The sequence below is a fragment of the Juglans regia genome, chromosome 12, assembly GCF_001411555.2.
Source record: "Juglans regia cultivar Chandler chromosome 12, Walnut 2.0, whole genome shotgun sequence".
Lineage (NCBI taxonomy): Eukaryota > Viridiplantae > Streptophyta > Magnoliopsida > Fagales > Juglandaceae > Juglans > Juglans regia.
This window is the reverse complement of record NC_049912.1, coordinates 27,810,323-27,932,218: the sequence shown is the minus strand read 5'-3', so window position 1 is coordinate 27,932,218 and position 121,896 is coordinate 27,810,323. Positions and strand designations below refer to the sequence as shown.

Below are 121,896 nucleotides of genomic sequence, written 5' to 3'. Positions count from 1 at the left end.
TAATTATTAAGATCATTAGATCAATTATTATTATCTATAATGAACAGATCAACAGTGGTTAATTGCTGTAACAGCAGTAGCTCATTGTATAATTCTATATATTAAGGGGCGCTAATTAAGTACTATAATTATGCCTCTATATTATTATTAATTATTTAGTTATCGTACTGCAAGTGGGTTTTGGATTAATTATGTTAAGGAATTGGTCCTGGATATTCATGCATACTTGCGCATGCAGTAGCTCCTAGCTAGTACGTACGTACGTACTGCGCGCATGGATTTAGACATGCATACTCAAACCGAATGATCAGTTCGTGAAACTGAACTGATCTTAAGGCCGATCCATGCATGCTCGCAGTTTATATAATTAATTAGGTTCTGCAATCTGGTCCGGCCTACAAACACACTAGTAATTAGCTAATACATATCCTGTTTGAAAAACTAAAATACTTTATCATGCATGTGGCCTGCATGTTTGGATCATGAGACGTATTAAAATTACAAATACATCTTATAAAAATAAATTGACAAACTATCGAGTCAAGTGTTAATTATATTTATATTCATTAATTATATGTAACGAGTAATGCTAAACATGATATTGTCTTTGTTAGTTAGGCTGGTACGTATCTAATTGGCTAGATGTCACATTATATTAAAAGAAATTTATAACAAAATGACAATTAAAAACAAAAAAAGTAGGGTGGTTATAAGTTGGCTAATTAATTAGTACGTAGAACAAACAACTCAAAGGTGGATTAATCCATTTGTGTGATGTTTTGTCAACAATCCTCGCGAGATGGCCATCTAATTAATGTGACATCTGTAACCATGGTTAGATTTGCCTTGCGAAAATGAATGTGTGGTGGCCAAATGGCCTATCTCCTATGGCCGGGGTGGTCACAACCACTCCTATAAGCGCGACCATATGCATGCGCGCTGGTGGTCCGCGCGACAACTTAGCTATAATATGTCCCATCAGGGTTGGTTGCGAGCTAGTACTTCTACATGGGTCATGACTCTGTTCATGAGTTATGAGTGTGGTATCATGTGTCCAACAAACTCTAGATCAATTATTCATAAACAGTTTATTGTCTTGTCATGTGATTCGTACCTTCTTGTATTTTAAACTTAAATATATCAATTAAAGTTTCGTTTATTTTTATATCACATATCATATCATCTCATTTTATTTTTTCAAATCATTATAATTTTTTTAAATTTTTAATTTTTTAAAATCTCGAAACAATAATAATATTAAAAAATATATTTTAATTAAATTTTATTAAATTTCTAATTTTTATTTCAACTCATCTTATATAATGTGAAAACAAACAAGACCTAAATCTCTATTGAGAACTAGTGTAGTTAACTTCAAAATCAAATTGACTAAACGTAATTATGTTTATATGTCATACTCAAATGGAACGTGATAGGTGACATACTCAAATGGAACGTGATAGGTCTACACGTTAAAAGTAAGTTTATAATAAATTGATATATTTTAATGCGATGCATCATATCTATTTTATAATATTAATTATAAAAAAATATATATTTTATAACAAAAGTTACATTACAATTTAATACATTCTATTAAATCATATCAGTTTATAATTTTATTTTCGTAAGATTTATATGTAAATTACTAAACATTAATTTCTTGCTCAAATTATAAAATGTCAAAATTTGATAATACGAGAAATAATTTGTACTAATTTCAAATAGATAAGCTGCACGTAAACTTTTATAAAAAAATAGACCCCATATAAAAAAATGTAAAATAAACTATATTTTATGAGTAAAATCTAATTTTTTACAAAAAAAACTTAGACAAAACTTAACAATTTAAAACTTTACCTATTATTCGTACCAAGTCGGACACCACCCGTTCAAACGAATCACATTTTATTAAAACCACGTGACAGTCCAACTGGTCATCTTTGAATGAAAAACTTCCCAATCCCATGAAATAAACTTGACATGTCATCGTTCGACATTTCGCGGAAAGAAATTAGAATGAAAGTAGGAAGGGTTTAGGTCCAAATCAATAAACTCTCGAACCATCTCATCTCATCTTATAATTATAATTTTTTTAAATTATTATATAAAATATAATAAATAATTCAAATTTTTTAAATTTTAAAATAATAATAATATTAAAAAATAATATTATAATAATATTTTATTTAACTCATCTAAAACTATTTCATCTCATTTTATCATCTAAACGAGTTTTATATTTGACATCTTAAATTGGCATGAAAAGTCTGATGGGTTAGCACTCTTTAAACTACCCTTTCTCTTATCAAATTATAGTGAAACTTATCCAAATTTAACAATTAAATTGGCATGAAAGATAATCTTAATGGTTGGATCTTAACTGTGGTCATACTTGCCAACTCATTGTGGTTTGAACATTCAATACCTAAATGTTGATAATTTAGCATGCTATCATCAAAGGAAAAACCTCCCAACCGGTCAGGTGAAAACTCAGTTTTCACACCTATCCAATAAAATTTTGCCACGTATGACATATAACAAATCTTTATCTATACTCACATACATCAGATTCCTTCCTTATTTTTATCTCTTCCCCTCTTCTCTTTCTCTCTCCTAACAAGGCCAAGAAGCCATATTTCCCGAACGCAAGACACGACGTAGAGTAAACCAAGCACCGTGCATGTGCGAGGATGCCTCATCCCTCCCAGCATCATCAGCGTGAAAAACATGGGCATCATCTCCAGTAAGTTCTGATGCCCTTTTTGCATGCACAACACACACGGATCCATTAGTTGAGTGGGTACAAAAGTTACTCCTAAAAAAAATATGGAAGGACCAAAACCTGAACACAGTTGAAAAGCTTTGCATCTTTATTATCATAATCTAGAGCATAAAGGGTAGGATATGGCATGTTGAACCCGTTGACAATCACAACAAAATATAATTTTTTCTCTTCATTTAATAAAGTATGAAGGAACAAAATCGCCATATAGAATAGAGGAAGGGGGGGTTACATTTTTTTAGCCTTGCCAACTTGGCCAGCCATCCAGAAATTGACAAAGCAATAGAGAATGAGAACGATGGCCACATAGCCATACTCCTTAGCTAGGCAGCACCAAGTCCACTTGGCCCATTTTCTCTTTTGATCCAAGGCTATGACAACGATGATGGTATTGCTATTCGGTATTCACTTTCTTTGTGCGAGTATTGATAAGATCAGAATGAGAAGAGCGAGAAGAGTGTATTTTAGAGAGAAATAGAACATATTTTTGAGAGAGAGAGAGAGGGGGAAGTTGTAGCGGGGTGGGGGAGGGAGAAGGAGAGAGGAGGGGAAGAGATGGAAAATAAGGAAGAATCTAGTGCATGTGAATGCAGATGAAAATTTGTAATTATCTTACATGGCGAAATTTTATTGGCCAGTGTGAAAATTAGGTTTTTACCCGACTGACTGTGAGCTTTTCCCATCATCAAAATATCGTTTCATTAATGAAAAGTGCATAAAAGACCAGAGACTAGTATGATTTTTGCCTGTCTCTGTTACTGCAATTAGTACTTACACATGAAATTATGTGAGTTAATAAATTTATTTTTATAATTATTTTTTTATGAGTATAGCAATTCTCTATCCAATTTGTTCTATTCACTTGTAAAGAAACCTTCGGGGTGCTGTTATGTTTATTTAATTATTAAGATTACGTTTAGATATTAAGGTAATTTTAGATGATTCATAAATAATAATAAAATAATAATAAATAACTTGTAAATAATAATAAATTGTAATAATATAGTCTAAGGTGATCTCACCAAACATAGCTTAAAATAAAAATTTTAAAAAATTATATATAATATATTATATAGAGATAATGAGTATCTTTTTTATTTGTGAACATGGTACTAGGTGATACAATTCAAGTGGATGTCTTGACTCTTAACATAGTTACAGCACTTTCCTTGATGATTATCTGAATCTATTCGAATGGAATAGATGTTAATATTTAAAATTAATAACTTTTATTATCAATTGTGGACTCATGAGCAAAATTAAGGAATTCAATTTTTAAGTTTTGAGATTTGATTTACTTTAAAAAAAAAAAAAAAAAGTTTTGAGATTTGATCAAGTCGGAAATGAAATCGTATATGACACGAATCCGAGTTAACGATCGAATTAAGAAATTCAACTGAGATTTTAAGTGTTGTTACAACATATATTATTTTGTTTAATTATTATAATTTTTTTAAATTATTATATAAAATAAATTAAATATTTTAATTTTTTAAAATCTTAAAATAATAATAATATTAAAAAAATATTTTATTTAATTTCTAACTTTTAATTCGACTCATTTTATCATTCCTCTCCCGCTCTCCTGTCTCCACCAATTGAAAACCCTAATCTCTCTCTCTCAAATTTTCAATCTATTTCTTGGTTTAATTTTACAGACAGCTCGGTTACTCTACAAAACCCTAAAACACCATCTCGCCGATAGAGCGAAAAGGTTGGCAAGGACAAACTATCAGGACTTCTTCAAATTTTTAAATTTTTTAACCCTAACTCTATAATAATTCAGTTAGTGTCTTTTCCCTTTTCTTTGTAGTGTAAGATGGGTGAAGTGAAGGACAACGACTACGAGGAAGAGCTCGTCGACTTTGAAGACGATGACCCTAAGGCCCTCGACTCCGCCTCAGCTAGACCCCAAGCTGATTCGGCCAAGAAGTTAGTCTCTCTCTTTCTCTCTTCCTCTTCTTTTTGATATTTGATTTCCGATTTGTGATGTGTTTGACTGCTGAGAAAATCCTCGTATAGAAGAGAAAAAGTGAAATTAAGAGAAAAATAAAATAAAATACGAGGCTCGTGTCCTGATTTGTGTTGTAGTGGTTGTTATTATTATTATTATTATTATAACTGGCTTTATGTGTTTGGTGCTTAGTGCTTGCTTGTTCCCTGCCTGGCTAATGAGAAAACCAAGAAAAGTACGACTGTACCAGTAGGAGACAGTAAAAGCATTGTATCTGTTGTGTTCGGTTTTCAAGTCTTGTAATTAAAAGGTAGGATTTTCAAGATTTGGGCATGTTTGAAATAATTTGGTGAGGTATGTTGACATAATTGGCCTAAAAATGCTTTAAAAAGTTTTAGCTAATGTGGTATTACCTTAATCATTCATTTGGCATCAGTTCGGTGAAGTGTTTAACAAGGTCCGTCTGGCTACAGCAGCATTTTGTCCAGAAATGTTTTTCAGAGGGTTTGCATGTGTGTTTTGTGGTTACATGTTGATTTTGTGATTGTAGGTGCTTGATGGTCCAATTTTGGTGTGAAATCTCCTATTACATTGAGACAGTTTTTTACTTTCCGCATCTCGTCATTTTTTTTAAAAATATATCGAACTAATGTGTCAACTTAGTTTTCTAATCTGCTAAATATATTTTATTTTCTGGTTTAGGGGCTATGTTGGGATTCACAGTTCGGGATTCAGAGACTTCCTGTTGAAACCAGAGCTTCTTCGAGCCATTGTGGATTCGGGATTTGAACATCCATCAGAAGGCAAAGTTCTAATCTATCTTTTCATAATATCTCACCAGGGAACCTTAATATCATGCCAAATTGCTGAAATTTGGGCGAACATCTAATTGCTGTTAATTTATCTTCTTGGGTGCATTTTGCCTGCTTGTTCTTTGGGTGGCTTTTTTTTTTTTCCCAACGATCCTTACTATTGCTCTTAATTTATCTGTGATATATGATGTCTGATGGCATCCAGGCTTATTATTTCATCGATAGTGGTGACTATGTTTGTACTGGTTGTCTGACTGAAGAATTGAGATGTTCTGTTTACTTAACATGCTTGCTGCATCTTGTCCTATCTTGCATATTACGTGTGCTGACATGGTTTTTTTCTATGTACTTGATGTCTTCTTGCAGGTAATTACTACTACCATATTCATGATTTGGGCCAGAAAACTGGTTTGCTAAAGCTTTCCATTAAAAGGACCTGGACGGTCATTAATACTTACTGAGGATTCGTCTGGTGCAATTTTATTTGGTTCTTCAATAGTGCAACATGAGTGCATCCCCCAAGCTATCCTAGGAATGGATGTCATCTGTCAAGCAAAATCTGGGATGGGGAAAACTGCTGTCTTTGTTCTATCCACTCTTCAGCAGATTGAACCTGTTGCTGGTCAAGTTGCGGCTCTTGTTCTTTGCCACACAAGAGAACTAGCTTACCAGGTAGGTCAACGGATTCTTATAGTTGATAAGTGCCCCTTGGTGATGCTATGGAATCCTAAAATGATTTTTGCATGTGCATGTATCTCAATGTTGGAATTTTTAGAGAGATTTTCAGTGATGTAGTTTTACATAGTAATAATATCTTTTCTTTTTCTTATAACTTCTACAGATTTGTCATGAATTTGAGAGGTTCAGTACCTATTTGCCCGACCTCAGGGTTGCTGTCTTCTATGGTGGTGTCAATATTAAGATTCACAAGGATATGTTGAAAAATGAATGCCCTCACGTTGTTGTTGGAACACCTGGAAGAATCTTGGCTCTAGCCAGGGATAAAGATCTTGGGTTAAAGAATGTGAGGCATTTCATTCTTGATGAGTGCGATAAGATGCTAGAATCACTTGGTATGATCATCTTCTTATTCTTCTTCATCTCTTAGCCTCTTGTTTATGTATTCTGAAATCTGAATCTTTTTGCAATTATCTTGTTTCAGTTACTCTATCTATTATTTAGTTAACTGTAAATGGTTTTCCTTTTTTTGTTCTCCACATGCTTGTATCTTTTACAGACATGAGGAGAGATGTGCAGGAAATCTTCAAGATGACTCCTCATGACAAGCAAGTAATGATGTTTTCAGCAACTCTAAGTAAGGAGATTCGTCCTGTGTGCAAAAAATTTATGCAAGAGGTAGTACCATCATCTTTTCTTTGGTGGTAATAAAAATACGAAGTTTTGATATCTTTTCCCTGTAATGTGTTTGCTTTGCTGGTTATGTATCAATCGTACTGTTGTGGCTTGGTTCTTATTTTCCCTTGCCATTGGCAAGGTAATCATGTCCAGAACTTGCAGTACGGGCAATGATTTTGGTACTTCATCTCTCCTTGTTTTCACTTCTTTCTGTGGGTGCAATCCTATCCTTGACACTTTTGGCTATTTAATTTAGCGATAGCATTTGTGGACCTAAGTGAGGATATTGGTTCATTCTAATGTTACAGCCAATGGAGATATATGTTGATGATGAGACCAAGTTGACTCTTCATGGTCTTGTACAGGTATCTTCAACACATTGTTGCAATATTTCTTTCATCAGTTGACTGCGTGTTGCTCATCAACTAATGCCTGTCCTCTCTCTCTCTCTCTCTCTCTCTCTCTGCGCAGCACTACATTTTATTGAAAGAAGCAGAGAAAAACCGCAAATTGAATGATCTTCTTGATGCATTGGACTTCAATCAAGTTGTCATTTTTGTCAAAAGTGTCCACAGAGCAGCTGAGCTGAACAAGTTGCTTGAGGAGTGCAACTTCCCCTCCATCTGCATTCATTCAGGAATGGCTCAGGAGGAAAGGTTTGTAAAACCTTCCTTTGGCCCCACCATATTGAGGGGAAAAGAAAGGGGGTGGGAGGGAGGCGAATGGGCACATTGGATTTTGCCAATGTGATTATTTTATGAAAGCTGGTAGATCACTAGTGCTAACTTGTGAGAAGTAGCTAATCTGGTGGCTGGACAACATGTGGGTTAGGGACTTGTGGGAGGGAGAGAGATGCCTGATCTGTTAGCTGGTTGATGTAACTTATGAGAAGTAGCTAATCTGGTGGACACGTGGGAGAGGTTTCCAAATGGGAGCAGTGAAGAGAGAGGGTGTTTTGGGTTTTGTTTTGGTTCAGGTTAGAATCGGCGCAAGTGTAGGAGTTGAGGAGGGAAAGAAACGGTACTTATTGGGAGGGTGTTGGTCGAAACTGTATTTGGTTGGATTTTTTACACCCACCATTGATCCCCAACCCTATGTTGTCAGTATTCTCGGTCCCATCTAATGTATTCCTCCATAAATGTTATATTTCCTTGTTTATTATACTCCTTTTAGATCATAATTTTATCTAGCATTTTTTAATGATCAGATTGCTAGCATCAAAATTTTAGATAATGAAAGAGACTCTTATCTTTTTACTTGGCAGAGTATTTTTCTTGGTGGTTGATAGAAATGACCGTAAGGGATATTGAAATCTACTTTTATCTTTTTAGCTCGGTGGAGTCAGTGGTTTAGTTGGTGGTTGATTCTGTATTGATTTTCTTCAGGTTGAAACGTTACAAGAATTTCAAGGAGGGGCAATCAAGAATTCTCGTTGCAACAGACTTAGTTGGAAGGGGGATTGATATTGAGCGTGTTAACATTGTTATCAACTATGACATGCCAGATTCTGCTGATACATACCTACACAGGGTACTTTCATACTTCCAATGATCTGTGTTTTTTGGTTGGTATTGTCACTAGTTTGTAACTGAATTTGCTCCCTTCTGTCACCCGGGGTTGCCATAACTTCATCTCCACAGGTGGGAAGGGCTGGTAGGTTTGGTACCAAGGGGCTTGCAATTACATTTGTCTCATCTGCTGGCGACTCAGATGTCCTTAATCAGGCAATTTAGTCATTTCAAATTATTATCTTTTCGTTTTCCTTTCAGTTACACTTTCACGTTGATTTCAGAGTTTACCATTTTGTTTTTCAGGTTCAATCAAGGTTTGAGGTGGACATAAAGGAGCTTCCCGAGCAAATTGATACTTCATCTTATAGTAAGATAATGTTTAGCGCACAACCAAAAATACTGTTAAGATTGGATTTAAAAGAAACATTTATGTGAATAGGCTAGTTAGATTGGATGCATGTCACAAGACCATCTGCAGCTGTTATTTTGATACCTTATGTTTGGTTTCTGAATTTTCAACCTTTCTTTTGTCTGCAGTGCCATCGTGAAGGATTGGTTTTTGGGTCGAGAACAAACCTTTATGCAATAATTTAAGACGATGACCGTGGCGATGGCTTTTAGCGGCCAGTTTTAGTGATTTATAATGTAGACCATTGATATTCAGCGAAGGATTATTCGGATTATAATTTCTCCCCCCTTGATCTGGAACTTGTTTCTATTTTGTGCTCTCAGTACTGATTTATTAGATGTTCAACTTCTTTTTGTTTTTGTTCTTTTATCTTTTATACCTCGTGTTTGAGTAGATACAGTGATTGTATAATTGTAGTCACTTTTTTTGTTGGATGTAACAAAATTGTAATATTGTTCAATAGTATTATTATTTGTGGTGTTATTCTATTTTTATTGTCAGTCAGTCATATATATTTTATACAAGACTATGAAGTATCTCAAAGAATGATGAAGATTATCACTTACTAGTATGTAAACTAATCATGTCAACTCGTATGTACATCATCATTTGATCTTCGTTTCTGTTCCAGATGCATGCTAGTAATTAAACCGTTCTTTCTGTTTATGGTTTTTCCTTTTGAGCTTATTTATTGAAGAGAAGTGACAACTTTATTTTCTAATCGTAGAGTCGTCGAAAATTGTTTCTGGCTTATTTGAGATGATTTGAGTTGAGTTGAGTTGTGGATAATAATATTTTATAGATTTTATTGAAATGGATTTAACTTTTTAGATTGAGATGGGTTTAATTTTTTTGATTAAAATATATAAAATAAATTGAGATGAGTTTAATTTTTTTTAAATAATTGATCTTATTAATAATTAATTTAAAATGAATTGAATTTCATTAACATTTAAACACAACTTAAAAGTTGGCTGAATGAATTGGGAATTTGGGAGCAGGGGTGTGGGTGTGGGGACAGGTTGACTGTTGATGCATGGATTTGGAGTCGTTTTATTTCTTATATTTTATATTGTGTAATGTTTAAATATTATATAATTATTTAATAAAAATATGATATATTATTAAAAAATTAATTTATTTTTCTGTAAATCCGTATTTATTTATTTTTTTTCAAGTGATTGGATGATACTAGTACAGTTACGACTATCATTAAAGAAAAGTATTGTAACAGTCATTTCTCTTTTATATTTTATTATATTTTTATAAATAAATTGGCTGACTCGGCAGCTTCCTGACGTGGCAGCTGCTCATATGTCTGCCGCATCATCGGATTGATAGTGCCAAAATCAGCAATCTTCGAAAATAAAAGAGAACGAAGAAGCCAGAAGTAGCCATTCGAAGAAGCAGCGGTCAAGTAACTCTCCGGGCTAAAGAAAAGAAGAAGAGAAGAGTGAATACGTGAGAGAGTCGTTGTGGTGTAAGTGATCAGAGAGAGAGAGAGAAGGGAAATGGGGTGGATAGGTGAGACGATGGACTCTATCAAATCCCTTCAGATCCACCAGGTCCTTACCCAGGCGATCAGTCTTGGTTCTCTCCCTTCTCTCTTTTTCTCCCCCTCTACACCCATATCTATACGTATTTCTGTAGCTATACGTCCTTCTATACCTTTATTTAAAAAAATATGTGCTTCAAATCGTGTTGCATGAGGAACTTATTTGACTTATTGACTATGCTCTGTTGAGGTGCTAAGAAATGTGGGAATAAATTAAAAATTGAAGCTTTGAATGATGTGTACTGTGTCTATACATTAATTTATTGAGTTTCTTTTCTTTAGCCGTTTGAAGCACGTCTAGGTGTATTACGTCTGATAATTCATACTTGGAAAATAAAGTCACGGGCTTGGTCCGCTTTTTGAATGTTAACTCAAAAAAACGCTAAATAAAATAAGGAAAAGCAGAAGAATAGGAAGAGAGACAGCGTACTGGTTTTATATTTTGCATGATATATGTAGCTTTTAGATTTTTTTTTTTTTATCAGTAATGTTAAGCTTTTATATTACAGAAAATATATATTGCAGTAAGTTAATGGGTGCCGATCGAGTTAGTTTTTGAACTATGTGCAAAGGCAATATAAAATGATTACCTCGTTCAATTTTTGGTAGTTCTAAGCATTTTCCTCATTATTTCATTGCTTTCCCAGAACGAAATACAGCGTCATGGCGTCAATGTTGTTTACTAACCTCTCTGCATAAAATTCCTTGACATAATTGTTATGCTTTTGCACCGGGCATGATGGTTACTTCTGCTCTAATAATTTGGAAGGCATTGATGTGTATTACTGGCAGTGAGTCCCCTGTTGTTGTTGTAATTTCTAAAAGCATGGAACCTGGCTTCAAGAGGGTAAGGCTGTGTTTGGGTGACCAAGTGTCCTCAACACTTTTTAAGTATTCTCGTACTTTTGAAAATACTTCACATACCAAATAACTTAAAATACTCTCAATGGGACCCACAAACTCACTTCAATCTCTACTCATAACTATTCACAAATATTCTATAATACTTATCACTATTATATATAAATAAAAAATAAAATCACTATAATATTTATAACTATTAAATATAAATAAAAAAATCGTTATAATATATAAATAAATAAAATCACTATAATATATAAATAAAAAATAAAATCACTATAATATATAAATAAAAAATAAAATCACTATATATATAAATAAAAAATAATCATATATATATAATAAATAAAATCACTATAATATTTATCACTATTAAATATAAATAAAAAAATAAAATCATTATAATATATAAATAAATAAATAAAATCACTATAATATATAAATAATAAATAAAATCACTATAATATTTATCACTATTAAATATAAAAAAAATCATTATAATATATAAATAAATAAAAATCACTATAATATATAAATAAAAAATATTTATCACTATTATATATAAATAAAAAATAAAATCGCTATAATATATAAATAAAAAATAAAATCACTATAATATATAAATAATAAATAAAATTACTATAATATTTATCACTATTAAATATAAATAAAAATAAAATCATTATAATATATAAATAAAAAATAAAATCACTATAATATATAAATAAAAAATAAAATCACTATTATATATAAATAAAAAATAAACTACTATAATATTTATCACTATTATATATAAATTAAAAATAAAATCACTATAATTTATAAATAAAAAATAACATTACTATAATATTTATAACTATTATATATATATAAATAAAATCATTATAATATTTATCACAATTATATATAAATTAAAAATAAAATCATTATACTATTTATCATTATTATATATAAAAGTAAAATAAAATCACTACAATATTTATTAATATTAAAAAATCACTATAATAAAATCATTATAATATTTATTACTAAAAATAAAATTACTATAATATTTATGGGACCCACACATTTATCAACTACTTACTCAAAAGTCAACAACTCAACATACTTCACACATCCAAACAACTTAAAATACTCTCAATGGGATCCACAAACTCACTCCAATCTCTACTCATAACTATTCACAAACATTCTCAACACTTCTCAACACTTTTCAACACCCAAACGTACCCTAAGTGAATCGAATGTGTGGAGGTTTCAATTATTTTTATCGAAGTATGGTATTTATCGAGTAGTTTTGGTGTGTCTTGGAATCTAGAACTTTACTTTTTTTTTTCGTAAAACTACTTCGGCAAGAATTGCGTAAGACCTTATACTATTATTAAAGAAGGAAGAGAAGAAAAATCTCTTCTATTCTCATTTCTCATTTCTTTTTTCAAAATTTACAAGGGGTAGTGATTGGTTCTTTCTTTAGCAAAGTATATTCTCATAAAATTGTTTTCTATGATGAGAAGGCAATGGGGGAGAAAGCCATTGCATATATGCATGCAATGTACCATATTAAACGTATCTATTAACATGTTCAATCCTGTTCTTGGCTTCTTGTGTTGCTTAACAAACTATAACCTCATGCAGGGAGATATATTGTTCTTACACATGAGCAAAGATCCTATTCGTGCAGGGGAGATTGTTGTTTTCAATGTTGATGTAAGTTTGTTTTAAAATTTTTGCCTTTATTTTGCATACTTTAGTGCATTATGATTTTTGCTTTGTTTGTACAGTGTTGATAGGGTTCTAGTAGTGAGCACACTGGGTTGGAACCGTCTCCATTTTTTTATTAGTAAATAAGGGTTTTATTGATAATAGGCGAAGCCAAGTACATGAGAGTCTGAGACATATACAAGAGCCACACCTAGGCATGACTGTCTAAAAATACAAGAAAATCTTGTATGTTCATGCCATTAAAGCCTATTACAATTGAGCAATGGAATAAAGTGCGTAGAAAAAGAGTTTAAACCTCATCCATTATCCATTCAAGATCCTCAAAGCTCTGACCGCCCCTCTCTATCCATATGCACCACCATGGGCAGGTCGGTATCATCTTCCACATAGTTGCAATTTGAGAATTACCCCGGATCCCTTGCTAATTGGCCAAAATTCAACAACCCTTCTTGGAATTACCCAAATGAGTCCCACTCTCACAAATATATCGTTCCATAAACTCATGGCTACATCGCAATGCAATAATAGATGATCCATAGACTCGCCACTTTTCTTACACATGTAGCACTAACCCAATACAATGAAGCAGCGTTTCCTTAGATTATCTTAGATGAGAATCTTCCCTAATGAAGCTTTTAAGGGGGCTTTAGTTTTCCATATGTTCTTCCATGAGAATGTTCTTGTAGAGTGTGTCATAAAAGACTTATAGTACAACTGTACAGTAAATCTCCCCTTCTTGGAAGGTGACCATATCATCTTATCCGCTCCTCCAGACATTCTACAAGTGTGTAAAAGATTGAAGAAATCTGTAAATATGTTAATTTCCCAATCTTGGGCAACTCTAAGGAAAATGATGTTCCATTGGGGTGAGCCACTAGAGAGATCCATAAGCTCTGCTACTGAGGCTGCCTTTCTTTGTGCAATGCTGTATAGTATTGGGTAGGCTTCTTTGAGGATTCGATCTCCACACCATATGTCATTCCAGAATTTAATTCTAGAACATTCCCAACTACAAAACGTGTTGATCGATGGAGATTGGTCCAGCCTCTTCTTATGTGTTTCTAAAGCCCCACCCCATGTGGTCCATTCACCTCATTCGAGCACCATCCTCCCCACAATCCACCATATTTGAAATTTATGATCACCCTCCATAAAACTCCCATTTCTTTGTGATATCTCCATAACCATTTACCCAATAAACCTTGTTGAAAACCAACAAATTCCGAATTCCCAACCCGCCTTCGTGTATAGGGTTACAAACCATAACCCAATTCAAATTTCACCAAATGAAACTTGAATTCTTCATCTATTCCCCCCATAGGAAATCTCTTTGCAATTTCTCTAACCGGTGAGCCACCTTGCATGGTACTGGAAATAAGGATAAGAAGTAAGTAGGCAGGTTGTAGAGAGTACTTTTGATCAATGTAACTCTACCACCTTTGGACAGATAAAGCCTCTTCCAACTCGCTAGTTTGCGCTCCATTTTTTCCAACATCCAATCCCAAATAGATTGTGACTAAAAGGAGGCGCCCAATTTTAAACCAACACCCCGTCTCCATTTTTAATCCACAGAACATGGAGGACTAGAGCATAATTGCTTCATTTAGGAAGTGAATAGTTACGGTGCTATTGGGTTATCATTTGGTGTCTGCATAGTCATGTTGATCACCGTATAGGCATCCAATACATAAAAGGATCAGATAGAGCAGCTGAAGGGGTATGCCTTTTCTCCAACTGAGAAGAAATCATGTAACTAATGATATTACTATAAAATGAAGCTAACTTTAAAGCATCCCCTGGGCAATTTTTGTAAGATATGGTGTTATATGGTTGGGACTGGGTGCTAGCAGAAGAACTTCTTAAGTTTTGATCAATTTTTACTCGTATTGATTTTTATCAGGCATGTCTTACCTGAGTTATGGGCATCTTTTGAGTATAAATTAAAGAACTGCTTCTTGTTGAGCCATATGCCTGCTCAACGAATAAATTATATATTTTTGCACAGGAGCTGGGAGATTCCCTTTGACGGCGAGTGGCATTTGCTTTTATACTCTTTCTTGGCCAGATAAAGCACTATTTAGTTTTCATGCATTATAGTTGGTTCATTATGTAAGTACCAACTTCGACCTGCAAAATTTCAGGTTTGCAAGCCAATTAAATATTTATTTATATGAAGATAATATTGCTCTCCTATTTTGCAGTGTTTTAGCATGCATGGGTGTCTATGTAACTTTTTTTTTGTTCTTGAGATGTGATGCTTTCTCTCTCCTTCTCTCCCTCTTTCGTCTCTGTGATAATATATAATTTTCCTGTTTCATTTATATAATTTTTCAGGGTCGCGACATTCCAATTGTCCATCGTGTAATTAAGGTAAACACTTTATGCAGACCTTATATGATTGATTTCGATGAAATACTGTGCTTAAATGTTATTATAATGCTCAATGAGATCTCCATCTTAGTGTACTCTTATCGAGTATAAGTAGACTTAAAGTTGGTCTCTACCATGTTCAACTATTGACTTGTAAGTATATTAGATCCTGTGTATTCAAAATTAGCCAACAGAAGTGCGCAATTGGATGCTTTAATTCATCTGTCGACACCTGACCCATATAGATGATGGTGCTTAGCGGCATGTAATGTTCTGCTTAATTTGGTAAAAATATTGGGCTATATCAATGTATGAAAATATGAGATGTTTTGATCTGCATTCTTGGTATAGGGTAACCCATAGAATGTTTGCTGTTGCTCATAGTGTTGACTCTGTAGTTCTTGTTCCCTGTAAAATGTTTTTTGTTACCACCACTAGCCCTCAGTTCAAATGAAGACAACCCCATTTTTTTTTCTCCTATTAATTTTGACTGACTTGGTAACTTATCTCGGTTATTGAAAAACTCTCCTCATCCCAACCCCTTTTTTTCTCCTATTAATTTTGACTGACTTGGTAACTTATCTCGGTTATTGAAAAACTCTCCTCATCCCAACCCCTTTTTTTCTCGTTTAGCAGATGCTCAATTCAACTTAACTAAGCCTTAATTCCAATTTACTTGGGTTGGTATATGGGTTCATTTTTTTTGGTAAGTAACTATATTTTCCTAACTGGACCTAATTTCTTAAATAATTGGGTTTGGGAGATAGTTGGAAGGAAGCCAAATTGACTGGGGTTGGTATGTGGAGTCAGTTTGTGGTAAGTTAACTCTGTCCTTGTATAGCACAGTCACTTAAGTACAGTGCTGTTTGTTCTGAAGACCCAGTCTTCTCTTTATGCAGCTGCATGCCTGTCGTTTGTTACTCCAATATGACTGATACCCATTATCTATAAATGGCTTGAGGATCTCTAGAAATTTATCATCGACAGCATTACAAACATCCAAAGTTTAATTATTGTAACTTTAATGCTCCAAACATACCTATCCAAAAAAAGCCATAATGCACCAAACAAATGATACATAGTCTGTGGCATTATAATTGCTTATGAAAATAGTTTTAAAAAGATTTCTTGCCAGGAGATTTTGGGATTGTGAAACAAGATATGTTGCATGACAGGAGAAAACTGGACTGCAATTAATTTCTAAGATTGCAATTGAGACATTTTTTTTGGCATTCAGGCAGAAAGAACTGGTGGGAGTTAACTGAAAGTGACATTTTGCACATTCCATTGTTACTGAGCTTTTGCCTTTTCTTTAGTGAGATGAATTAGTTATGATCAGTGTTGTTTAGTGAGTCTAAATCGTTGATTGTTCTTACAGGTCCATGAAAGGCAAGATACTGGCGAGGTTGATGTCCTTACAAAAGGTGCCAGATTTTGGAATATTAAACAATTTTGTTTGGAATTTAGTGAGCTGGTCCATATAATCTCCCAGGGTCTTAGAATGGGGGTTACATGTGGAGGTGGTCTTGTGTCATTGTCCATGGGTTTTTCATAGCACATAATTCATACTCTCTCTCTCTCTCTCTGTGTGTGTACTTGAACACGTTAATTATATTATAACATTGCCTGGTGTATTTTTTGTGAATCATCTGCCATAATGCTAATGTTCTTCCATTGTTATAAATTATTGTCCATCTCAGGGGATAATAATGATGATGACGACAGGGTTTTGTATGCTCATCGCCAGCTCTGGCTTCAACAACACCATATAATGGGCAGAGCTGTAGGGTAAAAACTCTGGCAATACTCTTCATCTTTTGAATGTTTTTGGCTTATACTTGCACCATGTTAGCGTGGAGAGCTATGCAGTGTTGCCATGTACACCATGTGATGCATGAAGTCATTGTAATGCACCAGCACGCATATACACACCACCATCCTCCCAAGACGGGGTATATTTCTAGGGCAATTTGGATGTATCATGGTTCTGAAATTATCATTTAGGCCTCGTTTGGGAACCCATCTCAACCTATCTCATCTCATCTCATCTCCTTCCCAAACATCACTCAAACACAAACACGTTTCAATTTCAAATCTTAAACTTTTTCATCTAATCATTACCTAACCATTACAATATTTCCAAACTTCTAAATAAAATACAAAAAGCAATACAACATTTTCAAATCTAAAAATAAAAATAATATTAAAAAATAATATTCTGACAATATTTTAACTTTATAATATCTTTATTCAACTTTTTCTCTCTCATTTTTCAAAACTCAATAAAATATCTTGATAAAATAGCATGCTGAAAGGGTGAATCCAAAAAAACAAAAGAGAGCATGCACCTTTTTTTCCCTCAAATTTGAAAAATAGATCTACATACTACTTAGATTACATTTATGTTGCTGGCAGGTTCCTACCTTATGTTGGCTGGGTGACGATTATCATGACTGAAAAGCCAATTATCAAGGTTTGATTTAAACCCTTTTTGCTTAGTTTTGGTAATTTCCATTTATCTGTAACTGTGGATTTATATATATATATATATATATATATATATATATATATATATATATTAGTTGAAAATAGCATCTGAGCAAATTTGGTTGGCAACTGTTTGTCCTTAGTATCGATAAAATAGTAGAGTTCAACCTTAGAATCCCAAAACTGAGTCCAAAGTTTTGATTTTTATTCTTCGCATGAAGTGTCATAATTGGTTAAATCTTTAGAATCCCAAAACCGTGAAGCTATTGAGTTTTGTATGGGAAGCCATATGTCATTTCTCTCTTGCAGTATATTCTTATTGGTGCATTGGGGTTGCTCATTACAACATCGAAAGATTGAAGAATGAAGCAATTTCAAGTCGTGGTTGATCTCCAATCAAAACTGTTTAGCGGCTGCTATCCTCTTCATGAATGTCCCTTGTATGTTGGATGAGTTTTAATTAATGATTAAGTAAAACCAGAATAGTTGTTAAGAGTGAGTGTTTTGCCCTTTCTCTCAAAACTTTACCCAAAACGTTGCACTTGGGATAATCTGTTTATGGCGGCAGGATAAGGATACAATACCTTTGCTACTTTTGAAGGGATAGGTACTGAAGAAAGCCTTATGGATATGACAATTTAGGAAATTTATTTGTAAATCTCGAACCATAGTACTTTTATTCATTCCATCAAATAGTGTTATGCCATTAAACTTGCGTCTATAAACACTAATTTTTATCGAGACACGACATAATCTGAAATCTCTGGAACTACTTAATTACTCAACAATTTAGGTGGAGAAAGAGCCAAGGAGGAGAATGAAAAATCAAATTGGGTTGAGTCTACGTGAGGAAATGGGGTTGATAGGTGAGAGAAAAGGGGCATCCAGACTTTGTCGCTAGCGGTTCCAACCTCTTTCCATCCCACCAAATGGTAAAGAGACTATTACTAAAGGTCAAGTAAGCTTGGGTGTCTGCGTGAGCATTCTCTCGTCAACAGAACAGCATCGCAGAAACAGCCCCCAACTCTCTCATGTCTAAAACCCTTCTCGCATTAAACCCCTTCACAGACCCCAACCCAAACCCATTTCTTCTTCTTCTTCTTCTTCTTCTCCACTTCCCTTAAGGCCCTACGTCAAACTAGTTCAAGACTCTGTCCAAATCCTCAAAAACCATGAACAATGGGAGAAGTCCCTCGAAATCCATTTCGCCGAATCCCAAGTCCTTGTTTCGGACATTGCCCATCACGTTTTAGACAGAATACACGACGTAGAACTGGGTTTGAAGTTTAGCGAGGTTTAAAGTGTTTTCGGAAATTGAATTAGTGTTGAAGAGTATGAACCTTAATGAACTAAAGCTGACCCCTGAAGCATTAAGTGCTGTAATTCGCGCGTATGCGGATTCTGGATTGGTAGATAAGGCTCTTGAATTTTATTTTATGGCGGGTGAAATGCATGAATGTGTTCCGAGTGTTTACGCATGTAATTCATTGCTTGATGTTCTTGTGAAGCATCAGAGAACTGAAATCGCATGTCGGGTGTATGATGAAATGCTTAAGAACTCTTGTGTGGATAATTATAGCACTTGTATCATGATTAGGTGTTTGTGTGAGGAAGGGAAGACCAATGAAGGTAAGTAGTTGATTGAAAATATTTACCTTCATTGGTCTTCCCTTCCTCACACAAGAAGATTGCAGGATGGAAGATGAAGATTCTCTCTGCTGGTGGTAGAACTATTCTGCTGCGTCATGTTTTATCTAGCATGGCCACCCACCTGTTGGCGGTTTTAGATGTCCCTAAAGTGGTGATACGTAGCCTGAATAAACTCATAAGCTCTTTCTTTTGGGGTGAATCGGGAGGCAAGAGTAGGAGGAAATGGATTTCTTGGAAACACATATGTACGCCTACGGACGAAGGTGGTTTGGGTATTAGGGACTTTGGGGATGTTCAGAGAGCCTTACACATGAAACTTGCCTGGAATCTTATTAAGGGCAACTCTCTTTGGGCGGAATTTTTTAGAGGTAAATATGTTAAAGGAAATCACTTATCCCTCCTTGAGCCTACTAAAGGGACCCGCTTTTGGAAATCTATTGTCCGTAGTATTCCGGAGGTGATGAATAGCTCCAAATGGATTGTGAAGGAAGGTAATATCTCCTTTTGGTATGACAATTGGGACAACGAAGGCCCTCTCTATGCTCAATTTCCTGTGACTGAACAACCTTTGATTAAGATAAATGAGTGCCGTATTGAGAATGGGTGGGATATTTCTCTTCTGAACAGATTAGTGGGCCATCAGAAAGCCAATGATCTGTATGAGTTTTTTGCTAGACAGGAGGGTGAAGATGTGCTTGTTTGGTTGAAGGATAATGAAGGCAATTTTACTACTAAGAGTGCCTGGGACTGTATAAGGGTTCGGGCGCCCCCTTTACCCTGGGCTCAGTGGATATGGCATACTAATCTTCCCAAGAAGATTTCTATCATGATGTGGAAGGCTACTAATAACTGCCTCAGTGTTGACAAGAATATTAGTATGGTGGGTGTTTCAATGGCCTCTAAATGTAATTGCTGTCAAAAGGGTCATACTGAGGACCTGAACCATGTGCTCTGCACGAGAGATTTCGCTAGACACATTTGGCGTCTAGCGGCCACTCATCTAGGGGTTCATATGGCCCCTTTCTACACTTGGAAGGATCAAACTAATTTTTGGTTTCGTCGTGCGGGTAAGTCTTCACAGGTTAGAACCATATTTGGCCTTCTGCCCTCCATTATTTCCTGGAAACTTTGGGAGAGGCGCTGTAAAGCCCGATATGAAGATAAGGCTCACTCAAAAGAGTCGGTTTGGCACGCTATTAAAATTTGGCTCCAGCGCATCATGGACCAGATCATGAAAGTGAGTTCTCTTTCCGCCCAGGACATGAATATTTTGCATAGACTGGAAATTCCAGTCTTGTTCCCTAAGCCCAAGAGGGTCCGGGTGGTAAAATGGCACCGGCCCCCTCGGGGCTGGGTAAAACTCAATACCGATGGAAGTAGTTTCGGGAACCCTGGAACCTCTGGTGCTGGGGGTGTTATTCGGGATGAGGATGGTAGATTACTTCTGGCTTACTCTGTTCCATTGGGTTTAGGTACCAATAATTTTGCAGAACTCAGCAGCTTATTGGAAGGTGTTCGCAGATGTCACGCGCTTGGATTTTATCGTGTTCAAATAGAGACTGACTCCCAACTGGTGGTCAATTGGATTGTTAAGAATAAGTGCCCCATTTGGTATTTAGAAGACTTTTGGGAAGATTTACAAGGACATCTTAATAGCCTGGAGTATACAGTAACACACATTTTTCGTGAAGGCAATGTCGTGGCTGACTTTCTAGCTAAGTGTGGGGCTGAAGGTTTGAACTCTGATTGGTCTGATATTCACATGTTGCCTAGCCTGTTAAGGGGTCTTCTCCGCATGGACAAATTGGGTATGCCCTACCTGAGGATATCATGAGCCTCTTGCCAGGTTTGTTTTGTGTTTTTTGCTTGTCTAATTTTGATATCTTGGTATTTGCGTCTCTTTGTTCTTGTTTTCTTGGTTTTTTGCAGGTTTCCCTCTTTGGCTTTCTCGGAAGTAGGTTATATATATTTCTTTAGGCTTGTACTCTATATAGTTACACTTGTTTTGATGCTTGGGTACTCTTTTTCTAGATTTAGGTTTTTGTACCTCCCAGGTGTCGTGATTGTAACCACGGTTTTCCTCCTCCAAAAGTGAGGGCAATCAATAAAATTGGGGCTCCGTCCTCTTTTTTTTTTTTTTTAAAAAAAAAAAAAAAAAAAAGTAGTTGATTGAAAATATGTTGGGGGAGGATTGTGTCCCGAATGTAGTGTTTTACTATACACTCATCGACGGTTATTGCAAGAGAGGTGATGTTGAGAGTGCTAGCAGGCTTTTCAAGGAGTTGTGAAGGGATTTTTGCCTACATCGGAGACTTATGGGGCTATAATATATGGGTTTTGCAAAGAAGGGAACTTTGTGGTGATTGATTGACTTTTGGCGGAAATGAAAGACGGGTTTAAATGTTAATGTTCAAGTTTATATATAATCGATGCTCAAAATAAGCATCACCATACAGTTGAAGCGGTGATGATGATGGGGAGAATGATTGAGAGTGGTTGTGAGCTGGATATTATAACCTACAATACGTTGATAAATGGTTCATGTAGGGAGGGGAAGGTTAAGGAAGCTGAAAAACTTCTGGAGCAGGCATTGCAAAGGGGATCAAAGCCGAACAAGTTTACTTATACTCCTCTTATAAATGGCTATTGCAGACAAGGGGAATACTTAAGGGCCACAGATTTTCTTATTAAGATGATGGAAGAAGGGACAAACCCAATTTGGTGTCTTATAGAGCTCTCATGCATGGACTTGTTGTAACAGGGCAAGTTGATGCTGCATTGACAATGCGAGACAATCTGATGGAAAGGGGAGTATTGCCTGATGCTGGTATTTACAATGTTTTGATGAGTGGACTCTGCAGGAAAGGGAGGCTTCCTGCTGCAAAGCGGCTACTTGCTGAGATGCTTGACCAAAACATACAACTTGATGAATTCGTTTATACCACTTTGGTGGATGGATTAATCCGAAATGGTGACATTGAGGAAGCAAAGCAACTATTTGAGCTCGCCATTGAAAAAGGAATAGACCTTGGTGTTGTGGGGGTACAATGCCATGATAAAAGGCTTCTGCAAATTTGGAATGATAAAGGATGCATTCTCATGCATCAGTAGAATGAGGAAAGGGCATCACGCTCCAGATGTCTTTACTTATACCACACTTATTGACAGATACATAAAGCAGAATGACTTGGATGGTGCACTGAGCATGATTGGGGTGATGCTGAAACAGAGATGGAAGACAAATGTGGTCACATACACCTCCCTCATTAAGGGGTTTTGCAGTACCGGAGATTCCAATGGAGCTGAAAAAACTTTTAGAGAGATGCAATCTTGTGGTTTGGAACCTAAAGTTGTCACATACATCATACTTATTGGGAGGTTTTACAAGAAGTGTAAACTTGCAAGAGCAGCCTCCTTTTTTGAACTGATGCTGATGAACAAGTGCGTTTCCAATGACGTTACGTTTCATTATCTTGTAAACGGGTTTGCAAATACTCCACCCAGTTTAATTTCCAAGGAAAGCAATGAGCTTCAGGAGAGTAGTTAGTCTCTGTTTCTAGACTTTTTTGGAATGATGATGTCTGATGGATGGATGCAAATGACTGCGGCATATAATTCTATTATTGCTTGCCTTTGCCAACATGGAATGGTTAAAACTGCTTTATAGTTGCGAGATAAGATGATCAGTAAGGGCTTCCTTGTAGATTCTGTTTCTTTTACTGCCCTGCTGCATGGTATTTGCTTGGAAGGAAGATCAGAGGAATGGAAGGAGATTATTGCCTGCAATTTGAACGAAAAGGAGCTCCAAACCGCTGCCAAATACTCACTTAAATTAAACCAATACGCAAGTCAAGGAAGGACGTCTGAGGCTCCACTTATTGTACAGACATTGATTGAAGACAAGAAGTCTAATGATCCACGAGTGGAAGATCCAAAGCCTCAGTGCGGAGGTAAAAACCGAAAGACCTCATCTTGGTCTGTCAAAATCTGGGGATCTTGCCTCACAATTGTCTGGAACTACATTTAGATATTAATGAGCCACTTATATGATAGTCGCGAAATCTTTACTCTCTCCTTCATCAGTGTGAGTTTCAAACACATCTGCTGTAATGTGATAAATAAACATGTAGTATGAAGAGACTCTTGGGGTTCCACGACTACATGGTAAAATCTTGGTAGGCAATTTCTTATTGGACCGTTGCATTTATATGTTGATTAGTTTATTTAGAAGTTTAGATATAGCTTCTTTTGATATTGAATTAATCTCAGTTTATGGTTCTTGTGCAGGCAGTTTGCTGCCATTCAAGGAGAAGTGAAATCAAATAGCTGCTCAACTCCATTTCCGTTCTGTTTTACTGTACGTTAACTGTCTTGTTATACAAAGGCAACTTCACGATATCGGAGCAAATCTTTATATTAACATGATAGTGAAGCAGACTCCGACTTTCAAATTTTGAGGTATGCACCTCTTTCTTTCTTTTTTTCTTTTTAAATTCATCTCGCTTGTATGCCAAATAAATTGAATGTCTAGAAATTCAAGGAATAGGATTATTGAATAGATTAATTGATTTCATGTACTCGATTATTAAATCATAATTATGTGACATACAATGCAGATTGACAAAGAGAAAGTTCTTTAATGCCCGTCAGTATGTTTATATCTTCTTCAAAATGTTTCTTTTTTGAGATGAAATAAAAGAGAAGCAGTTGATGCTTTTGAAAAAAAAAATGCATTTAAATAGATGGTGTTCTTGATTTTTTTTTTTTATTTTTTTTTTTATAAGTAGATAGTGTTCTTGAAAATGACATCACTTGATACTTTAAAACGTGACGTTGTTGGAAACGTCAATGTACTCAGATGTCGTTCTTCATCTATGGACGACATTTTCATTTGGTTTCAACTTTCCCTCATAAGTTATCCACAAGACCGAAATTATAAAGAAAATCTTGCAAAGAGTTGTTTTTGAGCAATATTTCATAAAGAGCTGAAAAAACATTAAAAAGATGGAAAGAAAGATCTGACATGTAAAAATCACAAGGTAAATTCACAAAAACAGTCGGGCAAAGCAGAACCTCTTCCCAAGACATAATCATCTCTGTGAGCCTTCCATAGGGCTTGCATCAAATCTTTCCCTCTAAAACCCTGTGAAGTGAACTCTGCAAAAGCTCGTCTGCTTAAAAAAAGAGTTTTGTACAACCCCTTCAAAGCTCTCATTGCCGCAACCATCTTATCCATATTTCCAAAATATGTTGCCACATAAGAATCACTGTTAATAGACACGTGATAATCCAATGCGGCTTTTGTGTTCCCATGCATACTCGTGAAATCCTCTCCAGTAAGGAGGCTAGACTTGGTAACTACATTGGTGTAAACAGATGTTAAACCTTCAAGTTCCATCAGCCCATCCCCAGCTGCCAGATATATATTTGTGTTTGTGGGAATGGAAAGTGCTTGAAGTATGAGTGCCGTTTCATTAGGGGTAAGAGGACACCTCCCTCGTTTTCTCCAAATGCGAGCCAACTCTCCAGTCCATGGTTTTCTATCTCCTCGAGCAGCCTCAATGGCATTGATGGAGGCAGAAGAAAGGGCTGAGTATTCGCATCGGCTGTATGCTACCATGTCAGGTTCGAAACGAAGATGAAGTGAGAGAAAGGGTTTAGGTATGGCTTCTAGAAGCTCAGAGGCTTTCTTCTTCAAGGATCTTGTGAGGCGCAATGCACTGTAACAAGCTTGACAAAGGGCAGCTTTAGCATATAGAGGATACCTACAAGATGTAAAAAGTAGAGTTTTAGGAATAAAAGTGAATGTATTTCTCATTCATGGCAGTAGGCTTCTAACGGCATCACTTTGAAAAAAAATACAGCACCATAAGGAAATACCTGTCTCTTCTTTGGCTCATTGCCGGTGTAATTGAAATATAATTATGTTCCAACAATGATGGAAGAACACTTTCAATGTAATCAAATTGGCCTCGGCGTTTGCTACAGTCTACTCGAAAAGGCTCTTTTGATGCAATCTCTGATGGCAACTCTTTCACAACCTTAACAAAGCCATTCATCTGGCGAATAAAGTATTCGACATCAAATACATCTGCAAAGCCGCTGAGATCAAGATAATTGGTTATACGAGGATAGTGCCTAAAAAACACCCAAAAAAAAAACATAAAATGCTCTGGAATTCTTTTCACCTCTGCCAGATGGGGATCATACAAAAACCACACAGATTACGAATGTGACACAAAGAGGGTATTCTCATTATTAATTAATGAACAAATTATAAATTAATTAAACCTCTCGGGGTTGACTCAAGTGGTAAAAGCCTTGATTTTGGTGGTATACTCCCTCCCTTTAGGTCTAAAGTTCAAATCCTCTTGAGTGCAAAAAATTTATAGGGACCTTCAGATTAGGGGAATTTCCCCTTGAATTACTCTAAGTGTACTTGCAGGAAATTCCTTGCCAAGGTGCCGAGGGCCTGTGCACTCCTGGAATTATTCGGGATTTTGTTTTCGGACACCCGGTATCAAAAAATAAAACATAAATAACTATACAAGATCTGCACGAATGTAAAACCAAAGGAAAACTACGAATAACCTCCATTCATTACTTCACCATTGTCTAAGATGGGACACAACACTCATATACCGCTAGTCGGTTCTAAACTGCAAACAAATTCTTGCAAGCATAACAACACAATCTTATAGAGCTCACAGCCCAGAACAAACCCAATGTCAAAGATAAAGGCGTATTACTATTACCTTGATTCATTCCAATATGCGGCCACTTCAAACTTTGGCAAAACCAGGGTTGCATTTAACAGACGTGCAATACCAACACCATCACACAACTGCACTCAACATTAAGTATCATTCCATTGTTACAAAGCAGCAAGTAAAAGTAACATTTTTCCTCAGATATGAAAGTTGTAATTACAAAGCTCATTTGAGCACTCACATCTCTTCGCATCTGATTGAGGCCACCATAGCAATCCACTCGGATATATCCATTAGTCTCTACTGGCAGAGCTGCAGCATTTCAACAAAAAACCAATGCAATAATCTGCAATGAACGCCAATTAACATTTCCTCAGAATTATTGAAAAAATGAAAACCCTACCCCAATCAAATTTCTAGCTCCAACCCAAATATAGTACAGTTTTAGAACTCTTGAAAATTCTACAAAATTTTCAGAAATCAAATATGTATAATCATTGCTCGGTAATTCTCAAAACTTAAACAGAACAATTATAGACTATCAAAGCGCCCTCATTAAATTCTTTATGTAAGTTCTTTGATTCCTCTTGGATCTTAACAAATAATGCTCCATACTTAGCAAAAGAATCTAATATTCCACAAAATCTATTTGCAGGCTACCTCACAAATCCAATATAGGTGACAAAGATCCAGGATACATTGTAACAATAAATAAAAGTGAAGTTAAAGCTCCACTTACCAGTTAGATCTCCTTGTAGCCACCACTTGCAAGGTCTCCATTCAACGATTCTCCGGACAGTCCATATATCTGATTTTCTGCATGAAAAAAAAAAAAAGCTCATATATCAGAAACAAGACCCACAGAAACCAAATTTCAACCTCCAACAATAATAATAATAATAAGAGAACGGAAATTTTGACTCTAATGCCCTACCCTAGTTTAGTTTTCTATCCATTGACAACCAACCTCAACTAACAGGGAATAACTTACTGCTCCAATCTCTTCTATTTTCTTCTCTCAAACTTTCTTAAAAACAAACACAAAATTCCAAGTAAAGAAAAAGCTATCAATATTTAGTCTCTGAGAAGCAATAGAAAAATACATCCAATTAATTGAGTTGGGTACAAAAATGTCTGGGAATTATAGTCACTTCTATCAAAATTTAAATCTACCCTGAAAAACCAAAAACAGCAGGAACTAGAATACAATACAAAAAAGGAAAATAAAAGGAATTGAACGCTTACAGAGGTGAATTGAAAGGAAGTGAGATCTGGGAGAACGGAGAAGAAGGGGAAAGCAAAATGATAGCGAGAAGGAGAGCAAGAGAGACCACTAGAATGGTAAACAAGGGTTTCACTGACAAAGCCACCATTTTTGGCGTTCGAAATGAAACCTACATACAGATACAGGGTTTGTGCAGCTACTGGCGAGATTGGATCTGAAGGAAGCGAATTTATTTGTATATTAGGATGAAGAAATCTACGTAATTTCCTACTATTCACGCACGCCACACTTTTTTAATTTTTATTCGGATTGTAGAGTCGGCTGTTTGGACCGGCGAGAAAGTTTAGTGGCTCGCTCGGTTTATGAAAACATTGGACCGGGGTTTCCGTCCTTTGAGTTTGCCTGGACGATTTTAAACCGGTTCATTCCATTCTGATTGTAATTTGTAGAGACGACTTTTGTTTTTTTTTTTTGTTTTTGTTTTCGTTTTTTTAAGAAAATAGAAAAATAAGACATCAAGGTGGTTCTTCCGGGGTCACCCTGAATACATGGAGTAAATTGGATGAGAGAGAGAGAGTTCCAAATTCTAATTAGAAAGATAATATCATGTTTTTAAGAACACTCTTAATAGATTTTTCATCTTATTTTTTAAAATACATCACTAAAATTTATTTTTTTATTTTATATACTAACTTTTACAATATATCATATATCAGTTTATCTATTTTTTCTTCATATCATTTAAATATTATACTTTTTAATCTTTTTTATTTATTTCAAATATTTTCTCTAATTACCAATGGTATTTTCGTAACTTTTGATAATTACAATATCTCTCATATACAATTTCATATAATTATGTTATATTTTAATATAAAATATAAATTAATTAAATAAAAATATTTTAAATCAAAGTATTTGCAAGAAACATATTGAATTCAAACCCTGCTACCACCACAATCCCATGAACCTGCTTCCCTAACCCCAAATCCTTCGTTACCAAGCACGCCTGAGAACACTTGAAACGTAAACTCGTTGCACTCGACACCCAACAAGTGCATCTCATGAAAGGCCAATATAGCTTCTTTACCAAGCCCATTTTGTGCATATCCAGATATCAAAGCAGACCAAGAAACCAAATCCGATTCAGTACTTTGCTCAACTAGTTTCTGGACATACCCAAAACACCGATACTTTGAATACAGATTTACCAGATGGTTTCTAACATTCCGGTCCTCAGATAATCCAAATCTAACTACATGGGCATGGACTTTCATGCTTGAACTTACAAACTTGGAAGCAGTGCATTGTGAGAGGAGCTTGGAGTAGGATATAGAGCTGGGTGTTAAACTCCCCTTATGGATTGAGCTTAGAATAGTTGCAGTTTGTGGGTTTCCACCAAATTTTACGTAGGCTTGGATAAATTTAGCAGGGAAGAGGAAAGTGGTCGAGAGAGTGACGGATTCAAATGTTTGGTAAGGTACTTGGCGAAGATGATTTTGGAGGAAGGAGCCATACCCAAAACCCACTTGGAATAGGAGTTGCAACGGGAATAGATGGAAGACGGAGGCAATTGTGAGGAAGGATGCTTGAACTGGAAATGTAGAGATTTGAAGCAGCTATCTGGTGATCAATGGAAGACGAGTAGAAGGCAACTGTGAGGAAGGGAAGACGTGCGAAATAAACAAATGGGGCTGAAAAGGAACTAAAATGAAATAAATTAAATCACGAAGGATGGGGAAAATACAAGGATAAGAGAGAGACGATTTAAAAATTATTACAAGTATGAACAGTTACCGCTACATGTAGCGATAACACTGTAGCTAATTAGAAATTACATATGAAATAGATCATCTATTGGATGCCCCTTTTAGACTGTTTTCTTTAAATTTTACATAAATAGAGGTTTTACATAAGCCATTAGGAGTGCTCTTAGATCATACATGCATTGGAGACTTTGTACAATACAAAATATTGGAATTATTTGGGTCAAGATGGAATGATCCCGATGGCTAGATTCAAGTCGAGTTAGTTAGAAATTAAACCCATTTTATATTTTTTTTACTTGGCCACATAAAGCAATTTAATATTTCAACTTTTTCTTTTACAAAAACATAGAAAACTGAACATATGCAACTGTTCCTCCAGCACACGTGACCCCTATTCAGTGCATGTTTTGCAAGCGATAGACCATATCATAGTTAGGTTTAGAGCATTTTTGGTATATATATATATATATATATATATATATATATATATGTAAATTTATATTTACATAATATGATCCTAAAATTTTTCATATTGGCTTATGCATATCCAAATATTTAGCTATCTATGAACAGTTCTTATCCAAATTTGGATAATCATTATTCACCCTACAAATTATATTTTAATCATTATTTATCTCTCCTCCCACTCTCTCTCTCACAATTCTTTCTTTTTCTTCCTCCTTCAACAACACAACAAATCTTCACTTGCACGTTCATTTTATTATTATAATATATTATATATTTTTTTTTCATTTTATTATATTTTTAATATAATATATAAAAAAATTATATTTTTTATTATTGCATTTGTATTATTAATGTCAAATGTATGTAGTGGATGCTAATTACAAAATATATATAAAAAAATTGATTTTAACAAAAAATTAATAATAATAAAATAATAATATTTTATTATTATTTTGTCTCAAATATGCATAAGTCAATGTGAAAATTTTGCTTAAATGACAAAGTAGATATGCAAAAGAGGTGATTTTGCATATGCATATGCATAGACCAATGCTAATGCTCTTAGTCAATATTAATGGCTTTTCAGATGTGAAATCTCATTGCTTCTTAGCACTACCATGACTGGAAAAGTTTTCAATGCATCAAGTAACAACCACTATTGGAAACTCAAATATTTTAACAACCGTTTATTGTCATCAAGAAGCTTATAGACGCAAGGCACTATTGCTAATCGTTCACCTTTGTTTTTTACCGAGCAAAATGCAATCCTAGGTTAAGTAACAAGGGCTTTATCTACTTATTTTGCATGCTTGAAAGTTCCAATTAGATATCCTAGAACAAATCATTGACCTAACATAGACAAGCAGACCAGAAGATATGTGTAAATATACTAAATAAGTATAACGTACTTAAAAAAAAAAATTTGAAAGAGATACAAATAAGAAAAGGGAACTACCGCTGAGACTTCACCCACAGAGTACTCCTACAAAAAATATCACCACTTTCATGTAAACAATCCAAGATGCTCATGGCCCTTAACTCTTTACTCGCTTTCAAGATCTGTCTCTTCAATTCTTGAGGTCTTACAAGCCTTATTACCTCTCATCATGCCTGCCTGCTCCTGTATTGAACAGGAAGTGCTTCGGTCCATTTTATCTGCAAGTATCTCAATACGGTCCAACAAACCTAATCCCAACAGACGGTTCCTCAACAAATCGACGGTAGAAGTATATGGCGGTATTCCTTCATCAATCATCCTCTCAATATACTTACACGCCTCCTCTAGTTTACCTTTCTTCTGGCATAAGCCATGAACCATGACAGCATATGTTGAAACTGAAGGATAAAACCCTCTCTCCCCCATACTTTCCCAAACTTCAGTTGCCCTGTCAAATCTTCCTACCCTGATTAGTAATTTGAGAGTCATGTTATAGGTATGCCGGTCTGGCATGCAATTGTATTTCTCCATCTTAGAAATCAACCTAAGAGCCATATTCACCTCACAGTGATCACAATGGTAAGCCAGAATGGTATTGTAACTCCAACTATCCGGTCTAACTCCCCTCTCAATCATTTCATCTAAAAGTTGGTAAGCCTCATCCACCCTTTCATTCTTACAAAGTTTCTTGATTATGCAATTGTAAGTATAAACATTAGGTGAAATATTATATCTCTTCATTCTATCAAGAACCCTAAAAGCCGAATGTATATCATTAGCTACACAATACGCTCGGATGAAAACCGAGTAAGTACAAGCATCAGGGTCAACTCCTTGAGACCCAATCTCCCGAAACATCTTGTACGCTTCATCCACATCCCCACCTTTGCATAGAGCCTCCAACAAACTATTATATGCTGAAACATCCACCTTACATCCTCGTTCGAGCATTTCATCGAACAACTTACGCGCCTCATTGGGCTCGCAGATATCTCCCCATCCTCTCATCAAAATGGTATAAGTTTTCGCATTCAGCACGAACCCACTCTTTACCTTATCAAAAAATTGTTGGGCCTGCCTCACGTGCTTCCTTTTGCATAACAAATACAAAAGCTGGTCAAGATCATCAACTCCCGGCTTGATATCAAAATCAACCATTCTATTGAAAGCTCGAATCGCATCTTCCGGAAGATTAGCTCTACTGTAAACTTTAAAAACAACCCAGAAAATTTTTGGATTAATCTCACAACAACGAGCCTCTCTCATTTCTATAAGAAAATCCCATAATATAGCAAACTGCTTACTACTTCCCAGGATATCAACCAAGATCTGATAGTTCTCAAAATTATGCTCAAAGCCCGGAATTGTTTTAGCCCAAAGAAAGAACCTGTGAGCAGAGAACCCAAGATTCTTGCACCTCTTCAAGACCTGCTCCACCAAGTTTGTAGACATTTGAGTTGAAAATGTGTCGAGGGAGAGTTCTAAGTCGTCATGAGGGTTCCGATGGTCACTGAGTATTCGAGAGATTTCGTTGACAAGGTGTGGTAATGGCTGGTCTGAGAGTCGTGGATTGTGCGAAGAGAAAGGCCGGAGACGTTGGTGTTGGGGTTTGTGAAGAAAGCGGAGGACAGAATACAGGGTTTTGGGTTTACAGGAGACGGACCTTGTGGCCATTGACTCAGTTTTTTGTGCACAGAAAATAGATTCATACTGTCTGATACTGAACTGAGTGAAATCTTAACGCGAAATATTAAAGAAAAAGAAAAAAAAAATGTAATTTTATCGTGTCGAAGAATTTATTAACCTTTTTAAGTTAATTATTTCAAGAAATTATACTTGTCGAGTAATTAATGTGCAAATTCAAGTATTTAAAGAAAAGAAAAGAAAATAGAGTTTATCATAAAAAATAAAATAGAATTCTAAATTTATCTTAATTTTACAAAAAAAAATGTACGAAATTTGTGCGTCTTCAATAACACATTTATAAATCACATCATGCATAATCCATGTAATTGAACTAATGATAGAGGCACTATCTTTTTTTTTTTTTTTTTATATATAACATTTTTATAAAGTAACTTATGACATAGGATCTTAAAAATAGCTATAAAAGAAAGTTGTGTTGGCATTTTCCAAAATTTGAATCCAATTCTTTTGCTTTTGCTCCTCATATTTTCCACTTTGCCCTTCCTTATTATGCCTTGAATCTCTTACTCGATTCTTGGAGATAATTTCTTTATATATAGTTTTCTCTAAGAGCATTCTCATTAGTTTGGTCAAAATTCAATAATAGCTAAACTTTAGCCAATATATGCCAAAAAACCACCACATTGGATTGGGCATATTTATAAAATTTTAGACTTATACTACAATGATTCTTCAAATATATCTAATTACAATTGGTTCATCAAACATTAAAATATTAGTTTCTCACTCCAAACAAATAAATTAAATTAATTAGAATATAATTAACATTTAACATTTAGAATATAATTATTATTAACATTTAATAAAACTTTTTTTAATATTAATTTAATTAGAATATAATTATTATTAACATTTAATAAAACTTTTTTTAATATTAATTTAATTAGAATATAATTATTATTAACATTTAATAATACTTTTTTTAATATTAATTTAACTAGAATATAATTATTATTAACATTTAATTGGTAGAACTATAAAATGTGATAAAAATAAATTTAATTAATTAATTATTAAAATAATAATATTTTATTATTATATAGAAAGTGAATGGCTAATTCAATATGGGGATTAAATTTAAATAGAATAGATAAATATAAAAAATTATGATATTAGTTAAATTTTAAAGATGTATTTGACCAAACCAATGAAAATGCTATGACGGAGTTTTGTTTCATAGATGTCATTATATATACACAGGCTATTCGGGTACGGAATCGGAATACATTTATTGCAAACAGAGGATCCGAAGAACATACGAAAGAAGACTGAAATCAACCCGAAAGATAATCACACATCTTTCCAGTGCGAGAGCATGGGTGCTGTATGCGGAGAAGAAGCTGAAGCAGATGGGGATTGCGTACGTGCAGACAATGGTGGAGGAAGGAGGCCGGATCCACGTCGACCAAATCTTCTTTCACGACCCTGATGGCTTCATGGTGGAGAAATTGCATATGTACTCTTCAAAAAATGCTGCCTATCAGTGTCCTATAATGCAAATTTGAAAGGCATGGGGACGAGATTCTTTTGCCTTTCTGCTGGGGAGTGACCCGAATTGACTATGACCTGTTATCAAAATGGGAAATAGCGAAAATTGAAAATAAATATTTCAGACTCAGAGGATTTATTACAAACATATTTTAATAACACCTAATTTGAATGTGCTAGCTAGCAGCCTTAAATTAGATTGATATATATATATATATACACATATATATTATATGGTAACTCAAATTAATGGTGATCATTAAGTGCAAACTGTATATATATGGTCAAGTTTAAACCAGTGGTGTTGCTGCTGCTAGACAGCTTATTAAGTTTTCCCCTTCTTCCCTTTAAGACAATATTATAGTGACGATGATTTTATATAAAGAGTTTTTTCTATGCTTTAAGATTATATTATAGCGATGAAGAGTTTTGTTTATTATAAACAGTACTTAGAGAACATAATTGTTCTCAAATATTCTTATACTACTTCACAACTATTCACAATTAGTTCATTACTATTCACAAACTATCACAACTATTCACAATTAGTTCATTATTACTCACAAACTATCACTACTATTCATATATGATCTGAGATATTCTTAGCATTCAAATGGAGCCGTATTCATGTGAGATTAACTTTCTCTTCATGTACTTCAAAATCTTGAATGTACTTTAAATGAGTTGAGTTTGTTCATCAATGCACAAGATGTAATATATATATATTACATCGTGCAACTGGTATTTGCACAGATGTGTAAGCTATATCATTTTTTTTAACATACAGAACGGAAGAAATTTATTTTGAATCACTTTATAAGTGCTTATATAAATATATATATATATATATTTATATATCTTTTGATGCAGTTTCCCTTCGGCCAGATAACCCCATTGTCTTCAAAAGAGAGACAATACATGCTTGCGCAACCACTCTAAAACACGCATCATGCATGCCCATTAAAGAGTAGAAATTAAGATCAAAGAAGCTGTACTGACAAATGAAACTACAATACATAACTTCACTCATTAATACAGTCTCATGAAGATCAAACATATATAAAGCTGGATATGTTACAGCCCCCTCGCCAGCATTTGCTCGTAATTCTCTATGGATTCCAGTATTTGGATCAGCAGTTGTTGCCGAAACTTCCTGATGAATGCCTCGGCACTCTCATTAATGTCTGGTGGGTTGCATCTTTGCACTGCCTGATCTTTCCTCTCCGTTGTAGGAGACTTCAAATCTCTCTTCTCTCTGAAATCATTGGCACCCTCTCTTTCAGGTCGTTGCAGAGTTTTCTGGGTGTCGGATGGATGCGATGTGGAGCGAATATTCTTCATTGCAGGGTTTTCTCTTTTTGAGGTCCTCTTGGCGCGTCCATATATATGGAAGAAAAGGAATTGTTATCATTCTATTCTGGAGTCTCCACGTACTATAGGAGTCCTTGAAGGTGGCTTTGGATCAAGGGCTCTTTTACAGTTCTGCCCTTGACTCTCCTTCTCTGCAGTCTGCCCATTCGTTGAACCGGTAGTACTGTCACGCGCTAAGCTGTTTTGTTTGAACCTTTATATTTAGAGATGGGATGATAAAAGATTATTTTAGATAAAAGATAAAAATTAAAAAAAATATTGTTAAAATATTATTTTTTAATATTATTATTGTTTTGAGATTTAAAAGAGTCAAATTGAGATTTGAAAAAGTTGAATTGTTTATTATATTTTGTGTGTGAATTTAAAAAACTTGTAATGATGAGATGAGATGAGATGATATGAGATATTTTATGAATCTAAACGGAACCTAAGTGACAGAGAGATAGACATATAAAATAAATTTAACAATAATTATTGCTCATTTAATATTGATCATGTTCGAAATATATATACATATAATAATAAATGTTGTATGATCTATTTTATCAACTCTTCTATAGACAATCACTCGGTGTAACCCTCACGACATCGACTAACATGTCAGCCGATATTAAAAAAAAAATGGACGAAAGAAAACATGAAAAAAAAGAAAGTAGCTCAGGCTGCTAGTGGTTTTCTGTTCAACAATTTATCAAACACTTTGCATACATTCTTAACACCATCTCAACAACTCTTATGCATTTACATTACTTCTTCCTTGATACAACCAAACCAACAACAAGTTTTTAATACTCCAAATACAACGAATTCTACGGAACTCTAACCTCTACAACTATCCGTGAAATCATAAAACTTAACTTGGTTCCAAGCGAAAATTTAGATTTCAAAAGAAGAAAAGATTGCGTCTGGGTCTGGAAGAAAAACTCTGCCATTTTGGGTCTGGAAGAAAGAAGAGATCGCCGTCATCATCGTCTTCTAGTCTGGAAGATTTTCAGGGCTTTGCAGGAAATCATAAAAGTTAACCTGGTTCCATCGTTGTGAGGATGCTTGAGTTGCTGAGAATATGAAAATTCTTAATGAAAATATTCGTTGGGATACACTTTCAACTTAACCCTTGCAAGATTGGAGGTGGATCTGGTTTCTTCATTTATGGCTCTAGTGGTTCTTGGCTCTATATGGTTTGGTAGTCATTCCCAGGTCTGCGACAGCATTCTCGGGCTCCTCGACTCCAATCTCATGTCCTTGGCCTCTACCAACGAGTCCAAGGTCTTCTATTTGAAGATAAAGGGGGATTACCATCACTAATTGGCCGAGTTCAAGTTCAGGGATGAGAGGAAAGTCGCTACTGATGATACCATGCTCGCGTACAAGGCTGCTCTTCAAGCTGTAATGAAAGATGTCATTCAAATTTTTTGCCACGTCGGACGCAATGTCATGGGGGTGTCCCAAGCCGATTGTCTATAGATTTTTTCCTATTTTATATGTCTATTTTTCTTTCAACTGAAGCTTTCAAATTCGGATAAGAATTTGAATGGATATTTTTCTATGTGAGACTAATTATAATACTTATAACATTTTAAAATGCATATAAATATTTTTCATATAAATTGATGTGACTGACTTTCACATCTGTAACTTGAAAGTAAATTTTATCTAGTGTTAAGGATTAACGTAAATGCAGAACTGGCCGGGTGCAAACCCATCATAACACGTCACATGTAATTACTTGGAATTATTATTGGATTGAAGAAATTAAGAAAGAGTAATAAATAGCACGGCCTTCATACCCAACTGCCTAATTGCATATTTTGCAGATCAATTGCATTCGCAGCTTAATTAATTGTTCTTAATTTTCAAAAAACATAATAAAAGGGTGCATTGCACATGCCCTGTGTGGCCTATATTGATGATCATTATTTCAAATGGTCGCCATCATGGGTGCCTTAAAATCATAGATGTTAGAAAATAAGATCGAGTATGGGTGAGCACAGAGCCCCGCACCCTGTTGCTCCGCAGGGCAAGACACAAGCGGGGGTGGGGGCGGTATGGCCTTAACAAGGCCTCGCCCCGTCTCCCGCCCGCACCGATTCTTTTTTTATATATAAATATATCTTTATACATATTTATAAATATTTATTATTTTTACTAGATATAAAAATAGTAATATATATTAAGTATAACTTTTACTTAATATTTTATATAAGTTATAGTGTAATAGAGTGATCCTTTTATATATTGTCTTCACAATACAAGCATCGCACTTAAGCAATATAAGACTCTTGTATTATTTTGGCAGAATTACTACACTACAACTTATACAAAATATGTATTAACAAATTTAAAAATTACATAATTTTTAAATTATAGTCATATTTACAAATTTAAATTTATAATTTAGATCCAAAAATATGTTTTTGATCAATTTTAGATTTAGGAATAATTTTTAGATCTAGTGAACTGTAATCTATTATTAAAGTAGACGGGAGGCGGGGGTAAAAACCCCACCCCCAACCCATGCGAGGAGGGGGTAGCACCCCTAAGATCGAGTATGGGTCAAGTGCTCATAAGGAAAAGAAAAATTATTCTCATCAGTCACTATTTACCACCTCATACCCCATATCTTATAAAAAACATTCCGACACCTTATGAAAAAGTTATAAGTGTGAAGTGTGAGAATTAATAGACTTGCCTAAATTGCAATAGAGCATACGATTCATATAAATATATATATATATATATATATATATATATATATTGTTTCAATTTGATTTTCATGGGGTTTCCTGGTCTAGTCTTATATGTCAAAGTCTCCTTATGATAAAAAAAATATCATTATTTATCGTTATTTCCATCAGTACTGGCAGTGGGGTGGTACTCACGGCGAGCTGCTACTTTGGAGGAAAAAAAGGGATCATTAATCTGATGGGTGATGCTACAGCCCCGCTGGGAGCTCCCGCTGGGGGTGTAGTGTTATTTTACATATATTTTATTTTAATAATTTTTTATATAGATCTTTTATTATTTAAAAATATTTATAAAAAATAAAATAAATTTAAAACATCATTCAGAAAATATTTTCTTAATTAGAAAGTAAAAAAATATATATTAAAAAATACTTTTTTAATCATGAAGTAAAATAAAAAATTATAAAAAATATTTTTAAAAAAATAAAATAAATTAAGAACATCATTAAAAATACTTCCTTAATTAGAAAGTAAAAAAAAAAAATCATTAAAATATACTTTCTTAATCACGAAGTAAAATAAAAAAATATTTTTTTATGATTTTTTATTTTATTTCGTGATTAAGAAAGTATTTTTTAATAATATTTTGAATTTTTTTATTTTTTAAAAATATTAAAAATTATTAAAAAAATCTATATAAAAAATAATTTTAAAAAAAAACACATAAAAAATACACTAATCTCCAGCGGGAGCTCCAAGCGGGAGCTCCCAGCGGGAGATATAGCATTTCCCTAATCGGATATTTTCTGGCCTCTGGATGTTCGCGTAGTACTGCTACGCACCCTGAAAGATATTTTCTCTAGAGTACTGCTAGAGCCGACTTCCGTTGGGAGCTATCGCTGACGTTAGTATATGTTTTTTGATGTATTTTATTTTAATTATTTTTTATATAATTTATTTTAATACTTTTAAATATTAAAAAAATTAAAATATTATTAAAAAATATTTCTTTAATCATAAAATAAAAAAAATATTAAAAAATATTTCCTTAATCACGAAATAAAATATAAAATTATTATTTTATATTTTATTTCATGATTAAGGAAATATTTTTTAATGATATTATAAATTTTTTTATTTTTTTAAAATATTTAAAATTATTAAAAAAACTTATATAAAATTTTTTAAAAAAAAAACATTAAAAAATACAAATTAATACAAACAGTAACTCTTAACAGGAGCCGGAAGCGGGACATTTATCATTTTCTTTTTCTCTAAGCTGCACATTAATTTGGTATCACAAACAGTACTAAAGAATGCTCCTGATGATCCCATTGTACAACGTTGCAGGTCGATCGAATAAGGTGCCATTGCATGCATATATATATAGAAAAATGATATATGGAAGCCACTGTTTATTGAAGCCAATTTTGCACACATTAGGTATCAAAATATACACCACATATTTGAGAGGAAAAACGAGAGAGAGAGCAGAGATGAGAGAGAGAGCACGGATGAGAGATGAGAGAGAGAGAAAACGAGTGGAGATGAGAGAGAGAACGAGCGAGAGAGAGCAGAGAGAGGAGAGAGATAGAGAGCAATGATGAGAGATAGAGAGCGCAGATGAGAGATGAGAGAGAGAGAGAGCGGAGATGAGAGAGAGCGAGCGAGAGATGAGAGAGAGAGCAAGACGAGAGATGAGAGAGAGAGCGAGACGCCGAGAGAGAGAGAGAGAGAGACCGAGAGCAGATATGAGAGAGAGAGAGTGGAGATGAGAGAGAGAGAGCGAGACGACGAGAGAGAGAGACCGAGAGCAGAGACGAGAGAGAGAGAATGGAGATGAGAGAGAGAGCGAGCCGACGAGAGAGAGAGAGACCGAGAGCAGAGGAGAGAGAGAGCGAGACGAGAGAGAGAGCAGAGATGAGAGAGAGCGGAGACGATGAGAGAGAGAGAGACGGGAGAGAGACGCTGATGAGAGACAAGCCGAAGGAAGGAAAAAAAAAAAAAAAACAATTGGATGAGAGGCATCCACGTAGTGTGTGCATTGTGTGCACCACTACAGTGGATGCCGTATAGCACTACTCATATATATATATATATATCTGTCAATATTTAAAAGCCGCTAGCTATGCATGTAGTATTTGTTATTGTTGATATTACTGTTCATCAACAATAATGAACAATATAGAGATTTTTTTTTTTTTGGTTTTCGCGTGTTTTTTTCCGCAAGTGTTAATATTACTTTCATTATTGTTCATCAACAGTAATGAACAGTATAAATGTTTTTTTTTTTCTTTTTCTTCCGCAAGTGTTTATATTACCTCTTTCTCTTTAAATAGACTTTTTTTTTGTATTCATCTAAAGAGTAAAATAAATTATTACTTCTGTCAAATACTTGCTTTATAGTCGGATTGTTATGTAATTCTTATTTATAATTCTTGAATTTTTAGTGATTGTATTAGAATTTGTAAAAGCAAGTATATATAATTGAATTTATTGGATCAAATTTGTGTGATAAGTATTTTTTAGATTTTTATTTAAGTTATCTAGACTTTTATAGAGTAATACTAAAAGTGATATATCATATTTAATCTTCAGATTTAATCTAACGGTAGAAATTTAAATATTGATTTAAACTAACATAAAATAGATAATTAAAATATAAATATTCTATCATACACTTAAAATTAACTTCAATTTATATATATATATTTGCCTATATCTTAAAAGAGGCTATCCTATTACTATTCATCAACAGTAATGAACAATAAAGAGGCTGTGTGGTTTTTTTTCGCATATCTCTATACTGTTCATCAACAGTAATGAACAGTAAAAATGTTTATTTTTTTTTTCACGTTTGTTTTGTTTTTCTGTTTCTTTTTGGGTTCGTCTGTGTGAATGTTAATGTGCGACGTAATACCACAATCGTGCGTGGGGAATGAGAGAGAGGGAGAAATGAAAGGTGGGGAAAAATATTGGTTTATAGATTTTAAATTACAACTCTTCATTTTTAATTTTCAGATTTAATCTAACAATAGAAGTTTAAATATTTATTTAAACTAACATAAAATAGATAATTAAAATACTAATTTTTTATCGTTAAATAAATAATAAAATTTTATTGTACATTTTTAAGAAAAAATAATTATTTAATTAATTTGAATTTTTAATATAATTTAAATTTCATAATAAATGATGAACATAAATAAATAATGATTTTATTTTTATACATTATATTATTTTAATATTTAAAGTTACATTTTATTTTTTTCCTCAATTTGACAGATGTGGCAAACGTGTTTTGCACGTTTACCACCGCTAGTATATATATATATACACACACACACTAACAGTAGGTAACGTCAAGGGACGTCTGTCTAATTTAGTTAATTAAGAATATTATTATATTAAAATTATAATTATTTATATAATTTTACTTTTTTGAAAATTATTTAATAAAATTTTATCATTTATCTAATGATGAAAGATTAATATTTTATAAATTAAATTTGATAATTTATTTATGATATGATATTTATATGTTAATTATCTATTTTAAATTAATTTAAATCAATATTTAAATTTTCATCATTGGATCAAATTTAGAGACTTATGATAAAGGGTTAGATTTAAATCTTAAAAACTTTAATATTTTATAAATCAAATTTGATAATTTATTTATGATATGATATTTATATGTAATTATCTATTTTAAATTAATTTAAATCAGCATTTAAATTTTTACCATTGGATCAAATTTAGAGACTTATGATGAAGGGTTGGATTTAAATCCCAAAAACCTTAATTTTCCTCTCACTTTCTCTTTCTCCTTTCTCTCTCCTTCCGCGTCCTCCCTCTCTCTCACGCAATCTCCTCCCTCAAGCAGCCATGCGCCACTGTGCAGTGTCACCGACCACGTCACCGGCTTCCCTTCACACCGACGACCAAACTCCATCGTCGAAGTCCCTTGGCAGCTCCTTCCTTCCTCGTGCATCTTCCCTCTCTTTCTCACCCGATCTCCTCCCTCAAGCAGCCCAACGCCACTGTGCGCCACCCTGCGGGGTAACCGACCATCTCACCAGCTTCTCCTCACGCTGGCGAGCAAACGCACCACCAGCCTCACGTGAGCAATCCAAAATGGGTCTCGACGCACGGGTTTCTTCCCGTAGCGCTGCCGTTAGCCACCCCTACGCCACCGCACCACCAGCAGCAGTCTGGTCCTTCGCCGACGACCCCTCATCTTTCTGCTTTCTTCCAGCCGAAACCCTAGCTCCTGCCTTCTCTTTTCACGGGATCTATTGATTTGTGATTTGTGTGATGATTTTGTGATTTGTATGAAAATTTGTGTGGTAATTTTATGATTTGTGTGGTAATTTTATGATTTGTGTGGTAATTGTGTGGTAAATTTATTGTGAGTATGCATAGAGGGACGTAAGGGAAGTGGTGATCTTGCTATGAGATAGAGAGAGACGTGAGGGGGAGGAAAGAAATGTAAAATAAGTTATTGTTCATTTCACTGTTCATCGAGCGATAGACGTTTTTAAGTATAAAAAGATATTTATATATATATATATATACTCTTGATGAGAATGTAATATATAACATTATTCTTAAACGAATTAAATGCTGTCATCGATCGATTATTTCGAAATTATAAATTCTCTTCATATAAATATATTAATTAAACTCTAAAAAACTAACCATTTTGGTGGACTATATAACTTTTTCTTTTTTGTTTTGTCTTTTTTTTCCCCCTTCGGTTCGGCCAACCAAGAAAGTTGGGCTCTAATTCCCAACTTGACATGATTTGTCTACGTGATTGATTACGTTGTTGAAAACTTGGCGGTGATCATCACGTCTTGCCGGGACCTCCATCATTGAAGAGGCAACACCTTTTCAACTAGTTTAAAGGTCGCGGGGGTCCACCCACCGAATGGGACCTCACGCTTTTTCCGACCAACCGGTTGATATATAATATTAATATGGTTAAAAAGTTTGACCAACATTCATAATAATTTCCATGCGGCGCATAATCAATGGATGGTCCACGGATTTCGATTGAATCGATTAGTTGAATGTATTAGATCTTAGCTAGATTGCTTTCATATATGTAGACAGAAGAATTAAAGAACATTTGCAGGATGAGAATTGGTGCATGCATGCATTGGTGGCTTTGAATCATTCCAACACAAAAAGCCAACGTGGGAACAGAAGAAAGACAACACTGAAGGGGGGGAAGGAAGGAAGGTGGATATATACATGCAGCAATTAAGATCCCGGCCTCCGGAGTTGTATGGAGATAGTCGTACCCCACCATGACTCTTTTGGCCTGTGATCCGGCCAACAACAACACCGACTTTACTGCCAAAGGATCGAAGTAGCTTCGATCTCCTGTGTTCTCACTTTTCACCATCTCTGATACTGAGAGATACCGATTCATAACATGACTAGCTCTCTGATGATCATCCTGTACCTTATAATTAAAAGATTCGACATAGGAGAAGGCCGGATAAGAAGAACAAATTAAAGAATCAGTACGCGTTGAAACCGCCAATTTAAGTTGCAGAACTGAAATCCCAGATAGATCTAATCCGCTTTTGAGTAATCGTAAATCAAAAAGAGAGATAGATAGATAGATGAGCATCATAAAGGAGGAGGAGGTCCCAATTCGAGAATTAATTTGTACAAGAATATTAAAGAGAAAGAAATATAAGCAACAGTATGCATATAATTACATCCATGAAAACCACAACAACAGATCATAAAGAAGTTTTTCCAAAACTCTTTATATTGTGACGAGCTTTACTAGCTCCTACCAAGCTAAAAATTAAGGCTTATAACATGCGAATACCAAGAACGAACCATCGGAAAATCCCACATCCGATCACCCTAAAACACCAAATTACCGTACTGGTCTATGCTTACCAGCTGGCTTCCGCGTTCTCCTTTCCTTTTTCCCTGCCTGTCCGAAAGCGGCGCAAAACCCGCACGCCGAGAGCTTCGGCGAAGGTGGCTCGATCGCCGGAGCTACCTTCCCGGTACGGTAGCCGCGTGCTCCACCGTTGGATCGGCTGCGCTCGATGGTAATGGTTGGTCCAACTTCGGTTCTTGATGTCTTGGCCAGCTCTTTGATATCTAGCTTCTCTAGCTCTTGTTGATCAGGGTCTTTCTTCTGGTTAACTTGGTTGAGCTGCCCTGACAAGAATCTGTCATCAAATACAAACCCCGACGAGCCTTGTCTCCTAAACGAAACATCAGATCGTTGTAAACCAGCCATAACCTTAAATTTCTTCGCTCTGGATCTTTCTTTAAGCAATACGAAACAGCTTCTGGGTTGTTCTAAAAGACGACTTTTTCTCCCATATGGTGTGCACAAGCAGGGTTCAAATACAGAGAGAAGGAGAGTTTGGAGGATTCACACGTCATGATTTGGCTCCATCACTCAGTTTATACTGCGAGTGGAATATATCCGGCTTCATCCTTTTCAATTCTTATTTTTTATTATTTTTATCATAAAATTATTTATTCTTATAATTTTTAATCATTTAATATGACATAAATGATAAAAAATAGATAAATGAATTTTTTCTAAGCATTTAAACAAGAGTAATTGATAGTATGACAATTATCAACTGCATCAATAACTCAATATTTTTTGTTTTTAATTATTTCTTAATTTTTTTTTATTATTCTTTTCTCAAATATTTATACACACTACTGACATGATATAATTTAATTTAAAATTTAAATTTTATAAATTAAAATTTATTATTTAAATTTTAAATTATTTCAGATTAGTAATGTGTAGTGTAAAGAATAACAATACTTTTTTTATAATAATAATAATAATAATAATAAGGTGCAATAATTAATTTGTTTGTTGTGGAATACAAGAAGTCATTTTGTTTTGTCTCTTTTTAAGTAGCTAAAATTAAATATATGCTGACAGATATCAACATGTATATATATGTTGGAATATCGTGGCAGTGGCTAAAATTCACCGTCTTGTTGATAAGGTTTTATTGCGTAGCACAGGTGTACTGATTATGAGGTTTTTGTTTTTTCTTTTTTGGGGTCCACCGAAGCTGATGATTAGGCAGCCGGCCTTATTTCATTAATGATCTCTAATCTCATCTTTAAAATAATGAAGCTTTGAAAGAATTGACATTCATTTATCTATATGAAAATATAAAATCAAATGTTTTGGAGATTATTTTTCTCATTTAATTAAAAGAAAAATCTTCTTGTAAAAGGTTCGCACACCAAATTGAAACGGTACGAATTGAGATGGAAATAATTTTTGTAACATAAAATATCTTTTTCTTTTTTTAAAATTTTTCTTTTCAATAAAAAAAATCATGTCAGCGTCGATCTTGTACCTAGTAAGGCTCTTAATAAGAAAAACTCTCCCGTTAAATTATGTATATTTGAACTAAAATAATAATAAAATATTATTTTTTTAATATTTTGAATTTTTTTTCTAAAATTATTTTTTATATATATTTTACAATTAGCACCTACTACGTACAAAGATGTTGAAGCTAAAGTGAGAAGAGAGATAAAAAATTAATAAAATAATAATTTTAGAGTGAATAATACATCTGCAAAGATGTATTGGCATTGTTCGGTTCATAGTTATGAAAATATTTACAAATGCCTAATTTAATATAGTCAATTTAATGGTCTAGTTATACAAATATATGTTTGCATTTGCATATAGATAGTCGAATGCCAATCTATGCAAGTTTCGACTGTCTGGCTTCGTTAAATGAATGCAATTTATAAATTTGTCACGTATACGAAGTACATATCTTTTTAATATTATTAAAAATCATGTAATTCTAATATGTTTTTTTTTTAAAATGTACTTCTCAATGTTTATTATATTATCAATTTTAGACTAATGTTAGATACAATCACAATATATAAAAGTCTTGTGCATTCTCTTTGAAAAAAAATAAAATTCACCATAATTTTTTATTTTTATTTTTATTTTATGTAAGTCTCAAATTTTTAAGAATGCACAAGACTTTCACATTCAATAAATCGGCTTAGTTAGGGATCATTGCCTCTTTCAAACATTAGTGCCGACACTCTCTTAAACTCGCTCTAAAAAATCATTCAAATCGCTGGATCCTCTCCTTCTCCTCCTCCTCCTCCTCCTCTCTCCTCTCCTTCTCTCCTTTCTCCATCCCTCATTTCTCTTCCTTTCCCCCCTCTCTTTCCCTCCTATCTCCATCCCTCCTTCCTCCTTTTCTCCCTCTCATTCCCTCATTTCTCTTATTTTCTTAATTTATTTTATTTTCTTCAAGGTTGAAAAGACGAATCTACAGTTATCTGACACCTCTTGTGAGACACGAGCAACACAAGCTACTTTCTAGATCGATCGTTAGGAAGCTAATGGCGGATCACCGCATCAAATCGTTCAGATCTAACTTTTATGGCTGATTTCAAAGTCTACTGGAGACTGGAGTAGATCTAAACTGAAATTCATCATTTTCATATATTTTTCTGTTTTCTTTGTTGTTTCCTTTTGTTTAGTTTAAAAAAAGAAAAGAAAAAAAGATAATCTCTTGAATGTCTTGTCCGTAGAGGTTAAATCCTTTCCTCCTATGGAGGATGGGGTATGAACCTTTATTTTAGGCAGAGTACTGTCTCTTAGACGGTTTGTTTGTAGAGAGCTACAACAATAATTAAGACCATACCAGTCACAAATGAATTTGTGTACTGGTAGAGCTCCAAATGTAATAGCTGGCTTGTAATCTGAAAATTTTCCTGTATATATGCATCTGGTCATGGATGTACTTTTTCTTTGATAAATGAATAAAGTCAATTTTCCTTAATTAAAAAAGAAAAAAGGGCTTAGATAAAGAAATAAGAAGTCTTTCCTTTCTCATCTGTAGAGAAATTTCAATCGAATTATTTTTATTAATCAACTATTCCTTCAAACATGGCAACTCCGTCCTCCAATTGTTTATTAATGGAAGTAAAAGATCTGAAATTTTTTATATCTGAGTATGATTGGGTCACTCCACCCAAAGCAAAAGCCAAACGATAATATTTTTAATTTAGACGAGACAAGTTTAAAATCATCATCAACACAAACGCAAAAAAATTAATTCCTGAAAAGTAAGATCCATCATCAACTCCATTTGCGATGATTGATCTAATAATAGAAAGAACTAACGTCGTGGGCCTTCAACAAATTAAATTAAATTTGGCATAAAAAAAAAAAAAATCACACGTATGGTATTAATTATGAATTAAGAAATTTGAATTGAGTGTTGCCTTTTGAGTAGAAAAATAAAATAAAGTTGATAGGTGGGTGGGAGGATGAGCAGATACTTCAAAATACTGTCTAAAAGGAAAGAGCAAATCAACATAATAACAACAATAGTATATATATTTTTTTTAAGAAGAGCCGTAGCCACACACACAAAGCTACCGATATTATAACGAGTATGATCTAAAAAAATATTCCCTGACTTGTTTAGCTCTGGCTTTCGTATGGCCAATGAGACATTGGTAAAACCATATGTATGACACCATTTGCAAACAAAAAATTATTGAGAATTGAATTAGCAGCTGGTTGAAATATATAACCTTAACAAGCAGGGACAGAAGTCAAAGATCTGGTCGAAAGTACATCTCTCCTCCATAGTATACTAGAGAGCCCAAGCTACGACTTTCTGTTTCTACCACTACTACTGCTAGTGGCTCCCCTCATTGATCCTTCAGATAAACAGGCATCTATAGCTGCCAAAATCCGCGCTTCAAATTTATGGCCTTTCAAGGTAGCCCTTACTTTCCTAAGCACTTGTTGCTTCAAAACCTTGCGCTCAGCAGTAGAAAGACGTTTACATTTATCCATTCCCTTGAGAAATCCAACCACAGTTTCACCTGAGCCCCCACTAACACTTTCTAACTTTGTAAGCTTCTCCACCACTTGCAAAGAAAACATCCGCTCCAAGAACTGTTTGTTTCCCAACTCGACAGCATCCAGAAGACAGTGGACGTTCACTTCCCTTGCTTTCGCTGATCTGCTGTCAATTGAGTGAACCAACTTCTCTATGAGACCCAACTGAAATATATGCTTCAAAACCAGGACCCCACCAGTGCCAAACAGCATCTGGTGTAGCGCTGTATAGGCTGCATCCTGCAACTCTGGAATGGTGCACTGCATCATCTTGACTAGCTCGGGAATAATATCATACTCCAGATATTTCTTAATGCAGGATTCTCCACCAGAGAAAGCTAGCTTCATTAATAGAAAGGCAGACTCGGATTTCATTGACTTCTGTTGTGTTTGTAAAAGTTCAAAGAGTCTTTTGATGAGGGGGCTTTTTAAAATCATGTCTCTGATTTTTGGGTCCCCTGCTTTCTCAATAATTGGTATGAGGTCTTGCATTGCTTCCAATACCTGCTTGTAATTGCTATCAAGTACCTTGTGGAGTAGATCTTCAAAAGTTTGCGGCCTTGGTGAAGAGGAAACATTCTGGTCTGACAACACAAATCTTTCCAAACGAAGCCTCACTTGCCATGGCAAAAGTTTTAGATTAGCATGTTGAAGATGCCCATTTGTAGGATGGCCCCCTAACTCATAAAATGCTTTCAATATGACAATGGCACCATGTTGTGCCACTTCAGTTCCATTCTCAAGAAGTTTGATTAGATTTTTCTCGATTTCAGAAGCAATCATTCTCTCAACAGCTTTTGACTTTCCTGCTTTGACCAATGACATCAATATTGTAAACATGCTCTCATGCCATTCCTCAGCTTCAGGAGAGAGCAAATCAGCCAGTTGGTTGAAGGGGATACTCTGAAGCACCTTATCGACTGTATCCGTACTTCCAAATTCTGCAAGCTTTGCAAGGAACGCTGAAACGTTTGTTTGGACCATGGGGTCCTCACAGTTTTCTAGTATAACTGCCAGCTTATCAATTGCATCAGTACTTTCAAGTGATGGAACGTAATTGCAATAGTCATTTCTATTGAATATATTTGTGATGGCTTCTGCAGACACTACAACCAGACTCTGTAAACCAGATGATATAAGGGCTTCAATTCTAGGTCCCAACATGCAAACAAAGCTTGCTCTGCTGACTTCATATTCAGATATGGATTTGCTAGCCATTAGAGCCTGGACAATTGCTTCTAAGGTGATAACTGCTTGCTTTTCTTCTAAAACGCTGAGGAGTATCTCTATCTTTTGTCCAACAATTCTTTTGATGCTTTCTTTCCCAAAAACAAAAAGCCAAGGGCAAATAAATGCTGTTTCTTCAACTCTAGCTTCATCTACTAAAAGCGCAATTGCATAATTTTTCTTGCTATCAAGGTACAGCGAAACCATGTCATGTACTTGATACAAGGGATCTGTATCAGTTTTCATCAGCAAGGAGCCCTCAACAAGCTTGCCAACTACGAGAGGGAATATGCTCTCCTGCCCAATAACTGACCAAATAGCCTCCAAACCAGCTTCAGGTACATGTTCAACCCATGAAAGAGCAGCAAGAGCTGTGAAGAGCTTCCTAGAGTCTCCAGGCATTGCTTCTAGACTGAACTCAAATGACCCAAAAATGGTTAGCGTGTTTTCAGCTTCTTTCTCATTTACGTAAGAGACAGGACCGGGTGCACATGTGGCAAAGGTGGATAAATTTGTGATGGCTTTCTCCCATTTTTCAGATCTTGTTTCTTTCCTGAGAGCCTTACCCATGACAGCCACTGTAAGAGGGTGGTGGCCACAACGCTCAAGCAAGCTTTCAGCGATAATCTATGAAACAACAAAATCTATCATAAAGCAAACCAATTGTTAAAAAAATAAACAGTAAAGGCACTAGATAACTAGATATGAAGACGCGGGGGGGGGCGGCCGGTGGGGGGGTTAGAAGCTTTAGAGGCCCATATTCAGGAAAAAAAACTGGGGATGATGGGATTTGTTTTTAAATGATATAGGCCTTGCAGTGATATTGTTGGCAGATCTTTAGAAGGCCAAACAGCACTGTTAAAACGTTTCCTTCACCCTTTTTCTATTTAAAATCATCAACTCTAGAATAACTTGCTAAAATCATACTGTAGGTGTGAATCAAGGTTTTTACCTAATAGGTTTTTAATTGAAACCCTAAGAATAACATCAAGACTAAATGAGTATTGAGGTCTTGATGAATTTGGTGTGAATGATTGGATCTTGCACTGATTTTCATGACAAAAACCATTCAAGAAAGATATTGAAATTTTTTTTTTTGATAAGTAAGAAAGATATTGAAACCATTCAACTTTTTTGGGGTTTATTATGTATTTCTTAAAATATTATTCATAGTTTCTTTGGGTTCATGCAGGTCATCAGAAATTCTGAATCAGCTTAAACTACTTTATGTTCTTGTCACTGCTATCCCTGTTCAAGTTCTGCTTACTGGGTACATTTATCTCTTGTACATGTTACTTTTCCTATATTCTAAATTCTCCATGCGATATTGAATCTGATGGGAGCAGTACAAAACAAAATGAAAAAATGAAAATAAGAACATTCACTAGAAGCTTAAGTTTTCAGATAACAAGCTTTAACAGGGTGGTCACTTTATCATTTGACTTGCAGAATCTACAATGACAACCAAGTTTGAAGCCGTTGTCAAATTATCATGTTCATCCTTCTGATCCATTTCGTTTGAGGGTGGTTCTTATTTTATATATTTTTCGATCATAAAGTGTTTGAGATAGTTCATAGAATGCCGGATAGCATCCCAGAAAGTGAGCTATAACAAAATGTGGCTTTTATAGGTCATGCTTGTTGAGTGACTTTGGCTGAGTTTGGATAAAAGATGGTTTCAACTCATCTCATCTAATAATTACAATTTTATCAAATTCTCACGCAAAATATAATAAACAATTCAACTTTTTCAAATTTCAAAATAATAACAATAATATTAAAAAATAATATTCTAACAATATTTTATTCAACTTTTAAATTAAATCTAAATTCATCTTATCTCAACTCAACTCACTATCCAAACCTCACCTTAGACAGGACCAATGGATTGGCAATAGAGCAATGCTACATGCATGAAGACCAAAGGCATTTAATCAACACATTTTTGTTATGCACATATCTTTATCATCAACAGAATGAAATGATGGGCATAGTCACATCTTTCCATGTAATAATGAACAAAAAAAATACAAAAGGGAGAGATTCAGTTCATACCGGCAACTCTTCCTCGCTAAGGAGGCTATGGTACACAAGGATTTCCTTGCTTATTTCCCTTATGTCATCTTTGCCTAACTCAACTTTCTCAGCTTCTGTAATTTCATAGACAGCTTCATTTCTCGTTGTTACTAAGTATTTGCAATCATTATCATACAGTTTTGTAAATCGTTCAATTATGTCCTGCTCCCACACATCATCAAGAAGGATCAAAATGCTCTTCCCGTACAAGGCTTCTTGAAGCAAGCAACATATGTAATCAAGATCTCCAGCGTTATCCTTAATCTTCTTCCAAAATCCAATCTGCACAAGAAATTTACAAAATTTTCGAGCTAATCGGCTCTGATATTCGGCCTTGTTTCCGTTACAGGCAGCTCTGCTGCACCATTGCCCAAAGCAAAGCTCAGCTGCACCGCCCACAAATTTAGCTGGCGGATCACAAACCACTTGACGAGCCATACATGACTTCCCAATACCAGATAACCCAACAATAAGAATGACCCGATGAGAACCCTCCTGCTCTAGTAAATTCCTTATGAAATTACACTTACTAGATATCGGGTAACCTTGTTCACTATTTATCTTTAACCGAAATGGGATGTCTTGTGCAGTGGATTCTATCACCTTCTCAACATTTTGCACCAATATTTGAGAGTCAAGCCACCAGTTTAAGTCACCCTTGATTGTATGGACTACTTTCCCAAGTGGGTCCCCAGCCATAGAACTCCACACTATCTTAGCCAAGTTCTTGAACTTACTTCTTGACACAACCCTTCTTGCCTTCATGATGTTTGGATGAAGCCTTTCCACCAGGGCATTTAAGCTTTGAATTTGGTTATCTAATCGATGGTTATGAAGCTTGGAGACATGCTTTTGCTTGATTTTGCGAGTCAAATTCTCGAGATCATACACAAACTCCTCTAGTCTTTTGATTTTCTTCGGAGCTTCTTCAAGATCCCTAGAGGCTTGCTCCAATGCAGCAACAGCCCCCACCATACTCGACACTAATTGTGTTGCTGACGAAACAACTTGTAAAGCATCCATTGCTGTATGAGCTAGAATGCCACCCATGTTTCCATATTTTCCCCTATCAAACAAATGCCCTCAAAATAAGGATCGAAGTAATCCCAAAAACCTTGATGACACCCTAATAATGATCCAACGTGAAATGACACAGATTTACTTAACATCACTCATGACGAGTAATCATGGGTTCTAACGTTCTAACAAAATTGAAAACACACGTTGCTCACGCAGATCTGGAGTTGAACCAATAACAGTAATACAATGATTTGTCTAAATCGGATGATGAATAGGAAATTATTCTCTAAGTTCTCCGTAGCATTCGAATCACATCTTCTCGGAAACTCCAATTTCTCCATTACTGTCTCTTGCGCAGTTAACTACGAATCCACCCAACAAGAAAAACTCCACCATAGAAAAAAGGTGTGCGGCTGACTTGGCAACTTAAATCTGGATTATCGAGAAAACCATAGAAAATGTTTCCCACTGACTAAGCCTGTCACCACGATCCAGCAAGTTCCACCAAATTTCAATCAGAATTCACTTCAACCTAAAAAATAAACTTGAAATCTCCAACGAATTATGCCCATTCTGCAAAGATCACCACCATTAGCAAAGATACATTTCAGATCAGAATCCGTAACAATCAGAGACCAAGTCTCTAAAGACCCAGTTTCCTTGAAGGGAGTACGTCGAACTCATAAAAAACAAACCAATCTTTCAATCGAAACCCAGTTCTTTAAAACAGTTCTTTTATATCATAATTTTAAAAACTTCCCGAATCCAGTAACCATAGCAGGAAAGTGAAGAACTTTCAATATTAAAGAAGGTTTGAGAACTACATATGCATTTAAATTCAGAGTCAAAGGTCAGAAAGATTGTCTTACCCTGATGGCCTAGAGTGAAACCCATAAAGCTCTGTAAATGGAAAACAACAATTAAGAAAAGTAAAGTCGGTACTTTATAATTCTGTGTGTGTATATGTATATACAGAATTAACGTTGAAAATGAAAGAAATATCCAAAGGCAGAAACTTTGAAACAGAAAGGACATCTCGCTACCCCGCCGAAGTGATCATAAACCATCAAGAACATTCGCGCTTGAGAAGCAGACTCAAGCATCTTTCTTTGCTAGAACAGTGAGCAAACCGATCACTTCACGTCCTACAGCTCATTTAGGATATATAATGAGTAAACAATTTAGGATAATGATAATTTATTACCTCCAATAGCTCATTTATTTCTTATTTATTTAATAATTAAAAAAGTGATTATAAATGAATTTGTATATTTTTTAAAATTTATTTAATGATTAAAAATGTTAAAAAAATATTTAAAAAATAATAATAAAAAAGTAAAAATTTCAAATATATAATAAAATAATAAAAGAATAGTAAAAAAAAAATCAGCCTATCATTACCCAACAGTTTATAGGCGGTACACATTTTGAAGAGAAAAAACAAACTTCCAATAAACTATGAAGCTTTGAAGAGATGTGAATGCTTTCCTAACTCTCGTCCTCTGGAGGATCCCAAATTATATGTTTGAGGATTGGTTTGTGAGCACGGCAAGTACATATGGTCTGTGGTTTCGCATGGGCATGCCCACCATGTAAATTATTACACCTTTTCTTTAGTGAAAAATAATCTAGAAAACAACTAATTCGAAATGGAAAATGTTAAACGTACGTGACAAAAATTTATAAAAAACTTACTAGTCCATCTGTCCGTAATTGATATCATGTTGAAAATCATGAAATTTAAAATTTAAAATTTAAAAAAAAAAACTAACAAAATGAATCTTATAAATATAAATATAAATACATATAATACTACTCATCATTAGAAAGTATTAAACTATCATTTAATCACTCTTCGCTTGCTTGAGGTGCTTGCATGAGCTTTTTTTTTTTTTTTTGGATAATTTTGTTCATTTATAAAAGAGGAGTGTTATAACCACAAAGTGATTACATAAAAATAATTTTACAAACTGACGTGACTTCATATAATCTGTCAGATTTGCTTTACAATAAAAATAACTTTATAATCTGACAAACCACATCAAATCATATTAATTTGTAAAATTACTTTTATATAACCAGATTGTGATAGACATCAAGAGAAGGCCGGGGCGGGCGGGTAGATTAATGTCTCAAGTACGAAATTCTTGTTCCCCAAACATGGAGTAACGGGGGCCTCAGATTATATATGTTTCTCTTCCAAAGTTGATTTCTCTTCCTTCTTAAAGGCTGAAAATATTTGGATTGTGATTTGAGTCAAACAGGCCGGATCTTTTGGGTTACAAATTATTGTTCGAATTTGAGGGTCTGATCAAATGGAAGTGAGATAAATGCATCAAGTGAGATAGCTTTACAATATTTATTACTATCCATATAAATGAACATGATCTAAAGAGTATTATTAATTCATTATAAGAAAGTTTTTTTAAATATCATGATCGAGTTGGTACGTAATTAATTGGTAATATTTTGTTCACTAATCTATTATTTCTTTGGCCATGATGACAACCTTTGATCTACATATTCCCTAATCTTGATTTTGACCAAGTAAAATTTTCTCTACAATAGCTAGATAGACACCAAATTAAGGAAACTAGTTATAATGATCGATCAAGATATATATATATATATATATAATGTAGTAAAGCCGAATTAAGTTGTCAAATTAGGGTGAACAAGTTAGCTACCATGATGATCATCCTCTTTGTGCCGTGACCCTTGGAATTTAGTTTCTAAATTTTAAGTATAGGCATTGATAGCTGTAAGAATAGTTGGCCTCCAAGCATGCAATGCACCCAAATTAACAAGAGCCATCTCTATTTATAATCACCAAAACCACAAAACAGAAAAACAAGGAGCAAGAAACGGGTAGGACGTTAAATCACAGAAAACACAGCCACAAATGCAAAACTCACCCTTCCCATTCCGACAACTCTTCCTCTTTTATTCTGTTAACCTTACAACCCTACCACCTTTAATTTGTTTGCATCTATATCCTCGTCCCTCCCTCTCCTCTTTCAGGAAGGGCAGTGACCGGGCATAAATTGCCTAGCTATAACCTATTCCCACATCTGATCTCTCTTTCTTTCTGATCTCTCCCCGATAGCTAAAAGCTCACGAGCTTGACCATATCTTTTGCTACAAAGTAAGTATCTGAGAATGGAATATAAGCCTTGGCTGATATTCCTCGTCCTTTCCTTGGCCGTGGTGGCCGAGTCATCTTCACTCCATGATGCCACCAACTGGGGTCTCACAAAATATGGCAGTACTGCAGGCTCCTGCAATAGTGAAGTGGGGGTCTGCATTGGAGAGGGCAATGAAATGTTGATGTCTTCTCTTCATGCCCGACATCTTGCCCAGCAAAAGTACATTAGCTATGGAGCTCTCAAGGCCAACGGCGTTCCCTGTGGCCGCCGCGGCCAATCCTACTACAACTGTCAAATGAGGCAACAGGCTAATCCTTACAGACGTGGTTGCAGCATCATTACCCACTGTGCCAGGATCACTGATTGAAGAACTTTAACTGCATGCGCGGAAGAGAGAGAAAAAGTTGATCAAGATATAATATGATGATTGGTTACTATATGTTATTGACAGAACATGCATGGGATTGTTGAATAATCATGAGGGCTTGCAAGATTTCCTCCGTTTTTCCTTCTATTTTGGTTTTGGTTCATACATATATGTATGCATGTGTGTGTGTGTTATTATAAGCATGTCTTATCCATCTCTACGTGAGGTGGTTGCAAAAGGGTTTCTTTCCTTTGTTTATAATGTGATATCCTCTTCGTCTTCATCGTCGTTTTCTTTCTGTTTTCTTATCATGTGTATCATTGTTATATGGAGGAAATGAAAAGGCTAGAACGTCTTTTGGTGTTATTTAACTATAATAAAGCTAATTGGAGTAGGTTTTTGTCTGCAATTTTTCTAGCCTGTCCCCCCAACCCCGGTTCATGCATGCTGCAAATTTATTACGTTCTTTCTGTCTATCCTGTTAAATTTCCCCCGTCTTGTAGCACTTCCTGTAATTCAAACAGATCTTCTTGGTGTAAGAGGCAAAAAAAAAAAAAAAAACTCAAATAGAATATTATGGACTAATTTCCTTTCTAGCTAAAACTTTTATTAGTAAATTAATGATTTGTTATTTTATCACAATATTGTTAATCTATATATACAGTCCCTTGATCTTGTTTATAATTGTTGGTATTTGATTTAGTGAAGAAGAAAAGAAGAGAACTAAAGATGCGAAGGAATGTGCTCTGTATATTAAAATCTTCCAACGTACAGTGTGGTCAGTAGCTCTATATATATTATATAGTAAGTACAGTAGGGCAAATAAAAAGAATAAGGCAAAAAATGAATAAAGAATCTTTTTAACAAACTATACAGAAAATGCTAATAGAATGCTTAGCATCCTTTACTTCTAAAATTATCTGGTGGTTGCATGGTTGGCTGATTATTTGGATGACTCGTGGCAGCTTGCTGTGATGAAGTGGCTTGCATGGTGTGCTGTTGTTGTGATGACTGTATTGCTTAATTTAATAATAATTGAGAAGGGCCCGGAAGGAATGACCACGTTGCACCCATTAATGATCAGTTGTTCAAAGCAGATAACGACCCGAGTGTTTTTGGGTACTAAGAATATTAGCGTTGGATTGATTATTTTATTTTTTAAATTTTGATTAATATGTAATTTTTTTACTTTTAACTAATTATTTAAAATTTAAAGTTTATATTAGATTAGTCATCACACTTTTTATAATAATAAAATATTATTTTTATTATTTTTATTTTATTTTTATAATTTTTAATAACTTCCAACAAATCATGTTCATTTTTATTTTCACAATCTAACAATCTATAATATAATAATCTCATATGTATATAGATGGTAAAATCTTATATGAATAAAAATCTCATATTTATTATATAATAATCTTAAAAAATACTTTTAGATTTGCTATAATTCTTTTCATATTTAAAAAGAAAAATAAATTTACTGTAGCTTATAGTTTGGATAAAAATAATTTAACTAATTTAATATGGAGTAAATATAAATGATATTTACTAAATTTAAATATGAAAAGATATTTGGTTAATCCAATACCAATATTCTAAAACTGTTCAAAATTAATCTTCAAATAGTCAACTTTAAAGTACAGAGCCAACTCCAAAAAGAAATCAGAAAGGAAATTACGTCTTCAACACAACAAAAAAAAAAAAAAAAATGGTAGCGTGCTCGAGGCATTTATTGCCTTCAAAATTCAACTGTCAGCATTGCATGTAATGAAGGCAAAAAAAAATTGAACCAAATCCTCTAGTACGTACTGGAGTTTCTTAATTTATCCCAGGAAACGATGGAAGGATCGCTATTTCCCACCATCCTCTCGGAGTATATATCTTGATCCCCAGATACATCAGACTGGAGAAAAATATGTAAAAGCAAATAAACATCCAATATAAATTAAATGCAAAGAATATGAACAGGTGGCTGGGAATGGAATAGAAAAACACCCTACTCTTCTCGTTCAACATATACAGACACAAACAAGCACTCTCAAGTCAAGAATATTCAAACCTCAATTGGAAGCTCGATCGCCACCAACTAGCTGTTCAAACTTCAATATATATAGCAAATTAAAGCACTTGGCTCTCTTTCATTCTTTGTTTCTGAAGCACTATAATGTGAATTCTATTATGATGGAGTAGCAAGCTGTCTTTGAGGTTTCATTTGACCATCTTTTTCTTTTCTTATTTCCTTCTCCCACTACTACTACTACTGGCTGCTATTCCTCTCTCTCTCTCTCTCTCCCCTTGTCCAAAGGAAGAAATGAGGAAAATCTGGCTTCCATTCTCTTGGAGAATGGTAAAGGATGGCCGCGGCAAACTGTAAAGAAAGAAAAAAGAGAACTGAGCTGATCTAACTGATTCGCCTCGTGAATCGTTTAATTCCATGCATGAACCACGACCAACTCAATTTGTCGCTCCCAATCTCCTTTGTGTGCGTGTGTTGCATTTGTTTTTGTTTTATTTTTCAAGATATAGAATGATGCATGCTTCGTGTTTTCTGAAAAGAGAAAAATTGCTGTGTCTGTAAACAGTCATGTACCGTACCATTCCTTCTTTGTTTTGAATAAGATACTAAATATTATATATTCTTAAAAATAAATCTACAATAATGTTATAAATAAATAAATCTACAATTAATGAATAATCACCCCCGATTACAATTTAATGAAATAAATCTACAATTAAGTCGAGTTGAAATGTCTTAAATATTAATACTTGTCATTAAAATCACTAATTAAAGTTTATACTAGGTAACCAACCATATTTGTATTAATTAATTCCATGTTAATTATATATTGACCTCTTTTTTCTCATTTAAGTTGATTTTTTTTTCTGTTTTTATTGCAATTAAACATTTATTTTAAAATACTTTGTTTTTTACGAAGATAAACATGAGTACTCTGAGCCAAAAGGGTTAATTTTTTTTTTATTAATTTAGTTTTCCTGCAGTGGGATAAGATGGGTGCGGAGCTATTGGGGTGGGCAAAGTAATTAATTAACGTGATTAAAGCATATATAAAATAATAGCTTTGTCAATCAGAGACAAAATTTCCTTGTCCAAAAAGTAGGCTGCATTTACAACACCAATCCTGCTGACTGGCGGGGTAATTTCGTAAATTTGAAGAGAAGCTAATTAAGGATTCTAGAGGCTGCACTTCGTCTTTCCCGCTCAGTGCACGAACCAAGAAGGCAAGAACGATACCCAGCCCCTTCTCATCTCCGCCATCGGCACGGCTCCGCACCGGCACGTCTCTGCCACTGGCATGTCTGGGCACGACTCTCTCGCCACCAGCACGTCTGGGCACCTCGGATTCGGGTTTCGTAGCCATCAAAACGAGGCATTTGACAATATCTTGTGTAACATCCCCGATAACCATCTCTGACTTTTTCTCTTTTGTGGTCCCTTGCCATGTGATTCCCTGAGGTCTCACTTTCACCGAAAGTTATTAGCTTCCCGAAACCAAGCAGATGCATGACTTGGATCATCTGAATCAACTTCAGCAGGTGCACTGGCCATTGAAGTTACCATGTGAATTGGTGCTGAAAGACTTAAATTGTTTGAGGAAGACATACTGGCAGCTATAACAAATTAGTAAGACATACTGGCAGCTATAAAAAATTTATACCATTCATTATGCATGAGAGAGAGAGAGGTCCAGTTACAAAGGAGGCTCATCTACAAGATCTTTTGCATCTTTCAACCACTTGTTTACGAAATCATATTCATGAAAATGATAGAAGCACCAGCAATGAAACTAGAAGTTAATACAAAACAATTAATTGCATTACTTATTATCTAACACTTGCTCAAGGCTTAGGGAATAACTTTTTTTTAATAAATTTAATCACGAAGTATGTTTGAATAAATTTAAATCCGTCATTATAATTACAAGGGTGAGTAAAATTATATTTCACATATTTTCTTAGTGATGTTTGAGCTTAGAAGCCTAGTCAACTAACTAGGCTCGACATTTTTTTGTCCTGGATGGTTGAAATCATCTTTCTATCTCGTGGCTATGAGAATTTTGTGACTCTCTTTCTCATTTCATCATACATCTTATGTGCAATCTGTTTACCCATCGCAACAACCATCTCTCATTTCCATATCATTTATTTATTACAACACAAGAGGGAGGAGAGCAGATTCATAACCATCCTCATACCCGAACATCCTAATCAACCTAAATTTATTGCAGAATCACACACAGAGGAGAGAGAGAGAGAGAGAGAGGAGAGCAGATGGAGTGGGTTTGCTTTCCGTCACGGGATGGAGGAAAGCAGATTTAGTGAGAACTGCTTTCTGGCGTCTCCGTTCGCGGATGAACTGAGGGTGAGGGGGGAACTACGGAAAGGACAACTTCAACTTCAACTTCAACGAGGGAGGAATTTCGGGAATGAGAGCTTCAACACACCGTTTCAACAAGTCTGTAATTTCGTCTCCTGGGCACAATAATCCAATCCGCACCGTTTCATTAAATCCCCTTACATGTCATCAGGGGTGCGCAAGGGGTGCACCAATTTGACTACGTTTAGATTTTTCCTTACAACATATATATATATATATATAATAATGGGTTGTCATGCTAAGTTCTAAGCATTTCCTTCACGACTGTAATGCCGCATTGTTCTCCATATTGGTTGTAATCTGCGTTTCTCATTTTGTTCATTTTTTATCTACTCGGACTGATCAAGATTTTAATGAACTTTTTCTTTTGTTTTTCTTTTTATGAAGCATGAAATTGAATTTTGAATAAGTACCTGAAATCATAGAGAATGAATGCCAAAATAGGTGAGTAAATTATTAAATTTGTGGGTTAGATTCTAATTTTCATGTATTTTTCATGTTTGTTAGTTTGGTGAATTGAAATTCCACTTGTGAAATTGTCATGTTTGGTACTCCTTTAAAGTTTGCGAAGACGGCCATGTTAGCTCTAAAATTACTCGAGGAAGTGGGGTGAAAACGATACTCTGTGTTGGGAGCACTTTCGAAGATCAAGAGAGTATGTGCAGATTGTCTCGCGGAAAGAGACACAGGGGAATGAGTGAGTAAATGCAAGACGGAGGAAGAAGAAGAGAGCGTGAGCAGAGATCTGTACGAGTGCTGGGCTGAATGAAACGTAAAACGCGCGTTTGATTCAAGAGTAATTCTACTCTTAGGCCGGTTTATTCACCAACACCACACACTAGTGATGTGGCAAACCGGTTTCTTAAAAACGGTCTAATAATCTCTCTCTCCCTTCCTTGCCTAATCCATCTTCTTCTCCCTCCCTCTGCGAACCCCTCTCCCCCCTCTCTATGAAGAATCCCTCTCTCCCTCTCAAAATCGGAGTTCAGTCACTCAAGAGAGAAAAAGAGCCCCAAGTTTTCATTGCTTAGAAAAGACGTGGAAGAATCGATTGGTTCAGGCCTTACCCAGAAAAGAACACCACTGAAACTATTAGCATAAAGTTTTCATCTTTATCACGCTTAGAGCTTTTTACTTAAAATGAAGCAATGGGAACAGAGAAATGAGCACGCTTTACCATTTGTGAGCCTCTGTGCATAATAAATCTCAATTCAATGGCATTGAAAAGAAAAGAAGCTTCTCTGTGTTTTGGGGCTCTCCTCTGTTTTTAGGCTTCTGCATATGGATTACTTTCCGAAAGGTGTAAACTTTCTTTTCCAAATAGAAGCTTTCCTTTGCTCAATTCGACTTTATACTAAAGTAAGTTCAGCTATTGACAACTGGGTCTTTATTTCTTTCTGCTCTTCCTGTTGTTCTTTTTTTTTTTTTTTTTGAAATCCTTCTTGCTATTCTTGATGACTGATGAAAGATGTATATTTCGTTTCTTCGAAAAAAGTATGGAAAAGCTATCAAAGAACAGGTTTGTATACTTTTAAGATAGAAGAGGGAGAGAACTCGATCGGACTTGAAGCAAAATAAATAAAAATCTTGCTATCTTCTAAAACAAATAGACAGGCTCTAGAGAGGGAGAGATAAAGGGATATGGAAGAGAGAGAGACATGTGTTAAGCAAAAGGAAGAAGACTGGAAGATATTAAAACAAAAACAAATCCAAAAAGGCAAGGAATAGAAAAGGAGGGGGATTAAGTCTGAAGTTCCTCGAGAGAATAGAAAAGGAATAGTGATTAATTATTTCAAAAAAATAAAAACAAAAACAAAAATAAGCCAGCTCAGCCTTGGTGTGTGGAACAAAAAAAAAAAAAAGTGCCACGTCAAGTGTGTGGTGTAAGTAAACAGTAACTGATGAGTAATTTTAAGAGTTATTTGAATAATGAGATAAAATGATTTTATATGAAAATTAAATAAAATATTATTCGAATACTATTTTTTAATATTATTATTATTTTAAGATTAAAAAAATTAAATTATTTATTATATTTTATGTATAAATTTAAAAAAATTATAATAATAAAATGAAATAGATTGAGAATATTTCTCAGTCAAAACGACTCCTTACTCTTCTCAAAATAATAAATTCAAGAGTTGATAAATACCAAGATTTTAAAATTCCACAAGAAGAGTAATGCTAAATGTTTTCTTAGGGCACAAGTCTTGAAAAAAAAGTAAAATTTATTATTAAAAATTAAATTTTCTTTTTATGTGAATTTTAAATTTACTAATTTAAAAAAAAAATGAGTACACAATTAGATTTACACACCTATACTAGACAAATCATTTCACTTAACTGTGTCTGCTTCAACTTCACACTAAACTATACGTGCAAACATCACAGAAAGCTTTCCCCCATTCAGCATCCTACTTTTCAAAGTGCATTTTGAATCCTGAATGCTCAACAGGAAAAAAGAAAAGAAAAGGGCCACATTCCATAAACTATTCAGTTTTGCAAATCTCGTACATCTGCTTTGAAGTTCATAACATAAAATTAAACACTCCAATACAACATGCAGCATTGAGAAGACTCCGTGTTTTTGGAATTTCACCGAGACCCTTTCCGCCTCTGGCTACCAGGACTAGCAACAGTCATCATGCTAACCGGTTCGGCTGAACTATACGAGTTGGTGTGACCATACACAGCATTTCCTCGAAGGCCATGACTTGGAACTTGGCGAGATGATCCCAAACTTGAATCACCTCCTCTGATACACTCGGCCGCTAACCTCTTGGCTTCGTTGATGAGCATTTCTAACTGTTTAAGCAAGCCATGTATTTCGGTAAACAGACTTGAAATAGGAACTATAATACTAGGGTAATAAGTAAACAGAAGGATATATTAACATGATTCCTCGTGCCCTGAAGCACCAAAAGGATGGGAACCACCGTGCTTTGTGTCATCAAATATGTGCAACTTGCAAATACCCGGACCATATGTCAGCTAAGCAAGGGAACTAGTTTTGGTAGAATGGATAAATAAGGATCACTGCTTGAAAGAGGATTCACATAGCGATGAAGATTGAAACTTTCAAATGCTTCAAGCTCAAAACAGTATTTCATATCAATTCTAATTCCCCCTATTTTTTTTGTATATCAGTTATCCTAATTCCTTTGAAATTAAAAAACTTCATGAGATCAACAAAGCATCCTTACTCTCTATAGAAAGCATCGATTTTAGTTCTGTTATGTACCCGAATTTCATTCTCCTTCAAGCGGTCCTGGAGAGCATTTACGGCAGGACTTAAACTGCAACAAACTCAAAAGAGAGTGAGTATCAACCAAAAGCCAAGCACTAACAATAGCAAATGAGGTGGGAATTTAATTCTGACCAATATTCCATTAATTTGCACAGGGAAGCCTGATAAGTTGAGGTGTGATGTATGAAAGTAAGAGGATGAACTTTCCCGCCCCTACGTAAAAATTAAGCAAATTTGAACGCATGGCAAATGATTAGCAAAAACATGAAGAAATTGCGGGTCATGATAATAAGTTGAAGCATATCACTTGATCACCTTATATTTTGCAATATGGCTTGGTTATATGCAGCCCGCTCCTCTTCATACAGCACATGTTGCAAGTCCGTAAATGACATTAAAGGTGAATCAAGCTTGATAAGGGATGACGTTGGCAAAACATGAAGAGGAATTTCTTTCCTGGCATACTCCGCACCACTGCCAAAAGAAAAAAAAAAGTAATTCAGGATTTAAGGCGCCCTTTACAAACCCCAGTTATACTGGATACACTAGACTAACAAGCAAATGATTATGAAATAAAACACACGTTTTCCAAGGTAAGAAAGATGATGAAACTCGAGTACAATAAAACAAGCGAAAGAAGGTTAGACGGGTGTCAGAACAGACCAATCCACAATTTGCAATAGAACATACACTTGCTTTAACCCCCACCCTCCACCTCCAAAAAAAGAAAAAATAGAACAAAAGTATTCTTAAAAAAATAAAAACAACAAAAATATTAAGACCCCTCCATGTTCAACTTTGCATCTCAACTGCCCTCAATGGATGATGATGCGCATCCAAATTTTGCTGATTACAAGGAATAATCCATTAAAAAGGAGACATTTGTAACTTATCAAGGAGACATTTGTAGAAACCTTACGAGTACATGATAGTAAAAAGTATTAATAAAGCATCAGAAACAAAGAAAGACCAGTGGCAAGCAGGACAAACACTTTCATGATAAAATAATGGGAAGCTAGAACTTATCGATATTGCAAAAAGCATTGGTCAAAGCATTACCTGAGAGCATTGAAATCTTTGGTGTTTCAACCATTTCATTTTCCAGTAATGCAGTAAATTAAAATCACCAATATTATTTATGTATTCCTGATGGTATCTATTGGTGTTGCATGTGTAGGAATGGGGGCAAATCTGTAGATCATCTTCTACAACACTGTGAGGTAGCTCGAGGGTTATAGAACGAGGTATTTAGTAGATTAGACTTGGGTTGGGTCATGCCTGAGACAGTAGTGGCGATGCTGGCTAGTTGGACAGATCTAAGAGGCAATCAACAGATCAAGGCAGTTTGGAAAATGCTTCCTATTTGCATCATGTGGTGTGTGTGGCAGGAGTGCAATGAACGGACATTCAAGGACAAAGAGAGATCGATGGAGGAACTAAAAGCTTTCTGTTTTAGAACTCTTTGTACTTGGGCTGTAGCCATTAATTTTAATGGTCAAGATTTCCATAACTTCCTTGTATCCTTTGCTCCTACGTAGTTAGGGCATCCATTGTACTGAACATGGCTTTGCCCATTCTTTATTAATATACTTTTACTTATAAAAAAAAAAGTTAAATTTAAAATTCAGCTAGTATCTTATCCCTTTAATACTTTATGGAAATTCAAAACACTGTTTTTACAGCGACAATTCTTGTGCCATTTGCCATTGCAGCTGTTGGTAACTTCAATTGGTTTTATATCCTAATAATTATAAGTTAAATTTCCAAAAGCATTTCAAGGGAATGAATCAGCAGAAACCTGGAGTTGAACTATACATTAAACCACGGGATAATGGACTAGGATGCCTGATTCCCATCATTAAACCAGTTATTTTTCATAGAAGGAAATTCAGGCCTCCAACCCAGGCTAATGTGGGCCATCAATGGTTTATTCACTTGGTGCGAAGAGTGTGGCTGTAACAGATTCAAAAATATGAAAACCACCAGCAACGCAAGAAGAAGTAGCACAATATAATAATGATTGGAAAAAAAACAAACTTCTCATCTAACATGGGTAAATATTGTACATCACACGGATGAGTTTCCAAATAGACAAATATTGTAATTCTTTATGATAGCAGATATAAACACCAGTACTTGATGAGAAAATAGAAAGATACCAAGTGATCAAGTACATAGTCATTTATACCTCATGTCCAAATTTGAACGGTGCATTGCTTCTTGCATACTTTCTGACATATCCATGGGGTCTATATCAACAATGATTTTGTCTGAACTATCAGCACGATAGTTTCCTCCCATCCTTTCCCTCCCTATATACTTGGCATCTGAATCAGCAAAGGAAACCCCCAACTCTGCAGACCTTCCACCACCCTAGCCAATGAAAAATAATTACACATTTCATACAATGGCAATTGTAGAAACTGTTTTGTCCACCAACCTATCCAATCCTACATGATTATATATTGCATCTTGCATATAGTGACAACTGCAAAAACCATTATCCTTACACGTAAAACACAAAAACTAGATACATTCTGCACACACTCACTCAAATTTCACCCTAGTACAACAAACCAAGACCATCATCTGGTCAATCCCAACGTAAATGAATTCAGTCTAATCAAAAATGTATTTTAAAATATATTTCCTTCATTTTCCTCGATGGAGTAAAATCACTTTTGAGCTAAAAGTAACCAAATCGTACAAAACAGTAAAACATTCTTACAGCGAATAATACTGCATGGTATAGGACGACAGTAACTGAATTAGGTGGCAAAGATCATGAAAGGAATGGAAACATTTCCAAACTTTGCTATTTCCATATAATAGTTCATATGGTAAGCAGTTAAAACTTCTCAAATATGTGATGGGATCCTTTTGTTCACTAGTCAACTAGCACGCAAGTGGACAACGTTGGTATGAGAAGCAATCTCTTGCAAAAACATATTTTTTAAAGATTATTTATGTTCCAATTTTGTTTATAGGTGATAGAAGGGAACGGGAACAGGGATGGTCATCCATTAAAAGAAGGTTCAAATCACCATAAGAGAACAGTAACTTTCAGTGTAGATGAAAATTTTCTTCTATGGACTGTGATTCATATCAATATTCCAAATTAGACTGTGATTCATATCAATACTACAAAAACCACACAAAGAAATCATAACTCAACCATTATTCGGAACTTACCCGAAGTGGATATGTGCATCCCTGTTTGTTTAGGAACCCATTTTTGCCTTCTTAGGAAAAATAAAAAATAACCCAGCTCTCCCATCCATCAATTAAGCACGCTTAGGTCAATTGTAATAGATTTTGATGGGTTGAATATTCACAACTTCCTTGTAACAGCTGTTAATCATGCCTAGGTGTTGCGCTTGTATATGTCCTGTGTACTTGGGCTATGCCTACCTTTTTCATCAATAAAATTATTGTTTATCGATTAAAAAAAACAGTTGAACATATAGATTGAGCATTAGGAATTTACTAGATAAGTAGGCCATCAGGTGTCTGCAGAAGGGCATAAAACTCAGTTTTAAACTTCAAACTAACAGACAACAACTTTTCAGAAATTGAGGAACTAGATATTATCCACACTAGGGGCTGTGCAGAAAATCGTAGAACCCGATTCGCCCGATAGATCCGATCCAACCCGTCTGAAAAACATGGTTTGAAATAGTTTGCAGGTCGAACCCGCTAAATGTCAAAACGATCCGACTATTTATTTTCTTTCACACGATTCTTCTTCGTCTTATTCTTCTTCTTTTCTGCACAGCCCTAAAACCAAACCTCACCAATCAGGAGCAAAGCCCCGACACCGCAACCAAAGAAAGAATTCAATTTCTTTTCCTTTTCCTGATTTTCCCAACAACCAAACAGATGTTGGAAAATTAAAATAACTCGCTATCACAACTCAACTTGCCGAGAAATTCTCAAACGAAACTCTCCTTTCCTTTGCATTAAAATCCACAACGCCAGCCGAAGAAAACGTCTTTTCATTTTCATCGCTCACTGCAGTGAAATAACTGCGGGATCTTGATTACTCTCCCGCCCTAATCACCATAACAAGAAAGATTGCATGTGGGTTTTTTTATTGGATTTTCTGTCACTGAATGAACGCCTGTAATTCGTCAGCACGAGGTGTAGAAGTCAAAGAAGTTGTATTCTTCACCGCCTCAGCCAACCTAACCTCCACTATAGCCTGCATGCAGAATTTATGAAGCTACAGAAGTGCAAATCCCGAGGCTACTTTCATTGTGGTGTTGCCAATATGCTCCAGTAAGGTCGATCCACATGCCCCTTCGGCCATGTACGCAGTTGAATTTAAAAGTAATAATTCTCTTTCTAAAAATGAATTTTACGAAATTGACAGGTTGCTTCAGACTTTGAGAAGAAACGGGTCGACCCAACTATGGTTGGGTCGAATCGGATTGCGATGTTCTGAAAAGCAGGCCGGGTCAGGTCCAAACACAGCCCGGGTTGCTCGGGTTGCAGGCCTAATCCACACGATATATAACTGTCACAAATAAAGATTAAAACTCTAACCAAGAACCCTTTTTTTCTCCAAATACTCATCCACACAGAACAATGTAAGCATGAAGCAACGCCTATGGTTTTCCTTTCTGCCATGTTTAAAGCTTCACTGGCCAGATCAAGAAATATGTAATCACTTTGATTAAAAGGTGTGTATACCTTATTAGCTCCAGCAGTTATTGAATCGCCACAGTCTTGTTCAGAGCTCTCTATCACTGCAGAGCCAGATCTTGTAGATGCATCTTCTGAGGAACTTAAAGATGATTCAACATCTATAATTGAACTTTTATTTACCACAGATAGAGATATAGGTCTTGACGCATGATTCTGCTTCCTATCTGAGGATTGGAAAGCAATTACTTGGATTCTTCCAACCTAAAATCACCCCAAGTAAGAATGGCAAAAGAGCAAATTTACAAGGCTACTTCCCGAATACCCTTGCATTTAACACATACCTTGTGTACATCTTCACTAAAACAGGAAAATATCAGCCCGATAAACCCAGAGTCTAAAAGTTGATACATTGCCTGAGTTCGCACATCTGAAAAAAGTTCAAAGCATTTTTTTAGTCAAACCTTCCTTGAATATATATCATCCTTTATCACTTTCACTTTTCATGATAATTGCATATGGAACCAAAAGATCATCTTTATGTACATATTAAAAGGACAGATAAGCCTAAAGCACTATATCAATTAGTAAAGTGAGATTCAAAGGTGAAAAATTCACATCGAATACAACAATATTGGAACATATAACAGAAAATAAACCAAGAAAAATAGTAGATTGTCAATGCATACCAACGTGGGAAGGAAGAACTGTAATATGAGGATGAGAATGATACCACCCAATTACTCTTGTTATTCTTCCAGTAAACGTGGTCATTCTGTTTTCTCAAGTTAATTTCACAACATCACATGAAAGATGAACACCATTCCCTTAGCATAAACAGAAACAATATTCTAAAAAAAATCCATTCTAGAAAATTATATTTGTTTGATTAACCAGGAAAATTTAATTTAGCAAAAGAATTACTGAAAAATGGAAGCGGAGCTCAGTTGGTGAAATACAATGTTATTTCTAAAAGTTTTATATACATATATATATATATATATATATATCCAAAAGTTGCACATCATGAATTAAAGGTCATAATCTTGTGATCATGGTAAAAGCAATAGCTACTTTCATTGATAACGATATCCCCAGTGAAAACAACAAATACTATAAAGAAGAATCAAGGATATCTCGGCCTGAGCTGATGCAGCAGCCAACTGCTCAGGATTAGTCTCCACACGGTCCTTTCGGCGGTCAGATCGTGTTTGAGGTGATGCTCCCCAAATCAGTGCAGTTACACTCCCATCCTTAGAGTACTGAAATCCCCAACATCAGAATTCAAATCATCGCAACTATAAAAGCTAAAAAAATAAAAATAAGGAAAGAAAAAAAAAGCTTAACAAACCCATAGTATGAGAAATACATCTCTAACAAATAACAGTCTCAGTTCCCTCCAAGTAAGAATTCCAAACACCCAGATTTATCAACCAAGTGTCGGACTTTCTCCAAAACATACACTTCTCATATTTTAACATAGACATTGTGCCAGATGCAAAATTCAAGAGTAAGATTTGGTTAATGGTAATGCATACAGTAATCCTGTATCTGGCATAGTTTTTTTTTTTTTTCTGTTTTGTGAGAGTCTGTGGCATATTTCAAGATCTAGAAATATTTGGGGATCCATCCAAGTCAACAGGCCCAAGCATTGAAGAAGTTCCACTAAAGTTTTCTCCAAACTTGGGGCAAACCATGCAACAGCAAATCTAACACGTGAGGCAGGTTATTTTTTTTTTATAAGTAATAAATTATTTCATTGATATGAAGATAGGCATAGCCCAGGTACACTGGAAGTATACATGTGAATACACCTATTTAAGAACTAGAAACAATTACAAGGAAATCATGGAAGCTGAGACCATTCAAATCTAAAGCAATGGCCCACAAAAACAAAGTCTTCCAGAAAAAACTCCTAACATGTGAGGCAGGTTATTGCTAGAGCTTGATATCCATAATCTTGATATTGAGCTGGCAGGGCAAGCAGAGTCTGGCAGCACAGGGAGGCACCATCAATGCACCACAATGGATTGCAACGTGTACACAAATCTTAGGGTCCTAACCCATTATCTTAAAGGAAACATTTAAGTACAAAAACAGATTCTTTATCAATGAGACCTGGGAATTTGGCATCTAAATATAGAGTTGGGATTGAGATCCAGGATCTCAAATTTTGACTAGCCCATATATGAACCAGAGTATCCTATCTAATATTCAATCACAGATCCAAAGTGCTTCAAAATTGGAGCAACCACATCATGCATATTTCATGAGTATAGAAGAGCAACCCAAACACTCAGCCACCTAGCAAGAAAGTATCAGCAACAATTGGTTTAATTAGGGAACAGCTCATGATGTTCATATAGACCTACTATATGCCTCTCATCTAGCTACCATATAGCTTGGTAAGTTCATGAGATAAAATTTGACGGCAAACTGTACTCACCTTCTATTATATGCGATGCTTGTTCTCGTAGATAGGAACATCAATGTATGGATGTTTGTGGAGCAAAGATCCACGTTCTTCAAAGGCTTTCGCCAAGATTTCTTTTTTATAGGTTCTTAGCTATAAAAAAAATCTCTTACCCATAAAAAAAAATTGGCCAAAGTAAAAAAGCAACCAACCAAAAGCTTTAAACACAAATAGTCATTCACATTGCCAGTCAAGAACACTGATCATTTACGAACAGTAAAATCAACTCTATGCAAGCGCCAACTTTAAATTCTCAATCTGGACATCATTTCTAATTACGGCCAAAGTTCCAAAACCACATTTTTCATGCAGATACATAAAAGCAGCATGTACTAAGCATCTAAATCCCAGTGCAACGATAGCCCAGAGAGAAGATAATGAATGACTAGAATTACAAAAAACCATATAGAAACAGCCCAAATCCGACATATTCCAACTATTCAAGCTCCACTCCAAGTACAAGCACCAAACCCACCAAGCAATCTTAAGTCTTGCTGAAGATAAAACAAAAACGTAAAAAGAAAAAAAAAAATCGGAAATGGGAAACAAAGACTGAACCTCAATATCACCGAGAAGAAGCCCCATGATCTCTTCGGTTTCTGTGGACAATGCATGCGTCATACATGTTAACCACACATCTTCCGACATTTTCACACATGTTAAAGACATGATTTCCTCTCTGTCTCTCTAAATCTTGGAGGAAGATAGAGAGATGGGAAGGACTCGCAGGATGTTCCTTCGAGACCTAAGGCACGCCTACTACTTGTACTATGGCACCATTGGGGGGTAGCTTTGGGGCAAAAGGATCACTACGACGTGAATATTTGGTGCAGTCAGCCAGTAACTTTACTATTATTATGGTACCTACTTTTATCCGCTCCGTAAATTCTGCCGAGATACCCGCACGGTCTGGAATGTAACTAACATCAACTCAATTTTATCATCTCATCGTTTTAATTTTTTATATAAAATATAATAAATAATTTAATTTTTTAAAATTTTAAAATAATAATAATATTAAAAAATAATATTTTATTTAATTTATCTAAAACTATATCAACTAATTTCTACATCCAAACAATAATATTTCAATAGATTAGCTAAATATAAAATAAATGTGCTTTTTAGCTATGCTACACCACTTCTAATAATCGTTAGTTTTTTTTTTTTATATTTTTTTAATATATTTAAATATTTAAAAAAAATATATTAATACATTTAAAATTAATTTCTTAACTATTAAATTAAAAAAAAATTATCAAATAAAAAAAAATTGAGCAGTAAAACTTAAAAGGTAAAATAACTTTTTCTAAAACTAAAATCAAATTTAATGTATACCGTAGCACCACCAAATTTTTATTTTATAATTTCTTTTATAACTGTCCATCTTCTGGAGACCTCTATTTGTCGTTGCTTTTGTGCATGCTTTTATTCCTTTTTACTTTTGTATTTTAAGTAGTTTTTCTTGTATATGATATGGCGAATATTTATGTAACGTATGCTTGTTATCTGCTCTATTGTAAATGCACCTATTGTAAATCTGCTATTTAAATTAATTTACCTTCCAAAATTTTCTCAATTTATACAGAGCACGCTATCTTGCATCAAGTGCCCATATTTTGATGAATTATGCAATACATGTCCACTAACCAATTAAATAAATTAGAATATGACTATTAATTAATATATAATAGATACAATAGTAAAATATGATAAAATTAAAAAAATTAAATATTTTGTAAATTAATATTATTTTATTATCATATAATAAAAAAATGAATAATTTAATATGAAAATTTAATGTGAATAAAATAACTTAAACCAAAATTCACTTTAACTAATATTTATAGTTAAAAGTGAAGTTTAACTTTAACTAATCCATTTATAGTGCTCTAATCTACATAATCGTGAAATGTTCTCACACGTGTGAGCTTTTTACACGTAAACACACAAAGTCGGTGGACTTCCGACAACTTCCATCTCCTAGTTTGAGAAATAAAACAAAATTGATGGTTTGCAACACACTATTTATTATATAAAAATTTTATGTTATAAGATCCCTTGTAATTATAAAAAAATTAAAATATTAAATATACAAACTCCACACATTCACTTTTTAAAAAAATCGAACTCATTATTAAAAAAGAAATACTTTAGACACAAAAGAATTACACAACAGTAAATCTATAAACTGATATGACTTGATATGGTATGTCAGATTGTAAAATTAATTTTTTGGCAAATTTAACGGATCTCATGAAACCACATCAATTTATGAATTTATTTTGTGTATATGACAGTTCTCTTTTTATTTATAATTATCATGGATGACAGTAAATATTATGTTATCCACAAAATTTCTAAATTGCATAACTCTTTTAGGGAACTTTCTGTTTCTTTCTGTTCTTCTGCGGCGAAGCTTGATTCATCTATTGTCGAGGTAGTCTCAAAACTCCCATATTGTGTGGTTTCTTTGTCTTGCATGTGCTCACTGATATTAGTCTTGGTTCCAAATCCAATAATTCGGGCTGCGGGCTGGTTTCAGACGGGAGTAGTGTCTCCTTTCAACTTCCATAACAGATGGATGTTTGCTCGCCAAACTGTTAACATACATGAAGGCTGCATACTGAGGTTAATAAATTATATCACTTCCATTTCTAAAACAATATTGCAATCCGAATGCACAGTGGACCCAACTTCAAAAATACAACAAATTAGCCTAAATCTGCATCAATCAGTCATGCCATCAATTACTTCAATGTCACTAACACCATCAAATGCTTCATCTGATGCTTCCTCATCTTTGCTGTCTTGATCGGTTTCCATGGCTTCCTCAGATTCCTCTTCATCGCTTTCATCCTCATCCTCATAAACTACTGGCACTGTTGTGCCATTCTCCTCTACTTCCTCATCCACAACCTGCTCAAGAGGTTTGCATAAGGTGTATACAAGAAACACACAGAACTCCATATCACAATTTTTACCAGGAAGATACTCACCCCCGTATAAAGGATGTCCAAGCAACTGTGTAGTTGAATAGCTGATTCAAAAGTCGAGACCCTTGACTCAATGAGCTGCACGTATACAAGCCAACATAAGAGTATCAAAATTAAACACTACAGAACATTGCATTGACTACCGGAAAAGGGTTTATTTAAGGTGTATTTGATCAATATCCCAAATGTCAAGGAAATACAGGCCACATTTCCAAAGTCAAGAAAAATGTTGATTTTCAATTACAGATATGCTTTTGAAATCTCGCATCGGAAATAATTTATGTGAAGATATGCAACATGCATGGAATCGAGGTGTTGTATGCATTTTGTAGTATGTTCACTGAAAATGTTTCCATAATGAAATAAGCATTTACTTTTACCTGAAACAGAGAATTCAGTGCGAGTAAAGAAGATTCCTCGGACATTATACTACTTGCATGTTGAAGTAGTACACCTTTTAGCCATGGAAGTGAACATGCCAAAATTGCACCCCTGTAGTGGAAATACAACATAAAAATTCATTAAGCACACTTACTGATAGAGATTTAAACACAAGCATGGACAGGAATTCCTAAACACCAGCAAAAAAAAAAAAAAGCAGAAACGAACATAAAAATGGGATTCACGTCAAGTAGAGATCTACACGGTTTTAATCAATTAGATTCATGATGTAGGTAAGACCTTAGACTTTCATATTCTCACAAAAGAACTAACATAGTTTTTTTTTTATATAAGTAAATAAGTATCTTTATTGAATAGAATGAAACTAGGCAAAGCCCAAGTACACAGAAAGTATACAAAGTGAGACACCTAATTACATTCTAGTAAGCTGTAAAGAAGATAGAAACTCATGGACATTTCCACCCTTCAATACAATAGCAGAAAACCACTGTAAAAGAGAGAATATAAAAAAATTCCAGATTTCCCCCACTTCACGCTCCTTGTTGTTAAAACACCTATCATTCCTTTCCGACCATAGACACTACATTAAGCACAAAGGTATCATTCGCCACATTGCTGCCAGTTGAGCGCTATTATGCCTCCTGTTCCAGCACGCTAGTTGTTCCACCACACTCTTAGGCATGACCCAACTCAGCCCAGCTCTATTAAGGATACCATCCCATAACTCCCCAGCCACCTCACAATGTAAAAGCAAATTATCTATCAATTCTCCATTCCTTTTACACATGTAACACCACTTAGTGACCACCATACCCCACTTCCTTAAATTATCAACCGTCAAAATCTTCCCAATTGCAGCTGTCCAGGTGAAAAATGCAACTTTAGAAGGCACTAAGACCTTCCAAATACTCCTCCACGGAAAGAATGCGGGCTGCTGGTCTGTCAAAGCCTTGTAAAATGATTTAACAGTAAACTTTTTTCTCCCGGTGTGAATCCACAACATACAGTCACCCTCATTTCCTCCTAACTTTGCTGAATACAAGTAGCTTTAAAAATCTGCCATCTCGTCAAGTTCCCAATCCTGAGCATTTCTAGTAAAAGTGACATTCCAAGTTACCGTCCCATTGGCACGATACAACAAATCTAAAACTGCAGCTTGTTGGTTTCCAGACAAAACAGAAACTGACATAGTTGACACTACATATACAGGAACTAGTTGAACTTTTGTTTAACTCAAGAAGTTGGAAAAAATAAATTGAAGTAGACAGTTGATAATTCAATCAGGGTGTAAAATGGTTTTACGTGCCTAAAGCTGAATTAGTAATACTTGGTCACTGTGTAGCATTTTGCCAACAGAGAAAACCAGAAAACCCAATATAAGAAATGATAGGGAAATTTACAACAACAACGACTGGGTTTGAAACCAACCGGGTCTTGTAACTTACCAATCAAAATAGTCCGTTCTCCATTATTTCCTCATTCACAACATCAACACCTTAAACAAACAGTGAGATAGAGAGAGAGAGAAGAACACCAATTTCGAAAACAGTTCGTCTAGGTACAGGCGATTTGGCAGACGAATCCGCATACGAAGCTGATGTGGCCTGCTGCTGTCAGTGCTTTTTTTATTTTAAAAAAAAAACGCGAAGAGATGAGAAGAAGAACACCATCGGCTTCCCAGATCCATTTTCTTCTCTCCTTCGTCTCCCCTCCCCAAAATCCCATCTTTCTTTTCTTTTCTTTAATTTCTTTTTTTCCATTCTCTTTTCATGCCCTTGAATAAAATAGACAACTCATGATCCACTGCTCCCCTATAAGAAACCAGTATATATGCATCCTTTTCTGAAATAAAACTCTCTCCCTCTCTCAGTTCACTGTCCTCAGATTATTCTAGCTTTAAGAAGCAAAATCCTAGAACTAGAAACAGGAAGCTTGAGTACAAGATCGCAGAAGCAAAGAAATACAACATCATCACAATTTCCTAGGAAAAAAGCTACTGTTGCTCTAAGATCCAAGAAAAACCAAACAAAAACCCAAAAGAGATCCATGGACTCAATCCCAGAATTAATGGAGAGTTCCAACTCCGACAACACTAGCATCAATGATTCTATTACCATCAATAACAGCTTAACCGCCGCAAGCTCTTCTTCAACAGCTTCTGCTCCTAGCAGCCACTACGAAAACCAGAAGCACCGGGACTGGAACACCTTTGGCCAATACCTGAAGAACCACCATCCTCCTCTTTCCCTCCCGAGATGCAGCGGTGCCCACATTCTTGAATTCCTCCGGTAGAGCATAAATTAGTCGGTAGTACTAGTTTTTTCCCAAAAGCTTAAACTAATTAATATTAAGGGTTCAGAGTTCTATAGAAAGGTTACGCAATTTATAAATTGCAACAGGTACCTTGACGAATTTGGGAAGACAGGTGCACACTCCAATCACCCCCGCTGTAATGGGGTGCGTGCAAGGGGAGTGGGCAAAATCGACTTACTTTCGATTTTTCCTTTCGAAAAATAAAAGCACTGAGAACATTATTTCTGACGAGATTTAGCCTCTCTACATCCACTCACATTCTCAACAATGCAATAAGATTCGAAACCAACGAAAAAGGTAACCATAATTCAATTCAGTGTCACCCATAGCAGACTTCGTTAATAAATTCCATCTACTTAAATTGGCCAAACACATATGACATATGTACCCGGAACTATGCCAAAATAATAATAATAATAAAAAGAGTTACCTTGACTGAATAATCGATACAAGAGACTGCAAAAGCTTGAGAACATCCGCCGGATTCAGCGACGAAACTGACTTCGCAATAACCTACACAAACACCAAACATATTTGAAATCCGAGCTCTTGCTTACTTGAGCAAACACAAAGCTGCAGAGAAATAGCAAAACCGACCTTCTCGTCTCCGTTGTACAAGCAACCCAACAAAAGCGCACGGTCGTCGGCGCGTAATGCCTGCTTAAGCAGCACTTGAACCGAGTCTGCACTTGGAGGCTGCGCGAGCAGAGAAGAAGAGGGCTCAGACCGTTTCTCTCCGCTCTCGTGATCATCGGTCTCTGAACCATCACTCTTGGATTGATCATTCTCTATCAGATTCAAACTCGCGAGCTTCTCACCCATGGTGGGCTCATTAGGGTCCTCGTCAACAAGCACTCCACCCACCGCCTCTCCACGAACTGCATAGAACCAGATAATCCCAATGAAACTACGAGGTTTTGGGGTTAACGCATGAAAAAAAAAATTGTTTTTCCTTGAATTACAATGTATATATATTATGGAGTCGATTTGGCGGAGAGATAAAGCGAGTTCTTACAGCTCTTATTCTTCTTCATTGCTGGCATGGGATTTGTATACGGGGAATCACTCTTCTTCCGTTATCTTTCCTTTTGTAAGGGTTTTGAATTCGGACGTTCCGAAGGGTTTTAGATTTCGGGAGGGACTTTATATTTTTTTTACTTGTGTATATATAATACTGTGGCCCATAGAAGAGGCCATAAATCGTGGGCCTGAACAAACGATCCACAATCACTGGGCTTCTCCGCCAAGTTCTCTATAAAAAGAGAAGTTATTATTTTGATTTTGATTTTCTTCAATTATGTTTATTTAAATGATTAATTTATAAATTCGTTTAAAAGGTGTTATATCAATCAATGCAATAGAAAATAATAATAATTAAGAAATTATCCTTATTTAATTATTTCAAATATCATGAATAGGATTCGTTTTCCCCCTTTCTTTAGAGAGAAATTTGAAAGAACATTTTTACCCTTTATTTATTTATTTATTTATTTTTTATGATTCGGGAAGGGAAGTTTGAACCCAAGACCACCTCCTCCATTTTGGAGGTTTGGGTGTTATGTCATCAGACCAGACCATATGCCTTTGGCATTCCCTTTATTGTTTTAAGAGTCTTGTTAATCGTAATATTCCACACATAATGATCACATAACATAAATTATTTTTCATAAATCCACAGTTATTAATACAGTGCACAAACTCGCTTAAACTGTCTTGTATTTTATTGTTTGGTCGATAAACTCAGTTCATATACTGAGGTTTTGAGTTTTGTGCTAGTGAAATAAATATATTTGAATTATTGAGAAGATTGTGAAACAAATATAAATGAGGAGCAGGCTGCAGCAGCCCTTGATCTCTGTTCATTTATAGAGAAAAATACTGCCATCTTGTACTCTTTGCAAACGTTGTACTGACATGTAATTAGAATGTTGGCAAAGCTCATCCCATACCTGGTCAATCTAAGGACAGTGAGGCAAGGACATGTGTCCCATAACAAGACACAAAAAACACGTCCCTCATCAAACCCAAGCCAAGTTCATGTAATAACCCTATCTATGTAGTCCTGTAGTTGACATTCGCTACATTGGCCATAAAAGAATTCCATTCATTCTGAATGTCTCAGCGGCCAACTCAGGTTTAAGAACAATTATCCATATATGAAAAAAAATAATAGACTAAAAAGAGAAGTACCCAAAATAATCGATTCCATCAAAGTTCCCATCTACTCCACAACAAAATCTTTTCTATGATGCCATATTGTGTTGCCTATCCTATACAATCAGATAGACAACTTGAACTGATGCCGCCACTCATTCATCCATAAAGAACAGCAGATTTAGGTACCTGACTGAATGACTTTACAATGAACGCACTGGATTGCTTGCAGACTCCGGCTTCTCGAGGGCTGCAGCATGAAATTCCATGCCTGGCGGGAAGGTTTGAGCTGAAGAGTGCCCACAATGATAACGTGCCTATTCATTTCGTGGTGCTTGTGGAGCATAAATATCGAAGCATATATTCATTGGAAGAACATGTATCCGCCAAATCCTGATGTATTCTGGTGATTGCTTTCTGCAAGGACTTTAAAGCAGGAAGCAGATTTCTAGAATTCTGTTGAATAGAGTTGCCATGGGCTTTGCATAGCTCCTGCCACACAAATCAATCACAATCATCAAATGAGATCTAGAAACCCATCTACTGTGAACAGAAAAAGTTTGAAATAGTGAAGTTAAGAGGAATGTACCTGACACCATCGAAGTATGAACTCCAAATGCGGGCAGCTTTCTACTAGATCCGCAATTGCTTCTATTAGCCTCTGCAAATATCTGTAAGGGATTGATGAGGCAACAGCTGGTATATCTACTGGACTGACAGCAAAAATGCACTTTTTTATTAGAGCATCCTCATTTAGACGAAGGCTAAGAATTAAAGCTGTATTTGGATTATCTTCATTTAGTGCTGCATCAACTGCCTGTATAACAACGTAACAACACAAAAGGAAGAAACAGAAGAAGAATATAAATCAGCACTAAGCAGACAAAAAGTACTGTTACTAAACAGAGATGGGGCAATAGTTCCATCAAACAGAAAAGGAAAACCCTGCCATTAAAAGGAGATGGAAAAATACTGCTACTTCCAAATGATATAGACATGTTAATAGCTAGTGTGCCTTAATGTGATTTAAATTCTGTTTCAAATAATATTTGGAAAACAGAGAGATAATTATGGCATCAAGAACTCATTTTCTCTTGATCTTCATATCTTTATTAGAAGCATAAGTTACAGGTTTATAAAGGTGATACCTCCGGGGTAACATCTATGTCAAGGTCTGCAGGATCAAAGATGAAGGATTCATCAATTGAATAAACTAACACACCCTCTGCCGTTGCTGCAGCAAAGCTCCGCCCAGTGGGTGCAATTCTCAGGCATTTTGTACGAACAACAGGCCTTCCACGGTTGGCCCCAGTTCCAGGTAAATCATAATCTAACTTTGCTCGGATTTGTTTGTCAACACCTTCTTCTGTGTCACTCGCATCATCATCAATTAGTTCCAAAGGGCCATCTGCTGTCATATTCTTTGAGTTTAAGAGGTCGAGAACTCCATCCAGAGAGAGATTACAGGTTGTTTGAAATCGTCGCAGCAACACCTGTGCAGTTTAGATGCAAAAGCATGTAAGAATATTCAATTCAATATACCTAGATCTTGGACGCTGACAGACCCAAGACATTATTACAAAGTCATACATATCTTATAATATATATTCCACCGTACGTTTCTATTTTTGGTAGTAAACTATAGGTTTATAATTATGTATTAAACGTTGAATGCTCATCTTTACTGTCTTCTCAAGAAAACTGTATTTTGCCAAAATTATTTCAAATGTATCATTAGCATAAATATTTTATAAATGTTGATCCTGTTTGACATTATAGGTGACAGTCAAGCCCACTTAACAAAAAGATTACGAACCAAATAAGGAGGCACAGAAATAAATTATTGTGAATAATGCACAATATCAAAATTGGTATTATCATTCTACCATATATAACGTTTTCTTATCCAAAAAAACTGGTATCAGAACATGTATTTTAAGTTTTTTTTCTAAAATAAAGATTTAAGAACATAGTCTATGATTTATAGGCAATTAAGCACGGCCTTCAAAAGCACTTGGCGAGAAAAAAAAATGCATGTCTTCAAAAGCCCTTGTAAGGGAGAACAGGTATGTGTAAAATAGAATTGAATGTTATAAAGAAGTGAGATCAGGACCATATGGTATAATTCTTTCACATCAATTTTTGTCATTTTCAATATACTTGACCCTTGAAAACTTGATCAGTTATTAGAAAATGAAATCTCTTGCACACAGCTATGTGTCTAGTTTTCTATTTGCACCACAAATGATAAGAGGTGGTGAAAACTCTTTATCATATGCACAGAAGGCAATTTTCAGATCCTAAAATCAATGAAATCATGAAAACAGTCAAGAAAAATTACCAGACAAAATGCATAAAAAAACTAAGAAACAAAAGAATAGATTCACTATAAAAAGAATTCGTCATGCGTGTACAAAAAAATGTATACAAACTAACCTGATCTGCAATGTCATACATACAGATGAATTTGCTACGCCCAGCAGCAAAGATATAACTCCCATCAGCAGAGTAACATAAGGTTGTGAAGTACTTTCCTGAAGTTGAATTAGCTGCAGATCTACGATCCTTCTGAAGACGACCACTAGAAATATCTCTACGGCCTTCAATGGTGTACATTAACAAGCCATCGATTGGGTCCCAGAAATGAATCTGTCCATCTAATGTGCTGCAAGCCAATTGCCTTCCATCTGGACGATAAACCAACGTAAGAACATCGTGTGTATGAGGAAATGTCTCAACAGCACCTTTCCCTTCGAAAACATCCCACAACCGAACAGTTCTGTCCCATGATGAAGAAGCTAAGATTTCCTATATGTGAAAACCAAACACCTCATAAAGTGCCCTATTGAGTTCAGACGAAAACCAAAATCTGCAACTAACAAACCAAAGTGTTATACTACACTTTGGTTAAATATATTCTCAAAAACTCTTCAAATTTATTTTTATTTATCAAAAAATAAATTCTCCAAAATGAACATAAGAGAGGGGAATTTTGTTGGTAAATAAAATTCCTGTAAAAACCAACTTTAAAATAACAATAATCAATTTCTGATAAAACGGAAAAGCAGGAACCTGTCATTAGTGCAGAAAAATGATCAAGAGGCAGGTCAACTCACATTTGTAGGTGAAAACATCAGTCCATGAACAGGTCCTTCATGACCACTAAGAATATCCAACAAACGACCCGTCTTCATTGACCAAACAAAGATCTAACATGGCATTGAAACAATTTCAGGAAATATGAGGTGGAAAATCAAGAGAGAGTGTTGATTGTTAACAATCCATCAGAAATGGGAGAAAAATACCTCAAATGAATCTAGAGTTCCAGCACAAATCACTTCACCACTTTGATCAGCCGCAAGAGAAACAAATTGCCGAGATGAAGGGGTAGTGAATGTCCTAAAATTTCGATAACGGAACAAATCCCATGCACGAACAGTCCCATCCAGAGATGCACTTAAGAGGCAATGATTACTGGCCATAAAATGGAGAGCAGTGACAGCATTAGTGTGCTCTGAGAATGTTACAAAGCAAAAGCCTGATGAAACAGTCCACACCTGTACAAAGCAAACACTACATATTTTACATGAGTTCAACTACAGACTTCATAGGATAAAAGGAAACTAAAAAACTAACACTCAGCAAATAATCATTTTGTTTGGGGGTCAATAGCCATTAGTATACAAAATCTTCTCTTGGGGTTTTTAATAGAAAATATGCAAAATCATAGAATACAAACTGCATTTGAGCAAAAACTTTACATCAACCACGTAACCGTTTGTTTGAAAACATAAAAAGGTAACATTTCACGTATTGATTTACCTTGACTTTGTTATCATCCGCTCCGGTAGCCAAAAGCTGGGAATCAGGAGAATAAGCCACGCAAGTCACATCATAGTAATGCCCCTGCTGCTTCAACACATAACTCTCCGACCGCCACTCCCACACCAGCAACTGCCCTAGCTTCGCACACCCGAACGTCAACCAATTCCCTGCCTCGTTAAACACTGCCGTGGTGATCTTCTCCCTAGATATCGACAGCAAGTGAATACAAACGAAATCCGGCAACCGATACAACCCGAAAACCCCATTTGAGAAACCCACCACCATCATATCGAGGCCACGGTGATAATCACAGGCTGTTAACTTCGCTGGGGCCTGGTTAAAACAATCCTTCCTCAATAAACTCCATTTCCCTCCACTCAAATACCCACCATTCTCCTCCAAATTACCATCCTTAGCATCTTCAGAACCCTTCCTCTTCTTCGTCTTCACCACATTCCCACTCTCCATTTCCCTCTCCGGCGTCCCCGGCGAGTCCGGCTCCCAACTCCCACCTGCCGATTCGTGTAATGTACCCTCAACGCCACTCCACTCCCAGCTGAACATGTAACAATCCCTCGTAATCGTATAAACCATATTAACTCTGTTGGTCTTCTTATCGATTCCCAAAAATGTACCGACTACCGTGTCTCTATGACCCAGAAACAAAAACGGCTTCATTTTTAGAACACCGATTTTGTTGACCGAAAACAGCCTCGCCGTCAAGTCTTTCGACCCGGCGAGTATGTACATCGAGTCGGGGCTCCAATTCAACGCCGTGACCTTGTCGTCAAAATCGGCAAATGTTCGGATCAGCTCAAAGGGGAAGAACTCCTTCTTGAAGCCCGGGGAGCGCCAGATCTGGAGGAGTTTACCGGTAGCGACTGCGATGCGGGACCCGCAGGGACTGAAGGCGAGGGCATTCACTGGATGCTTGAAGGAGATGCGGTGGAGGACAACGTGCCGGTGGAGGTTGATGAGGAGGCAGCGGTTGTTGCCGTCAACGGTGAGGAGGAAAACGCCGTCTGGGGAGACGGCAAGACGGCAGATGTCGGAGGAAGATTGGACGGGGAGGGTTACCGTTTGGGACTTTACGAGGTCAGTGACAGTGACTCGGTTACCCACCGGTGAGATGAGCAGGTTGTTGCTTGTGATCGCCACGTTGCCTCCTCGGTAGGGGGCTCCCAGGAGGTTTTGGAACCGGTAGTTCATCGCTCGCTTGTTAGGGCTGCGTCGGCGCTAAGGAAGAAGACAGGAACTGGTTACTGAAGTCAAGTGAAGAAGGGAGGCTTGAAGCAGTTCAAAAAAGGCTTGAACGACGTCGTGGAAGTCAGGGACTTGAAGAACAAGACGCACCGTATTGCTGGATGTTTTTATTAGCTGTAAATGGGTGCTACGCACCGTTTCAATTGTCTTTATTATGGGGTCTGTAAACGCAGCGTTTGGAATTATTCCAAACGATGCGTTCGCCTATCAAATGTCTATTTTCATACACTGGTCTGTCATTTATTTTCTGCATACTGTGAGGTCAAGTTAGTTTATTCGGAATTCTGTTAGAGCAACGTCTTAAGGCATGGAAGGTAGTGAAATTGAGCATTACATTTCTTCTAACCATTTATCCAAACACCTGGTGTGCACATTCACTATTGCATCAGTCCGTAGCATTCCATTTCCATTACATTCCTCGTTACAACAGCATCCCCATAGAATTTATACTACAGCCGCAATCTTCAATTTCCACCATCTTCACTATTACAGTAGAGTTACAAGAGGATTCTAACATCGCTAAAACAAAAGGCTTCCTTCCGTTTGGTTGCCAAGAAAATTAAAGAGCTAAGTTAGGAGGTCAGGGTTTATCTAGGGTTTTGCCCAGGGAAGATCATGGGCCGACTGACCCATAAATAAAATCGGACTCAGTTCGGCACACGGGCCAGTTGCTTTGGCCCACGAGAGAATAGAAAAAATAAAAGAAAAGAAGAAACGTGGTGAGATTAGAACTAATCAAAAATTCAAAAATCCAATTCTGTTTCCGACTCCGATAATTTGGAGTTGGAATCAGCGTTTTTTTAACCAAAAAAGTCAGAGTTGGAGGTGGCGATATACTGACTCCGACTTCGCTCCGATATTATACATATTCTATAAAAATATATGTATTTTTTATATATTAATCATATATATTTTATATAACTATAACTTATATTGTTAATTAAATTCAATAATAATATACCAGTATGAATAAATTATTATAAAATAATATGTTTATAATATAATATAAATAGACTAAATTCACTAATAATAGTTTAGTATATGTAAACACTATATTATTAACTATTACTATCATGTAACACTAATTTATAATAAAAATTAATATATAATAACATTTAATACTAATGTATTATGTATAAACACAAATATATAAATTTATAATAACATGTAATACTAATATATAAATATTAACATATAATAACATATAATACTAATGTATAATAACAATAATTTGTACAATGATTTATTTTTTCAATTTTGGTTATATTTTAATAAAATTGAAATTGAAAAAATATTTTAAAAACATGAAATCTAAAAGCCCAAATCCGATTAGTGAAAGTTTAAAATTGTCAAATTGAAATTTCAAATGGGCTAAGAGAAAAATTCCAAAAAAAAGACCCAAATCCGACTATGCTCTGACAAATTAGAGACGGAGTCGGATCGGAAGCTATGCAAATTGAAGTTAGAATTGGAGTCGAAACTAGGGCTAAGCACCGACTTTGACATTATCTGTGCTCAGCCCTAGGTGAGATGCGTGGCATTTCTACTACAATATTTTTATTAAAACATTTAATAAACAATTTCAATTATATAGAATTTTATGATAGGATAAAATCACATCATTTATATTTTAAAAGTATTTAATAAATTTTTAATATAATTCACTAGCATGAATGATAATAAATTTTAACATTTTTTTTAGGACCGTCAAAATTGGCATTTGTTTTTCCGAGGGAATTGGTTATGGTAATTATTCTAGTACTGTCTGAACTTATTTCAGTAATATCATATCAACATAATAGAACGAAATAAAATATAATTTAGTATATAGTATAATTCAAGGATCGAATGCATATAGTATACAACAATCCTTTTTATAATCATCATTTTATATGATTATATTTTAATTAAAACTATTTTATATAAATATCCCAATTTTAAAATTAAACGAGTATAAAAAATTATTCGAATATCATTACTAGTTTATATGAGTATAAGAGAAAGAGCAGCTTGAAATGGAAAGCACTAAGAAAGTATATATAACAAAAATATAAAGAAGATGAGAAGCTTTTATATATAATTTAAGCGGTACATGAGGAGAAGACATAAGGAATGAGGGAAGATTGTTGTAGGTATATATATATGAATATTAAGGTAAAGATATACCCCATACGTACGTACATGATACATACACCATTCTATATATATATGTACTAGCTAGCTGCTCGATCGCCTTGCAAAATTACTATTATTATTAGTATTATTGTTTGTTCCATAATGCCTCATACTCGCTAGCTGCTTATCTCAATTCTCAAACTAGAAACTAGTTCCGAGTGGGGCGAGAACCCCCCAGCGCCAGTTTTGGAGTCAGCGCAGTTTTGCAGTCAGCCAATGGCACATTTCCTCCATCTCTGCAGGTACCGTGTAATTACCAAGCCTGCCAAAAATAAGAACCCACAGCCCACACATCTTTCATTTCAATTTCTTGTATTATTTTTTAGATATTTCTCGCTAGTACTATGAACAGATTCAACATTTACGTACGCTTCATAGGATTTGAATGTAAGGTCTCGAAATCCTGCTGAACTTAAGGACTGGGCTGCTTTTTCCCCGTATTTGAAGAGGACAACATCATCGCCTACAGTAAGACATATATATATAGTCAGAATGAATCCAATTTTATCTATTTGTTGTTGTGTGTTTGTGTGCACAACAGATTGCCTGGAATGACAGCCCAAAAGAAAGAAGACTTCTAAAACTGATATATATATCAAGGAGCATAAACTGCAATATTGGCCTGTAGATTTATATAGATTAATTCGTACTTGTTCCATGACAAAGCAAAATGGGTAAGGCAGCAGCACGCCTTCCAGCCTCATGTGAACTTTGTATTTTACTTTTTAAGCTCCTGCATGGTTTAAATTTCATTAGAACGTATGGCTAAATGGATGCCTATACTAAGAAGCATTCAGAGCATGCATAAATGTTAAGGCCATGCACAACTCATTAGTTAGATAAGGTCCATCCAGCTGTTAAAACTTCTTGTTCAGATGGTAATTCAGATTATAGAAACTGCTGGAAAGACATGAATATAAGATGCTTTTGGAGTCTTGTAATTTTCTCATACAGACAATCTCCCTAATTGGAACATGGTTTAGTACACAAGTGTAGTGCTAGTCATTCAGAACATAGATAAAGAGGGTGCTAAAAAAAAAAAACAAATATCAAGAGATCAAAGAGGTTGACTGTCTGGATTTGTAAGAGAGAGAAGCCTCGAAATGAAGTGTACCTTCCCCCTGGAAGCCATCCGCTTAGTCCAACGATTGCCCTTAGATTGACGGGATATGGGTTACCGTTTCCATATCTTCCCAGAGTATAACAAGTTGCAGAGTAAAGGGCCATTGCAGCACCCATACTAAAGCCTCCAATACCAACTTTAACTGTCAAACAAGTAGTGTGATCAGGAAATTGTCAATAATTGAATCAGTTATTGCAAGACATGATTCTACACATGGTCTGAAAACGAATTTTCTTTTTAAATACGAGTGATGATCATAAACATAATTTCGAAAGTTAAACCTGCAAAATAAATCAGGCATAGAAATTGTGGAGATTTATAACAAAGATGGATAAAGAAATTATTCATCAAGGTTAGGTGGCTATTTCTAAAACTTCTTTGGCCTCAAGTACCATCAGCTGGCTCTGTTGATAACAAGTTTGCAATATGTGTTGCAGAAGCATCTAAAGACTCCCAATCATTTGAGCCATCTTCAGAAAGCTCTCCTGCATCAAACCCTGAGATCAATGGCATAAACAAGTCAGATGGTCAAAAGATATGATAAGATATGTAGTATTATTCATACTCGAAGATATTCACTGAATACCCATTTTGTCATCCCAAAAGAGAGATAAAGTTGATCGATCCTTACATGCAGTGCAAGGAAAACCACCAAGTAAAGTAACAGGACGTGTTGGTGCGGTTGGGCAGATCCATTTAACCTGTGTCAAAAAATTTTAGCAGAAGCCCAAGATAGTTGTGGATAACAAAATCAAATTATGATATTGGAGGATGTAGTTCATGCATGAAAAAGAGGATTATGTACTACAAGCTTAGTAAATTCATAAATAACTAAATCGACATATGTCCTTACATTTGGAAGAGGAAGTGATTCTAAGAGCTGGGAAGAGCTGCAACCAAATAGATCAGCATGGAATGAGAAAACGTGTCTTTCTTCAACTTATAAATATTCTTTGATTTTTCATTAGGTTAACAAACAGATATTTCATCCTGATAAAACCACACATGCAACATGGACATCCTGTGTGTATGTGTGTAGGTACGTGCAAAGTACTCAACAATGAAAAAGTTTTACTCTTCACTGCACATTTAGTATTTAAACAAGTGCCTATGTCGAAAGATCTGTCCGATTGTATTTCCTTATATACGTATGGAATATCCTTTGTCAAAGCTCATCTCTAGTTGTTTAAGTGGGGGAAGAACCAAGGGATCAGGAGTACAGGACCCATTCAAGAATATGGCACATACTCTTTTCTAAAATATGGCTTCTCGAGTTAAGCTTACAACAAAACCAGACAAGCTATGAAAAGGCCAAATAAACAAATTATACTCATTCACGGTGCTTCTCCTCTCTCCCATCAGGCTTATTCATGGGAATCTCAAAGAACTCCACATCAAAGAATTTGACATGATAGGGCACGTCAGGATGCTGACATCCTTGAACTCTTCTTTTTTGGTGTCTCTGAAACCAAAAAGTCCATCTTTCCACTGTCGGGTATGCACTTAAATATATTGGAAAGAAATAGCATCGACCCTTGATGGAAAGATGGAATAAAAATTAAGTAAAAATAGTTATTAGTTTTTTCCTGTTATAAACTGCAATGATCCGTGAACTTACGATTGACAGTATAAATACTGAAATCCCAGTATTGAATCTCCCTCAAAATTATCAAGCTCCCCCTCATACATAAAACTTTCAAGCACCAGTTTTCTTATGATCCTTACATGTTAAACGAGTTAAAAATCTGCGATAAATAATATTTTTTGTAGATGATCACTCTAATGCATAAGAGAAATGCATAAACAACAACAATGGAGAAAGCATGGCAGACAACGAAAGGTAACATCACCTTGAGCCATTATCTCCGAGTCCATGAAGCCAAACTATGGTGGCCTGGTGTTTTCCTTTCGGCCGCACTACATGTGTCCTTCCAAACTCCAATGTCCTTGCACTTCGACTGCCTGAATTTTTGTCACCAGAGTGTCACCACTCAAAGAGCAAAACAAGTTTAAAAATCAAAGAATATAACAAAAGACTCTGAAAGTGGACCAAGAAATTTTGCATCCATTTATAGAGAAAAAGAGTTCCTAGAGCTAATAGCAGTCCACACTACGTGCAAATTGAGATGAAAAAGCTGGTAATGAGGAAGAGGAAAAGAAACAAACTGGAGCCTATATTGGAATGTGTATTGTAGCTCATGTTCACGGTTCTGTAATCTGCACGTACGAATCAGTACTCCACCTGTAGCAATGACTGAGAATAGGTGCTGCTATGTAGAAAACCCAGAATGCTAATGTGTATTTATAACCAAATGTGTGGAATAAAACGTGCAATCACGCATCGTTATGTACGTCTATTGTGTGCTCCAGCCACACTTGCACCTATAGCCGTGAAACTCAAAAAGGCAGAGGCATCTGCGAAAAGGAGGGCTAAAAAGGAAAGGACAAAAAGGTAGGAAATCTTTTGCGGGCAGAGAATCCATGCAGAGGCAGAGCACATTCATCCATTCCGAAGCCACCCAGCTAGGAGAGAGGGTTCTGGTTTTGCGACATGGAGAGAATCTATGCTTGCAGGCAGTGGGCAGGAAGAGGGAAAAAAAGAACAAAAAAAAAGAAAAGGGAAAGCAAATCCCATCAAGAACTGAAAGAATATTACTGAAAACAAGAAAGAATAATTCAGGTTTGTAAATGAAACCGTCATTTCACAATCATTTTTTAGACGTTTTTGATGATTGATGGATACCCACTACCAGTAACCTAAAGTTGCCAGAGCCCAATTTATCTAATGAGGAACACCGCCCTAAAAATATCTGCAAAATGGAAATAATCAAACACTGAGTACTCGAGAAGCATAAGTGGGGCATATGAGTATATGAGTTTTTAGTATTGAGTAGTGCTATTTACTTATAATTTTATTTATATTTATATTTATAAGATTCATTTTATTAATTTTCTTTTGAAATTCACACTTTATCCTAAGCTAATACTTCCTTTTGCAATATCGATCACCATTAAGCCATCAATTTTGTTAATTTTGCCCGAAATTTGAAACTTAAGTTACAATTTACCTTCTCGCTAAAATCTGACCGGAAAGGTAGGTGAAATGGTGGGATTTTAATGATTGATTGAGCCTTAAAGGAAGAGGAAGAGACACTAAAAAAAATGATCATTTATCTGTGGATTCAAAAAAAATGTTCAACGAGTTCCAATTCTCTATAGTCTCAATTTAAAGAGAAATAATATTTACAGTCGTGAGTATATAAGTATCCATATAGTCGTTTTAAAAAAATGAATAAATATAAAATTTACATGAAAAGAAATTAATTTTTTAATAATAGATCTCACTCTTTTTCAAAGTAACTGCATAATACTTACGCACGCATTCCACGATTACACGTAACATTACTCCAACTTAAAAATAAAGTAGAATTTTTCAAGTTTTTGTCGTGTGCCTTGATTACATCACTAGAATATATAACGTCCAATGGCAAATTTTCCAAACGGCCACAGAGAGAGAGAGACGCACACAGACAGAGGGTCCACTACACCTGCAATTTTCTTACACAGTTAATAAATCATTGAGTTTTTTAAAACTTTCTAGCTGAGAACATAATATCAAATGCATACAGCCCGGAGCCTTGTCTGCATTTCAAATTGAGATACTCTAGTTCGGAGCCTTGCCTGCATTTCAAATTGAGATACTCTGCTCACTAAATATGTAAAGTTGTAAACTAGATCAAAGTGCCATTGGCATATATACTGTCCTCAATTGCATAATTTTGATACGCAGACCCAAGAATAAGAAACACTATATAGACCATAGACGAGGCAAAAAATAAGCTTTTTATATATCTCGTTTGTCCTATTATATGGAGTTTTCATGCAAGTAGGCATTAGTGAGAAAAATAAAAAAATCTCCGCTTGTTAAGTATAAATTCCAGATTTTCTTTTCAGTTGTGAAGAAAGAAGCTTTCATACCGTAGAATCTTCTTCTTGTGTTTATTTGTTGTTTGATGGCATGAATGGAGCCATATATATCTCTTTCATTCATGCTAGACAGGGATGCTTGGGTGCTCTTTGAGGTGTGCCGTGTTAAGATATAAAATAAGTACTAAAATCTATTTTTTTCCATCAGTTTAAACTTTTGAGACAAGTGGTAATTTTATATGATATCAGAACAGAGGTCCTAAGTTTGAACCATAACTCTACACTCTATTCAATTTAATTAAATATTCCACTTATTAGGTTACCCATTAAGGAGGAGTCTGGCCCACACGTGAGAGGAAGTATTAAGATATAAAATAAGTAATAAAATATACTTCTTCCCATCAGCTTGAATTTTTGGGATAAGTGATTATTTCACATACCTAAATAAATTTAATAATATGCTCTACACATCAACTAGTGTAAATAATTAAGTCGAAACAAAGTAGCAAAAGTAAGCTAAATATATTACCCGTTGACAAAACATTTGGGGAAATGAAAGTGGCTTTTTGTTAGTCAACTGCTTCCTTACCTCACAGACTACTAAAAAAGAATCAATGTCACTTAGAAAATAGGGTTAGATATTAGTTGGTGGGTTTGCTAGAAAGAGGACAACATAATACATATGCTGTTGGCACTTGGTGTTATTGGAGGACTAAAATACTTCCAACGCTGGATTTTTCCATATGTTCCATGGAATAATTGAGTACTTGTGCAAAAAAGTCTCGACTTTTATTACCAATTCATTTGTATTTTTTAATCATTATTGTTAATGTGCAAAGCTGGCTAGCACAGGAAACAATACCATCTTGAGTAGACGTCAAGGTTTCTAATTTAAAAGATCATGCACGTACAACGCGCAAGCATTATGCTATATCCCTCCCCCCAAAAACAGGAGGCTGCTGCTCATCTATTGACTAATTAGCATTTGAGAACCATGCCAAGAAAACTAGATATCTTTATGCTGTTCGTTTCAGGATCTATCATCAATTTGGATTAAATTAGTTAGTGAATGTGGGTTGAGAATCTAGATATAAAAAAAAAAAAGTCTTTTTGGTATCTTTCCAAGTGTCAATTTGCTGAAGGACCAACCCGATGAACCCAGATTCTGCTTCCAGGAAAAATAATAGACAAAAAGACAAATTTAACCAAAAAAAAAAATGCCAAATTTAATTCAAATGATGTAACGATTCAAGAAGGTCCAAGTTATATTTGTGCATATAAACTAAAATGATTAGACAATATCATAATTAAAACTCCATAAAATCATTATAATAGGAAAAAAAAAACTTCTCATTTCAAAAAATAAATAAGAAAAAAAAAATTCATTCACCACCCTCTCATACTAAACCGGAACATTAAATAAAAACAACGTTCAAAACATTAATTCCTTAACTTCAACAAATATGCTCTAAAACGAAACGAGGAAATGGCTAAAAATGTGGTTAGTTCAGTGAGGCTGTTGGTTAGTCATAAGCCTTAGGCTTGAAGTGGGCCTTGGGCTCGGCTTGATATGGACCATAAGTATATGGACGAAGGTCCTAACTTTAGTATATAACGGGCTTGAACCATAGGCCTACAGAAAGTGAGTCAAGCGCAGCAGAACACATTTATATACAACTAAAACCGCATGAAGATTGAAGAGAATTACTGGCTGATTCTCCTAAATGCTTTGAAAATAAAGAGCAAAAGTAATGAGGTGAAACCAAAATCCAGCATTTTGTAGTGTTTTAAATACTACAGACCTTTGGTCTCAAAAAAAATAAAAAATAAAAAATAAAAATAAAAGCTACAGACCTTTAAACCATAAATGATAAAATATAAAAAATAAATGGAGTTGATGAGCGAGAACAGGATCGTACAACATTTTTATTTGACGACGCATGCCTTTTGCTGGCTAGACCAAAGGGAAAACACAATGAGTGAAACTAAAAAAAAAATAGTAGCCACCGATTATTTGGCAATTCATGACAGAAGACCAGCCTGTGTCTATATTACCCACAGTGAACAGTCTATCTCAAACGTTGCAAGAGCGAAAACCACGAGAACTAAGAACCAATCAAAACAACCAAAACTCTGTTTTTAAGGCTTTTGCATTCTGAAAGTTGTCTACTCTGGAAATTGCCTCCTCACCCCGCCAATATTTTATTCCAGCAGGAAAAATTGAAGACTGCAACTAGTGATGATGATCATCGTCACCGTGTCCATCTGGAGGTCCTCCAGGTCCAACCACTTCCAGCTGTGAAACATTAAATGAAATAATTAGGGACACTCCACAATGCCGCTGAAACCAGCTAGGTATTTTTACTGTACAGTGTGACAAAGGCAGCACATGAGAAAAACTAAATGGTTTATTCAACCCAGGGTCATTCTAGAACTGATGCACGAAAATTTAGTTACTAGTTTTCTGTACATTTGATTCTCCTCGAGTTCATCCAAGTCACAGCTTATATGCATAGAAGTTGAAACACAAAAAAAAGGGGTATAATCATCCAAAACTGATTATACAGGATAATATATGTTTTTTTTTTTTTTTTTTTTCTTGAAACCCCAAGAGAGAATCTGTATGGAATATAAACAGGTTAGGTAATGATCATATTATAACCATGAAGCAATGTAAATCACAGCTCAAACATGAATCCTATGTTTATCATGAAGCGACATGGGCCATAGAATCATATAGCTTATATTGAACATTCCCTAAATCTGTTCAGTATGTACAGGGTGAAGCTAACAGCACCACAGTCATATTGGGTCCATGGGGTGGTCAATCCAAATTTGACAATCCACTTACCTCAAAATACTGTGAGCACACCGGGCATTCATGTGGCTTGCCTTTCTCCAGCCAAAACCAGACAACATCATGTTCATCCTCTGCAATTCAAAAGCAAGAAAGTCGCACACAAGGGAAATCAATTCAACGAAGTATTTCATTCATGTATAAGGACAAGTATATGCACACACAAATGTAACAGAGAAATAGAGAAAATAAAGAGGCACCCACCGCCTTCACCTCCAGGGCATCCAACTATTCTCTTGTCATAGTAGGACTTGATAACTGCAGGAGAATCCTACAGGCCATACAACAGAAAGAGAAACAAATTAAAAAAGAAAAAGGAAAAGAAAGAAAAAACAAGTCCTGCATCAAAAATCATTTTACCCTTTAGGCAAAAACCAAATATAAACTAAAGAAACTAAAGAAAAATACATCAACCGGGAAATGAAAATACGCCTCACAAGAAAGGCCTAGGCATAACAACTTCATAAAGTCATTAAATTTTACAAGTGTCTATGTCTACTGATATTAAAGCTACTTCAAGAAGAAAGGCTTCAACTTAGGGAAGGAATGCTCGATGCCACCCAATGTCCTTACATTTCTTTCTATACAAAGGCACCGCAAGAAAAAGAAAGAATAGAGAGATGCCATTTGATGATAATGGCTTCGAGAAAGTATTAGTAAACAGCATATCTTTACATAGAGACATGTCATTTACAGGATATACCCATGCTCACTATAAATCAAAGCATTATCCTAACATTTTTAAAAAGTCCACAAATAAAGTTTCAAGTACAATATATACAAGTAATGCTTTCAAATTTGACTTATTCATGAAACACCCTATCAAAACAATCATCTATATTCTTACCCTTGACTTCTTACACTAAGGCCTGGTTTGGTTACACAGACCAAGTCATTTCATCTCATTTCATATAATCATTACAACTTTCACAAACTCCTACACAAAGTATAATAAACAATTTAACTTTTTCAAATCTCAAAACAAAAAATAATATTATAATAATATTTTATTCAACTTTCAACTTTAATCTCATCTCATCTGTGTAACCAAACGAGGCTTAAGGGTGTTCAAGAATTAAGAAACACTGGCTTGAAGAAGCATGGCACCCTATTTTTTATACAAGAAATCACACTTTACCCCCAATACAACCAAGTATTCGCAATATGGTACCAAACCACCAAAGCTTTCATTCAGCTCCCAATTTAAAATATGACAACAAATTAATGTCTCATTTGATTACACAGATGAGATGAGATGAGATATATGTGAATAGTAGTGAGATATTTGTGAATCATAGTACTTATCAAAAAACAAATTTGTGAATAGTAGTGAAATAGTTTAAGTTAAGATTTTTGGGTTTTGAAAAATAAGAGAAAATTTTGAATAAAAAAATTATAAAGTTAAAAGAGGGTTAGAATATAATTTTTTATATTATTTTTGTTTTGGGATTTGAAAAAGTTGATTTTTTATTTTTTTATTTTTTGTGTTTGGTTTGGAAGTTTGAAAAAGTTGTAAAAATTAGGTAATAATTAGATGAAAAATTTGAAAATTTGAAATTGGTGTTTGGATGTTGAAATGGGATGAGATGGTTTCAAAGGTTTGTGAAACCAAACCAGACCTAACAGGTTTATAACTTTATTCATCTGATAAAGCATGTCACATGGTTAAAAATGGAATTCCTTTATAGCAACTTTTCTGCTAGAAAAGGATTCTTTACTTGTAAACTTCTTTCTGACCCCCCCCCCTTTATATACGCTTAGATTTTTATAGTGAAGCAGGCAACAAGTGATCCTACAATTGCCCTATTACACTGGTTTTTTCATAAAATATCCTATTTACACCAAGCTTTATCAACAAATCGCTTTCAAATAAAGCCATCTACTTGTTCAAAAAGAGGCATCAACACTGAAATTTACGTCAGTACAATTGAATACATCAGTACAATGTAATTCTTTGATAATTTTTCTTTGATGAGTATAATTCTTGGATAAGTTTAAAATAAACAAAAAACAAATCAAAGAGGCAAAAATTATCAAACAAGAAGTCTTCAACGAAGCGACACGCGTATGTAAGCCTGTAAGACTGCATGCTCCACAACAACAACATAATCAATTGCCATAGTATTAATTTTTTAAGGCTTTTGACTCCATCATATATTTTCAAATAATAATTAAATCTACACTTTAAACCGCTAATATTGACCCATAAGCTCTAAATTATTGATTTATTTATATGAGGTGGTTGAGGGCACATGTTCTTACCCAAAAGGGGGAGGGGGCATAACACAGGAAAAGAAGTAAACAAAATTGTTAAAAAAACTGAAACTAACCTTTGTACCGAAAGGACCATCTGGATGATCAATATCAACTACTTTTCTTCCCTGCACAAACAAAACCGATCGAAATAAGAATCTTCCCTCAAACCCCAAGAATACACACAACATATCATTTGGTTACCTAAACTAAAATTGTATAAATATTAAAAGTGTAATAAATAACATTTAGGATACTCCTTCCTTGAACTTATCAAAAAAAAAAAAAAGATACTCCTTCCTTGAGCTTGATATAAAAACACATTAGCTATATCTAAATTTAATATTCGTTTACTCCCGATTTTCCCAGAAACCAAACAAGTCGAGAAATATAACCAATAATAAATAATTAATCGAATAATTGGATAAAACCAAAGAAATTAAAACCTCAAGCTCAGCTTGAAGCTCCTCACGCTCGTGCCCGGTCGCTATCGGCATTACATCTTCAACCTGCTTCTTCACTGCACCCTCCGCTACAAAACCAAAAAAAACAAATAACATAAATCAACAATATGCACAAATGAAAACAGATGGGGATGTGAGGGGATCCAAGGGAGGGGATTAGGGTCGAGTGAACACCGGAGCTAACGCTGGAGTAGCGGAGATAGAAGTGAGAGGCGTATGGAGAAACGAGGGATCGGGTCGGTAAAGAAGCGGATCGAGGAGGGGTGGCGGCGGCGGCAGCTAGGGTTTTGAGTTGGGTAGAGAAAAGTCTCCGCCACATGCTGGTGAGACGGTGTTAGGCAGTGTTGGGAGAATGAGATCTCAGGTCACAGCCCCTACTTCTCAGAGTTGTAATTTCCTTTCTCTTCTCCACAGTGCGAAAGACTCTAGTTTCTACCTTTCTCTCTCTCTCTAAAATCGACGAGAAATGGCGAAAGGGTGAGAGGAAGGCGGGGATGGTGGTGGGCACGGACTTGACACGTGTGGAACGAAGTCGCACGTGCGAAAGGGCGAGTGGCCCATATTTGAATCTTTTTGATGACTCGGAATGGGCCTTTACGCTGGGTTTCCAACTCATTTCCCGAGTGGCAAACAGAGCCGAAAAGGAAGTAATTCCTGAGCAACAATAAATATGTTCTAAAGGAAGTAATTCCTGGGCAACCGATACATATGTTCTAAGTAATTTTTTTTTTCTTTTTCAAAAGATTTTTTTTTCATATATATATATATATATATATAAATATATAAATAACCTGATTCTTTTTCTTTTTTTTTATACATATAACCTGATTCTTAGATCGTCATTAAAGATAGGAAATCTGGTCGCGAGTTCTTTCTTCGAAATGTCAATACAAGATGCCTACTAACTGTGTTTTCTGCATCTTGTTGCGTTCATCATCCAAGGGTTTACCGGGTGAAAATGGCGAATCCGATGTCGTAAAAACTAGCACCGGCCGATTATAACTCGACTTTTGCGCCATTTGGGATGAACTAGGGATTTCATGCTCAAAACTGAAGAAAAAATGACAGCAGAGTATCGAGATCCTACATCTGTAAGATATCAATTCTTGCGTCAAGTAATAGCAACTTCATTTCTGTGCTGAAAACAACAGGAAAAAAAAGAAGGGAAAAACCTGTGGGAAGAAGAAGAAAGGAAGAGAGTTGAGCAGCGTGGACCGCAGGCGAAGCACGCTGCACGACGAAATGAAGAGTTTGGATGGAAGGCCATCATCTTCCAAGGCTCTAAACTCTTTATTATGATAGTTGCTACTGGCCAAAAAGAGAAGATAATAGCAAGTGGCAGTACATGCAAGTACAATATATATATATATATATAGAGAGAGAGAGAGAGAGAGAGTAGTACATGTAACATGACCAATCTAAATACAACGGTACAAGCGTACTAGCGATAACAAAAACCAAAATGTGGTACAAACCAAAAACATAGGTCTGGGTCATGTCATGAAGTTTTCCATTTCTTATAATGTCTAGGGAATGTTCGCACAAGCTTTGAAAATGCCATCTATCACCGGAAGAATCATACTTGATTTTGCATGCACCTTGTTGACAGTCAAAATCCAGCAACTCCTTTCGTTCCATCATCCGGCAATGCCCAGCCAAAGAAAACAGCGACGATTTTGCTCTCGGCTAACTAACTTTTATCTTATCCTTTTATTTTTAGCTTCCTGTTCTGGATCTTCCTTCAATTTTCTTCTTAAGTTTCTAATATCTTCTTCACTCACCATGCCATTCGAGTCTTTGTTCAATGCATATGCTTCAGCCATCTTCCTCCTGCACTCTTTGCTTGCAGAATCATGAAGAACCACTGAAAGAGAATAAGGTTACAGTAAGCAAATAAGATGCTCGATGCCAACACAAAAAAACGTTCTTCAAGGAAGAATACTAGAGTATAAAACAGGCTGCAATCAAGAAGCTCTCTCTAACCAGCTCGCTGTGGCTTCACAAATTTCTACTCGACAAGGGAACCACTTTAAGTAACTATATTTTATTTCTCCCAGAAAAGGCATGGAGCTCTGGACCAAGGACATTATTTTGTCGAATAAAACGGGGCAGCACTTATACATTAGCCACCAGCCATAACATTCAGCTCCTCCTATACACCTAAAAGAAGAGTAGCTCTGAAATCTCCATGTCTTCAAATCCATACCAGAAAGGATTAAGTGAACTTTCAAGCCATTTGCTTCCAAACGCCTCTAGTTCCCAAGAATTTGCAAAGCAAAAACTGTAGTCACCATTACTATAAACTTTTCACTCCCTAACCCATCCTTCGGATGGATTAAAGATAGATAGGCACAAACTTATAAACTCTTTCAACAACTCAACAGAATAGTAATTGTATATGCTGGTCCCTTAAGCAAAAGGCTTAAGTGTTTGTCATCTCATCAGTGATTCCATGGTTCATCATGGATGAACATATGTGATAATGTGAATTACAGTCCGAGAACTAACAGAATGTAGTGCACACAACCAAAAAAATACACAGGGCTGACCTGGCTTTGGATAATCTCTTCCAATTATGCACTTAGCTTTAGTCTGAATACTTAGAGGAGCTGTCCATGGCTCATATATGTATTCCCTTGGCATATCTAGTCATTTTCATTTAATTGAAAAACTTTAAAAAGAGAATACAGCAACCAAAAAGAATATGGTGAAAGTGAGAGGAACCTGAACTTACCTTTCAATATGGGAAGAAAATGCCTGATATAATCACCATTTGGGTCATACTTCTTTCCAAATGAGATTGGGGAGTAGATACGGTTATACTGGTAACCATTGAAAATATCAGTATGTGAAAGAACCTTCAGCTAGCGGTCAATCAATTAAGGTTCCTTATGAAGCAACAAGTTAAAAGCATTCATTCCTAAATTCAAGCACTCAGGATCTCTCCAACCGACTCATTCATTCCAGCAGTGAAATACCAAGCTGAGCCATAAACAACACTGGCCTTACAAATGATTGAGGAATAATATAATTTGAACCAATTTATTCCAGAAGATAACATAATTCACCGGAAAATATCCACATGAAGCAATAGAAAGACCTAGATAAGATGATCCAGTTATCCAAAGCAATCACTATGTTTTCTGGAATTCATAGGCTCATAATAATAGGTCAATTTTGCAGTTGACCAGCAATGTTAGCATGAATCACTCATGCAGTAATGATTTTAAAGGTCCTATTCATGGATTGATGCTGAGATTCTAGTCAACTCCCCCTGATAGGCGATACCATTATGAGAGCTTCCAAATCATGGAAGTGACATATGCTCCATACCTGGTAAAAAAATGATGAACAGGAAAGCCATAGCCAGTTTCCATTGTTGATTGCCCAATCTGAATCAATCAGAAGCCTTTCAAAGACATCGCGTCCCTTTTCCCAATGAACAAACTATCGAGAAAAATTATAAATGTCAGGGAAGGGAAAAGAAAAAGAAAAATAATGCAGGAACTTGATTTTCTAAGAACATCAAAGTCATGTACCAGATCTCCACGAGTCAAAAAACACGCTACAGAATGCCGTGCTAGATGATGCATCCAACCCCACTTGCGGAGCTACAGTAGCAAATATGTATGGATTTCAAAGATACTGCCTCGACGTGATGATGGAAACATAGAGAAAGCATATGGTTTGGTTGGAGCAGCAATGCAGCATTTTGGATTGGTATTAATATGCATATGCAGAAGGATGCAATAGATCTGACCTGAACCATAATAGCATCAATCCAAGGGTATCCTGTCCTAGCATCCCTCCAAGCCGTTAGCAGTTCATCATCGTCATTCCAAGGTATCTGCACCATCATGTCGACTACATTAATCTTAGGAAATGCCAATTTCCTTTCTTTTCCACAAAAAAGAAAAAGAATAAAAAACCGGCTTGAGGAATGGATTTAAAAGAACGCACAAGAAACTGAAATTTGGACTTCACAAGCCAAAAAGGGAAAGATGACATATATGCACTACATCCATGCACGTGTATTTGCGTGCACATATAAAGTTGGCTATAAACTGAAGAATAACAAAAGCTGATATCTTGGCTCATGCTACTCATCCATTGGATTCAATATGTTAGCAAGCTTCAGGTTACCACTACTACTTATCAAGAAAAAGTTCCTTCAGACTGGTTTATGAAACAGATTTTGAACCCTTCTACGTGTACCTTCTATCCTCTTTTTAGAAATTAAGGAGGCATGTGTTATTTATAAGTTATAATTAAAAAGTGCCTACCATCATAGATTAGGCTCCACTTATTCCAATATAAACATTTCCAAGCGAGTACATAATTAATTGAAACATTTTCATCGAAATGCTTTTTGGTGTTGTTGGTTTCTGTTTGAGACATTGAAAATAATTTTTATCAAACTGATTGAACAAATTAAACCAATAAAAGCAAGCCCATAGAAAGTAGGTAATGGCATGGTGATAGTGATGGGAGGATTGGGAAGAGGGAGGTGGGGAAGAGGCACAAGGCTGGTCCAAAAAATAACTTGTGCTTCAGCAAAGCACGTTTTTTTTTTTTCAAAATAGTTTTGAGTATAAACTTACATTAAACAGTTGAACTAAATCCACAAAAATACGGAAAAGCATATTCTACTAAGTATGCTAAGATATTATTAATCAAAGGAAAAAGGAAGTTGAAAGCAAAATAAAATACGTCTGAAAAACTCTAACAGTAGCCTATCAGTGCAAGTTACCTGCTTGCATATTCTATTACCCCTCATCTGATCAAAATTAGGAGTGCCAAAAGCCACAGTGTAGAAAAAGTCTCGCCATAATAACTACACAGGTCAAAAGCAAATCTCAGTTTGCTGAATATAACAAAAATACAACAGCCGGATGCAGAATGACCTGTCCAAGAAGAGAAACTGGAGGTGATGTATGCCTTTTGACATTTTTATATACATCTTGAAGGCATTGGTAGAAAAACCTGCAAGAAATACATCCAAACTGCAAAGGAGATTATAAACGGGATGAAAAATATTTGAAGAAACACAGGCACAAGCATGAATCAACAATAATGGAGCTCTAAGAGTTTCTTTTTCAGTGCTCTCCTCCTTTGGACAGCTGTTATAAACTTTAATGGGTTATCCATGATTTTCTTGTATCTTTTTCTAGTTCAAGATAGGTGGTTTGTACACATCCTGTGTACATAAACTGCATCTTTTACGCTTATGAAATTGATAATATTCAAAAGAAAAAAAAACACACACACACACACACAAGTATAAGTTTCTCTCAAATTCTTAAAGTTTTGTAAATTAAGCTCAAGCAACAGTAATTGAAACGATAAACAATATAGCTCTTCCTGTTCATAACTCACTTTCAAATATGGTGATAGAACAGTTGTTGCTGGCCTAAGAAATGCAGAGGGATTACCCTTAGGCTTCTCAAAGGTTGCAACCCACTCCTACAACACAAATAGAAAGAAAAAGTGACAAATGCTAATAGCAACAGATAATGGATTCTCAGTTAAATCATTAGAGGGAACCATATCTAAGGAAAACTATGTAACAGCCCTAAGTTATGTTTTCTATTGGGTAGCATAAGAACTAAATAAATCATCACCACAGAACACAGTGGACATACACAAGCTAAGTTAAACCTTCTTGTTTACAAACAAACTTCAAGATTCCTTCAGCTGGACCATGGCTGAGGCAGGAAGTAAGCCATGGTCCAGCTGTAGTAAAGGTAATTCTTTAATCCAGATGCATTTACAAAGGATCTGATTGAAAAATATGGTAAACTAAGGTAAAAGACTTGGCCAAGCGAATAGGAGTTAGAAAATTGTAGCCAGTAGTGATGTGAGGGACAAGATATATTGTATCAGTAAAAGGTTCCTCATCACTGTTACCCTGCAAATTCTTATCATTGAGCCCCACTACAAGGAGCTTTAAATTTATCTTACAATGGTATGCATCAACACACATAATTATTTCGCAAATAAATACAGCTCATACAACAATACTGTAATTTTTGACATATGTAAGTAATGATCTTTAGCTCAAATCATGGATAAAGATAAACAAGCAGGACCTTTTGACAGAGGATTTTACATTTCAGAAGGAAAGCAAGAATCTTTTATTGTCATGCACAAGGACAAAGTCAAAATTCACAGAAGTGCCCAAGCGGTACACCACACCTTGTCATTTTTTATTTCATTCAACCTCTTCAATGCTTCCGATTCACCACCTCTGAAAGGAGAACATTCATCCTGCATAAAACGTCTTCTTTCAAATTATTCTAAGAAAATCTTCTTTTTTTTTTTTTTTGTAAAATGATATTTGTTCCAAACCTGTCCAATATCTACATAACCAAGTTCTTTGATTGTGGGGACTTCTGAGATCACACAACTTCCAACATCCCCAACAAGTGGAAGAGAAGAAAGTGTGTGTGAGAGTGGGGATGAGGGTTGTCCAGCAAGCTTCACAAATGATTGATAGCTCAAAGGTGGCCTTCCCCCATTCTTTTCCAGACATGAGTCATCAGAGTAGCCAGCAGTTAATAGAGAGGAATTGATATTCCTAAAAAGAAATGACAACGATCTAAAGTACTGAAGAGCCCAAACTGAATTGAAAACGAATTCCAAATTTTGGACATACCTTTTGTATGATATCAGTAGGATTGAAGAGCGTATGACTCACAGGAGAGAAAACCTCAATTCCAGCAGTTGATGCGTAATTCTGTCAGAACATACAAATTAACTCTCCATTTTACCATAATTAAGCAACGGGGAACACAACTATAATACTAGCTAAGGAACTGAAATACATCAAGCAGAATTGCACCAAAAATGCCACCGACCATTATATCTGGGAATCAAAACTGGCAAATAAAAAAATGCCTACTTTAACCTTTCTGAACAAGTAAAGAAGAATTAATACTCACCTTAACTTTAAAATCTAAAGCTTGATAATAAGGCTCTGTGTCATATTCAAAGCAAAGCTTCTCTACTTCCCACTGCAAATAACAAAAACGAGAAGATACATAAATTAACCAAACCATTTGCAAAGATTATATGAGAGTACGAAATCTTTGTGATTTTTGCAACATCCACTTGTTCCTCCTAAGTGGGTCAAAAATTAAATAAAAATTATGTAACCGTTAAGATGAGCTTAAGCGACTAACCGGAACTGCTTCATGAAACATACTTTTTTCTCTTTTTTTTTAGAAAGAGAGACAGACAGACAGAGATACAGACAGAGATACCTCCTTCAAGCAACGAATCAAAACCTCACTCGGCTCGCCCTTCAACACCAACAACCTTGACCCGAGCTTCTTCAGGCTCGAGTCAAGATCCGCAAGGCTCTCAAGCAGGAAGTTAATCCGGTTAAGGCCTGCCCGCGCCGACCCGAGAGAGAAAGCGTTCTTATCGGGCTCCATGTAATGCGGATCGATCACGAACACAGGGTAGAGAAATTTGGTGCCCTCGGCGGCGTACTGGAGAGCCGGATTGTCGTGGATCCTAAGACCCTTCCGAAACCACATGAGTGAGCCCGACCCTGAAGCCATTAACAGGTTCAATTCTCAGACAGACAGACAGAGCGAGAGAGGGAGGCAACAACCCCAGTTTATGGAGTGAGCTTGAGCTGTTTAATTAGTTCGCGCCTTTGAATGGGCGAGTTGGAAATTGAAGGAGACAATGTCAAACGTGCGCCGTGGGGTTAGATAGGGAGGGAGAGGAATGAGATAGTCCGGCGATATTTATTGAAGGGAAGGACAAAGTGCACTGTGCGCTAACTGCGTAGGATAGAGTTGGCTTGGAAGCCAAGGAAAGTAGTGTATATGACTCGCGCCACGTAGTTAGTTTAAAAGTGGGAGACGTTAGGCTCGCTGTGTGTGGCCGAAACTCGAAAGGTGATTTGGTCTTAGAAACGACGGCGTCCTGAGGACCCGATCCCGATTGGTCGGAATTGACCCACCACCTGTCAATGCGCATATAGAGTTGGGCCTGATTGGTGAGTTGATATGGTACGAGAAGAGTAATTCATGAATAATAGTAGATATTTGAATTGATTTGAAATAAGATGAGTTATAAATAATTTAAGTTAAATGTTTTATGGGATTTTAAAAGTTGTGAGATAAAAAGTTAAATAAAAATTTTATGAAGTTAAAATATTATTATAATATAATTTTTTTTTTTAGATATGAAAAAGTTAAATTATTTTTTATATTTTGTTTTAAATTTTTAAAAAGTTATAATAATTAGATAAAAAAATTAAAAATTAAAAAATATTTATATTTATGATATTTAAATATCAAAATAAGATAAATGCATATCTATCCAAACTAGGCCTAAAGAGTCAAGCAGTGCGGATTACGTAAGGTCACGTTATAAGGTCTCTTTCCATGTAAAATAATGAACCTCTACTATATTTTTATGTTTATTGATAGGTGTGTAAATTCCAGACACTTCAATTGAAAATTTATTTTTATATTATGGCATTAAAATTATATTTTATAATCACTGATTTTTAATGTCTTACAATAAAACCGAAACTACTATGTATTCATAATACAAAACGGATTGGCAATGGACCATGGTTAAGCATGCCATACAACCATCTGTAAAAGGAACCATATTTTATTATTTTTAGAGCAAGTCAAGGTAGCACCAAGGCCAATAGGTACTAGAAATATGAGTAATGTTATATGTATTTATAGAGTACGCAAGTATCGTGCAGTCGTTTTAAAAAATAATGAAGTTTACTATTAAAAGATTATTATTTTTTCATGTGAATTTCATATTTATTCACTTTTTTCAAAATTATTATACGGCGCTTGCGCACTCCACGATTACATATAGCATTACTCCTAAAAATATATCTCAACGCAAGGAAGGAAATTAACAAACCAAGTCTATCCCTTTTATCCAATTACTCCTAATTAATACTTAATCATATAAAAGACCTTATCTCTTTATAAAGACTTTATATCTCTTTGCTATAAAAATAGAATTTCGTAAAAACAAAAAATAATAATAATAAAACATTTAAGCCCCGCTTAGATATAAAAACACTCTAAACTAATCTCATTTCATTATTATAATTTTCTTAATTTTTTATACAAAATATAATAAACAATTCAAAATTTTCAAATCTAAAAATAATAATAATATTAAAAAATAATATTTTATTTAACTCATTTAAAATCTTCTCATCTCATATCATTATCCAAACCAATTCTCAAAAGATACCATCTTTCTCCTGGTTCGCATATCCCTCTTTATAGCCAATTTTTTTATCTCTTTATTCAACTGCCCATATTTATTAGGAGAAATTAAACTGAGCAACTTCCAACCACTTTCAACTAAATATCACATTGAAACATGTTTCGACGGTTTCGTCTCCATAATTAACCTTTGAAAATAATTATAGTTTTTTTCCCCCTGAATTTCTTTAACCATAGTTTCCCTAGAGCAAACGTACAAAAACAAAACCGCCAACAAACGATCTAATGTTGTCCGAAACTTTGATAGAAAAAAATACACGCAATTCGCAAACTACGTATAGATTTAGATTGTCCATGACCTCACAACACGCATGATACAAACGTTAATAATATCAAAAGGAAAATTAATGGAAAAAGAAGAAGAGAAAACCTTCCTGCAGGTAACACCGACATCCCTCATTTATCGAAACCCAATCAAAAATTGCCACATGTGCGGTACACGAAAGAATTGAGGAGGCGCATTAGATCGAAACCCCTCCCTCCCTCTGAAGCAAAAGACTCAATCTCCCTCTCTCTGCTCTCTCACTCTCGATTCCCCTCTCTCTGCTCTCCCTCTCTCTCTAAATCTTCAAGACTCCCTCTCTCTCTACTCCCTCACTCTCAATCCCGCTCTCTCTGTCAATTCCGAAATGCGAAAACCCTCATTATCTCTCTGCCCTCATTTTCTTGCTAACATTCACCATTTTTCTATTTGGATTTTGATGTAAAAATCTTCCTAAAATGGCCTGGGCAAGTGCTGCTGTGAAATTGGGATCCTTAGTCAAGGAAGACGCCATCTATTCCACCAAGAATTATCCGACTTCTGAAGAATCAATTATGGTTTTTGATTGTTTGGCATCATTACTGGGTTTGGATTTTGCCAAGTCAAGAGTGACGCTAGGTCCAGACAGGCAGAGGCATTCGGGGGGGTGGGAAGAAGAAAATGAGAGAGCAGACAAGGGGGAAAATGAAGAATGTTTCAGAGAGAGAGAATGGGGGACGAAGGTCGCATTCTGGGAAAATCCCTTCAACAAAATAGCACCATAGCAAATGGCAAAAGAGCAAAATCACAGAAAATCCCTTCAACAAAACCAAACACACCTCCACTGCACGTTGTACGACCTCCGGTCCCGATGGAAAAGCTTCAAACGACGAATGGCGAAATCATTTGTATCATTTTAGTTTCTGATATTTTTTTCATCTATTTCTCGCATATCCTCTCCCTCCCTAAATAGATTTTTCCATTCCGTTAAAATGCACAAATTCCACAAACTTCAGCAATCTCTCTCTGTCTCTCAATCCCTATTTTCATTCCCAAGCACCCTGTTATTTTTTCTCCTCTCCTGTCTCTTATTTCCCACAAAATCTAATTCTTCAAATATTGCAAAAATAATTTCAAAATCCTAAATAATTTCATATATTAAAACTGTATATGCAAAAATAACAAAGTGTATAGGAATATCTTGGTGAGAAATTGAAATAAAATCTATAAGGCTAACGGCGAATCAATGGGGGGAGTAAGAGACCAACGTCGAATAAATGTTTAATAGCAAAAACTGTTTCACAGTAAAGAGAGAGAAGGGGGGGACGCGTAGCATGGGGAAGAAGGTTTTCAATCTAGTTTGGAGCTCAAGCGGGAAGGGATTTTCGTGATCCCCTATTATACGCCCTACTTGGTTTACAAAGGAATACCTACGTGGCAGCTTCTATTTGGTTTTCGATAAGTGAGGTTTTTAGGTGACATCGGTCTATAGAGGAACTGGGAAAAAAAAAATTCTCACGGCTACAAGCCCATTTAACCTGGATCTTGACCTGAACCGTAGGTGGGAGCATTGGGAGGGAACTTACTGGATCTCCAGCGAGACCTACTTCTCGGACCAATTCAATATATCGGAGGTGAGTCGAGACGCAATCGACGAAAGGTACATTACATCGTGAAAGGCAGAGCTCTCCATGGTCTTCGTTCGAAGCTGCCTCGCCTTTTCTTCGGTGAAGCATCCGAGTGCAAACCTGGACCTCAGTCTGCTCGTTTCTAACTCCGGGTCCGAGACGACTAGCTCCTTACTTGATGGCCCGGCGATGGGGGCGAGGTAGTCCGGATCGGAGGATCAGCCAAATAGCAGGGCCCACCAGTTGGCCCAGGCGGGTTTCCAAATATTTCGATTAGGTTTTTGAGTAGAAGAATCGAAGACTCGGACCATCCCGGGTCGGAAAGAAGGGGAGGTGTAGCCATTAAGAGAGCGAAATCCAGGAAACAAAAAAAAGTACTGAGAGATGGGGAGAAAAGAAACAGTAAGTTGGAAGATTGGTAGTAGGGGTGTAAATTTAAACCGGGAAACCGGAAAACCGGACCGGTTGGTCCGGTTTTGAACCGGTCCGGTCCGGAACCGGTTCCTATTTTATGAAAACCGGCCGGTTCCGGTCCGGTTCCGGTTCCGTAGTTTTTGGGACCGGACCGGACCGAACCGGACCTGTTGGAAAAAAAAATATAAAAATTAATTTATATATTATACAAAATATTTATATATATAATATATAATTATATGTTAAATTTTTATATATAATATATATAATTATATATCATATATGAAAAAATTTTATATTATAATTTATAAATAATAACATAAAATGTTAATCTTAAATATGAACATTTGTAATTTATTTGATCATATGTTATTAATATAATTATATATAAGATAATGTTGTTATAATTTATAAAATAAAAGTTTAATCTTAAAGATAAAAATTTAATTGATTATATGCTTTAAGCATAATATATATATTAAATTTTTAATAATATTTTATAATAAGAATTAACACTTTATTATATATTTTTTACATTTAAAAAAAACCGGAAAACCGGACCGGACCGGACCGGAAACCGGTAAAACCGGAAGTACCGGTTTAGGAGGGTAATTGGGGCATAATCGGTTTTGAAAAATACAAAACTGGTACATACCGGTTCGGTCCTAGATTTTGTCCAAAACCGGACCGGACCGGACCGGTTACACCCCTAATTGGTAGGGAAGTAAAAAAGGCTTTGGGGATAGCGAAAGGCGAGGGGTATTATCCAATGCGGTCAAGAACACCAAGAATCCAAGAAGGACTTGATAGTTGATATCAATTCTCAGGGTGCCGTCCGTCGCTGTCGACTGTCGAGAGATTGATAAGGGTTAGATTGGAAACAAAAAGGTTAGTATAAGAATTAAGAGCACTCCAATAGATCATTATAATACATTTTTCTTTAAAATATAAAAAAAATACTCTGAGCATTGGCATTGGATTAACTAAATTATTTGCTCAAATACTTTTTCATCTTCAAATTTAACAAATATAATCCATATTTGCTCCACATTGAATTAACTAAATTATTTTTATCCAAAATATAAACTATAATAAATCTATTCTTATTTTCAAATATGAAAAGAACTATAGCAAGTCTAAAAATATTTTTTGAGATTATTATATTATAGATTTAAGATTTTTATTTATATGAGATTTTACTATCTATATACATATGAGATTATTATATTATAGATTGTTAGATTGTAAAAATAAAAATAAATATGATTGTTAAAGGTCATTGAAAATTATGAAAATAAAATATAAATTAATCAAAAAAATATAAATAATAAAAAATAATAAAATTTATTATTATAAAGAATGTGATGACTAATCCAATGTAGACTTCAAGTTTTGAATGATTAGCTAAAAGTGAAAAAGTTAAATATTAGTCAAAATTTGAAGAATATGATGGTCAATCCAATGCTAATGCTCTAAAAGTGCCATCCATTCGATCTTCTATTTTAAAGATACTTTTACATTATACTACAGTAAATCTCTAGATGTAGAGAATACTATTCATCTTTATAAACATTTTTAATTAATTTCTCTTCCATCCTCTTGCTAAGTTTTCCATTTATTCAATTCTCTTTATACACATTATATAATCATTGAGAATGAATATTCTCATAATATATTTTGAGAATATTTTCATTATATAATTTTTTTTTATTTTTTGAATTAATTTATATTTTGATTTAGTTTATAAATTTGGATTAATTTAAAATATGACATAATTATATGACATTGTATATGGAGAGATATTACAAATATCAAAAGATATAAGGAAGTCATTAATAGTTAGAGAAAATATTTGAAATGAATAAAAAAAATTAAAAAGTATAATATTTAAATGATATGAAACAAAAGTAGATAAGTTGATATATGATATATTGTAAAAATTAGAATGTAAAATAGAAAAGATGACAGAGAATGGATAGCTCAAGTGATAATAATAAGGAAATTGATTTATACATAATATTATTGATATTATTAACTTAATTTTATAAAATATTTTATAAAAATAAATTTATAAATTAACTTAATTTTATATTGATATCATTTGTATCCCATCGAGTTAAATTCATTTATAAAACCTTTTTAGACAAACATTTATGTTCCTCTTTTATAGCTTTAGATGGCTCTTTCGATATCTTTATGTATTTAATTAATTGTTAAATATTTCCTCCGTTTTTTTTTTTTTTTTGAGACAATGGATCGTGCAATACTTATTGAGGGGTAGCTCGAGAAATTCTCTCGATAAAGTGATTTGGCCTCCTCTAATAAAAAAATTAAGATCATCGTTAAAAAATATTTTCTTAATTATTAAATAAAAAAATTATCAAAATTCACTGTTAATAGTATTAATAATTTATTTTTTAAATATTAATAAATATTATGAACTATAAGTTATATTAATACTATGATAAGCTTTATTAAGTAAGACCTAATTAAAACTTGCAGTACAGATCATAAAAAGACGGGCGCTTCTATCATCCCATCTACGAAGTCTCTCAAATGACAAATCTAGGGCTGAAGACTGACTGTAGCGCTCAGGTTTCCTGTGAATTCCAACCATATCTCCATTGTTCCCACTCTAAATCAGAAGCTTTTCAACGAACAAATTAATTAAACTTTTGAGGTAGGAAAAGGATATATATTATATATAATATAGTATCGTTGTTCTTCCTCAACATATATAGACTGAACCAGGCTAATCTGTTCTACCATATATCTCCATTATATATATAATTTACAGACCGAGATACACTAATTACTAAGTCGCACAAATTATCGGATACAAATACCCGATAATTGTCGATCCCGGTTTTTCGGTCTGTTTGGAGAAAGATTTAATGACTTAATGACAAAGTAGTGGCAGTTTCATAGAGTGGCGGCAATTCTGACGAAGATTATTATAATGATGGTATATATAATGCATGTAGGTGCACTCCATTTGAATGCCTGAATTATGCAAGTGATAAATCAAGCTGAACCAAAATAACCGGCGGAATGAAGAACATTAGGGTATCTTGCAGCAGGTGGGGGTATTTCTGCCGGAGGACTAGTTGCGCTCGCTACCAACATTAATCCCACCGATGATGATCTCATAGAGTTCCGGCATCTCGGGTGCCAATATTGCATTTTCAGAATCCGGTTCAGAGATTCTTGGGTTGATAACAAGGCTTTGCGGAGTTGATGCTCTCATGCTGAAGTTTTGATCTTGTTGATTGGGACCAAGTTGATCGTGTGTTTGATGATCATGCCCCGGTGACCAAGTTTTACTAGAAGAGTTTGGGAGTGGTGGGATTAGAGGTGGAAAATGGACCCAACTGGGACTACAACTGCTCTGTTCTAATATTCTATGATCACTAAGATCTAAAGATTGTAGCATCCTGATTGGAGGGGGTTGGTGTAGCTGATCTTGTTGGGATTTTCTGTTCAAGTTGAAATTCCGATTTAGAACATGAGGTGAGACACCTTGCTCTGAACCACTAAGATACTCAGTTACAGAAAATGTTGCTAAAGCATGAGGAATGGCATGATCTTGGGACCGGAGCTTCTTCTTTATTCTTGTGTTCCAAAAATTCTTCACCTCGTTATCTGTTCTTCCAGGTAGGTGCTTGGCTATACGAGACCACCTGTCCCAAAAAAAGTTACCCACTTGAATGAAAAACTCATGATCACAACCATGTTGTCGACGATCATGATGAGGATGATGGGCTAAAGCAATAATATTAGAAGAAGGCGTTGGAGAAAAATTTACTTGTTACCAAGATTTCTGTGGAGTTCAATGACTAGGGCTTCTTCTTGGGGAGAGAAGCTCCCACGTTTTAAGTCTGGTCTGAGATAATTTACCCATCTCAGTCTGCAGCTCTTTCCGCATCTCTGGAGGCCTGCAATATCAAATATACATCCAATCCAAAAAGAAAAATCAAGAAATTAGAAAGAAAATAGGAATAAAGAAAACAAGATCAGTATCATCATATATATATATAGTGTTAACCAACAAGTTAATCAATATCTAAAGGGAAAAAAACGTATAGACAAAAGTTTTTAAAAGCTTAATTTGTTGCTTATAGGTATAAATTAATAGAAGTGAAACTTGAATGATCATCAAAGAAAATAAAGTGAGAAGGTCACCAGCAAGTCTAGGCACTGAGTTCCAACTACCATAGCCATTGGCTGAAATGTATTTGATGAGTTTCTCATCCTCCTCTGGTGACCATAGCCCTTTCTTCACCCTTTGGTTGATGCAACAGTGATGTGCCATCCTCCTTTCTCCAAAAATTAAATCAGTGGTACTAGTACGTACTGCAGTACTGCGGCCAGTGGTTGAACTGGAACAAGTTCAAACTTTGAGTATTAGCTACAAAAGCGAAAAGGGAGATAAAAGATCAGAGAATAAAACAAAAGAAGGCTCCAGCTCTAGCCCCAGATCGAGTACATCAAATTAGAAGAGCGTGCAAACTGAATTAAAGGACGTAGTACTATGAACGGAAGGCATGCAGCAGAGAAATATTAGCCCTATTAGGGTTTGTGGCGAAGATCAGCTAAAAGTTTCATGAGTACATGATATATATATATCTCCCTGTGAGAGCTAGCGAGCGCTAACTGCATGGGTTATAGATCGATGGACGTACGGCAGCTACGCGTCGCGACTCACGTATACAGCTAGGGCGGTGGGTCGTCAATGTCTGTAACAGGTAACTCCAATATTTCAAGCAGACATTTTTGGATGAAGTAATTATTGTGAATGGGTTTTACCAACTTCAACTTGCCTAGGCTTTTTCAGGATGTCAATGATGAATTTTCGGATGCATTGCGATAGTGAGCCATTTTCTCGGCTGATGCCTCTTCCCCAAGATGGTGATAATGAATTGGGTCTGAGCTCACCTCATCAACTGCCGCTTTTTGCATGAAATTGGTAATGTATTGCATGTGGCTCGTTTGCATATGCAAGGATTGGGTTGAACTTCCCGAACCCTTTTAATTAAGTTGTATAGTGACATATGCATCGATCCATCGATGATTGAACACAATTTAATTTTTTCTACGTCTAGTACTTGTACGTATATGAATTAATCCCATTAACGTTAAAGGATTATATATATATATATATATATAAACGATTGAATCAAAATGATAATATAGTATAGACTAGTAGAAATAGATCAGATAGAAACTCAAACCATTTCATTGCTATATATTCACCTTCTTTTTTTTATCATAATCATTTGATATATATAATCGTCATCATCAGCTCAAATGCATGAGAAAGTGCGCGAGTAAGCTCTTCGATTCAATCGTAGTAATAGTAGTACTGGTACTACTACTGCTGATCATGCAATACGTACGTACGACGTATGGTATGGGCCTCCATGCATGTTTTTTATTTTTTTTGACCCACAAAGTATAATCTAAATCACGTACAGATTGCTACAACTCAACGAAAATGAAAGATCAGTGGCTATATTATCTTTATCCATCCGTATGATGTAACCAACACGGAGGATTTTCCTCGATCGATTGGTAGGTAATTAATTAGAAAGGATCATATTATCTAGATCGAAGTGCATGCAAGCAAGCTGTGGGAATTAAGTACCTTTGGCCAATTGATCCCTTCCGCCCTTGCGTATTACGTACGTGATTAACAAAAGATTGCTACAACTCAACGAAAATGCACGTAAGCTGAGTACCGATCATCACTAATTTTATCCATCATCTTCGTCATCATGATTTTCTACGGTAGGTAATTCATTACAATGATAAATTAGTGTCCCAGAAACTTTGATCCCGATCGAGCTCCCTTGATTTATATAAGAAAATATTAAGGGCCTAAGATCTAGTACGTACTTTCAATACCAATCAAATTAATGAATATTACAAGAATATCGATTATTTACTGGACTTATTTGCGATGAGAATGAACTCATTTTGATAGGACTGATCATTTTTAACTGGTGTCTTTTTTTTAACGCGTGTAATTATATATAATACAAGTTTAAATTTGCCCTTTAAATTTAGAACAAGAAATATTGGAACTAAATTGTTGATTATGTCGTTTCATCGCTTAATCTATTAAGTAATTACGATCACGATTATTATGAGAAATGATATCTGTAGTCGTGAGTGTGCAAACGCTATGCAGTTATTTTAAAAAAAGTGAATAAATATGATATCTACATAAAAATTAATTAATTTTTTAATAATATATTTCATTCTTTTTTAAAGCGACTGTACGATATTTACACACTTCACAATTATATGTAGCATTATTTGACGCTGGTTCTTCTTAATTAATGGATAATGGATCAGGCCTGGCCTGATAACAAAGCCTATTTATAAGTACTTCTAATTGTAAGAGTTTTTCTGGATAAAGCCCATATATTTGGCTAAATTGGGTTGGGAGCGCATCCTCTCCTCTGTAGATGGAAGCATTAGTACGATAGGGTGAGCCACCGCCCACATACCATAAAATATATTAAAAATTTAAAATAACAATTTAATAATCTTTATAAATAGATAATATTTTATTTTAGAGTTTTTTATTTTTATTTTTTATCAATTATAAATTGGAATAAATGGAGGGGGGTTAACAAGCAGGCTGAGCTTTCGTGCTTTCAAATCTAGAGGTGATGTGGGTGACATTTTTTTTACACATGGATACGTCTCTGCCGTTCATGGCCATGTCGACGGTGAGATTACCATGTGGACTAATTACAAGTTTGCAACATCAGCAACCTTTAATCAAGCCTTTTTTGTTCTGGAACCTGCACTTCTTCTTCAAGTATGGTAGGTAGCTCTTGGCCTCTTCCTAATCACTGATTACGGGATGATTACTTTATCATTGTCTCTCGATCTTGTTTTTCATTTTCTATATCAATAATACATAACTATATTATATATTACATTATCTCTATACTCTATAATTTTATTGTATTGATGTGATTTTGTCTATTAATAATTGAATCCATGTAAGGGATTGAAGCTTGGTATATAACAAGTGTCCCGGTGGGGGCTTCTCCTTTAGAGGAGAGGAGAGGAGAGGAGAGGAAGCACAGTGCCCGAGCCGTGAATGGTGCAAACTTCGTTGCAATGGCACAAGTAAGTCTGGGAACCCAAGAATTGCCCAAACAGAGAGGAGTAAAGAATTGCAACTTTGACTAATGGGTGCCAACCTGAGCGGCATATTTCGCAACTTGACTTACTAGTTCTGCTACTGTAAAAATACATCGGAGGATCAACAAATGGGTCCGAATCAGATCAGTTGGTTCTGTCCAGTTTTGGATCCGTTCATCCATTTTAAAAATTGGTCATAATTGATCCGGTCTCGATTTTATATTTTCTAAAACCGGATTGGACTGATTTGTATATTTATATAATTTTAATTAATTTTTAATTTTATATTATATATAATTTTTATAAATTATAATTATATTTGAAATAACGTGTTATATTATAATTTATAACATAAAGTTTTAATTTTAAACATGAACATTTATTTGATCATATGTTTTAAATATAAAATATATATTAATTACATTTTATGACTTGATAAATTCTTGACATATTTCTTTTGATAAATATATCAATAACACTAATATACATTAGTATATTAATTACTATATTATCAATGACATATTAGTAGTAGTATTATACCAATAATATTACTAATTTACTATATACTAATAGTATTAGTGACATGGTATATTACTAATATTTATATATATTAATATATATAAGTATAAAAGATTAGAAATTTAATATATATTAAAAATTGAAAAATTGGACTAACTGGACCGGAATTAGTAAAACCATAAATACTAGTTTAGAAAGGTAATCGGTGCGATATCGGTTCTTCAAAATGCAAAATCGTTGTATACCAGTTCAATTCCAAAATTTGTCTAAAACCGGATCAATCCAAACCGGTTACACCTTTAGTTATGTTACATATAGTCAGTTTTGCATATTTTCTATACATTCCACTGATATGATTAGGTAAATTAATTATTTTATATTAAAAAAATAACGCAACCAATCACATTAGTAGAATGCGCAAAGGAGTACGCAAAAGTGATTACACATAAAAATTTTGATTTCTTAAAATTCTTGCACTACTTTATTATTATTTATAAATTATTTATTATTATTTACAAACTATTTCACTACTATTTATATATTATTTAAAATAAAAGCCTAAAACAATTGAAATCAAGAATTGCTCATTATCAAAAGAGAAAGTAGATACCGTCTCTAATATTTAACAGGCAAATATTGTTTTCTATTTTAATTTTTGTAATCAAATTCATACCATATATTTTAAGTAAATTCTTATGAGAAAAGTATGACATCTTTAAGGATATTTTATAAAAATAAATTTATAAATTAACATAGTTTAATATGATACTTTAGATTTATTTTATAATAAAAATAATTTTATAATATAATATAACATATCAAATTAAAATAGGCAATAATAGGGAGGTAGGAATTTAATGAGCTCACATTAGAAATTTTGTATGATTGCATCTCAGACCTCGAATGTAACTTTCATTGATACGAGTCTCACGGGTCACATGCCTAATAAAGTTAAGCATACACCATTAGAAAATTAAAAAAACTGCAAAATATCTCAACGGTACCTTTGGTCATTTTGGACATTCTGATACTACTTTTGTCCACTTGTGAACACCACTTTTCTTTTTAAAAATATTTAGACACGATAACATGCAAATTAAAAATTTATAAATTATTATGTCTTTTATTCAAGAAAAGCGATACTATACTATCTAAGTTTGTCTTCTTAATTTTACTTTTAATTTATTTTTTATTTTTTAGTAGTTTTTTAAAAAATAATTAAAAATATTTAAAGATATTTAAAATATATTTAAAAGAAAATGCAAAAAAAAGTGCACATCAAGTGGACAAGTTTCGGTAGCATAGTAACACTACCCTTTGTTTAAACTTATAAAATGCTTTTTGTAATTTTATTTTCTAGTTCTAGTTTTTATTTCGGCTTCGGTTGGTTCCTTAACTCCTCTCAACTCATCTCAACTCATCATTACAATTTTTTTAAATTCCAACATAAAATATAATAAATAATTCAATTTTTTTAAATTTTAAAATAATAATAATATTAAAAAATAATATTCTAACAATATTTTATCATCTCAACTCAACTCACTTCAACATTCTTTTGTTTGATGTTTCGTATTTATATATATATTGAAAATAAATGATATTTTCTATTTTAAATTTTATCATTTTTCATCGTATCTATTATTTAAATATTTCAAGTGGATATTATTTACCCGATTCACATGTAAAAGTATTTAAAATATGACAAATAATCAAATATAATTAAAAATGAAAAAATTTATATTAAAAATATTATTAGGTCTGGTTTGGATACAAAGCATGTTTCATCTTATCTTATCTTATTATTACAATATTTTTAAATTCTCACACAAAATATAATAAATAATTCAATTTTTTTAAATTTAAAAATAATAATAATATTAAAAAATATTTTATAATAATATTTTATTAAACAATCAACTTACGCCTCAACTGATCTGATCTCAACTCACTATCTAAATGACAACTTAGTCTATATTGAAATGAAAATTGGAGAATATTGTCTTTCTGAGCATGAGATTAGAAATATTAGTATCATTTTATTGAAGAGTAATGTTACATATAATCATGAAATACGTAAGTGTCATACCATATTTTTTAAGAAAAGGACGATCCACTATTAAAAAATAGTTTTTTTTTATACAGGTATCGTATTTATTTACTTTTTTCAAAGTAATTGTGTGACGCTTCCACACTACACGACTGCAAATATCATTTCTCTTTATTGAAACTGGAAAAAAAAAGGTTTTTTTTCAAACATAATTTTTATCTCATCTTATTTCATTCTTAAACATAATTTCAATATAACTTTTTTCAAACTAATTATTACAACTTTTTAAAATTTTCAAATAAAAAATAATTTAATTTTTTTAAATATCGAAACAAAAATAATATTATAAAACTATATTCTAATAATATTTTAACTTTATAATAATTTTATTCAACTTTTTCTTTCTCCTTTCCCGAATCTTAAAAAATACTCAACTCAAATTATCTCATTATTATTTACAAATTCTCATATAATTTCAATTTCCAAACTAACATTAAACTGAAAAAAAAAATTCTCAAAAATTATAAGATTATTTTATGAATAATGTTATGTATCAGTTACTATTTATTTTCATATCATATATTTATAGTTTTTTATAAGATGTGAGAGTATTTTTTATAAAATATATAGATATTTTTTTATAGAATGTAAAGTGTGAAATTGGATGGATAAAAAAAAAATTTATTATTATAATTTATTATTATTTTTTGGATATTTTGTTATGGTTTGCTTTTAAGTTTTGTCCTTTCACGCCTGAGGGTTTTGGTGGTTTTGTTTCGTCACTGCTATAAAATGATATTCGTGTCTACCCCGACACAGTCCCGAGAAAAAAATAATCTTCTTCCAGCCACCTTATCTCTCCTTCCCCCCATCCTCGTTTCCGTGTCTCTCTTTATGTTCTCCTCTTGAAAAACCAATTCTTGGTTTTTCTCAAGGGACTTAAGAGAGATATGGAGGCTGTTCTAAAGACCAAAGGGCTTCTTTCTCTTACCCCGAACCCAAAAGCCAGGGTTTTACCCCCGTCACAGGGCTTAAAGCATAGACTTTTCACCCCAAATCCTAAATCTTTTGGTGGGTTTTGTCTATCCTCAAATGGGTTCCAGAAATTCAATGGGTTTGTCTCAAAAACTCATGGGTTTGGTCAAAAAGAGAGAAACTTGTTTATCTGCAGGGCTGAGGCTGCAGCAGCTGCTGATGGTCAGCCACTATTTGGTGAAGCCGAAATTGAGAAGCCAAAGATTTTGGGTATGGAGGTTACGACGCTGAAGAAGATTATACCACTCGGGTTGATGTTCTTTTGTATTCTTTTCAACTATACGATACTCAGAGACACAAAAGATGTATTGGTTGTGACAGCCAAAGGGAGTAGTGCGGAGATTATTCCCTTTCTAAAAACTTGGGTGAACTTGCCTATGGCTATTGGGTTCATGTTGTTGTACACCAAACTGGCTAATGTGTTGTCTAAGCAGGCTCTCTTCTATACCGTTATTTTGCCTTTCATAGGCTTTTTCGGGGCATTCGGATTTTTCATGTATCCTCTTAGCAATTATATCCACCCTGAGGCGTTCGCTGACAAGCTTCTCAACACACTTGGCCCCAGGTTCCTTGGCCCCCTTGCTATAATGAGGATCTGGAGCTTCTGTTTGTTCTATGTCATGGCTGAACTTTGGGGTAGTGTGGTGATTTCAGTTTTGTTTTGGGGGTTTGCCAATCAGGTACTTAAGATTATCTCGTGAAGCATACTTGTGTAGATGATATGTCTGCTTGATTGTTCGGATATTATGCCTTAGATTTTCATGTCAACTCTGTTTTTGGTATAGCATATATTTATTTTATTGACAATGGATATTTGTTTTATTTTATTGTGTTACAATTCCCCATTTAATTCTTTCCTATGGCTGATCAAAGTTTCAAATAATAGAGCAAATCTGCTTCTAGCGTGACGTGGACTTTTATATTGGTTACCTATCTTCTTCTTACATGCTCCATGGGCGCTAGTTTGTGGGTCTGCGGATATCAGTGTCGTTACATGGATGTGTTACAAATTAGGCATTTTCCCGGTAGAATACTCTAGTTTTCATCACAGATTATGCTTGGAGGTTGAAAGTGAAAGCCGGTATATGATCATATTCAAACCTTGTTATTCTTCCTGCTTTTAAAAAACAAAACAAAGCAAAAAGTCCCATTGACTCTTTTTTTTGCCTTGGCCCTGGATGGGTCATTTTTTTTAGAGACGTCTAGTTTACATGTTACTTCATAAACAGGTTAATTTGGTCCATTGTGAGTCGTGCCTGGTTCTGCCTTTAAGATTAGTGTGGTATAATTATGCGTTCATTTCCTTATGTTATGGTGTTCTCTAGTACAGATTGTAGCTGAACTGGATATGAACTTACTTTGTCTGGTCTGCGTCAGTGATTTGATTAATGTCTGTTAACTACAGTTAACAGGCATCTGAGCGAACGACTATCTCCCTGATGGTGTAAAGGGACCTGCTACTTCATTCAGTAAATGATTAGCGTTTATTTCTCACTGTAAATGCCTTTTCTAGATATTCTTATTTTTTTGATTATTTAAATCAGTCTTCCTTCTTCAACTATGCTTTCCTTTCCCAATATTAATATGCGTGGTTTTAAACATAATATTAAATTCCTGATGGACATTGGAAACTTTGGAGGTTGACTCAAATATTCTATAGTACTCTTACAGTTAGTGATAGGGTGGCTGCTGATGGGCAGCTGTTCTATTATTTAAAAATTCAAATAAAAGTTAAAAATTAAAAGAAATATGTTCAATCTTATGACAGTGAAATCATATTAAAGTTAAATATCCCACCAAAGGCTGAAACAGGAAGAAAGGTTCAATCTTATAACTATGTTCAGTTCTAATAAATCTTATTATTTTGGTTGCTGCTGATATAATTGGTCTTCGAAAATTTTATGTGAATTCACAGCATTGTACATATTTGTTTCTTTACATTTGTTATAACACCTATCAAAAACATTGGTTATAACAGTCTCTGTCTTCCTCTAGTCATCCTCTAATCTATTGTAGGCTCTTTGTGCAGATAACTACTGTTGAGGAAGCCAAAAGATTTTATCCCCTGTTTGGTCTTGGGGCAAATGTTGCTCTTATATTCTCAGGTCGAACGGTTAAGTACTTTTCAAATTTGAGGAAAAACTTGGGTCCTGGTGTTGATGGTTGGGCCATTTCCCTTAAAGGAATGATGAGCATTGTGGTGTTGATGGGGTTTGCCATTTGTTTCCTCTACTGGTGGGTGAATAATTATGTTCCTCTTCCAACCCGTAGTAAGAAGAAGAAGGTAATCTAATGCAAAGTGACTCCTATTGTTTATTTGTTTCTGTTACAGGTTTGCCTAAAAAAAGGTTTCTATTACATGTTGATCCATAATCTGTCTAAATGTGTTTAGTTGATGTTAGACATGAAAATTGGCTAGATATTATTTTGATAAGTAAAATTGGCTAGATTTTTCATTTGTTCCTTTACGTTTGCTTAATATGGCACTCTTTCTTGAGAAACTTGCCAGAAAGCTACTGAGATATGATGGTTTACCATCCTGTAGGTTAAATCAAGGTTGTTTGTTATCAAGCTAGCTGGGTCTGCTAATTCGATGCCCCATAGTTTGTTCAACATTGCATATTATATCAATTAAGACGAAGCCATGGTTGTTGTTTCATTTTCATTGATCACAACTCTTCTGTATGTGAATGTCTTGTCTAGATGCACACACACGGCTAAAAAATAAAGCTTTTGTAGACTTGACAGATCCCTCCATGATTGATGCGGTTGTTTAAAATATGTTGATATGTAGTTTTTCGTTTTTGCAGGAGAAGCCCAAAATGGGGACAATGGAGAGCTTGAAATTCTTGGTTTCTTCAAGATACATTAGGGATCTTGCCACTTTGGTGGTTGCATATGGTATTAGCATCAACCTTGTTGAGGTTACATGGAAATCTAAGCTCAAAGCTCAGGTGAACTCATGATGGATTTTTCCAATTGTATTACTGAATTGGCTTATCACATAAAGGGTCTCTGACACTCTAAAATGTGCAGTTTCCAAGCCCAAATGAGTATTCTTCCTTTATGGGTGACTTCTCAACTGCCACTGGAATAGCAACTTTCACGATGATGCTGCTGAGTCAATTCATATTTGACAAATACGGTTGGGGAGCTGCTGCCAAGATCACTCCCACGGTCCTGCTTCTGACAGGAGTTGGTTTCTTTTCTCTGATATTATTTGGGGATCCTCTTGGACCTTCTCTTGCAAAGTTCGGGATTACTCCTCTTCTTGCAGCTGTATATGTTGGTGCCATGCAAAACATATTCAGCAAGAGTGCCAAGTACAGCTTATTTGACCCTTGCAAGGAGATGGCCTATATTCCCTTGGATGAGGAAACTAAGGTCTGAACACTGACATTACTATCCAGGTTTCTTAGTATTGGCGTAGATTTGTTTCAGTAATGTTCAAAACCAAATTAAT

The 121,896-nt window shown here is 35.0% G+C and overlaps 15 protein-coding genes and 1 pseudogene across 22 annotated transcripts in view; 5 read left to right on the top strand and 11 right to left on the bottom strand.

The window, feature by feature from the left end:
- Positions 1–4,368: 4,368 nt before the first annotated feature.
- LOC109013901 (DEAD-box ATP-dependent RNA helicase 15-like) lies at positions 4,369–9,321 on the top strand. The gene is made up of 12 exons (XM_035683523.1): positions 4,369–4,497; positions 4,598–4,717; positions 5,442–5,542; positions 6,051–6,223; positions 6,393–6,624; positions 6,789–6,907; positions 7,216–7,272; positions 7,379–7,563; positions 8,293–8,437; positions 8,548–8,631; positions 8,722–8,785; positions 8,956–9,321. Exons 2-12 carry the CDS (start codon positions 4,605–4,607, stop codon positions 8,964–8,966), a joined length of 1,284 nt encoding a protein of 427 aa, XP_035539416.1. The 5' UTR covers positions 4,369–4,497; positions 4,598–4,604; the 3' UTR covers positions 8,967–9,321.
- An 877-nt stretch (positions 9,322–10,198) lies between these two features.
- Positions 10,199–18,527, top strand: LOC108993179 (signal peptidase complex catalytic subunit SEC11C-like). 2 transcript variants are annotated; one of them, XM_018967982.2, is made up of 8 exons: positions 10,199–10,392; positions 11,117–11,229; positions 12,879–12,950; positions 15,300–15,335; positions 16,714–16,759; positions 17,036–17,123; positions 17,751–17,808; positions 18,132–18,527. In XM_018967982.2, the coding sequence occupies exons 2-8, from the start codon at positions 11,119–11,121 to the stop codon at positions 18,180–18,182; spliced, it is 462 nt and encodes a 153-aa protein (XP_018823527.1). In that variant the 5' UTR covers positions 10,199–10,392; positions 11,117–11,118; the 3' UTR covers positions 18,183–18,527. The 2 variants fall into 2 exon arrangements, with proteins under 2 accessions (XP_018823527.1, XP_018823525.1); XM_018967980.2 differs by having other exon boundaries at positions 10,199–10,417.
- Positions 18,528–21,649: 3,122 nt separating this feature from the next.
- Positions 21,650–24,116, top strand: LOC108993088 (annotated as a pseudogene).
- Positions 24,117–24,336: 220 nt separating this feature from the next.
- On the bottom strand, positions 24,337–27,672 carry LOC108993178 (O-fucosyltransferase 13-like). 2 transcript variants are annotated; one of them, XM_018967976.2, is made up of 6 exons: positions 27,428–27,672; positions 26,922–26,998; positions 26,424–26,494; positions 26,228–26,316; positions 25,353–25,574; positions 24,337–25,237 (listed from the first exon to the last, which is right to left on the bottom strand). In XM_018967976.2, exons 1-6 carry the CDS (start codon positions 27,553–27,555, stop codon positions 24,505–24,507), a joined length of 1,320 nt encoding a protein of 439 aa, XP_018823521.1. In that variant the 5' UTR covers positions 27,556–27,672; the 3' UTR covers positions 24,337–24,504. The 2 variants fall into 2 exon arrangements, with proteins under 2 accessions (XP_018823521.1, XP_018823523.1); XM_018967978.2 differs by having other exon boundaries at positions 26,424–26,528; positions 27,428–27,446.
- A 2,757-nt stretch (positions 27,673–30,429) lies between these two features.
- Positions 30,430–32,285, bottom strand: LOC108993176 (pentatricopeptide repeat-containing protein At1g52640, mitochondrial). Its single transcript, XM_018967975.2, has one exon. The coding sequence runs from the start codon at positions 32,253–32,255 to the stop codon at positions 30,687–30,689; it is 1,569 nt and encodes a 522-aa protein (XP_018823520.1). The 5' UTR covers positions 32,256–32,285; the 3' UTR covers positions 30,430–30,686.
- Positions 32,286–42,954: 10,669 nt separating this feature from the next.
- LOC108993233 (uncharacterized protein At1g15400-like) lies at positions 42,955–44,278 on the bottom strand. Its single transcript, XM_018968072.2, has 2 exons — positions 43,757–44,278; positions 42,955–43,304 (listed from the first exon to the last, which is right to left on the bottom strand). Exons 1-2 carry the CDS (start codon positions 44,106–44,108, stop codon positions 43,294–43,296), a joined length of 363 nt encoding a protein of 120 aa, XP_018823617.2. The 5' UTR covers positions 44,109–44,278; the 3' UTR covers positions 42,955–43,293.
- Positions 44,279–47,294: 3,016 nt separating this feature from the next.
- On the bottom strand, positions 47,295–53,207 carry LOC108993194. 2 transcript variants are annotated; one of them, XM_018968013.2, is made up of 4 exons: positions 53,114–53,203; positions 52,940–52,970; positions 51,030–52,643; positions 47,295–49,601 (listed from the first exon to the last, which is right to left on the bottom strand). In XM_018968013.2, the coding sequence occupies exons 3-4, from the start codon at positions 52,098–52,100 to the stop codon at positions 47,511–47,513; spliced, it is 3,162 nt and encodes a 1,053-aa protein (XP_018823558.2). In that variant the 5' UTR covers positions 52,101–52,643; positions 52,940–52,970; positions 53,114–53,203; the 3' UTR covers positions 47,295–47,510. The 2 variants fall into 2 exon arrangements, with proteins under 2 accessions (XP_018823558.2, XP_018823557.2); XM_018968012.2 differs by having other exon boundaries at positions 52,940–53,207.
- A 2,022-nt stretch (positions 53,208–55,229) lies between these two features.
- LOC108993087 (protein RALF-like 19) lies at positions 55,230–55,583 on the top strand. Its single transcript, XM_018967850.2, has one exon. It carries the CDS (start codon positions 55,230–55,232, stop codon positions 55,581–55,583), a length of 354 nt encoding a protein of 117 aa, XP_018823395.2.
- Positions 55,584–62,307: 6,724 nt separating this feature from the next.
- LOC108993235 (lys-63-specific deubiquitinase BRCC36-like) lies at positions 62,308–71,215 on the bottom strand. Of its 2 annotated transcripts, none has more exons than XM_018968076.2 (10): positions 70,908–71,214; positions 69,013–69,138; positions 68,566–68,653; positions 68,221–68,306; positions 67,925–68,140; positions 65,421–65,605; positions 63,548–63,706; positions 63,365–63,445; positions 63,227–63,281; positions 62,308–62,790 (listed from the first exon to the last, which is right to left on the bottom strand). In XM_018968076.2, the coding sequence occupies exons 1-10, from the start codon at positions 71,016–71,018 to the stop codon at positions 62,581–62,583; spliced, it is 1,317 nt and encodes a 438-aa protein (XP_018823621.2). In that variant the 5' UTR covers positions 71,019–71,214; the 3' UTR covers positions 62,308–62,580. The 2 variants fall into 2 exon arrangements, with proteins under 2 accessions (XP_018823621.2, XP_018823623.2); XM_018968078.2 differs by having other exon boundaries at positions 62,688–62,790; positions 63,189–63,281; positions 70,908–71,215.
- A 1,761-nt stretch (positions 71,216–72,976) lies between these two features.
- On the bottom strand, positions 72,977–77,188 carry LOC108993037 (WD repeat-containing protein 43-like). The gene is made up of 6 exons (XM_018967801.2): positions 77,076–77,188; positions 76,658–76,938; positions 76,491–76,573; positions 73,726–73,837; positions 73,349–73,423; positions 72,977–73,268 (listed from the first exon to the last, which is right to left on the bottom strand). Exons 1-6 carry the CDS (start codon positions 77,101–77,103, stop codon positions 73,080–73,082), a joined length of 768 nt encoding a protein of 255 aa, XP_018823346.2. The 5' UTR covers positions 77,104–77,188; the 3' UTR covers positions 72,977–73,079.
- A 758-nt stretch (positions 77,189–77,946) lies between these two features.
- LOC108993192 (periodic tryptophan protein 2) lies at positions 77,947–83,330 on the bottom strand. Its single transcript, XM_018968009.2, has 7 exons — positions 82,037–83,330; positions 81,520–81,771; positions 81,331–81,423; positions 80,651–81,022; positions 79,363–79,707; positions 78,804–79,031; positions 77,947–78,706 (listed from the first exon to the last, which is right to left on the bottom strand). The coding sequence occupies exons 1-7, from the start codon at positions 83,246–83,248 to the stop codon at positions 78,536–78,538; spliced, it is 2,673 nt and encodes an 890-aa protein (XP_018823554.2). The 5' UTR covers positions 83,249–83,330; the 3' UTR covers positions 77,947–78,535.
- Positions 83,331–85,353: 2,023 nt separating this feature from the next.
- Positions 85,354–88,897, bottom strand: LOC108993193 (acyl-protein thioesterase 2-like). Its single transcript, XM_018968010.2, has 9 exons — positions 88,767–88,897; positions 88,451–88,562; positions 87,454–87,490; positions 87,232–87,301; positions 86,993–87,097; positions 86,592–86,742; positions 86,128–86,210; positions 85,847–85,940; positions 85,354–85,739 (listed from the first exon to the last, which is right to left on the bottom strand). Exons 1-9 carry the CDS (start codon positions 88,798–88,800, stop codon positions 85,670–85,672), a joined length of 756 nt encoding a protein of 251 aa, XP_018823555.2. The 5' UTR covers positions 88,801–88,897; the 3' UTR covers positions 85,354–85,669.
- A 3,390-nt stretch (positions 88,898–92,287) lies between these two features.
- On the bottom strand, positions 92,288–97,423 carry LOC108993189 (putative cytochrome c oxidase subunit 5b-like). 2 transcript variants are annotated; one of them, XM_018968000.2, is made up of 7 exons: positions 97,274–97,423; positions 97,051–97,190; positions 96,084–96,169; positions 95,715–95,765; positions 93,589–93,655; positions 93,379–93,458; positions 92,288–92,823 (listed from the first exon to the last, which is right to left on the bottom strand). In XM_018968000.2, exons 1-7 carry the CDS (start codon positions 97,369–97,371, stop codon positions 92,761–92,763), a joined length of 585 nt encoding a protein of 194 aa, XP_018823545.1. In that variant the 5' UTR covers positions 97,372–97,423; the 3' UTR covers positions 92,288–92,760. The 2 variants fall into 2 exon arrangements, with proteins under 2 accessions (XP_018823545.1, XP_018823547.1); XM_018968002.2 differs by lacking the exons at positions 97,051–97,190; positions 97,274–97,423 and adding an exon at positions 96,276–96,669.
- A 260-nt stretch (positions 97,424–97,683) lies between these two features.
- On the bottom strand, positions 97,684–103,886 carry LOC108993188 ((6-4)DNA photolyase). Of its 3 annotated transcripts, none has more exons than XM_018967996.2 (14): positions 103,364–103,885; positions 103,043–103,114; positions 102,757–102,837; positions 102,450–102,620; positions 102,297–102,368; positions 101,478–101,564; positions 101,006–101,104; positions 100,852–100,935; positions 99,862–99,948; positions 99,641–99,712; positions 99,435–99,548; positions 98,836–98,923; positions 98,651–98,746; positions 97,684–97,965 (listed from the first exon to the last, which is right to left on the bottom strand). In XM_018967996.2, exons 1-14 carry the CDS (start codon positions 103,664–103,666, stop codon positions 97,799–97,801), a joined length of 1,593 nt encoding a protein of 530 aa, XP_018823541.1. In that variant the 5' UTR covers positions 103,667–103,885; the 3' UTR covers positions 97,684–97,798. The 3 variants fall into 3 exon arrangements, with proteins under 3 accessions (XP_018823541.1, XP_035539411.1, XP_018823542.1); XM_035683518.1 differs by having other exon boundaries at positions 103,283–103,368; XM_018967997.2 differs by lacking the exon at positions 98,651–98,746 and having other exon boundaries at positions 103,364–103,886.
- A 6,885-nt stretch (positions 103,887–110,771) lies between these two features.
- LOC108993120 (myb-related protein 340-like) lies at positions 110,772–111,980 on the bottom strand. Its single transcript, XM_018967885.2, has 3 exons — positions 111,851–111,980; positions 111,474–111,603; positions 110,772–111,348 (listed from the first exon to the last, which is right to left on the bottom strand). Exons 1-3 carry the CDS (start codon positions 111,978–111,980, stop codon positions 110,772–110,774), a joined length of 837 nt encoding a protein of 278 aa, XP_018823430.1.
- A 6,219-nt stretch (positions 111,981–118,199) lies between these two features.
- LOC108993173 (plastidic ATP/ADP-transporter-like) overlaps positions 118,200–121,896 on the top strand; it is a 4,628-nt gene continuing 931 nt past the window's right edge. Inside the window, exons 1-4 of the mRNA XM_018967972.2 lie at positions 118,200–119,113; positions 120,463–120,717; positions 121,244–121,387; positions 121,470–121,817. Of these exons, the coding sequence (XP_018823517.1) occupies positions 118,349–119,113; positions 120,463–120,717; positions 121,244–121,387; positions 121,470–121,817 (1,512 nt within the window). The 5' untranslated portion in view covers positions 118,200–118,348. The remainder of the gene's footprint in view (positions 119,114–120,462; positions 120,718–121,243; positions 121,388–121,469; positions 121,818–121,896) is intronic.

What these genes read in the sequence shown, in the direction of transcription:
- LOC109013901 (XM_035683523.1), top strand. Translation starts at nt 4,605, where the DNA reads ATGGGTGAAGTGAAGGACAACGACTACGAGGAAGAGCTCGTCGACTTT. An exon ending in ATTTGAACATCCATCAGAAG is followed by an intron (nt 5,543 to 6,050) that starts GCAAAGTTCTAA and finishes GTTCTTCAATAG; the next exon opens with TGCAACATGAGTGCATCCCC. An exon ending in CAAGAGAACTAGCTTACCAG is followed by an intron (nt 6,224 to 6,392) that starts GTAGGTCAACGG and finishes TAACTTCTACAG; the next exon opens with ATTTGTCATGAATTTGAGAG.
- LOC108993179 (XM_018967980.2), top strand. Translation starts at nt 10,339, where the DNA reads ATGGGGTGGATAGGTGAGACGATGGACTCTATCAAATCCCTTCAGATC. An exon ending in TACCCAGGCGATCAGTCTTG is followed by an intron (nt 10,418 to 11,116) that starts GTTCTCTCCCTT and finishes CTTTTGCACCGG; the next exon opens with GCATGATGGTTACTTCTGCT. An exon ending in TGGAACCTGGCTTCAAGAGG is followed by an intron (nt 11,230 to 12,878) that starts GTAAGGCTGTGT and finishes AACCTCATGCAG; the next exon opens with GGAGATATATTGTTCTTACA.
- LOC108993178 (XM_018967976.2), bottom strand. Translation starts at nt 27,555, where the DNA reads ATGGTGGCTTTGTCAGTGAAACCCTTGTTTACCATTCTAGTGGTCTCT. An exon ending in CTTCCTTTCAATTCACCTCT is followed by an intron (nt 26,999 to 27,427) that starts GTAAGCGTTCAA and finishes TTTTTCATGCAG; the next exon opens with AAAATCAGATATATGGACTG. An exon ending in ATGAGCCAAAGAAGAGACAG is followed by an intron (nt 25,238 to 25,352) that starts GTATTTCCTTAT and finishes TACATCTTGTAG; the next exon opens with GTATCCTCTATATGCTAAAG.
- LOC108993176 (XM_018967975.2), bottom strand. Translation starts at nt 32,255, where the DNA reads ATGGCCACAAGGTCCGTCTCCTGTAAACCCAAAACCCTGTATTCTGTC.
- LOC108993233 (XM_018968072.2), bottom strand. Translation starts at nt 44,108, where the DNA reads ATGGCTGGTTTACAACGATCTGATGTTTCGTTTAGGAGACAAGGCTCG.
- LOC108993194 (XM_018968012.2), bottom strand. Translation starts at nt 52,100, where the DNA reads ATGGGTGGCATTCTAGCTCATACAGCAATGGATGCTTTACAAGTTGTT. An exon ending in TTAGCGAGGAAGAGTTGCCG is followed by an intron (nt 49,602 to 51,029) that starts GTATGAACTGAA and finishes GTTGTTTCATAG; the next exon opens with ATTATCGCTGAAAGCTTGCT.
- LOC108993087 (XM_018967850.2), top strand. Translation starts at nt 55,230, where the DNA reads ATGGAATATAAGCCTTGGCTGATATTCCTCGTCCTTTCCTTGGCCGTG.
- LOC108993235 (XM_018968076.2), bottom strand. Translation starts at nt 71,018, where the DNA reads ATGTCTTTAACATGTGTGAAAATGTCGGAAGATGTGTGGTTAACATGT. An exon ending in TAACTGCTGGAGCTAATAAG is followed by an intron (nt 65,606 to 67,924) that starts GTATACACACCT and finishes TTCATTGGCTAG; the next exon opens with GGTGGTGGAAGGTCTGCAGA. An exon ending in TGAAGGAGAATGAAATTCGG is followed by an intron (nt 62,791 to 63,226) that starts GTACATAACAGA and finishes TTGCTTAAACAG; the next exon opens with TTAGAAATGCTCATCAACGA.
- LOC108993037 (XM_018967801.2), bottom strand. Translation starts at nt 77,103, where the DNA reads ATGCCAGCAATGAAGAAGAATAAGAGCT. An exon ending in TGTACAACGGAGACGAGAAG is followed by an intron (nt 76,574 to 76,657) that starts GTCGGTTTTGCT and finishes GTGTTTGTGTAG; the next exon opens with GTTATTGCGAAGTCAGTTTC. An exon ending in TGGACATCCTTTATACGGGG is followed by an intron (nt 73,269 to 73,348) that starts GTGAGTATCTTC and finishes CCTCTTGAGCAG; the next exon opens with GTTGTGGATGAGGAAGTAGA.
- LOC108993192 (XM_018968009.2), bottom strand. Translation starts at nt 83,248, where the DNA reads ATGAACTACCGGTTCCAAAACCTCCTGGGAGCCCCCTACCGAGGAGGC. An exon ending in TGATGTTTTCACCTACAAAT is followed by an intron (nt 81,023 to 81,330) that starts GTGAGTTGACCT and finishes TTTCACATATAG; the next exon opens with GAAATCTTAGCTTCTTCATC. An exon ending in TCATACTTCGATGGTGTCAG is followed by an intron (nt 78,707 to 78,803) that starts GTACATTCCTCT and finishes TTTGTGTGGCAG; the next exon opens with GAGCTATGCAAAGCCCATGG.
- LOC108993193 (XM_018968010.2), bottom strand. Translation starts at nt 88,800, where the DNA reads ATGAGCTACAATACACATTCCAATATAGGCTCCA. An exon ending in TGGTTTTCCTTGCACTGCAT is followed by an intron (nt 87,098 to 87,231) that starts GTAAGGATCGAT and finishes CATTGATCTCAG; the next exon opens with GGTTTGATGCAGGAGAGCTT. An exon ending in ACATTCAAATCCTATGAAGC is followed by an intron (nt 85,740 to 85,846) that starts GTACGTAAATGT and finishes TATTTTTGGCAG; the next exon opens with GCTTGGTAATTACACGGTAC.
- LOC108993189 (XM_018968000.2), bottom strand. Translation starts at nt 97,371, where the DNA reads ATGATGGCCTTCCATCCAAACTCTTCATTTCGTCGTGCAGCGTGCTTC. An exon ending in ATGGTCCTTTCGGTACAAAG is followed by an intron (nt 93,656 to 95,714) that starts GTTAGTTTCAGT and finishes TATGGCCTGTAG; the next exon opens with GATTCTCCTGCAGTTATCAA. An exon ending in TGTGCTCACAGTATTTTGAG is followed by an intron (nt 92,824 to 93,378) that starts GTAAGTGGATTG and finishes AATGTTTCACAG; the next exon opens with CTGGAAGTGGTTGGACCTGG.
- LOC108993188 (XM_018967996.2), bottom strand. Translation starts at nt 103,666, where the DNA reads ATGGCTTCAGGGTCGGGCTCACTCATGTGGTTTCGGAAGGGTCTTAGG. An exon ending in GTAATAGAATATGCAAGCAG is followed by an intron (nt 99,949 to 100,851) that starts GTAACTTGCACT and finishes ATGATGGTGCAG; the next exon opens with ATACCTTGGAATGACGATGA. An exon ending in AAGAGATTATCCAAAGCCAG is followed by an intron (nt 97,966 to 98,650) that starts GTCAGCCCTGTG and finishes ATTCTCTTTCAG; the next exon opens with TGGTTCTTCATGATTCTGCA.
- LOC108993120 (XM_018967885.2), bottom strand. Translation starts at nt 111,980, where the DNA reads ATGGCACATCACTGTTGCATCAACCAAAGGGTGAAGAAAGGGCTATGG. An exon ending in CTCAGTGCCTAGACTTGCTG is followed by an intron (nt 111,604 to 111,850) that starts GTGACCTTCTCA and finishes TTGATATTGCAG; the next exon opens with GCCTCCAGAGATGCGGAAAG. An exon ending in CACAGAAATCTTGGTAACAA is followed by an intron (nt 111,349 to 111,473) that starts GTAAATTTTTCT and finishes TTTTTGGGACAG; the next exon opens with GTGGTCTCGTATAGCCAAGC.